At 50.4% G+C, this 140,379-nt stretch overlaps 4 protein-coding genes and 1 long non-coding RNA gene across 8 annotated transcripts in view; 1 reads left to right on the forward strand and 4 right to left on the reverse strand.

Annotated features, from left to right (window-relative positions):
• Nucleotides 1–7,284: 7,284 nt before the first annotated feature.
• On the reverse strand, nt 7,285–14,302 carry SLC35B1 (solute carrier family 35 member B1). 2 transcript variants are annotated; one of them, XM_062216853.1, is made up of 9 exons: nt 14,086–14,302; nt 13,302–13,405; nt 12,294–12,424; nt 11,977–12,007; nt 11,313–11,470; nt 10,241–10,367; nt 9,035–9,141; nt 8,774–8,927; nt 7,285–7,505 (listed from the first exon to the last, which is right to left on the reverse strand). In XM_062216853.1, the coding sequence occupies exons 1-9, from the start codon at nt 14,298–14,300 to the stop codon at nt 7,453–7,455; spliced, it is 1,080 nt and encodes a 359-aa protein (XP_062072837.1). In that variant the 5' UTR covers nt 14,301–14,302; the 3' UTR covers nt 7,285–7,452. The 2 variants fall into 2 exon arrangements, with proteins under 2 accessions (XP_062072837.1, XP_062072838.1); XM_062216854.1 differs by having other exon boundaries at nt 12,294–12,399; nt 14,086–14,169.
• Nucleotides 14,303–17,135: 2,833 nt separating this feature from the next.
• FAM117A (family with sequence similarity 117 member A) lies at nt 17,136–66,514 on the reverse strand. The gene is made up of 8 exons (XM_062175517.1): nt 66,319–66,514; nt 34,983–35,152; nt 25,655–25,750; nt 24,243–24,353; nt 23,681–23,815; nt 22,497–22,698; nt 21,067–21,217; nt 17,136–18,778 (listed from the first exon to the last, which is right to left on the reverse strand). Exons 1-8 carry the CDS (start codon nt 66,512–66,514, stop codon nt 18,505–18,507), a joined length of 1,335 nt encoding a protein of 444 aa, XP_062031501.1. The 3' UTR covers nt 17,136–18,504.
• Nucleotides 66,515–70,670: 4,156 nt separating this feature from the next.
• Nucleotides 70,671–97,515, reverse strand: LOC133747236 (uncharacterized). 2 transcript variants are annotated; one of them, XR_009864297.1, is made up of 4 exons: nt 97,317–97,515; nt 91,731–91,902; nt 71,183–71,277; nt 70,671–70,846 (listed from the first exon to the last, which is right to left on the reverse strand). It is a non-coding gene; the product is annotated as an uncharacterized LOC133747236 (long non-coding RNA). The 2 variants fall into 2 exon arrangements; XR_009864298.1 differs by lacking the exon at nt 97,317–97,515 and adding an exon at nt 96,921–96,979.
• Nucleotides 97,516–97,541: 26 nt separating this feature from the next.
• On the forward strand, nt 97,542–131,111 carry KAT7 (lysine acetyltransferase 7). 2 transcript variants are annotated; one of them, XM_062175515.1, is made up of 15 exons: nt 97,544–97,669; nt 101,283–101,430; nt 103,970–104,146; nt 105,239–105,478; nt 107,542–107,624; nt 111,270–111,359; nt 112,741–112,839; nt 118,402–118,512; nt 120,126–120,317; nt 123,389–123,478; nt 123,706–123,846; nt 125,570–125,663; nt 127,977–128,123; nt 128,685–128,791; nt 129,390–131,111. In XM_062175515.1, the coding sequence occupies exons 1-15, from the start codon at nt 97,655–97,657 to the stop codon at nt 129,489–129,491; spliced, it is 1,836 nt and encodes a 611-aa protein (XP_062031499.1). In that variant the 5' UTR covers nt 97,544–97,654; the 3' UTR covers nt 129,492–131,111. The 2 variants fall into 2 exon arrangements, with proteins under 2 accessions (XP_062031500.1, XP_062031499.1); XM_062175516.1 differs by lacking the exon at nt 111,270–111,359 and having other exon boundaries at nt 97,542–97,669.
• A 9,220-nt stretch (nt 131,112–140,331) lies between these two features.
• TAC4 (tachykinin precursor 4) overlaps nt 140,332–140,379 on the reverse strand; it is a 9,387-nt gene continuing 9,339 nt past the window's right edge. The window contains exon 5 of the mRNA XM_062175074.1: nt 140,332–140,363. Coding sequence (XP_062031058.1) covers nt 140,332–140,363 — 32 coding nt within the window. The remainder of the gene's footprint in view (nt 140,364–140,379) is intronic.

Raw genomic sequence — 140,379 nt, forward strand, 5'->3', positions numbered from 1 at the left:
ACTCTGCCTTTCAAATAAAACAATAAATCTTCTTTTAAAAAAAGTTTCTCACCAGCCTCCTGAGTCTCTCTTTTAAAAAAATACATAAATAGGCCAGCGCCGTGGCTCAATAGGCTAATCCTCCGCCTTGCAGCGCCAGCACACCAGGTTCTAGTCCTGGTCGGGGCACCAGATTCTTTTTTTTTTTTTTTTTTTTTTGACAGGCAGAGTGGATAGTGAGACAGAGAGACAGAGAGGAAGGTCTTCCTTTTTGCTCTTGGTTCACCCTCCAATGGCCGCTGCAGCCAGCGCATCGCACTGATCCGAAGCCAGGAGCCAGGTGCTTCTCCTGGTCTCCAATGCGGGTGTCCCTGACCGGGACTAGAACCCGGTGTGCCGGCGCCACAAGGCGGAAGATTAGCCTGTTAAGCCACGGCGCCGGCCGGGGCACCAGATTCTATCCCGGTTGCCCCTCTTCCAGGCCAGCTCTCTGCTATGGCCCGGGAGTGCAGTGGAGGATGGCCCAAGTCCTTGGGCCCTGCACCCGCATGGGAGACCAGGAGAAGCACCTGGCTCCTGGCTTTGGATCAGCGCGGTGCACTGGCCGCAGCGCGCCTACCGCGGCGGCCATTGGAGGGTGAACCAACGGCAAAAGGAAGACCTTTCTCTCTGTCTCTCTCTCTCTCACTGTCCACTCTGCCTGTCAAAAAAAAAAAAAATACATAAATAAAATGGCCAAGAATTCAAAACATTGGCAAGCTCACACATAAATCAGGATTTTCATCTTCTCATGAAATCACAAATTAGGTAGCCATCAGGAGGAAGAGGAAAGCTGCTGTGCCCTTTGTTTATTTTTTAAAAGATTTTGTTTATTTGAAAGGCAGAGTTAGAGAGAGAGACAGAGACACACAGAGAGAGAGATCCTCCATCTGCTGGTTCACTCCCCAAAAGGCCGCAACAGCTATGGCTGGACCAGGCCAAAGTGAGGAGCCAGGCTCTCCATCCAAGTCTCCCATGAGTGGCAGGCATCCAAGCATTTAAGCCATCTTCCACTGCTTTCCCAGGCACATAAACAGGGAGCTGGTTTGGAAGTGGAGCAGCTGGGATTCAAACCAGTGCCCACATGGGATGCTGGCATTGCAGGTGGTGGCTTAACCCACTGTGCCACAGTGCCAGCCCCCCACTGTGCCCTTTGGGTGGGACATGCACTCTCCATTTGTCAAGACCTCACACCCCACCTTCACCCCAACCCCTTTCCTTATGACTTAAAGTAGATCTCCTCATTCATCCATCATCCCTGCTGTGATTACAAAAGTGTTAGACATTAGGCCCCTTAGGGCTGGTATTGTGACACAGTGGGTTAAGGCACCACCTGCAGCACCAGCATCCCATGTCATAGTGCCAGTGGAGTCCCGGCTGCTCTACTTTTTAAAAAATATTTTATTTATTTGAAAAGCGGGGTTACAGAGAGGCAGAGGCATAGAAAGAAAGAGGTCTTCCATCCGCTGGTTCACTCCCAGTTGGCCACAATGGCCGGAACTGCACTGATCTGAAGCCAGGAGCCAGGAGCTTTCCCCAGGTCTCTAACATGGGTGCAGGGGCCCAAGGGCTTGGGCCATCTTCTACTGCTTTTCCAGGCCATAGCAGAGAGCCGCATTGGAAGTAGAGCAGCCAGGACTCAAACTGGTGCTCATATGGGATGCCAACACTGCAAGTGGTGGCTTTACCCGTTATACTACAGCGCCGGCCCCCGACCCTGGCTGCTCCAATTCTGATCTAGCTCCCTGCTAAGGCACTTGGGAAAGCAATGGAAGCTGGCCCAAGTGCTTGGGCCCCTGCCACTCATGTGGAAGACCCTGATGGAGTTCCTAGCACCTGACTTCAGCCTGGCCCAGCCACTAGACCATCCAGGGGATGACCCAGTGGATGGAAGATCTCTCTCTGTGTGTGTCTCTCCCTCCCTGCCTGTCACTCTGCCTTTCAATTCAAATAAATAAATGAATCTTTAAAAGAAAGAAAGAAAGTGGAGTCCTTAAAATGGAAAGCCACAGGGGCCGCGGCTCTACTTGAAAAAGGCAAACCCGATAACCTTGAAGCCCAACGCCGCCACAATTGGAGCATCCCTAGGAAAGGCGTCTTCCCCGGCGCGGCGGTCTCAGCACACCCTGTGAAATGCGAGTGAATGCTGGTGTCAGAAGCGCCGACTGAGAAGGGAACTTGGGGTGCAGAGGCGCGCAGTACAGAGCCACAGGGACCCCGCAAGGGGGTGCGGGGACTGTGAGATGGGAGCTGGCAGTAGCCGGCGTCTAAAGTGGAAAGGACTCCGATGGGATCCTCAGGGGCTTCTGATGCTGCATTAAGAAGGCAACCGTGGGTCCCTGGGCGTGATTCGGCCCCGCCTGGCCTTTCCCAAGCCCTCCCCGCACTCTCCTGGGGATCTATTTTAGGAGAATGGCGCCCCCTGCTGCCTTAGCCCGGACTTGCGCCTCCCAGGGCCATCGGAGAGCGCCTGGAAGCCTTGCACGGAATCGCAGGTGGTGATGTTTGTGACGGTGCCAGCGTTTTCCTAGGCAGACGGTCCACCGGAAGAGTCGTGATGAGGACTAATGCCACACGGGTGCTGCCAGGTAAAACACGGAATGCTGGTTAAATGTGAATTCAGGGATACGCTTGTAACCCCAAATTACCTATTGTTTACCTGAAATTCAAACATAGCTTGGCGTTCTATATTTCATTTGTTAAGTCTGGCAGCCGTAGCTAGTGCGAGGAAGGGCTGGGAGGGAACCAGGAGCGGAACTGAACGAGGGGGGAGGCTCTCCTTGGAACCTCTCCATCGGAGAAGGGCCGGAGGTGACACTTGCTCAGGTTTTACGGTGCTGTCTGGGTACACAACTCGATGTGGGAAACCACTGTTAACTGAACGCGTCCCGGATGAGGGGACTGTGCACTGGCCCCTTCGGGGATCTACAGAGCTGTGGATGCCTCCTAAGAAAATGAACCTGGTGACACGCATGCCCTTTCCGTAAATGTGCCGGGAGCTCCAGCCGTCACATTAGAGCAACAAGACTCACGTGTTTGCCCCCGGGCTGTGGTGTGAATGGGGCAGTTCTGGGGTCCTGAGGAGGAAATGGTATCCGGTCTGAACCTCAGCTGAAGCCTGGTGTTTTGCTAGCCGCTCACACACTCTGACGGAACCAGAAATGAGCAGGCAAGAACACATCCTGCCCCGGGCAAATGCCTTCTCCCAGGCCTGACAGCGACCACCGGGATTCAGGCCCAGCTGGACAGAAACCCCATCGGCCCTGTGCAGCAGACGAGCCAAGGCACCGGATGCAGCCTCTCCATTCCAAGTCCCTCTTTGTGCCCCTTCCCAGGCCTCCCACCTCTGGCACCGGGGCTGAGGACCGTGCCTGGCAGGGCTTGGTTTTCACCAGTAGGTGGCAGCCTTCCAGGGTGCACGCACTGGAAGCTGGGCTGGGAGCAGCTTCCTGGGTCAGGCTGCCCTGGGACTTCCTTGTGGCCCTCCTGGAAGTCCCCACCCCAACACAGGCTGCTGTCCCCTGGGCTCTCCAGAGGGAAGGTAGAAGTGGCCCGGGTCCAGGGGTGCTGTTTCCAGATGGGGTTTTGGAAAAACCCCATCTCTTGGTCAGGACGCGCCTGTGACACTCCAGCTCCGTGGTAGCAAGGCCCTGCAGGGTCTTACCAGAGTGACACTGTATGTTGGACATTTTCTGCAGTGAAGAGACTAATTTATCTTATTGATATAGTGGTATGATTTCCCATTATAATTTCCTTGGGAGAAGGTGCCTTTATTCTGTGGATAGATTTTCCTAAGGTTTTTTTTTTTTTTTTTCTTTTTCTGGAGTTAAAAATATCCTTTTTAAAATCATAATGGTGATATTTGCACTACCTAACTTCGTTACTCGAAAAAAAAAAAAAAAAGACAGCATACGACAGCATACTTGTGTCATTTGGAAACTTCCAGAAAATCCAAATAGCTGGGAACCACTGGCTTAGCTCACTTGAGGGTTGAAGAGCGTCCTGAGCCCTGATAGCGAGAAGCAAGATGGGACTGGGCGGCTCCACCCTCCCCCAGAGCCACAGCCTCCAGCTGATGCGCTCTGGAGGGCCCTGGCTCTGCCCCACATGAGACTTCCTTCCGGCTCACCTCTCCCCAGCAGGTTCTCCCGGATAAAATGTCACGTACCGGAGAGCTTTGGGAAAGGAGCCCTAGAAACACGAGATTCCTGTTCCCAAAGACAGCTGGTGTGCTTGTGATGGGGAGGGCTGAACGGTCCCGCGGAGACCTGGCGCGAGCGCTCTGCCAGGGCGTCTGGGGGAGCTGACCAGCGCCACTCACACAGCGCACACAATGTTCCCGTGACAAGTGGGCCAGACTCGTCTGGCGGCCGTGGGCCTCGGGAGGAGCTCAGCTCTCCTCCCACAGAGGGCGCAGGTCCAAGGCGCAACCCGAGTTCCGGTCTCCTCGGGGACCAGCCCAGCAGCCTACGGGGCACCTGGCCTTCTCCAAGATTTTTCCATTTCCAAAAAGTGCAGACTTGTGCGCAGCTCTGAGCTGAGCCCATTCCCAAATACCTCGCCTTACTGAGTATTCAGTCAATGTTTCCTTCCTGCCATGTTACACTTTTTAAAGATCATGGCAGGGCCAGTGCTGTGGTGCAGCCGGTAAAACCACCACCTACAGGGCCAGCATCCCATATGGGCGCCAGCTCAAGCCCCAGCTGCTCCACTTGCGATCCAGCTCTCTGCTATGGCCTGGGAAAGCAGTAGAAGATGGCCCAACCCTGCACCCGCATGGGAGACCAGGAGAAGCACCTGGCTCCTGGCTTCGGATCAGCGAGATGCGCTGGCCGCAGCGGCCATTGGAGGGTGAACCAATGGCAAAAAGGAAGACCTTCCTCTCTGTCTCTCTCTCACTATCCACTCTGTCAAAAAAAAAAAAAAAAAAAAAAAAAAAAGGCCCAAGTCCTTGGGCCCCTGCACCTGCATGGGAGATCCACAGGAAGCTCCTGGCTTTGGGATAGGCCTAGCTTTGGCCGTTGTGGCCATTTGGGGAGTGAACCAGTGAATAGAAGACTTCTCTGCCTCTCTGTAACTCTTTCAAAGAAACAAATACATCTTAAATAAAAAAACAAAAAGGCCATGACATTTCTCGTTCAGTGTGGAACCCCAGAACAGCTTTCCCTATGACTGTATCCTAGATTACTGTGTGGGCCATTCCCCGCACCAGGGTAAGAGGTACACAGGAAATGGAGATTGCTCTGCCAGGAGCCCGAGGGCCACCAGCCAGGGGGTGGGCCTGACACTTAGACCAAAATAGACCTAAGTACAATGCACTCGGGAGCTAAAAGCACAGGGTTTGGGGGGAATCTGCGCTGGCCCCTCCCTTCCACACATAGCTGCGAATTAACTGCGGATGAAAGTCCTTTGATCTTTGGAGACCTGCGGCACCAGGGTGCCCAAGGTTAGTGATCAACAGAGCTTTTGTTTGAACTTGTCTGGCATCTCCCATTTATCAGCCATGTTCTAAGCTCACGGTGTTGCTAACTGGAGTCAAATTTGGCACTCTCGGTTCCATGATCCTGCAGGTGAGGACGCCACGCTGGACAACCTGGCGGCCTACGAGACATTCACAGGTGTCCTGGAGTTGCGTGTAACACCGCCCGCCACGTGTGCTGGCTGGAACCGATGGCAGGTGGGCGCACGGGACCGCAGCAGGGACAGGCAGGCAGTTGAAGACCCTTTCCTGCTTGGCAGTGCGGCCAGAGCTCCGTTTCCCCCTGCGTTCATCCTCCTGCACGCTCCAGCTCCAGCCTCGCCTTCCCGACTCCTTCCTTCCTTGCCTCCCTGCAGCGGCCTGAGAGGCACCGCTGTCTCCCCATCCCCACATCCGCGGTGAACCCGGAGGGTGAAGACTCGCCTCACTCTGGGCTCCCGGCGTTTCGGGCTAGATGAATGGGCAGGGGACCCAATTAATAGAGCAAACCTGGGCTGTCGGCCCGCGGCTGGTAGGACAGGCCAGTACAGGTGACAGCCACGGGGGCAGACTGAGAATCCCGTCTTGCTCTGGGGACTAGCTCCAGTCACTCTGGAGATGGCTGGGGGAAGCAGAGCGGAGGAAGGAGTCCGATGCTGTAACGATGTGTGCTGAAACCACAGGCCCAGAGCGACTGCCTGCAGATCCCCACCTGGTAACGCACGCTAACCACGTACCCAGTCCACAGAAGAGCTAAAGAACTATCTACCCAGCAGGAAAGGCGGGGGAGGTGGAGAAAGGAAGTCGGGCTCCGTGCACCGGAGGAGTTCAGAATACGAGGGCCTCTATGGGCAGGGCTGCAGGGACACCGGCCCCTGGAGTGAGACGGCTGCCAGAGGGCAGGGCTTGAAAGACTGGGCGGGGGGTGGCGAGGCAGCGGCTCAGGAAGGAGGCCGGGCTCCCATCTGGAGAGCCCAGGGGCCGGGGCCGCTGAACAGATGGCGGGAAAGTTGCAGCTGGTGGAGACGCACTTTCATGTGTAAAGTTTGGTCCTTGGAGGCTTGCGATTTCCAGCTCTGAAGGCAGCAGTGGGCAGGTGGCTTGGCTCCAGGCTCCGCCTCCCCGCCCCACTGCCACCCCAACACAGTAGCGGCTCTGCCAGGACTCAGCCGCCGTGCCTTCCACCGCATCCCTTTCAACAGGCAGAAGCTGGCATGGCGACGTGTTGGCACGGCCTGGGTGGCAGAGGACTGCGGCGCTGGAGCAGCTGAAGGGGGCAGGGGGAAGAGGAGGGATTAATCCAGCCTCCCGGGAGAGGAGCAGGCGGCCTGAGAACAGACGGAGAGCTGGGGGGAGTCGGGGAAAACACATCCACGGGCCTTCCAAAGCCTGTGCCGACGCAGGCAAAAAGGCGGCGGTTTCCGCTCGGCTGGCGGCACAGCCTTGGATGGAGCGGGATGAGGGGAATGGGAAAACACAGCAGCCTTGGGGGCCCTGGGTTCCTCTGACCCCCAAGCCCGAGACGTTTCTGAAGAAGAGAACATAGCTTTGGTTTTTTCAGGAAGCATTTGCCCACCGAGCTTTGGGAGAGAAAGTGATTTTCACACCCTGCGGCTCTGCCCGCCAGCCACCTGCCTTAACACACAGAGCCACGGCCGTGGGAAGGGAGGCTGCCAGCACAGCGGCGGTCTCCGGAGACTCCTCCGGGGGAGCCCCCAGCCAGCCGCGCCGCCACGCCGAGGGCATCAGGCTCCACTGCCGCCGTCTCCGCGCTCCAGGGCAAGAACAGAAACCACGACTCCGCCTCGTTAACATCCAGGTGCTTTTTTAGAATATGTGATTTTGCTTCAATTAAAAAAAAAAACAAAAACAAAAACAGAACCCAGTCCCTTATCACTATTGAGTCTATCTTCCCTTCCCAAGAGACTCCGCGTGAGATAATAACTTAAACGCTTGTGGACGGAGGTGCTGTCTTCCTAGTGGGAGGTCTTCTTGGCTCCTTTCCCAAACTTGGCGTCGAGACCGAGACCTAGGGAAAGGGAGAAGCGGGGCTTGGCTCGAGGGGCAAATGAAAGCCACCAGTGAGGGTGGAGGGAACAGCACGCCTGGTTCTCCTGAACAGGGGCTTTAAAAAATCAACTGCACGGGGTCGGCACTGCGGTGCAGTGGGTTAGCACCCTGGCCTGAAGCGCCGGCATCCCATATGGGCGCCAGTTCAAGTCCCGGCTGCTCCACTTCCAATCCAGCTCTCTGCTGTGGCCTGGGAAAGCAGTGGAAGATGGCCCAAGTCCTTGGGCCCCTGCACCCATGTGGGAGACCCAGAAGAAGCTCCTGGCTTCTGGCTTTGGATCGGCACAGCTCTGGTCATTGCAGCTATCTGGGGAGTGAACCAACAGATGGAAGACCTCTCTCTCTCTCTCTGCCTCTCCTCTCTCTGTGTAACTCTGACTTTCAAATAAATAAGTAAATCTTTAAAAAAAAAAACAAACTGCAGAACTCGAGTTTTCTTTTTTCTTTTTTGACAGACAGTGGACAGTGAGAGAGAGAGACAGAGAGAAAGGTCTTCCTTTCACCCTCCAATGGCTACTGCGGCTGGTGCACCACGCCGATCCAAAGCCAAGAGCCAGGTACTTCTCCTGGTCTCCCATGCGGGTGCAGGGCCCAAGGACTTGGGCCATCCTCCACTGCACTCCCTGGCCACAGCAGAGAGCTGGCCTGGAAGAGGGGCAACCGGGACAGGATCGGTGCCCCGACCGGGACTAGAACCCAGTGTGCCGGCGCCGCAGGCAGAGGATTAGCCTGTTGAGCCGCGGCGCCGGCCTGAACTCGAGTTTTCTGTCACTCCCAGCACAGCGCAGCGGCACTCCATGAAAACGCTTCCCAGATCCTGGTGACACACAGGAGGGGTCTTCTAAAACGCCATGGTAATACACACTATGGAAAAACCAGACCTGGCTTCAAGATTCCTGGCACACAAAAGCCCCTTTAATTTCCCCACAAACTTCCCAATGTCCTTGCCTGCGTGTGCGCGTGCACATGTGCAGGACTGAAGGAAGCCTGGTGCGAACTTGTAAGCTGTCTCCGTTTGCTCGCCCTCAGCAGCCCAAGTCAGGAGGGAATAAGCTAAGCCCAGTCTGGAGAAATCGACGACAGAAACCGCTACGATGAAATGTGTATAGGAGACTGGACCAGAAACCAAGCTTCCCTTTCTCCTAAGGTTTTCTCTGAAATCACCACCCACTGCACAAAGGCGCGCGTGTGTGTGTGGCCCGAGACGCGTGCTGGGAAGGGACTTACCCAGGAACACCAGCACAGTGCCCACCCACTGCATGGCGCTGATGGGGTTGGCGAAGAGGATCACGGAGGCCAGAATAGTGAAGAACTTCCGAGTTGTGGTGATGATGGAGCAGGTCAGGGGCCCGAAGTAGACGACTGTCATGAAGATGAAGCTCTAGGGACAGAACAGGGGCCAAGCTGCCTCTCATCCACCTGCGTGAGACCCTTCCACCCTCCTTCTCCCAGCCAGACCAGCCATCCGGTCCCCAAGAAGCAACTCACCTGGCCCAGGGCACTGGACAGGCCGAAGAGCAGGATGTTATAGATGACGGCGGGGAACCTCTCGGCAAATCGCAGGAACTCCCAGAGCTCCCCAGTGAACAGGAGTCCTAGGAAGAAACAGCATCTCAGGTGCATGCCCACACACGCGTATACACACACACACACACCCCTCTGCCCTGGCCCGTGGCTTGCCGAAGTTCAGTGGGGGAGGCTGGGGCACGGCCAAGTGCACACAGTGGGTGTGTCTGAGCACGTCCCTTTTTTGGAGGGGGGTGGATTAGAGAAACTAACTCAAGACTCAGTTTTGTGAGAAAGGCCTTAAAACTAATCAGTCATTTCTACCAGTGTGACTGAAAGCAGAGCTGCTCGGATGCCAGGGAGACCCTGAGCCACATGTCGCCAGCTCAGCGACACCTCCAGCCTCCAGCACGGCCCACCTGCAGCCCTCAGCTGCCTCTCCCACTAACCCAGGCCACAGGACGCAAAGCTCTCTCTACCCTGGCCAGACTGGAAAAAGGTGAAACAGCACTCAGTGCAAAACAAATGTGTTCTTTTTTTTTTTTTTAATTTGATAGGCAGAGATAGACAGACACACAGAGAGAGTGCTCCTATCTGCCGGTCCATTCCCAACAACCAGGGCCAGACCAGGCCGAAGCTGGGAGCCAGGAACTCAATCCAGGTCTCCCACGTGGGTGGCAGGGACCAATTACCTAGGCTATCACCTGCTGCTTCCAGGGTCTGCCTTGACAGGAAGCCACGATCAGGAGCCAGAGGTGAGACTCGATCCCAGGCACTCTGACATGGGATGCCAGTGTCTAAACATCAGACCAAACACCAGCCCTGGCATTCACGTTTGAACTGGATGCAGCAGGTACCCAAGTCTGTCCTGTGAGCACTCTGCCAACATCTCACGTCCCTCACGCCAGGGAAAGACCCCAGGAGCCGTCACATGTGTTACTGCTCTGTCTTCCCCGACACCTGACAAAGGCCTGACCCACATGTGCTGGAAACGAGTAGCAAGCAGCTCCTGCTGGGGCAGGTCTTCCAGGAAGGTTTCTAAGGGGCTTGGAGCAAAGGCATCTCGGAACCAGTTTAGGCCCGTGCTCTAGGCCGAGTGAGCAAGTGGCAGCTGGGCTAGGGATGAAGCGGAGGCGGGCAGCCTGCCCTCTGGTGGCACACTCAAAGAACAGCAGGGCTGCTGCTCACCAGCTCCCAGCAGCAACGTGGACCAAAGGTTGATGTTCAGCATCATGTGGTTGGAGCCGGTCTGATAGTGAGCTCGCATGTGGTCCTGGGAAACGCCTGTCAGTCCATCCAGGGTCAGAGACAGCAGCTGAGAAAGAAAGGGAGCAGCGCTCGGTGAGGTGACCAGCAGGCCCCTCCCTAACCCAGGACGTGGGACTCTCGCGCTGCCTTGAGACAGAACTTCAGAACAGAACGGTGCCGTTCAGTCACAGGTGGCGGCGGGGAGAGCATGCTCGCCCTCCCCTCCCCAGGCACCGGCCTGCTAGCCACACAGCACGTCTGGAGCAGGGGCACAGCAGGAAGCCCACCACTCCCCGACAGGACGCCTCGCAGCTGCCGTGCAGGGCCTTGGGTAGGCTGTGGAGAGCCACGCTGCTCTCCGTCAGCTGGAGAAGAGGAAGACAGTCCCTGCAGGTTTTCACGTCCCGGCCTGGAGCACAGGGCTCCAGAGAATGGATCTGGTCCGACTGCTGGGACCGGCATACTGACTCTGCTGCTGCAACAGCCACGTGACCGTGGACACGGACAAGCGACTGAACCTCGCTGTCCTGCGTGTCCGTCTGTAAAATGCAGATCCTGCCTGTGTTATGAGAACAGTGCTGGCAAAGCTTGTTAAGAAATAAACTACTTGGAGCAGCACCTCACACACAAGCAACAGCTACTACTGTCCCCGGCCTTCGGCCTCCAGGCGCCCGGGCTGGCCAGGGTGAGAGACATTCCGCCCCTCTCGTCCTCAGGCCTGTGACCTCACACCAGGTTAGACCCAGGCCTCCGCCTCTCCGGCTCCCCCTGCCGGCCTGAGCAGAGAGGGGATGCTGCAGCCAGACACGCACTTGGGGCAGGGGCGTCACAACCTCCAGAGGCCTTCAGAAAGTTTGGAGAAACGTGTATCACAAAAATGCATGCATGAATTGCCTAATTCCCTCCCTCCTTCCCTCTCTTTTCTTTTTTCGGCACCAAAATAAACTTTTCCTTGAGTTAGTTTCTCCAGGACCATCCCAAAGCGCGCGGCGGCCGCAGCGGGCCTGCGTACCAGAAGCAGCTCGCCGTAGCCCACCGTGTGCTCCTCAGCCCCGCCGCCCTTCTTGGGTTTGTACATGAAGAGGGCCACTCCAGCCACAATAAGCAACACACACAGGTACTTGGCCAGCGGGTACTTCTTCTTCAAGAGGGTCACCCCAAGGAGCATGACTGCAGAGAGAAACAGGGCGGGACATTCAGGTACCCACAGGCATTGAGGACCCCAACACCCCTCTCCTCGGAACCCAGCGAGGCTTTGGAAGCAGGGACTGTCGGAGAGGGAGGGGACACAGAGAAGAGACGCAGCGCCGTGCTGGCACTCAGATAAAGACGACTGAGCAAGAGAGCTGATTTAAGGTGGGGAGAAGGCCGAGAACAAAGGTGCAAAGTCCTCGGGAGGAGCGGGGTGAGGTGGGGACAGCATGATGACAGTGCGCACACGCAGGACGCTGCCACGCCTGCCCAGCGAGCCCAACACGGTCAGCCTCCAGCTCAGGGAAGCATGAGCAGCCAAGCCCGCCACAGGAAGCCACAGGGCTGATGGCACAGGCAGGGGGAGTTGCTGGGGGCAGCTAGGGCGGGGTGAGGAAGTCCAGAGGGCACAGAGCTCTGGCAGAGGAAAGGGATCGAACTAGGAAAGGTGGAGGCGGAAGAGGGAGACAGCCGCTTCTGCTTACCTGGGATCGGCTTGCAGGATTTACCAAGGACCTGAAATTAAATTCAGCAAATGATTTCTAAGCGGCTGTGCTGCGCCAGGTGCTGAGCAAGCGCTGCGTGGAGTTAGGATGAGTGAGAGCGAGGCCTGCACCGGGGACTTCAGTCCCCGCATGCTGCCCACTCCCACGAAGCCCAGGCTCCACGTTCTGCATGCTCTGCGCTTCTCAAACGCACTCTCCCGGGGCTGTTCTCCTCTAACTGAAGTCACAGACCCGAGAGGAGGCCCCTCGGTCCTCTTCAGACTCTGACCAACCCTCACCCCACGCCGGGGCTTCACCTGAGTCGGGTAGTTGACAAACTGCAGTGCTGAGTTGCTGGAGACCATGGCACCCAGATAGGAGACAGAACAGACAGCATAGAGCCAGCTCCGAGTTCGGTCCACCCTGGCAGTGTCAAAAAACTGGATCACTGGGAGAAGACAAAAAAAAAAAAGAAAGAAAGAAACATACAAGAGAAACCTGGTGGGGCTAGGATGGACCACTAAGGAAAGTTGAAGCCACACAGAAGCAGCTGCCTGTCCAGTAAGGCACAAGCCTCTTCTGTTCCCAGGGGCCCGGGAATCTCCGCAAATTATTCCACCCTAAGCCCAGAGCGGACCACGTGCGGGGTGGAGCCAGGGGCCGCTTCAGCTTGAGAGACCCTTTAGCCCTGCTGCTCGTCTCCGGGCAACAAAGCAAGCGCAAAGCATGTTTGAAGCCCACACACAAGAGAGAGTCAAGGAGACAAAGGGAAAAACTGTCTCAGGTGGTCTCACTGGGGCCCTGGGACCCGAAGACCTGTTCCCTGCATATTCCTGACTCAGAAGTCGGTCTAATTTAAGAAAATAACATTTCACCCTCGAGACAGAGAGAAAGGTCTTCCTCTTCCGTTGGTTCACCCCCCAGGGGCCGCTGTGGCCAGCACACCACACTGATCCGAAGCCAGGAGCCAGGTGCTTCTCCTGGTCTCCCATGGGGTGCAGGGCCCAAGCACTTGGGCCATCCTCCACTGCCTTCTCAGGCCACAGCAGAGAGCTGGACTGGAAGAGGAGCAACCGGGACAAAATCTGGCGCCCCAACCGGGACTAGAACCCAGGGTGCCGGCGCTGCAAGGCGGAGGATTAGCCTATTGAGCCACGGCGCCGGCCCCACCCTCTTTCAAAGTCATTAGTTTCAGAGACTGCACAGGGAGACCCTGTGAGCACAAAAAAAGCTCAGGAGAGTCGGATGCTGAGGGGAAATCAAGGTGCGGGGGCCAGGCTGCGGCATGGGAGGGGCACCCGACAATTGACCGCCCGGGTACTCACAGATCTTGGCGAACACGGCATTGATCACACACTGGATGAAGACCAGAGTTAAGGCAAAGGTGAACGTCTCCTGCTTGGGCCCCTCCCCATACTTTCCTCTTGTTCTACGGACGAAATGCATAAGAGAAGGGGGAAATGAGTGTATTTCCTTCACTGGCATCTCCCGGGGCCGGGGCCAGAGCTCTGAGGTTCTCTGTTTCTCTCCATGCAGGTGGAGTTTGCAAAGATCTCTGGGCTCATTTACAAAAGGAGTCGATTTTCCTGGACGTGGACAGCAGACAGCCCAGTCTTGGGAGAGCAGTCCGTGAAGGACGGAGCCCGAGGAAACGGGGAATATTGGATTGGGAAACAAGGTACCCCAGGGAGGACGAGAAGGTGGTATGTGGGGGTATGGCAGCAAGGCCAAGGGCGGAAGAACAGGCTGCCTGCAAGGATCTGGGAGGTCAAAGAGGAGCTGGCTCAGGTCAAGGCGAGAAGTCTGATCTGTTCGGGGGTGGACATCTTAGACCGTAAAACCCAGGCCCCCGGAGCCCACAGAGGAGATACCAGCTAACGGAAGAGAAATGACCAGGTCTCAGAAAGCCAAAGGCCAATTCTGGCGTCGGGGAGGCTCGACCGCGGCTACAAAGAGCGAGCCGGGTGCTGGAAGGCAAGAGACCCAAGCACGAGAAAAAGAGGAAGGCCTGAGGCCAGGGGCGGGAGACCTGAGAACCGGGCCACCGGGTGGGACGAGGGGGCTGGACCAGGGGGAATGTCTGACTACCCGCGCCAGGGGTCGGCTCACATCTTTTCCTGCAGGATCCCATAGTAGAAATAGCAGACAAAGACGCCCAGGAAGCAGAGAGGCAGGCGCAGCCGGTCGGGCACCAGGGAGCTGCTAGCGGCCATGAGACGCCCGGAGGAGCCCACCGGAGACCCGCTCACAGCCGGCAGCGGCAGCGGCGGCGGAGGAGGCGACAGCTCCAGTCGGACATCGCCGACCGGCGGCAGGGGCCTCATAGGAGCTGCATGCGACCGCCGCTCCGTAGGGCCCAGCAGTCACCGCCAGAGCTGCCAGCTCAGGGCTGCCGGGGAGGAACTTCCTCAGAACCCAGCAACTGCTTCCTGGGGAGGAAGACCGGCCGTGGGAACTTGGCTCCATTCCTGGTGGCGAGGGAAGCCGGGAGCCTCGAGGCTAAAACCTCACCCTCGAGATTTTTCCGATCAGGCAACTCCGAGGACAACTATGACGCGGGGAGCCTGGGGGTGCCCTAGGAGGCACCCGGCGCGGAGTGATGACGCACATGGATGTGGAGTTCAGCAATTGGCTACGGGGTACGAAGTGCGATAGGTGGGCGGGGAAGGAGGCGGTGCAACCGGCAAGAGCGAATGAAATAGTCTTTTTCGCTGTCGGCAGCCAGGCTTCTGTTGGGTCCTAACGCCAAGGCAGTCTTCGTGGAGCCTGAGCGCCCTCTAGCTGCTGCCCAGCGCCAGCGACCCTACCCGTTCCTTCCAGGCCTGGCCTCTGAGAGCGGTCCCCCCACCCGAGGCTCATCCCTGGGCCCCCAAGGGGGAGGGCGCCCCCGTGAGCCTCTGCTAGGTCAGGGCTCTCAGCCCAGCTGTGTCGCTGAGAGGCAGGCTAACCCACGCGTGTCACCCAGGTTCTGAGCCTATTTTTACCAGTCTGTAAATGGGGGTGATCAGTAAAAGCCGCCCTGTGGCCTCGCTTCTTCTGATGCTCAGATGAGCTTGTTCATTGTTTTTCTTTTTTGCCATAGTGTTTCCTAAACTGTAGGGTGTTGTCCTGGTTTAAGGGATTCTTCATCATGGCTCTTTCTCAGCTCTGGTCCTACTTCCTCACATCCAGGACGTGGAAATGGAAGCTGATTTAAGTGAATTTTCTTCAAGGCCTTAACAAGTCACCAACAATGGAGCAAACGCCTGGGTTTTGCCCTCCGGATTCTTTCTGATCAATGCGCACCTTCGTCCAAGTGCCGGGTCTGCACCTGCTGGCACCAACGGCTAGGGCTCCGTGGACCCCAGCGCTTCCACTGCCACCCACCCTCCCCTCACCCCCCACTCAATAACTGGTCCCAGTCTCAGCCGCCATGGACTCCGGGCTGCAGTCTGGGCAGAGGCTCTTTCTCCTCTCATGCCTGGGCCTTTGGCATAGCCTCAGGCAGAGGAAGGAAACGCTGGGCAGCACCACACCCATCACTCTGGGCCTGACTCACTGAGGCTTTGGGGGCAAGCCAGGCATCTGTAAGGGATGGAAGACAGGGCCGTCCCCAGCCCACTCTCTTCTATTAGTGGGGGCCGGCGGGGGGCAGACCCCACGCATTTGCTCTCTTGCTCAGTGGCACCAAGCAGCTGCTGGGGTGAGAGACCTGGGTCTGCCTCTTGACCAGCTGAACCTCAAGCAATTCCACTTGACTTCTGGGTCACATTTCTTAATGGGAATATAGCAACACAGAGCACAGCGGTGTGGTTGGAGGCATGGGTGCTGGACTCGAATGATCGGGTTTCCCAGACTTTTGTCCTTCTGTCGTTAGTACAGTGGGACTTGGCACATTTTTTTTTTTTTAGATTTAGTTATTTGAAAGGCAGAGTTAGAGACAGAGGCAGAGAGGGGTCGTCCAACGGCTAGAGCTGAGCTGATCTAAAGCCAGGAGCTTCTTCCAGGTCTCCCACACAGGTGCAGGAGCCCAAGCGCTTGGGCATCCTCTACAGCTTTCCCAGGCCATAGCAAAGAGCAGGATAGGAAGTGGAGCAGCCAGGACACAAACTGGTGCCCATATAGGTTACTGGCACTGCAGGCCATGGCTTTACCTGCTATGCCACAGCTCCAGCCCCAACATTTCTTTCATTATTCAGACGTGTAGCCAGTGTCTGGTGCTTCCTGGGTCAACTAATGGCCACTGGGACGGCCTGGCTTCGGGCTGTGTCGTGAGATCTTGAACACAACTGTACTTCCTGTGCGTGTCCTTGGGGGGCTCAGCTGTCATCCTCACAGCAGGGACAGTATGTCCTTTGTGAGTTCCAAGGTACTGTCAGAATGTTGGGTTGCTTACTCCTGTTGGTCCCCAAAGCCTAAGAGCACGATCAGCTGGGAGGCTGCTGGGGACCTTCCAGGGTGGCACTGAGTGGTGAGCACTCACTGAAGTGGAGAGAATTCCTAGAAAGAGTGGAGCTACAGCCGTGAGCACAGACTCCGCCCTAACACCATTCCCTGCTCTCATTCGAGTCCCTCATTTCCTCCTGAAAGTCTTTCTCAGGCTCATGGAAGAATGGGCGACTTCCTGTGCCTCCCCCAAGCCCCACCATGCCTTTCATTCTAGACCAACTTCTACTGGTCGATGGTTTATGGAAGGATTTCCAAAAGTTCAGGGAAAGTAGAGTTAAAAGATAAGCTTGTGAGGGCCGGCGCCATGGCTCTTCCACCTGTGGCGCCGGCATCCCACATGGGTGCTGGGTTCTAGTCCTGGTTGCTCCTCTTCCAGTCCAGCTCTCTGCTGTGGCCTGGGAAGGCAGTGGAGGATGGCCCAAGTGCTTGGGCCCTGCACCTGCATGGGAGACCAGGAGAAGCACCTGGCTCCTGGCTTCGGATCGGCACAGCGCCGGCCGTGGCGGCCATTTGGGGGATGAACCAACGGAAGGAAGACCTCTCTCTCTCTCTCTCTCTCCTCTCACTAACTCTGCCTGTCAAAAAAAAAAAAAAAAGATAAGCTTGTGTTGTACAAAACTGAAACCCATGCATGTGAGTGGTCTTGCTCGTGGAAAATGAGAACACTGGGCGTGGATTTCAAAACTTTTTGCACCAAAATAAACTTTTAATTCCAGTTTTTCCTGAACTTTTTTAAAATAAGATTTATTTGACAGGCAGAGTGAAATAGAGATCTTCCATCCTCCATTCACTCCCCAGATGGCTGCAGGTTCTGGCTGAAACTGCCACTCCATCTGGGTCTCCCAAACGCATGGCAGGGGCCCGAGCACTTGGGCCATCTTCACTGCTACACCAGGCGCGTTAGCGGGGAGTCAGATTGGAAGCGGAGCAGTCAGGACTCAATCCGGGGCTCTGACTCAGGGTGCCTGCGGTAGCTTAACCCGCCATGCCGATGCGCCAGCCCCTTCCTTGGGCTCTCTGAAATGCCCTTGTTGGTGCATGTAAGGAGCCCAGGCGTAGTGTCGGGAGGGTGGGAAATACTATGGCCATCCGCATGACACACCTGCATCACTTGGTGCGAACAGAAGCCTCCTTGGCTCGAGGACACGGAGCAGGTGACCAATGTAATCCCCACAGTCTCCAGCCAAGTATTTAACACAGGCGCGGGCTGCTGGGAATACTTATTTATTTCGTCTATTTAACACCAAAATCTGCCAAAAACAAAACGAAAACCTCTAAACACAAGGTAAGGAAATTCGAACATTAACATTCTTCAATTTTGTGTAAGCTCTGCAGTACGGAAAATATACAAACTTCAAACAGCTGCAAAAATAGTGTCTTTGGGAGAAAATAGAGTTTCTACATTGGTACAAGAAAAATAGGCATTTTCCTAATCCAACCCAGCCCTGGGGTAGGCGGAGGGGAAGAAGACCAGTTCTCCCCGTGCCCACCGCCCGCCCGGAGCTGGGCTGGGCTGGGCTGGGCTAAGACAATCTTTAGTCAGGGTGAGAGCGAGATGAGAATGCCCCGTGGGAAACACCTGCTTCCCTCTCCAGCAGCTGCACTGGAAGTGTCAGGCCCCGCAGGGCAGCTTTGGTCAACCCCTCCAACAAGAGGGAGGCCTGGGGAGGGGGCCTCTGCCTTCTGCCCTCCTCACCCGTGTCTGGGAAGCGGGAAGAGGGAGGAGGCGTATGGCATCTCCTCTCCTTTGGTGGCGGCCGCTGGCTCCGTGACAAGGACGGGGGTCGCCGCTACAGTCGTCTGGACGCACACCCAGAGTGGGGGGGGACGCGAGGCCTTCTGGGGGAGTTTTCTGCCAAGTGAGAGAAGTGGCAGGTACACAGGTGTGAGTCGTGAGCTGCCGGGCCACTAGTGGAGAAGGCAGGTTCCCTCACCTGAGGAGGGCCGGTGTCCACCTGAGGGAGGACCCGGGGCTTTGACACAAGAAACGAAAGTGCTCAAAGGCCGAGAGGGCGGCCCCCCCACCATGGGGCCAGGGGAGCGCAGGAGGGGCCTGCCACCAAGGCACTGGTCTCCGCGGTAAAGTGAGTGGTGGTGCCCTCAGACCACCAGGGAGCTTTGGAACAGCACGGGGTCTTCAGATGGTGGGGTGCGCTGCCATGGCTCAAATGGCAGGGGCGAGGCCTCTGGCTCCTTCCGGGGCGGCGCCCTGGGAGACCCTGGGCTGGAGGGGCAGTTGCGGAAGATGAAGCCCATGCCGGGGAAGAGGGGCTTCATCAAGCTGACGGGGCAGAAGGCAGAGCCGGTCGGGTTGAAGTGGACTTTGTTCTTGTCCGGACAGGAAGTCAGGAAGGCCAGGTCAGGCCCCGGGGACCTGCAGAGCAGAGAGAGACACGGCCGGTGAGAGAAGTGAGCTACGTGGCCGTGGCCAGGCAGCAGGGGAGCCTGAACGGGAGCGGGATCCGGCCCCAAACCCAAAAGGTTCAGTCCCCAAGCCCTTCGGCTCTTCAGGGTTCATGGCTATGCAACAGGAAATACTCTGCAGCCAGAGAGGATGGGGCCACACAGGGAGGGCTTCCCAGCTCTGACTGTAGAGGAGCCCGGGACTCTCCATTGGAGCGGGCAGGGCGCGGGGCAGACCACTAGCCTGCAGGCAGACGTCCGGGCGGTGACTTCCTAAGATGGTGGCCTAAAGCGGGCTTCTCAGCCTTAGCACCGCGGACATCCTGCGCTGGGGTGGGGGCTCACACCTCCCAGGTAAGCCGGGTACTGTGCTCACTTCTCCCCTTGTGAGGGTCATCAGCCCTGGCCTCCGCATCGTTTGGGGGGGATGGGCGATGACGTCAGGGGTCCCTGAGTAGACTCTGATGAAACAAGAGAGGGCCTGGCTGTGCCTAGAGGGTGGGATCACCCTGAGAAGCCGCTGCCTGGTGAATCCGAAGGGAGACGACAGATGTGTACGAAGATGAGGAGGCTCTGTCACTCACGGTTCCTAATGGTTACCTTGACCTTTGAACTTTCTAAAACATTATTATTTGAAAGGCAGAAAGAAAAACCAAGAGACAGAGAAAGATCTTCTGTTCACTGCTCATCTCCAGTTGTCACAATATCCAGGGGTGGGCAAGTCCAAGACCAGGAGTCAGGACGCCACTGCGGGTCTCTATGGGCGGCAGGGACCAAAGTGCCTCCTGGGGTGCACACCGGCAGGAAGCTGGAATTGGAAGTGGAGCTGGGGCTGAGACCCAGGCACTTTGATACAGAATGTGGGTGTCCCAAGTGGCATTTTTACCACTGCGCCAAAAGTCCACCCCCTTTTTTACTTTTTTATTGAAGTATGACATAAACACAGAAAAGTGCACGCAGTATACAGGCTGATCACTCTCCTTTTTAATTCTAGATTCTAATAATTCCAAGGCCCAGGAAAAAGAGTAAGAGGTGAGGAGAGGGCAAAGGCCTGGCCCAGAGCGAGAAGTGGGGCAGGGACAGGCCGGCCCCAACGCTCACGTAGGGTGTGTGAGAAGGAGACCAAGCAACACTCCAGGTGCTCTGAGGGGGAACAGCAGCTAGGAAGGGGACAGTGTGGCACAAGTCCCTCAGACAAAAGAACCCCCCAACTTAAAGCTGAGCAAGAGACCCCAAGGAGCTGTGGAGTGCCAGCCCCAGGACAGCTCCTCCCTCCGGCTAACCAAGGCAGGAAGGCAGAGCAGCGGCTGCGCAGGCTTTCCCGCCATCACCAGTCTGCAAAGGGATCGAGGGCAGCCACATCCCAGTGTCCACCAGCAGCTCCGGGTTGTCCTGGCCTGGCCACCACGCGGGTCGAGGGAGGGTCCAGGAGCCTGGAGCCCGTGTAAGCTACTGGGTCAGGACCCGGGGGCCTGAAGGGAGAGCAGGCAACAGTGACGACAGCGACAAAACCCCTGGTGGCAATGGTTTCCTCAGCTCCTACCCCGAGTCACATCCTCTCCCTGACTCGGGACGCGGATGGCCCGCAGTGCCGGCCACCCGGCCCTGGCGAAGTCTGCGCGCACGCCATGACTGACGTCCTGAGTGCCGCGGAGACCACGGCTTCCAGGGGGAACGTGCCCCGGCAGGAGCTCAGTGGGGCCAGGCGGAATGAGCTCCCCGGCACCTGCCCAGGGAGGCTGTGTGGGCGAGGACTGGCTCTCCCTTCTCTGCTAATGCTCAGAACTATAAAGACAGCAGCAGAAGGATGGCCTCCGAATCAGCCAGTCTGGTTTGGGAATATTCCATAGCCTTTCCTTGCAAGGACTGGAAATTTCTGTTGGGGAGTTCATGAGACTTGGAGCAGCACAGCCACAGGGTGAAGACTTGACTCAGAGGCAACCCCCATTCCTCGCTCTCTGAAGGTGGAAAAAAAATGACAGAAACAAAGGGCTTAGGTTTCAGATCTCTTCCCTTTCCAGTTCCCGCTGTTGGTGGCTGGCGTGTGGGCAGAGAGCAGGTTTCTATGGAGATAACGATAAGCACAGATTTGAGCACTCAGAGTAGGTAATGTCAACAAGTTTGATCACAGAGAAGCTGCGATACTGGCGATCCAGCGCGGAAGCACCTCCAGGACCCGAAGAGTGAAGACTGCAGAAGGGCTGTGGGGGGTGACTGCGCCGGGGCTCGCCCCCCGCCCTGTCCGTACGCGGTACTCACGTGGCCTCTTCAAACACACGCACTCTCTCGCAGCCTTCCGGGGGCTCCCGTTTGAAGACATAGCTGTGATTGGGCCGAGGGGAGGCGGCGAAGGCGAGGACTGGAGACGGGCTGCCATCTTCAAGGAAGGCTGGGCGGCCTGGAGAGGAAGCTGCAAGCAGAGCCAGGCCTGAGTCCCAGGAGATAGGGTGTGTGTGTGTGCATGGATGTGTGTGCAGGTGTGTGTATGGGTATGTGTATATATATGTGTGTGTGCAGGTGTGTGTACGGGTGTGTGTATATATGTGTGCAGGTGTGTATGGGTGTGTGTGCAGGTGTGTGTATGGGTGTGTGTGTGCATACGTATGGCTCCACTCTTCTGTGCTGGCCTTAGGGGTAGAGGGGTGAGGCTAGGAGACCCCGGATGAGGAAGGAGGCAGCAGTGGTGCTGACCCGGCTCGTCTGTTTTATGATCTACCTCAGGAAAGCTCTGAAGAGCTTTTAAAAGGCCCACATGTAACAGAATAAAAACCCACGGTAGAATTCACAGGAAAAGAAGGTCTCCGAGCAATCCTACATTCCCAGGAGGTGGACAGGATTCCAAATCCCAGACTTCAAGGAACGCTCACTGCCCTCTCTCTCTGCCTGCTTCCAAGGCCACAGCGCCCCGCCTGCGGCACCTTCCTCTCCACAGCCCCGAGAGCCTCGCCCTTCCCGGAAGAGCGCTCAGCCTGACTCAGAAGCACGCCTTACTCAGCCCCACCTGGAGGCCGACATTCCTCTCACCTTCCCCACTGCCAACACTCGGCCGAGGTTGCAAATATTGACTTTCTCTGCATTTCACTCACACTCGCTCCCTCCTACCCTCGATCTCTCTGCCTGTGTGTTTTGTTAGATCATGTCACGGGGTTGCCGTGCCAATCAAATCAGACGCAGCAGGCTACATGCTTGCTACCCTAGGGATGGAAACCAGGTGGCAGGCATACTTCCCAGTCCTCTGGGTGAAGCAGCCAGGGCAGGGACAGAGCGGAGACCGGGAGTCAGGAAGTCTGGGCTCTGGTCTGGGTCAGGCTGCGTGATCCTGGACAAGGCACTGCACTGCCTGATTTTCTATCCATGGTAACCACGTGCAAGACCACTGCTGGTCACGGCTGGGTGGACACCTGCACCTCAGGGACGTGCTGGCTTCCACGGCAACCTCCGGAGCAACCCCAGCCATGCGATGGGAGGGCAGGGGCTGCTTCTCTGGGCTCCAGGGAGGATTAGGTAAGAGTCCAGGTGCAGAAACTTTTATGGACCAGAACATGACGGACAGGGCCGCCGTTACTGTCGGTATGGTGTGCAGCATGAAGATGATCCGGAGAGGGATTCTGGTTGGGAAAAACGACTCTCGCAACGATGCCCCTTCCGTACCCAGAGTCGGCCCCGCTGCCTCTGCCTCCGCAGCTTACCCTTGTCGCTGGGCATGGATGCCAGCTCCTCCATGGCACCCCGGTGGTCCTCACGGCTGGCTCGGCCAGAAGGCTGGGGGGATGCCAGGGGCATGGAGGGAGAGCTGGCAAGGTTGCCCGGCTCCAGCAGGGGGAGGGGATGATCACAGCTGCCATTCTGGGGAGGAGCTGGGGCCCGATGCCCATCGGGGACTTCAAGGATCTGACAGGGAAGAGAGGGGGAAACACTCTGAGCCCTGGGTCTTTCCAGGTGTGTAGCACTGCGGTGACCCTGGGGGACCCCCCTTGCAGGGGACGCCTCATGCCCCATGACACACACTGACAACAGAACACCGTGTCCTCACACCATTTCTGCCCCCGCCTCCTCGCGCCTTTCCCTTGGAGCACGGGCAGACCCCTATAAGCTCCTTTGTGTGGATGGATCAATGGGTCACCTGCTCCCCTCACTGCACCCCTACTCTGGCCAGGCCGTCAGTATCACAAGGGCAGGGCCTTCTGAGTGCTGGGCTCCAAGAGTACAAAGAGGAATGGGCTATGGGAGCAGGCACGGTAGGCCAGGCACCCGGACACGGTGCGGGTTGTGAACCATCATTGGCAGGCACGCCATGACCCTGTACTCAACCCCCTCCCTCCTGTTTTCCAGCATTCACGAGCATGTGTTTGGATGCAAATCAAATCCTGCCTATACCCAAATGCAAATGAAGCCCAGCTGGCAACGGTAAACTGAGGCATGTGCAGCTCCCAGCCGTGCTGGGTCTGAGACTGCCTGGGAGGGGAGTGTGGAGTAGGCTGCACGGGACAGCTGGCCGTGAAGGCTGAATGGCCATCAGCAGGCGGAGCCGGAGGGAGGGCAGCAGGACGAGGCACAGGTGGGCACCGAGTGTGTGTGCAACAGTTTGGCTCAAGAACGACGCTGGGTCCACTCCTGCCAGCTGGGCTGGTCGGTCCTTCCTGCCACTGCTCGCCTGGTCTCTTGCTGCATTGTCACTAGCAAGGTTTCCCTGGCTGTACGCTGTGCCCCAACCGCTGTCCCTGTGGGTCAGTCCACTCGGGACTGAGAAGCTCACCCGTGCCCCTTTTGCAGGCTGCTGTGGTGTTACACAGAGCCACGGCCCCTGTGGGCCCTCTGTCCGCGCCCAGGCCCGGCTGCCTGTCGCTGCCTCCAGGGCTCGGCCGCCACTCACCCTCAGCAGCTCCTCTTCCCCCTGCTCCTTCACAAACACCTCCTCCAGCTCTTGGTTAAGCCCTTCCAGGCTCCTGTGCAGGCAAGGGCTGAGTCTCAGGACGGGGGTCCCTGAGGGGAAGCTGGGAGGGGACGCCTGAGGAGGAAGCAAATGAAGCCGTCACCAAGGCCCGCTGAGTCTCACGGAGCTGTGGGTTCTGACCAGGGGCTCGTGGTCACGTCTCACAGCAGGACCAAGTGAGTAGAGGAGGAGCCGGGGACAGTTACAGGTTGCCCGGGGTCCACTTGCTGTTCATGGCTCTATGGGAGGTGTACCTTGTGCTCTCACAGCCTCAGCTGCACGGGGCGGCAGGGGTGGAGGACGGAGACGTTCAGAGCAGTGAGGAGCCAATGCCATGTCATTCGCTAAGTCCCAGTGTGGATGAAAACCTCGCCTGGTCCCCACTCGGTCACAAGGGATACGACAGAGTAGGGCTCAGTACCTGTGAGACCATGAAGGACTCTGCCCCCCAGGGGAGGCCTCCATGGAAGGAGACAGAGGGGAGCGGGCTGGGGGGACGTACCCTCAGTGCTCCCCGCACAGCGTGGTCCCCTGGAAGCGGGGACCCTCGCTCCTTCTCTTTCCCGCTCCGGCTCAGCTTCGTCCTCTGCAGCTGCTGCTTCAGCTTGGTGATCTGGCAGCCCGGGGGAGGGAGGGAGAGACAGCTGGAGCAAAGCAAAGGTGCACTGGGCCCCCTCCCCAGCCCATGAAGATACAAAATACGAAAGATTAACTTGCATCTTTCAGAACAGCTCTGTGGGGCCTCGTGTCCTGGCACAGTGGGTTAAGCTGCTGCCTGCAATGCTAGCATCCCATAGGGGCACCAGTTCGAGTCCTGGCTTGGCTGCTCCACTACCCACCCAGCTCCTTGCTAATGAGCTGGGAGAGCAGCAGAAGATGGCCCAAGTACTTGGGCCCCTATACCCATGGAGGAGACCTGGAGGAAGCAGGTGCACTCCCCCAAATGGCCACAATGGCTGGAGCTGTGCCATGCCAAGCCAGGAGTCCAAAGCTTCCTTCGGGTCTCACTCTCTCTATATATAACTAACTTTGCCTTTCAAATAAATAAAAAAACCTTAAACAATAACAGCAGCTCGGTGGATTAGGAAAAGTGATGATGGGTTCCAGGGAGAGCAGGATACCTCCCAACTGGGCTGTCCAATTTCTCTGAATCGCCTGCCACGTATTGCATGGACAGGCCCATTCCCCTGAATTGAAAACACGCAACCCTAAAAGCGTTCTGTGCTGCGGATTCCAAAGGCCTGGGCCACTGCCCTGCTGACAGCGTGGGAAGACAGTGCTGCCGAACGCTGTGGGCGCGCCCCTCTTCTACAAGGCTCCGAGCCAGAGAGCACGGAAACGCTTCCCCCGCTTCAAACCAGATGACGCTCAGCAAGGAGAGGCTCTCGAGAAGGGAGACCGGATTCCAGCCTGACACTCACATCCGGGAACAACTGCAGCCGCCTGCTGCCCCCACGCTATCGGTAATTCTGGCCCCTCCTGCGGGATGCTTGTGGAGTTAAATCTGAGGTCTGCTGCCCACAGCAGTAAACTGGATGGCCACGGCCGAGGAGCACGGTGTTGAGCCCCGCTGTGGGGGAGAGGGGGCCAGGGCAAAGTGTCTGGAAACGCATAATTACTTTTCTTTTCTTTAAAACTCAGGCTGAAGAGTGCAAGTGGCGAAGGAGTTGTGGACTCTTCATTCCCGAGAGCTCGCGCCCTGCTGCCTTTGGGCTCCTTCTCTGAACTGCCTGTCTGGATCTAGCCTTGAAGTAAAGCGAGAACAAGGGTGGCTCCAATCCTGAGTGTGGCTGCTGGGAAAGGCTGAGTGGGGGCCGGGGCCCAGAACTGTGCGGCACCTCAGAGCGGACACAGGGCCCGGCCCTGAGAGAGAGAAGGGGCAGCGGCCCTAGCCGGGGTCCGAGGGCCAGGTACCTCTTTTCGGTGGTCTGTGCTGCCCCAGGACGCTGAGCGCTTGTGCGTGCAGGAGCTGGCCCGCTCACCCTCGAGCTCTTGCCAGGACAGCGGGGTCTGCAGGGAGAGCAGCACAGTGAGACAGCAGCTTCTCCAGCAGCTGGGAAGCTGACATGGTTTCTCAGGAAGGGCTGGCGGCCCCTCCCTCCACCCGCCCACCTCCTTCACACACACCCTCAGCCAGTTCTCTCCACCTGCTCCGCCTCCTTCCCCTGCCCCCAGTCTCCAGGATCCCTGCTCTGATGGGCCCAGTGGGCCAGCCTCCCTTTGCCCTTGTGTGGCTTCTGCACAGGTATCATGCCCGCTTGTTCCCGGGCCTTCCCCGCGGTGAGGACAAGCGCTGCCCTTCAGATCCCAATCACCTCCAAAAGAGCGCGTGCTCAGGAAGTCGCTGGGGTGCCCGACCTCTCACCCTCTGCGAGGATGCGCCCAGCACAGCCCAGGCTTCCTGGCAGCCTGGGGAAAGCCAGCTACCAGACCAGACAGGGTCACATTCAGGCCCCCAACCGAAGCAGGGGACCCCTGTGCAGTGCGAGGCCTCCTGCTGGCTCCTGGAGTTTTCCCTGCGTGCATGCATGCACACAAAAAGTTGGGAGGCCCAAAGTCCTCCAGGAGGGAGGAGACCTGAACCGAGCCATGACCCTTGGCCGTGTCATCCCTCCTCTCCTGGGATCCACCCTGCCCTTGAGAGAAAGGGCTCTCACCTGCCACCTCCCTTCCCTGCTGCCTGGGACACGGAAGGCCCAGGATGGAGGCCGGGGGTGTTAAAGAACCACTTCCCGAGTCCCCACCCAAAGGAAGCCACTGTTGGCGCCAAGTGGGAGGTCTGGCTCCCTCCCCGGCATCAATGTCCCTGCTTCCACCCCGGGGAGGGGCCTGAGGAGGAAGGCGCCAGTGCAACCAGCTCCTCTCTAGGTTCTGTGCGTAGCTGCCTGGGACTCATCTCCTGCAAGAGCTCTGCCGGCCTCCCTCTGCGAGGGCACCGTAAACAGAACAGGGGACGAGGAGGAAGCACAGCCACTCGCCACCCAGCAGCTGCTGGGGAGCTCGAGGAGGCTGCGGGAGCAGACTGCCGCGTGCGACAGCTGCGGCCGAGAGGGCCGCCGGGGAGCCGGCCTCCTGGCTCTGCTTGCTGCCAGCCGCCCCCACCGGCACCTTTCCTAGGCTGCAGGACAGCCAAGGCGAGACAACTGCCCCAGCTTCCTGTCCTGTACTAGCGCCACAAGGCACAGCATCCAGGACCCACTGCCCCACAGCTGCCTCCTTAAGGACAGGGCAGACAGCACAAGCCTCAGGCCCCCATCTTGGGCATATACCCCAAGCACTCGGGCCGAAACTGGCTCCGATGGCGTGCGGAAACCCAGTGGCCGGGCGACTCCCAAACGGCCGTGTCTCTTTAAATCAGGGGGTTCTGAGAGCCGGTCCTGAAAAGGGAGAAGGCCTTTCTATCCCACAGCCACCCTGACCCAGCGACACATGAGCGTCCTCCCTTCCCAAGGCCCAGTGCCAGCCCCATGGGATCCCACTCTGCTTTAGGTGGTGTCCCTGGGAAGGGGGCAGAGGTCAGGCAGGAGGGATGGCAGAAGCAAAGGTGACGATGCCCGTTTTCGCTCCCCCGGGAAGACGCTGTGCTCGGTCACATGGTCCTACGGAAAGTCCTGCGACTCCTCGAACAGCTCCCTCTCTCTGGGCTATGAGAGAGGGTGGGGAGAGAGCTGCAGGCTGGCACGGGTGTTCAGCAAGGGTATGAGAATCATGGCTGCTAGGCCGCTCCCCTGCTCAGTCCATTTTACCCCCCGGGGCTCTGATCTTGACATCAGATACCAACTGTTGCTTCCTGTGTGTCAGATGCACTCCCGAGGCCACCTCTCACTGTCTGGGCACAGAACCACCGTCCTGCCCTTCAGCCCTGGGCTCGCCATGCTCAGCTCTCTGTCCCACCCAGGGAAACCCATCCCCACCGCCTTTCTCTTACTCGAAGCCTGCTCTCCCCATCCGAGACGGCCTCGTGGGAACTGCTCTTTCCTAACTTGTGTGTCCTGGGCTGGTGGCTCCCTCGCTCTGGCTCCTCAGTGCAGACAGGCCCAGGTCTACACCATTCCTGCATCTGGTAATCAATCACTGACGACCTACTGTGTGCCAGCCACGGTTCCAGGCATCCACTGGATTTATGTTCTAAGTAGGGACACTGATTAGACAGTGTTAAGTGCTAAGGAGAAAAATACAGCAAAGAAAGGGGGTAGGAATGGTGGCCAAGGGGGCAGGACTTGAAATGCCAGGGAACTCTCTGAACACAAGGAAACATCTGACTCCAGACATGAAGGAGGTGAAGGAGCAGCCCTGTGCAGAGCTGGGCGAGTGACCCAGCAGAGGGAGGAACAGCAGTGCCAAGGCCCTGGGCTGGCGCAAGCCTCGTGTGTTTGAGAATGAGGAGCCCAGTGTGGCTGCGGCAGAGCGGGTCGGCGCTGAGCCATGGGAGAGGTCAGCGGGTGTGACAGCTGGAAAACATCCCCCACAGAGATGTCAGGAACCTACAGGCGTTACCTGATATGGTCAGTTTTTGTGGCCGTGACTAAGTTAAGGCTCTCAAGATGTGAAAACTATCCTGGGTTTTCAGGCAGGTCCTAGGTGCCCTCTACAGCTGTCCTTATGAGAGAGGCAGTGGGAAATTACACACACAGAAGAGGATAAGGCAGTGTGATGTGGAGGCAGCAGTAACAGTGATGTGGCCACAAGCCAAGGAATGCCGGCAGCCACCAGAAGCTGGGTGAGGCTAGGGATGGACTCTCCCTGGGCCTCTGAGGGAGCCTGGCCCTGCCAACAGCCTGATCTCAGTGCACTGCAACTCATCTTCGACTTCTGTTCTCCAGAACCACAAGAAAATGAAGCTCTGTCGTTTTAAGCCATGCCACCAGGTTTGAGGCGATTTGTTAAAGCAGCCTCAGGAACCTAACATGGTCGATTCTGCTGTTGAAGCCGTTCACGTGCTACATGCTGGTGTTGAGTATTTTTTTATTTTAAGATTTAGTTATTATTTGAAAGGCAGTTTCCGAGGCAGAGAAAGGTCTTCTATCTGCTAGTTCATCCCCCAAATGGCCACAAAGGCCAGAGCTAGGCTTATCCGAAGCCAGGAGCTTCTTCCAGGTCTCCCACACAGATGAAGGGGCCCAAGGACTTAGGCCACCTTCTGCTGCTTCCCCAGGCCATAGCTGAGAGCTGAATCGGAAGTGAAGCAGCCAGGACTCAAACCAGTGCCCATACAGGATGCCAGCATTGCAGGCAGTGGCTTTACCCGCTATGTCAAAGCGCTGGCCCCAGGGTTAAGTATTCTTAAGGCAGGTGTGCACCTAAGTATGGACTTCAGCCTCACAACCAAAACCAAACTGGCTGCATCAAGAGTGAGGACTGGGGCAGGCACTGTGGCACAGCAGGTTAAGCCGCTGCTGGAGACACCCTCATCCTATACTGGAGTGCTTGGTTTAAGTCCTGGCTACTCTACTTTCGATCCGGCTTCCTGCTGGATCCTGTGCCTGGGAAAGCAGCAGCAGATGACCCAACTGCTTGAGTCCACGAGGGAGACCCAGATGAAGCTCCTGGCTTTGGCCTGGTCTAGCTGTGGCTATTGTGGGCATTTGGGGAGTGAACCAGAAGATCTCTCTCCCTCTCTTTCCCTCTCTCTCTCCCCTTCTGACAACATAACTCTGCCTTTCAAAAAACAAAGGGAACACGCTGTCCTTATTTCCAGTGCACCTGACGGGCCAGGCCAGGACCCTCCTCTCCTGAGTCTAATGGAGGAGGTCTAGTCCAAGGCCTGCTCAGAGCACAGGGAAGTCACGGGTGAGGAAGGCTGTCCTCTTGCCACAACAGGCGTCGGGCCACGCTGCCTGGCATCACTGAAGTAGGCATTTGAGCTGAGCCTTTGGAAGCAGGGCAAGGCTCAAGCCCAGCAGAGCAAACAGGCACGTCTGTCACGGGGACTCGCGCACTGGCACAGCCTTGCTTAACACCGGGCCCAGGGGAGCAGCTGGCGGGGGGTAGGGCTGCTTACTGACTCTGAATGGCAACAGCCAGCTGTGCAGATCCTCAGATTAGGCCAAACTAGATGTGCTCGGTCCCAGGAAGACCCCAGAGCGATGTGGGGAAGGACAACTGGGCACAGGCGTGGATGACAGAGTCCCAGAGAGCCACCAAACATAGCAGGGAGGGGGACTTGCAGCTGAAAACCCTGAACACCAGAAGCTCTTTCTCAGCCCTCAACCCAGCTAAGTTTCTACTTGGACTCCATGACTGGTGGCAGGAAGAGTCCGGGGCCCTGCTGTCCTCGGTGACCTCGCACCTGACTGACTCCACGAGCTAGTGTGGGCTGGGCCCCAGGAACATAACTCACGCTACACCTGTGCGGAAGCGAGAGCAGCATGGTGCGTGTCCCAGCCTCCACGGTCACCGGCTGCAGGCTGGGCTGAAATTCATCAGGGCATCAGTCCCTTAGGACTTTGCCAAACAAAAAAGGAAGGAAAAGGTTGAGAGCGAGCGAGCGACTGCCAGCACTGAGAACCCTGGCTGCAGGTGGCCCTACAGTGACTATGCAGCCCTCAGATTTTCCATCGTGGCCCCGATTCCAAATAATCGGTGCTGTCATCAGATAGCTGAACATATGCTGAACAACTGGCCGGCGCTGTGCCCAGGCCCCCACACCCACCAGGAAAATCATTTTTGGAGGGCCTGTGACGGTCGCGTTGTACTGGTGTCATCAGTGATGGTGTGAAGACAGAGAAAAGGAAGTCTGCCCAAAGCAGCAGGCCTGCTTGCACCTGTGGCCTTCCCAACTCTCCGTGAGAGGGCTAAAGGAAGGAAATATCCCAGCATAGAGACTGCAGAACAGAGGCTGGGGAGGAGGAGAACAGGGTGGGGCCGGGCAGGGCGGGTACCCAGGGTCCCCTCTGTCAGCAGGATGAGGGCAGCAGGGGAACTTTGTTCAAACAGTCATTCCAGCTGTGGTGAGACCACTTCCTCTGGCTAGACGACAGCAAGCAGACCCGACACCCTGCACACAAGAACAGAGCGGCGACTGCAGTCACCAGCACGTGCTGCTGCCGTCCGCCCTGGCCTGGGCCCACTCCGCTCTGGTTTACCAACTGACCTAGCGGGAGGGCGACTCGCTCAGACAGACCTGGGAAAATCCTAATCCGGCTCTCTGAGAGACAGGAAGCCTCTTCCAGAAGATGCCGGATTCTGCTCTGGGGCCTTCCTGGCAGTTCCTGGCTAGCTGCCCTGTGTCCACCTCCTGCTGGACCCACATTCTTCCTCGCACTCACCAGGCCGACCTCTGAGAACCTGGCCACCCCCTCCCACTGCTCCTCCGGCTTCACGAGACACTACGTCTCCACAGCGCTTCTTCCCAGTGACCACACATCCACGCCTCCGCCTCCATCCTAGAACAAACAGCTTCCCTAGTTAGAGCCACCCAAGCCCTCTTCCCTTGTCCCAGATTCTGGGCCGCCTACTGTCCAGGGCAGACTGTCAGTTGCCTGAGGATCATCTTCTGGACCTGCCTAAGAGCTTAAAACACAACCTGGAAGGGAACAGTGGGACTGCTGGTAATACTGGGATTCAAGCAAAAGTTTTCAACTCCATCTTCTGCCCTCTGATGCAGCTGGCCGGCTGGCTGGCTAAATAACAGGTATAAAAAACTGCTTGCTGCCCAGCTCTGTCTCTTGCTTGGAATGGCCAGGGGTTCAGGAGAAAGAGCTGTTTAGCCTAAACTACAACTCTGGCTGTCAACCCCTCTGCAAAGCATGCAGCTGGGAACGCCAGGGCTGCATGCAAACACACAGTCTAGCTGCCAGCGTGCATGGCTGGGGGTGGAGGGGGGCTAGGGAGCAGGAGACAGCGCGGGCCAGGTATGGCGGATGTAGCAATCAACTCCTACCCTGGTGCTGCTTGGAGAGACCTGGTAGAGAAGGGGGGTGGGGGCACACAGCCCCCACACAGCAACTCACAGCAACTGGGGAAAAGCTCTGGCTTCAGTCCATCTTTAACAGCTTAAAAGCTTTCAGAAACTTTGGTCCTTCCTGCCTCCCTCCTCCTCCCCCTCCCCATACACCCTTGCGTTTCCCAGCGGAACCTCTCCTCCAGCTCTGGTCCTTATGGCGACGGCCTGGGGATCAACAGGGAAGGAACGCGGTTTACTTCGGGAGATGTCAGGGCAGCCTCAGGCCTTCCTAGTGTAACATCAGTGTCGAAGAAGGTAGCTTGTGCCAGGCCAGGGGCCTCAGGCAGGAATCTGAATGGAGCCCAAAACCTAGAAGCAGAAAATTCCCAGCAGGCCAGGGATGAAAGACAGGCAGAGTGCATATTTTGGTTTGGATGCCTGTGTTGATCAGAGTTCTCCCACCTCCTGCCTGCACCCACAATATTGACAGGTTGCTAAGAGTTCCTCGAGGGCTGGAGCCCATCCCAGGGAAGAGGAAAGCGGTATGGCTCGGCCTGGCCAGACCCACGGAGGCGCAGCGCTGACCTCTGTCTTGCTGTGGCAAGCAGCCCAGACTTGTTATATAAAAGATCTGGCCTGCAGCTGGAGCCCGAGCAAAAACACACAGCTCAGAGCCCGTGCCTCTCAGGCGGGCCAGGGAACATGTGAGGCCAGCCCTGCCTCGAGCTGACAGAACGCTGTCTGAGTAGGATGGGGCCTTCCTCGAAGGCTGGCGGCAGCAAATGACAGAAATGGGGTAGGTGAGCATCACAGAAGCCATGCCACTGTGAGCTTACACACTCGAGGCAACCTCAAGCCCTGTTCCTCCAGGAAGCCCTCCTTGACTGGGTGGATTATGTGGACTGAGCACTCCCCTCAAAAGGGTAAGAGATGCACTCCCAGGCCTGTGAGGGTGAAGCTAAACCTACCCTACTTGCCCTTTTCAAAAGATCCAGGGACAACAGTGCGGGGCCTCCTGGAAATAGCATGCGTACTCTGCCACCTGTGGTATATTTCCCCTTTGCATTCTGCTCGTACAGCTGAAGGGGACCGTCGAGTCCAGCTGCAGCAAATGCTTGTGGGTTCAAGGTAGGGCGTTCCCAGGAGAAGTCCCCTCTTCTGGGCTTTGCCAGACGTTTGGCCCCGTCTCATCCCTTGGCTGCCTGTCCACTGGCCTTCATGGAACTGGAATCTAGACTCACAGAGGCCAAGCCTTGTCCTCATTTCCGTATTCTTCATTCCAACAGCCAAGAACAGCCCTGGGCATTCAAGCGCCACGAAGAGCATTTGAAAACAGAGCTCATAAAATGAAAAGAAAGGGAGTGATATGTGCTCAAAGGGGCTCACGGTGAGCTGGCTGCACACAGTGTCACCTGACTGTCACACGTCGAGCAGCAGAGCCGGCACGCTCCACGCAGTCTGCAAGGAAGAGCTGACTTGCCCACAATCCCCAGAATGCAGGAAGGCCTCTGAGCCCAAGGTTCTTCTCACCCTGTTTCTGCTTCTTGAAAAGCAACTCATTTATTCTCAAGGTGAACAGGAATGCAGGATTTAAACTGCATCCACAGGGAGACCCAGGGAGGGTGTTGTGGTGTAGCAGGTTAAACCGTGCTTGTGACGCCAGTGTCCCATATCAGAGTGTTAGTTCAAGTGCTGGCTGCTCCACTTCTGATCCAGCTCCCTGTTAGTGCAACAGGGAAGCAGCAAACAATGGCTCAGGTACTTGGGTCCCTGCCACCTACATGGGAGACCCAGATGAAGCTCCTGGCTCCTGGCATCAGCCCAGCCCAGCCATGGCTGTTGTTGCCATTTGGGTAGTGAACCAGTGGATGGAAGATCTCTCTCTCTCTCTCTCTCTGTATCACGCTGCCTTTCAAATAAACAAACAAATCCTAAACAAAAGGGTGGGGGGGAGACTTGTCTGTTAAAAACTGGTAAGAAAGCTGAAGCTCTCAATCAGATGAAGAAATGTCTTCATATGACTTCGCACGTGAGGTCTTTTTTTTTTTTTTGACAGGCAGAGTGGACAGTGAGAGAGAGAGAGAGAGAGAGAGAAAGGTCTTCCTTTTGCCGTTGGTTCACCCTCCAATGGCCGCCGCGGTAGCGCGCTGTGGCCGGCGCACCGCGCTGATCCGATGGCAGGAGCCAGGTGCTTCTCCTGGTCTCCCATGGGGTGCAGGGCCCAAGGACTTGGGCCATCCTCCACTGCACTCCCTGGCCACAGCAGAGAGCTGGCCTGGAAGAGGGGCAACCGGGACAGGATCAGTACCCCGACCGGGACTAGAACCCGGTGTGCCAGCGCCGCTAGGCGGAGGATTAGCCTAGTGAGCCGCGGCGCCGGCCATGAGGTCATGTCTTGCTAAGGCTAACACCTTATCCTAAAATGGACAAATGGACTGAATGCGCTGTGGAGATTCCTTCTAAGCCTAGGATTCTTTTTTCTTTCTTTAAAAAGATTTACTTCTTTATTTGAAAATCAGAGTTACAGAGACGGAAGGAGAGACAGAGATCTCCCATTCGCTGGTTCACTCCATAGATGGCTCTAACGGCCAGGGCTGAACCAGGAGCCAGGAGCTTCATCCAACTCTCCCACATGGATGGCCAGGACCTAAACACTTGGGCCATCTTCTGCTGCTTTCCCAGGCACATTAGCAGGGAGTTGGATCAGAAGTGGAAAAGCCAGGACACAAAGTGCCACCCATCTGGGATGCTGGCATTGCAGGCAGTGACTTTACCCGCTACACCACAGTGCTGGCCTCCAAGCCTAGGATTCTTAATGAAAAGTCTGTCTTAAAGAAAAATACCAAGTCCTGTGGGTCCCACAGGACTCACATGGGTGCACTGAAATCCTAGCCAGGGCTGCTGGCAAGAAATAACTCTCCATCACCCAAGAACTCGCCACTCCCATTACTCCAACAGCATCTCTCCTGGCTCAGCACACTCCTTGGCCACTTCTTCCAGTTGTCTAGGGAATGCAAATTCAATTGGTTGTTGGCCTTAGCTAGGTAAATCTCATTTTTTTAAAAACCTAGAATAAATTCCAAAATCAACTGTTGATTAACCACACATGAGCACTCAAAGCCAAACTGAAAAACCCAGACCGACCTCTCTCCTCCACCAGCCAGGTACCACGCAAGCTCATTTCACCTAAGTTCACAAGCAGAGACAAGGGGTAGACACGGAGGAGGACAGGGTACGTGGTGAATATGTGCAACCAAAACCCAGGACAGGTCACTCATAACTAAGGGTTGATAAGCAGACCAAAGGCCTCCTCAGCCAGCCCTCCCTCCCCAGCCCTGTCCCCACCCCCATCATTACCTGGGTGGCTTTGTCATTGGTACAGCAGGTGAAGGCCCCATCGACATCTCGTGGCCACTGGCCCAGAAGGTAGGAGCTGAGGACGGTGTCCAGGGAGAAGGTGCGTCGGACCTGGGGTGGCTGAGGCCGACACACTGACTTTTCTGGGGCCACCGAACACGGGACACTGGCTGGAAGAGAGCACAGCCCGCGCACCTTGACATCAGCATGGAGGAAGGAGACATGGCAGCCACCCTTGTCTCCTCCAGGAAGCCTCACCTGAGTGCCCGTCTTTACTGATACCCACCTTTCTCCTAGAAGCTCAGGGCGCCTAGGCGAGCCCAGACAGTGTGGCAAGCGCTTTCCTGACCTAACCAGCTGGCCCTGATCACCATCTTAACTCTATAAATGCCCCCTAGCTTTTTCCTGTTCCTCAGAGACTATTGAATGTGAGCTCCTAGGTCTCTCCATTGAGTCTCCCCCAGAGCAGCACTGTTTCCCACCACTAAAGGGAGAACCTATGTGGACAAAACCCAATTCCCCCCGCCTTTTTTTTTTTTTTTTTTTTTTTTGTCGCTTGCCTGTCTTCTTCCCTCCAGCTCCTATTCCAGGGTTCAAATTTCAATCATCTGGGTTGGACCTGTTTCACCAAATCCACTCCATGAACTGCGAGGCTCGTCAGCCTTCCTTCACAACCGCTCAGCTCCAGGGACTTGAGCGACTGAGTCAAAGGAGGGCTGTGACCAGGCGAAACCACCCAGGACTGAGCAATCTCGTTAGGGAAGATATCCAGATCTTTCAGTTCCCTCCCTGTCTCTGCCTTCTTTCTAAATGGGAGAAAACCAAAGCAATTATAAATCCATTCATTTTATTTTTACCTTGGTTAAAGCTTTCTGGGAGAAGCAAAGAGTTGAAACTTGTCAATAAAACGTAAGTGTTCTGGAATCGTCTAGAAATTTCAATCATCTGGGTTGGAACTGTTTTCTGTGGCCACATTCAAAACACTCCACTATCTTAAGATCTACAAAGGCTCTTCCCTTTAAACAGAACAAAATGCTTTCGCATCTGTAGTCATCCCTTGATAACTTATGTTTATACTAAGGCCAGCAAAAACAACAGGGGACTGTCGATATAAACAAACTCAAAGGGCTTTGTATTAAAAAAGGCACTAAAAGGTTCACAGTTTCTCAAAACTTAAAGGTGGAATTCCAGTGATCCCCCTCAAAGAGCTGAAGGCAGGGACTTGAGGAGATACTTCCACACCCATGTCCACAGCAGCAGTACACAGCTGCTGAGCCACACAGTGGAAGCGGCCCCGGCACCCATGTGGTCTAGCCACACCATGGAATATTGCTCAGTCTTAAATAGGAAGAAAACCCAAACCCGTGATGCAAAACAGATGCTGCTCACTGAAAGAGGTCAACCACAAAAGGAAAAGGCCGTGTAGCTCCACGTACATGAGGAGCCACGGAACAGGCACACTCACAGGGCCAGAAGGTGGCCGGAGGACGCTGGGTCTCGGGGCGGGGCCTCTGGGATGGTGACAGAGGTCTGGGAGTGGATAGTGGCGCTGGCAGCCCGACATTGTCGATGTGCTACGCACCACGGAGCTGTCACCCTGACATGTCTGAAATGGTAACCCTTAAATTGTCTCTATTTTACCACAGTAAAGACACTGACAATGCCATCTGCATTCTCAAAACTCATCTAGGTAAATTTACATAGAGTTTGACATAGCTACCATCAGCATGAAATGTATTACATTATCTCTGCCTCATTCTAGCCATTTCACACACCCATTTCCAAGCATCAACAATCCACATCTCTGTCATTTCTAAAGATGATGTGGCGCTCCGGCAGGGGTGTGCAGTAGTTTGCTAGGCCACTGCTCTGTGGCTGCACCGGGAAGGGAGCCCCCTCCCACCTGGGCAGCACCCACGTTACCGTACAGCCAGCTTTTCCCTTTGGTTTTGGTTTTTATCCAATCTTTGGCCGTTTCTAGGTCAGCTCCCCCAGACATCATACAAAGGCACTTCAAAAACTTTGGGACAAATGGAATTAAAAGGAAGCTTCAGAATGGGCATCGGGCACAGAAGACACGGCTTGGGATGCCCACAGCCCAAACCAGAGTCCTGGTTTAGAGTCCCGCCTCCACTTCTGATTCCAGCTTCCTGCCAACGCACACCCTGGGAGGCAGCAGGTGATGGCTCAAGTACCTGGGTCCCCGCCACCCATGTGGGAGATCAGAATGAATTCTAGGATCCTGGCTTTGGCCTGGTGCAGCCTCATCTATTGTGGGCATTTAGGGAGGGAACCAGGGAATGGAAGACCTTTTCTTTTCTCTCCATCTCCCTGCCTCTCAGATACAATGAAAAAATAATAAAGAAAAATTGTTTTAAGATGTTAATTTTGGTGGGAAAAAATCAGAAATCCGTACTTCTCATAATACACATTTTCCATGAACTTTTTGAAGACCCCACCATATAATATGTGCGCACTTAAAGCAACTTAAAAATGACTTATAACAACAACAACAAAAAACCCTTCAGATCTCAATACTCAGAGGAAACTATTGTTAATACCAGGAGACAAATATCCTTGTAGGCCTTACCCTTTCTAGGTATGTATGCATGTATGTATGTATATATGTGTGTATATACATATATATATATATACTTTTTAAAAAAGATTTATTTATTTATTTGAAAGTCAGAGTTATGCAGAAAGAGGAGAGGCAGAGAGAGAGGTCTTCCATCCGATGGTTCACTCCCCAGGTGGCCACAACGGCTAGAGCTGTGCCGATTCGAAGCCAGGAGCATCTTCTGGGTCTCCCACATGGGTGCAGGGGCCTGAGGACTTGGGCCATCTTCTACTGCTTTGCCGGGCCATAGCAGAGAGCTGGACAGGAAGTGGAGCATCCGGGTCTCGAACTGGCACCCATATGGGATGCCGGCGCTTCAGGCCAGGGCATTATAATAGGATATATTATATACTTGCACACAGCGCTGGCCCCAACATTTTTAATTAAAAATGGGATCCAGGGCTGGTGATGTGGAGTAGTAGATTAAGCCACTGCTTGTGACACCAGCATTCCATATGGGCACTGGTTTATGTCCCAGCTGCTCTGCTTCCAATCCTGCTTCCTGCTAATGCTCCTGGGAAAGTAGCAGAGGATGGCCCAGGTGCTTGGGCCCTTGCAACCCACATGAGAGACCTGGAAGAAGCTTCTGGTTCTTGGTTTCGGCCTGACTCCACCCTGGCTGTTGCAGCCATTCGGGGAGTGAACCAACTGATGCAAAAGCTCTCTCTGGGTCTCCCTATTTCTTTCAAATAAATAAATAAATCCTTTAAAAAATAGGATCCTATTACAATTATCATTTTGCTATGTTTTCTCACCTTGTATCATAAACATTTTTCCAAACCAGTATATACTGACCTATGACACATCACTAAATGTGCATATAATTTCTGTTGAGACCTCTCAAAGGCCTCTCTTAGGGAGGGTCTGAAGGCTTAATGTTCTGTTCTCACTCACCTTCCCTTCACACCTCACTCCTCCTTTAGATCCTGACTTATCTCAGCATCCCCCACGGTTGCCACCTGCCAGCCCCCCACGTGTGTGAATGAAACTGAAAAACCAGCAGCAGAAGGGTAACCTGCCCTGATCACACCATGGACTCTAAGTATGTCTGCTCCACACAGCCGTACCCAGCCCTCCCACCTTCAGGAAAGACCCCACCTCTTTCTCTTACTCCCTGAGACCCTGTTATCCAGTGAGGTAGCGACCGGCTTGCTGGGTTCACGCCCCAGCTCTATTACCCCACGGAGGTATTTCAACCACTCATTTTCCTACAATGGATTTCAGGTGGCAACACAGATGATTTCTGGGAGCCTCCAGGCCATGCCAACAGCAGCTCAGACACCAATGCTGCCCTGCAGGTCCTGTGGGCCTCTGGGAAGCAGATTTAAAAAATTACAGGGCAGAGAGGTAGGTGGGACGCAGATGAGCAAGGGCCCAGCATAAAGGCTACAATGTCATAATCCTAAAAGCCACCCCATCCTTGTCTCAAAGGACAAGGCCTGATTCCAGAGCTGAGAAATTAGCAATGAGAGAGAGAGTTCTTGGAGCTCCACCTATCCCACCCCCTTGGCTCAAGCCACTGCAAAATCTCTTTTAGACATTTTCCTTGCTGACCCCTTAAACACTACAGTGCTTTTCATGTTTTGCCCCGGCCCATTTGGTACACCATCTTTCACCTTCTTGTCGGCTCTAAAAGGGGCCAGGGCCGGACTGAGAGGAAAACTGAGGCATGAAGAGGCCTGATCCACAGTCAGTAAACGCCACCACCCAAGCAGTCAGCAGTGGTCCCAGATCTAACACAGCTGCCTTCCTCCTACGTCAATCCCCACATCCCCACAACTCTGCCCTGAGGCTCATGTCCCCTGGCATCAGGAACACCTGCCTAGACACCCGGAAACGGCAGGCCTGACCCTGGCATCCCCAAGGCCCTGCACTTCTGTCTCCCAGGAAGTCTCTGAAAGCCAAGGTCAAAGATTCCCCTACTGCCTGGGGACAAGGGGAACCACGCCCAGTTCACATCCACACTCAGCGCCCTCACCTCCCATCCTATTTGAGGAGTTCGGCATGAAGTATCCAGTCTCAAGGGCAACAAAAGGTGGTACTCTGCTCCCAGGGGTAAGGCAGTCACGGCAGACTCCACCCACCTACTTATTTTGTTAAATTCTACATTCTTTCTGGCCCCCTCTACCCAGTTACCCACAAAAGATTCTGTAGACTGCGTGGGTCCCCTCTTGCTCCTCCCTATACAAAAACTAATGCAGGAAAGAATTTGAAGAGGAGGGCAGGAGGGAAAGGAGCCAGGGGAGGCCAAGTAAGTGACCCCAGGCCGGAAGGGGCGGCCTCTGCCTCCCTCCGCGCCTGCAGTCCTGCAAGGTCGGTGGAGCATCCAAGGCCGACCGTGGGCCAGATTTGCCAGTTCCTTCTCCTCGGATGAGAAGATGGCTGGGCTTCAGCCTCGTTTCCACAGTGGCCACCTCCTAGCTCCCAGCCAGCCACAAGATGACAGAATTACCTCTGACTTAGAACCCTCAGCAAGGCCCCATTGCCCCCCCACCCCCACCCCAACTCTGCAAATTCTTGGCATGTCGCAGCCTCTTTGGGGAGATTAAAATGTCATGTTTCCCCCGTGTCTAGGAAATAAGGGAGGGGAAAACTTTAAAAAAAAAAATTAGATTTCTATAGAAACAAAAGTCTACCACTTATCCCACTCACTTCATAAGCATCTCCCAGATGGTTTGGTGAGCACCAAACCTGATTATGGCCTAAATTGAGGGATCCATTTCCCCCCCAAATACGAAACAACTCAGACCAAAGTCAAAAGCAGACACCGAGGGGCTGCAGGCTGGCACAGTGTGGCCTCTTGGTATCTGGCAGGGGCTGAGGTGTGCACAGGGCAGGTAGGACACAGCGCTGCCCTCACCGTGGTTCCACAGCAGGCAGCACCACCAGCCTCACTGGGTCTGCTCTCCTGGCAAACGGGGGCACGATGCCCACCTAAGTTACTTCAGGGGATGCTGAGGGGGACGGAAGACATGCGGATCTGCTTTCAGGCCTCCGATAGAGAGGATGGCAAACCAACTACTGTTCTTTAGGGCTGAAGACGGGGCGACAAGAGGAGGCTCCCCAGAAAAGACGTGCTGAGCGAGTTCCAGCCTCCGTGCCTGTGTTCTCCTGCTCCTTACTCTGCAAGCCCTTCCTTTCACCAGTGACAGTCAATCCCGGTCATGGAGCCCCTGGACCGAGGGGTGCCCAGGGGAGGTAAACCTGCATCGGCAGTCGGAGGTATGCTCTCAAGCTCGGCTGCCCAGTGACACCATCGTCGGGTGACAGTGACGAGCGAGGTGTGGCTGAGATAGGTGCCATGGGCACATCAGGAAGATGTGGGCACTGGGTCCTGGCCAACACTCATGCGATGATGATCAAAGGAGAAGTAGCACTGAGAAGTCACAACGGCCAGAAGATGAACTGGTTTCATTTCTGGAAAGTACCCCTCTCAGATTTGGGAAACAGGGGAAGGGAAATCAGACAATCATCTCCTCTGTCAGCCGAGAGAAACCTCCATCGTGACAGGCCGTGACAAAGCAGCAGGCCGCAGAGGCGGCAGCTGGGTGGCTGCGGGAGGGTGGGGTGTCCTGTTTACAGCACCGTGGGGCATTATCTGCCCAGCACATGCAGCAGCCTCCACAGCCCAACCACCTGGCGAGGCACCCTGGCACCAGGCCAGGCCACTTCACCGTGCGGCTGAGCGCTGGCGGATGCTTTGGTTCTTGGGCAACGGCAAATGGAAAAAACAAAACAAAACAGCGCACACCGGTGATAAGAGGCCTTAGGTGCTATCTTCCAGAGCCACTTGGCCCTGCCCCCCAAACACTACACTTGTATGGCTTTGGGGAGGGCCAGTGGTCAGGTGTCTGCCCATTGGGGGAAGTCACCAAGTCAGTGAGCACACAAACAGCACACAACCCACTGAACTAAGAGTGGATGCAGCCTGACTCCTCCCGCACGCAGACCCTGAGTGCCCGCTGCAAGCCAGCCCTGGGAGAAACCCGCAGTAAGATAAGCAGCTGCCAACGAGGTTCCCGTGCAGAGGGCCGATGTAATCGACCCGCAGGGGCCAGGCCCCCAGGCACAAGCTGTAGGGACTACCACCCTCACCCAGCCAACACCTCTTCAGAGGACCATCAGCCTGGCCTGTCTCTGCTACCCCCAGTATCCCACACCAGCACACTCCCCACAGGAACCTGAATGAGCAGCTACAGCTCTGAGAAGGGAAGGAAGGGGACCAGGGGAAGGAAAAAGGCAGAAGATGCCAGAAGGTGCTTATGGCTGCTCTTCTCAGCAAGACCAGATAGACGGTGCAGTGGTAAAGTGAGGGCTTAGAAACTCACAAGGAGGGGCCAGTGCTGTGTGTAGCAGGATAAGCTGCCCCTGCAATGCCAGCATCCCAGATGGGTGGCGGTTCGAGTCCTGGCTGCTCTACTTCTAATCCAGCTCCCTGCTAATGTACCTCGGAAAGCAGTGGAGGATGGCCCAAGTCCTTGGGCCTCTGCACCTCCCCGGGAGACCCAGGGGATACTCCCGGCTCCTGGCTTCGGCCTGGCCCAGACCTGGCTGTTTCAGCCATTTGGGGGGTGAACCAAAGGATGGAAGATGTCTCTCTCTTTCCCCCAACATCCCATAACTCTGCCTTTCAAATAAATAAAATAAATCTTTAAAATAAAAAAAAAAAAAAAAAGGAAACTCACAGGGGAAGACAGCCCTAACCAATGGGCTGGTCAAGGGTTAAGGGGAGGACCATTCCCCTCATTTCATTATCTTTGGGGCAGTTGAGGAGAGAAGCCTGGGAAATAAAGACAAGGCTACTCTACTCCTCGATTAGCACAAGGCCTAGTCACCCCAAAACACCCACGGACCACGGAGGCAAGATGAGAGTGACAGCCAATGAGAGCCTGCACATGGCACTAACTCAACAACTAGCTGCTTCAGCAAACAAGTTCTGAGTCATTTTCTCATGTCGTCACGCTCTGAAGCACTATTAGTGCTTCCTACCTCCCCTCTTCAAGAGAAAAATAACTCTTACAACAGAGGTTACACGTTAGAGGAAATATGAAAACGCAAATGAGCGAAAAATAAAAACATGTTCCCCACTCATATCATATCCATCCTGGTTCTCTGTGCATAGAGATGTATGCAAAGGTATTTTGAAGGAAATTAGGTCATATTATACATAATTTTCTACAATGTATTTTTTAAATGTTCACTTATTTTCACTGTACTTGAAAGACAGAGAGACAGAGACAAGAGACAGAAAAAGTAAGACAGAAATCTTCCAGGTGCTGGTTCACTCCCCAAATGTTTACAACAGTCAGGGCTAGGCCAGGCCAAAGCCAGGAGCCTGGAACTCAACTCAGGTCTCCTATAAGGGTGGCAGGGACCCAGTTATGTTGCATCCAAGGGTGTGCAGTAGCAGGAAGCTGGATCGAAAGTAGAGGAGCTAGAACTTGAACTAGGCACTCTGATATGGGATGCAGGCACTCCAAGCAAGGTCTTAACCGCTGTGCCAAACACCCGTCCACCACCACCCTCCTTTTTCTTTGTACAACCTGTTGTTAATGACCTTCATTTAAGGAAAGAAAAGCAGGGCAGCCCAAGAGGCTGAGACAGGGCAGTGCGGCCGGGCGCTGAGAGCACGAGGGGCCCTGCCCTGTCCCCTAGCTGTGGTACAGCACTTTTGTCAGAGGGAGAGGTTACTCTGGAGAAGAACAAAGTGAAACAGGGATTCTGAATTCTAAACACTCCGCCAGCAGATCTGCAGAGAGCAGGGCAGCTCCTCCCGCAGCTTCGCAGGGATTGCTTTTCTATTTTGGTACGGGTGCCGGGATGAAGGAGTGCGAGCTGTCTTCTGAGCTCCACGCGGCCAGCGCAGCTCAGCTGCTCAAGTCAGCGCTGTGTGGGTTTTGGAGGGAAGCTGTGGTGAAACTGAAATCGCCGATATGACTGTACAAGAGTTAGGAGCCCTCCTTGGAAAGCCCAAGGAGACCCCATCTATCCCAGCCGGGAAAATTAAACCTGGAGCTTCAAACGCTTCTTCCAACACCAAGTAACAGCAAAGTGCAAGCTGCACAGGGAATACAAAACTAGATCTAAGAGAAAGGAGAGAGCAGCAGCGTGTCTCTCCCACTAAGGAAGCTATTACCCAGAGGAATAAGCGGCAATGGTATTCGTAAACACAGGACAGGCTCCTCAGCCCGGCTCTCCATTACTGACTGACTGAGAGGACAGCGCGGCGAGAGCGAAAGCAGCACTGCTGGCTATGTGTCCCGGCCGCGTCTGCAGGCAGCTGGAGAGCCGGGCCAAGAGAAGCCTTCTGAAGACGCCATCGTGGGGACAATCAGGAACGCACTGCGCATCGGCACGCAGCCCGGGGGCAGCCCGGGGTGCCCTTCTGTGGGGACGAGGAGGCCACAGCAGTCACTTTGGCGTTTGCTTAATTCTCAAGAAGCTGCAGTTAGAAGAAAAGGAAGTGGTGTGAACTTTTCACCTTTTATCTTAATTCTCTGAAGAGGAGTTCTGTGGGATTCCAACATTCTTAAAGCAAAAAAAAAAAAAAAAAAACACTCATTGGAGCAGGCTTTCTTGGGGATCCATGTGGCCTTTGCAAGAATAGTAGTGCAGAGCCTAACTCCCTCCCCGGGGGGGGGGGGGGGAATCCCCTCCTATTTGGGAGTGATGGACTTCTGGACGGCCCAGAAGCTCACAGGGCAGGCATAAACCCTCGCATCTTCACTTCTCAGCACTCTGATTGCTATCAAGCATAAAAGACATCATGACACTTCACATAGTCTTTTAAGATAAGTGAGGTGAAAGAACCCGAGATTGAGGAGCTTCATCTCTCTTGCAAGAGGACATCTGTGATTCAAGCTGTGCCCTGGGGCCAGTGTGGTGGCACAGAGGGTGAAGCCCCAGCCTGTGACACTGGCATCCCGGCAATATTGCAGTGCTGACTTGAGTCCTGGCTGCATGGCTTCCAATCAAGCTCCCTGCTAATGTGCCTGGGAAAGCAATGGAAGATGGTCCAACTGCTTGGGCTCCTGTCATCCATGTGGGAGACGTGGACTGAATTCCTGGCTTCTGGTTTCAGCCTAGCCCAGATCTGGTTGTTGTGCCATTTGAGGAATGAACCAGCAGATGGAAGATCTCTTTGTCACTGTGCCTTCCAATCAATCAATCAATACTTTCTTAAAACAAGACCTGTGCTCTGATTTCGGTGCTGAATATGCGCACCCCTAACCCCCAAGGTGTTACAGATGAGAGGGCCCGTGACACGCCTCCAGCTAGAAATGTGAAACTGACTCGCTCCTTCAAGGTTAAAGAATAAAGTGAGCCCTTTTATTCCCCAAACAAAGCACATTTCCCACCCTTACGGTTTTCTTCTCAGACAGCTGCATCGCAATTTCCTGGCTGCCTTCATTTAAACACAGATCCCATGGGTTGGAAGAGTTCTAAGTTCCCTTCCCCTGGCAGGGATCAGGACAGGTCTTGGAAACACCGGGTTCCTCTTTAGATATGTTGGGTGGGCCACAGGAGGAGAGAACAGTAAAAAAATGAGGGATCCCCCAGCTCTCTGCTATGGCCTGGGAAAGCAGAAGACAGTCCAAGTCCTTGGGCCCCTGCACCCACATGGGAGACCCAGAAGAAGCTCCAGGCTCCTGGCTTTGGATTGGCCCAGCTCCGGCCATAGGGGCCATTTGGGGAGTGAACCAGCAGATGGAAAACCTTTCTCTCTGTCTCTCCTGTCTCTGTAATTCTGCCTTTCAAATAAATAAATAAATAAATCTCCATTAAAAAAAAAAATGAGGGATCCCTTTTCTGGCGAGGAAGGGAGAAAGTGAGTAAACAGGGAAATGGAAGTAAGATTGCAGGGGCTGGTGTTGTGGCCCAGCAGGTTAGGCTGCTGCTTGTGATGCCAGCATCCCCTATCAGAGTGCTGGTTTGAGTCCTGGCTGCTCCGCTTCCAGCTCAGCTCCCTGCTGCTGTACCGGGGAGACAGTACAAGATGGTCCCTGTACTTGGGCTCCTGCTACCCACTTGGGAGACCTGGGTGGAGTTCCTTGCTCCTGGCTTTGGTCTGGCCCAGACCTGGCTGTTGCAACAATTTAGGGAATGAACCAGCAGATGGAAGATATCTGTCACACTGATACTCTGCCTTTCAAATAAATGAATCTTTAAAAAGAAAAAAAAAAATAACATTGCAATAACTTTTAAATAATCACCTGCCTTGTGAATAAACCATGATTTATTTTTAATCCATTCAGCCCACCCCCTCCCTGCCTGCCTTAATTGCCAGACACTGATATACATTTAAGCAACTAACACTCAATATCAGCCCAAGTCACACAAACTTTGACAGATTTTGATGGTCCCATTTTTTTTTGCCATACTCTCAAAGATTTCAATAATCAGAAGAAAAAATTTTGTTATTCTTTTGAATTGTACAATTGTCAAAACTTATGCCAATCAGTGTTAACTCCCACAGTAAAATCTCAAATAAGAAATGTCTTCAGTAGATGCCACAATTTGTGGCCAAAGGTCACACTTCATGCTGAAGTTTTACTCTATAAACCACTAATTAAGAGAATAATGTCTTTAGAGGGGGAAATCTGACAGCTACCATTATCATGTGACCAAATTTAGCATCACTCGTAACGGGCATTCTGGCATTATATGCCTCCTAAAGCAATCTATTATGAAGCACACAGCTTTATTCATGAAATGTTCTTGTCAGAAAAGTTTTAGGGGCCAGCACTGTGGCATAAAAGGTTAGGCCTCCACCTGAGGCGCCGGCATCCCAAATGGGCACTGGTTCAAATCCTGGCTGCTCCACTTAGGATCCAGCTCCCTACTAATGGCATGTGAAAAGCAGCAGCAGATGTCCCAGGTGTCTGAGAGACCTGGAAGGAGCTACTGGTTCCTGGCTTCAGCCTGGCCCAGACCCGGTTGTGGCAACCACTTAGGGAATGAACCAGCAGATGGAAGATCTGTCTCTCTCCTTCTCCATGTATCTCTCTGCCTTTCAAATAAATAAATAAATAAACCTTTAAAAATCAAGAAAAGGGCCGGCGCCGTGGCTCAACAGGCTAATCCTCCGCCTTGCGGCGCCGGCACACCGGGTTCTAGTCCCGGTCGGGGCACCGGTCCTGTCCCGGTTGCCCCTCTTCCGGGCCGGCTCTCTGCTGTGGCCAGGGAGTGCAGTGGAGGATGGCCCAAGTGTTTGGGCTCTGCACCCCATGGGAGACCAGGAGAAGCACCTGGCTCCTGCCATCGGAACAGCGCGGTGCGCCGGCCGCAGCGCGCTACCGCGGCGGCCATTGGAGGGTGAACCAACGGCAAGGGGAAGACCTTTCTCTCTGTCTCTCTCTCTCTCTCACTGTCCACTCTGCCTGTCAAAAAAAAAATAAATAAATAAAATAAAAATAAAAAAAAATAAAAAAATAAAAATCAAGAAAAGTTTTATCTGAATCTAATCATATTCCAGACCTAACTTCCCACTTACAGGAAAAAAAGGGGATAAAGGAACAAGTTAAATGCCACCATAAGGAAGCAGAAAAATCCCACAATGGGACAGCAATACTACCACTGAAGCTCACTTTTCAAAACCTCAATCATAAAAAACACAAATGAACAAGAAAAACAGGGTGGGTAGTGCTTACAGATCGAGAAGCTTTTTAAAAGACATAACAGGGGGTGGGCATCTGACGCAGTATGTAAGATGCCCTTGAGGGCGCCATGGCTCACTTGGTTAATCCTCCACCTGCGGCACCAGCATCCCATATGGGCGTTGGGTTCTAGTCCTGGTTGCTCCTCTTCCAGTCCAGCTCTCTGCTGTGGCCTGGGAGGGCAGTGGAGGATGGCCCAAGTGCTTGGGCCCCTGCACCTGCATGGGAGACCAGGAAGAATCACCTGGCTCCTGGCTTCGGATCGGCACAGCGCCGGCTGTAGTGGCCATTTTGGGGGTGAACCAACGGAAGAAAGACCTTTCTGTCTATAACTCTACCTGTCAAATAAAATAAGATGCCCCTTGGGACACCTGCAACCCGTATTGGAGTGCCTGGGTTGAAGTTCTGGCTCTGCTTCTGATTTCAGCTTCCTGCTGATACACAGCTCAGTAGGCAGCAGGTGAGGGCTCAAGTAGCTGAGTCTCTGCTCCCCAAGCTGGAGACCCAGGTGCAGTTTCTGACTCTTGGCTTCACCTAGCTATTTGGGCATTTGGAGAGTGAATTAGCAGAGGGAAGAAGATCTCTGTCTCGATCTCTCTGCCTTTCAAATAAAATGAAAAGAATTAAAAATTAGGCGTTTAAAACTAAAAGATGTAGGCTGGTGCTACGGTTCACTAGGCTAATCCTCCGCCTGCGGCGCCGGTACCCCAGGTTCTAGTCCCGGTTGCCCCTCTTCCAGGCCAGCTCTCTGCTGGGGCTGGGAGGGCAGTGGAGGATGGCCCAAGTGCTTGGGCCCTGCACCCGCATGGGAGACCAGGAGGAAGCACCTGGCTCCTGGCTTCGGATCAGTGCAGCGCGCTGGCCTTAGTGACCATTTGGGGGGTGAACCAATGGAAGGAAGACCTTTCTCTCTCTCTCTAACTCTGTGTGTCAAAAAATAAAAAATAAAATAATAAAAAAACTAAAAGATGTAACTGAATGACTGGATGAGAACTTTGATTGAGTCTTATATCTAAAACAAAGGGGCCATCAAAGGGGAAATCTGAAAATGGACTAGCTTCTAGACCATATGAAATTGTAGTTAGTTTCCTTAGACATAACGATGATATTATTGCTATGTAGAAGAATGTCCTTACTCTCAAGAGATGCCACTGATACAAAATGTGAAGTGTCACAATTATTTACAACTTACTTTCAAATGTTCACCCAAAAAAAGCACATATATAGATCTATCTAGACACATAGGAGAGAAGAGAGGTGATTGGGGCAAAAAGTTACTAATGAATCTAGGCGAAGCATAAATGGGTATGCACTGTGTGTACAACTTTTTTGTAGATTTGACAATTTTCCAAAATAAAGTTGCAAAGGGAAAAAAACGGACTTAATTTGGGAATTCAGTTTATTCCACAGCAAGACCTAACTCCTTTAGCATTGAAGTCTTGGCAGGTTGTAGCCAAATTCAATTGGGTCACTGCTGTGGACTTCTAACTCGGGGAAAGAGAAGGTGGACAAGAAGAAATGAAACCATGAATGAGGCAAGGAATGCATGTTGTGAAGAAGATGTAAGTCAATGCAAGCCAGAATAAAGCTAATGTGCTTGGGAAGGCAGCGAGAGGTGGCCCAAGTACTTAGGCCCCTGCCACCCATGTGGGAGACCTGAACAGAATTCCAAGCTTCTGGCTTCAGCCTGGCCCAGCCCCCACCACTGTGGTCATTTGGGGAGTCCACCTGCTGAAGGAACACATCTCTTTGTCTCTCCTCTGTTAACTCTGCCCTTCAAATATGATTTGGCTATAACTTCAGATATATCCAGCCATGTGGCTCCTGGGCATCCACTTATCATTACGAATACTGCTCTTTAGGCAAATGTAGAAGGCAGTGAGATTCCAGGGAAGAGTAGTAAAAATGGCTACAGGCATGGTGGCTAGAGCCCAGAGTGCAGATGAAATGAATTAAAACTTATCAATAGGGCTGGCGCTGTGGCATAGCCGGTAAAGCCGCTGCCCTCAGTACCGGCATCCCATATGGGCGCCGGTTCGAGTCCCAGCTGCTCCACTTCAGATCCAGCTCTCTGCTATGGTCTGGGAAAACAGTAGAAGATGGCCCAAGTCCTTAAGCCCCTGCACCCACATGGGAGACCTGGAAGAAGCTCTTGGCTTCTGGCTTTGAATCAGCACAGCTCCAGCAGTTGCGGTCATTTGGGGAGTAAACCAGTGGATGGAAGACCTCTCTTCTCTCTCTACCTCTCCTTTCTTGGTGTAAGTCTGACTTTCAAATAAATAAATCTTTAAAAAAAAAAAAAAAAAACTTACCAATAGTCTTCTGGGTGGGTGCAAAAATGAAGGATACTAAAAAAGGTTTTAGTTACAATAGTGGAGTCTAGGGCAGGAGCTCAGCCTAGCAGTAAGCTGCCATGTCACACCTCGGCGTACTTGGCTTGATGCCAGGCTCTGGCTGCGGACTCCAGTTTCTTGCCAGTGCAGACCCCAGAAGGCAGCAGTGATGGCTAAGTGGTTAGGCTCCTGCCACCCAAGTGGAAGACCTGCACTGGGTGTCCCAGCTTCAGCCCAGCGCAGCAGCCCTGGCTGTTGTGGGCACCTGGGGAGTGAACCAGTGGATGTGAGTCCATTCTTTCTCAGAAAAAAAAAAAAAAAAAAAGTGTAGGAGAGTCTAGATGGATAAAGGAAAGAAGCTGCTGATCAGAACTCAATGAGGGGAGTTTAGAGTTTGCCCCCGTACCTGGGGATCTCCACAGCTACCTCCTGAAGGTAGCAGGTTGCCTCAGGCGAGTCCAGGCCTCCGCCAGTTCCAGAAATCCCCAGGTGCTAAAGGGTAAGTAAGAGATGGCTTCTGACCAATTAAGCGCAACTGAGATCTCAGAGGCAGAGCAAGTCTGTGGAGCAAGTTAGGGAGAAAAGAGAGGTACAAAGTCAGGACGAGCTGCCTCGCGGGCCTCACCAGACAGCTGTGTGACGGTCTCCCAGATGATCTCTGCCCATCCCTTCCCCAAGCAGGAGAATATAAATAGTGCTCAATTTACCTGTGGCTAGCCACAGGCACGAGGTGTGGTCACGTGACCGGCAAGCCCCGCATGAGCACTGAGCAGGCCTCAGGCCCAGAAGGCAGGTCCGCTCACTTGCTACACCTCACCAGGTTGGCCTCTCCCATTATCTGTCTCTCCTTTTAACCCTGACTGAGTCACTGTGCTCTGGGCTACAGGCTGGGAGGAGAGGGCATGTACAAGGCACAATCACCAACTTGGCTTCCTTGGGGCCAGGATGGGTCCCAGGCACCGAATCTTCTCACCTTCAGAGTCTAACACAACACTGTCATGGTTACTCTCCTGCCTCACACCCGGAGAGCCCGTGTGAACCACCTGTCCCATGTGCAGGAAGCCTTCTCTGGTTACCTCCAACTCCTCACTCCAGCTCACTCCCCAGCTCCAAGTGACAGCTAAGACACCATCCCACCCCGTGACTGCCTCACTGGGCTCTGACATTCTGGGACTGATCCCCAGTAGTGGCAAATTCCCTATGCCGTGCCCTAGCTGTGGAAAAACCCCGAAGTGTGCTGGGCCACATTCCAGAGCGGCCCCTGCTCCGGAGCCCTATCTTGCCAGCTGTTCAGACTTCTTTAGGGAGACTCAAAGGTAAACAGTCTATAATGCAAGGTGAGCCAGCCCCTCCGGTAACCGCCCTGAGGCTATCACCCTGGGAAGGTGAGTCCTACCTTCAATAGGGGTCCAAGACCACAGAGGGCTTCCTAACAGGAAGCTGCCCATCACATCACCTCTCCCATGGGCTTCGAGAGGCAGAGCAGGGCCTGGTAACACACAGCACTGGAGGCTCTGGCTCTGCTCCGAAATCAGGAGCTGCTGAACAGGACTGTCACGTTCTTTTACAAAAATCAGGTTTAAAAAAGGCTTATCTTCCAGAACCAAGAGGAGGAGCTAGTGACCCAGGAAGATGGTTCGGGATGTTAATTACCAATAGGTTCCATCCAAGCCTTCATGAACTGGAGGTAAAACCCAGTGTCACAGCCCTGCCCAGACAGACAGCGCTGCTGTTTGCACAGCAGCTGCAGCACCAGGCTTCAGACAACCCACAGGAAGCCTCGTTTCTACATCCTCTGGCATGATGCCCCGATTCTGGCTGCCACCTACCCCTCACTTACCTTGGGGGAGGACTGACCCAGAACAGTGGAGGACAGAGAGAGACTATACACAGAGGGTATCCGGGAATGGTAGGGATAGTCTATACCCTTTTCCACTTCCTCCTCTTTTTTTTTGAAAGGCATAGAGGCAGAGAGAGAGATTCCCCCATTGCCTAGTTCACCACTCAGGTGCCCACAGTAACTGGGGATGCGCTGGACCAAAGCCATGAGCCCAGAACTCAATGTGGGTTTCCCACAAGGGTGGCAAGGACCTAACTGCTTAAGCCACCACCTGCTTCCTCCCAGGCTGTGCACTGGCAGGAAGCACGAATCTGAGGCAGAGCTGGCACTCAAACCCAGGCTCTCTGATATGGGTTGGGGGTCTCCCCACTAGTGTCATAACTGCTGCCTTAAGCCCCGGCCCCTACAGAACTTGATAACTGCCGAAGGACAAACCGTCATTAACATACAAGCTGGGGTAATAGCGCAGTGAATACTCACGAATTTATTTCCTATAACTGGCTGGGCCCATGGGAAAAAATCCTCCAAAGACACCTTAACCACAGTCAGGATTAAGTCCACAGTAGCTGCAGGAAGATGTTTCCCATAGAGGATGAAAGATTTTCAGAAAACTGCTTTTCTGTTAAGAGGCAGAGTCAGACTCACTTATCCCAACTCTGGCAGCTAGTGGGGACACCTCAGGAGGCAAAAATGACAAGAATTATTTGAAGGCCTTCAGGGGACAGAGACAGATGCAGAACACGTGGTTTGGTGCAAGAGGAGAGGGGCCAGGACACGCATGCCCGCTGAGCCCGACCCCCTGCCCAGCAGGGATCGCCAGAGCCAGCCCTCTCTGGGCCCAGTGGCTGGGGAAGGTTTCACTGACTGAAAGCCAGCCATCCCTTTGTACCTGAGGTTTTAGCTCCTGATCCTCTCTCGGTGGCATGTGGGAACACCCGTGAACTTGCAAGGCACAGGCACCAGCAACTAACCTGAACACAGCAGAGGAGAGCTGGCTGGCTGGCCTAGGCTCGTGACCCTGCCAAGTCCACTTCTCCCCCTCAGCCCTCTACCGTACAAACATGAAGGAGGATTAGTCCACGGCTCCATGCAGTCTCGTGAAGAGTTGTGTGACGAGCAGAGTGCTTCTTAGAGGAAGGAGGCAGAGGTCCCTGGACGGTACCTGGCCGTCCTGAACGTGCTCAGCGCTGCTGCAGACTCCCGCAGCCCCGCCGACTCCACTGCTGGGTCAGAGTGGGGCATGGGCGAGGCTCGGACACACGGCAGCAGGCACCCAAGCCACTCTCAGCATCTCGTGCCAACCTCATCTGGCTCCTGCGGTGAGGACAAGCTGCGGTCTCCTGAGAGGTGGCCTACTACAATCGTCGGTACCTGGCCCAAATCCTGCCTCTGCCCCAGTGCACTACCTCAACTCAGACGAGTCACCTAACTTCTCTGAGTGTCAACTGTTCCGTCTGTTGAATGGGGAAAATGAGATGTTATAAGGTGTAGAAGAAAACTAACACTCTAAAGGATTTCTGGTACAAACTAGTCAAGCGCATATTCCTTCCTGAACAATTTATTTGGGAATCATTTCAATTTTGTAGATGCAAGAACAACAGTACCCAGATCACCCACACAGCCTTCCTTCGATTTCCCTCCTAGCATTGCCTCATTTGGCACTTCTTAAACGCACTCTTGCACACAATGAAACCAGCAGGTTCCCACTCAAGACATCAAACACACACACACACACACATATATACCCCCAAGGGGTCTTCCAGAAGTTTGTGCCAAATAAGTATTATGAAAAACTACTCATAGATTTCAAAATATTTTTCCCACCAAAATAGATCTTTGAAATCTGTTGGGGTCAGCGTTGTGGCATAGGTTAAGCCACCGCCTGCGGCATCAGCATCCCATATGGGAGCCGATTCATGTCCCAGCTACTCCACTTCTGATCCAGCTCCCTGCTAATGGTCTGGGAAAAGCAGTGGAAGATGGCCCAAGTGTTTTGGCTCCTGCCACTCACACGCGAGACCTGGAAGAAGCTCCGGGCATTGTGGCCATCTTGGGGAGTAAACCAGTGGATAGAAGATCTGTCTCTCCCTCTCTCTGTAACTCTGACTTACAAAATGAATATTTTTTAAAAAGTGAAATCTGTTTTACCTGAACTTCCTCATGTACCCCTACACTGTCCTTCACTGGGTTTCTGTGTGGTGTTCTGTTTGACAAGAACAAGGCGCTATCAGAGGGTGGGAGGCTGGAGGCCAGGAGAAAGCAAGGGGAGGCTGCGGCTGAGCAACGGTTCCACAGCTCGACTCCCCGCTCCCCACCCACAATGCAAATGGCAAGCACTTAAGTGTTTTGCTGTAGAGATGAACTATTACATGGACAGGGACCAGAAAAAGTACCTGTTACATAAGACTGTTACTTTTTTTTTTTTTAACCACACACACACACACACACACACAAATACCACAAAGCAATGGAAACAGCTTTGTTCTACATAAGTGTTTCTGCAGTGCTTGTTGTAATGGGATTGTACTTAAGAAGCTGCAAAGTTTACCTAAGACAGAGGGACTCAATGTAAGTTAAGGCTAGTAGAACATTAAAGAATTCTATAGGAAATCTGGTTTGCAGGAAAGAGCTCCTCGTAAGCCTCCCAGGAGGGTTGGATAACCTCTGAGAAGCAGGCCAGGAAATTCTCCATAATGCCAAGCCCCTGGATGGAGCTTTCTTTTGGAATTTGTCCCTGCGAGCCCCCTTACTGGGCACTTCTGTCTATCATAATGACTCTGCCCCCAGTTACCCCAAAGCTAGAGAGGGAGACCTGCTCAAGCAGATCATGTGGCCCCAGGCTTCCTTCCCATCAGAAGCAGGGGTGTGCACCAGGGGCTCCCCAACACGGAGGAGTAAGTTGTTATTGTGGCACAATGCCACTTGTACCTACGGCCTGCCCCAGGAATGTGCCACCCACATTTACTCCCAGGTACTTCTACGGTTTCACAAAGTCACACATAAGGCGACACCCTTTCCTGTAAGCTTCATCCTAGCAAGTCTCTTTAACCATGACCCCAAAAGGCAGGAACACAAGTCGGCCGCCTGTGCCCTGTCTGCTCCTGGTTAGCTACTCACTGAATATGGAGATTGCATATTTCAAACACTAGCACCACATCACACATGTAATAACAGAGTAACCATCATCTAATTGTCTTCAGCAAGTGAGTGCCTGTGGCATGAACGGTCACTCCAGGTGCTCCAGCAACAAGCAGACTCTGCAGCCCATTTTCTAAGTCTCTGTGAGTCAGTTTAATAAATGCATCTTTGTTCCTGGAATACAAATCTACAAACAGAAGGGGGAGCAAAGGCTGGGGGTGTGCTGGAGGGGCATTAAGTCGGGGAGGGGACCAATTAATGGGATGCTGTATGCCCTATCAGAATACCTGGTTGTAGTCCTGGCTGCTTGTTGCTTCCAATCTAGCTTCTTGCTAATGTGCCTTGGAAGGAAGTGAATAATGGCTAAGTATTTGGATTTCTGCCACCTATGCAGGAGATCCTTATGTACTTCCTGGCTTCAACCTGGCCCGACCTGGCTATTGTGGGCATTTCAGGAGTGAACCAGTGGATAGAAGGTCAATCTCTCCCTCTCTGTCACTATGCCTTTCAAATGAATAAATAAATCTTTTTTGGAAAAAATTATTTATTTATTTAAAAGAGTTACACAGAGGCAAAAGGAAAGGCAGAGAGTGAGAGAAAGAGACAGAGAGAGAGGTCTTCCATCTGCTGGTTTACTCCCCAGTTGGCCTCAACAGCCAGAGCTGGGCCAATCTGAAGCCAGGAGCGTCCTCCGGGTCTCCCACTGAGGCGCAGGGGCCCAAGGACTTGGGCCATTTTCTACTGCTTTCCCAGGTCACAGCAGAGAGCTGGATTGGAGGTAGAGCAGCCCGGACTCGAACCAGCGCCCCTATGGGATGCTGGCACTGCAGGCACCGGCCCTACCCGCTATGCCACAGTGCCGGCCCCAATGAATAAATAAATCATTCAAAATAAATTCAAAACAGATTTTCCATCCATGTATGAGAAGAACGCTTTGCTTAATAAAGTGAAAGCGCCATATTAGCCAGATAGTCTTGGCAAATTACTTTGTTCTGGGCCTCAGTTTCCTTATCTGCAAAAAAAAAAGGAAGTGCCCCCTGCCCCAGCCAATCATGAGGACAAGAGAAAACTTGAGAGTACCCACCACAAGAACTGAAGGATTAAACAAGTGGGTATACTGTCAGAAGGAAGGTATCTATATTCTCATCTCCCCAAAGAACACAGGTGAATCCAGGGACCTTCCTGAGTTAGGGTTCACAGACTCTGTGGGCACAGCTGTTGCAGCCTCCTTCTGTGAGCTCAGAACCACCCAGGATTAGTTCCAATGAGAAGTGCAGGTGCTGCTCTCAGCACTAAGGTCCCCCAGGGAGGAGGCTCACCCAGCCTCCTGCCCCACAAGTCTCTAAATCCAGACTGCAATGTTGTAAAAGCCCTCTGGATGCATCCCCTCTATCATGCCAAATGCTCTCCTCCCCTACCCCCGCCCCACCCCCAGCCCGTATGGCATATCTGATGGGCACGAGTTAAAGAGACAATCCCCAAACAGGGGCTCTGTGGCAGGTTTTCTGCCAGCCCACAGCTGTGGAGCAGGGAGTGCTCGTGTTATCAGCCCAGGTTCTCTCTAAGCTGTGTGCACAGAAGACTTCCAAATGGAAGGGAGCAGGGAGGGTAGCGAGGAGGAGAGATGGGGGTAGGAGACAAGGGGGTAGGAGAGACAAGGAAGAAAAAAAAAAAAAAAAAAACCTGGGGCCAGTGCCGTGGCATAGTGGGTAAGACTGCCGCCTTTAGGTGCTGGCATCTCATATGGGCGCTGTTTCAAGTCCCGGCTGCTCCACTTCCGATCCAGCTCTCTGCTATGGCCTGGGAAAGCAGTAAAAGATGGCCCAAGTGCTTGGGCCCCTGCACCTGCGTGGGAGACCCAGAAGAAGCTCCTGGATCCTGTCTTTGGATTGGTGCAGTTCTGGCCATTGCGGCCAATTGGGGTGTGAACCAGCGGATGGAAGACCTCTCTCTCTTCCTCTCTCTTTGCATCTCCTTCTATCTCTGTGTAACTCTTTCAAATATATAAATATATCCTAAAAAAAAAAAAAAAGCTGCCTCTTGGGGCCAACATTGTGGCGTAGCAGGTAATGCTGCTGCCTGTAAAGCTGGCATCCCATAAGGATGCCAGTTCAAGTCCCAGCTGCTCACATTTCCAATCCAGCTCCCAGCTAATGCACCTGAGAATGCAGCGGAAGATGGCCCAAGTGCTTGGGACCCTGAACCCACATGGGAGACCCGGAAGAAGCTGCTGGCCCTGGCCGTTGTAGCCATTTGGGATTTGAACCAGCAGATGAAGATCTCTCCTTCTCCCTTTCTGTGTAACTGTGCCTTTCAAATGAATGAAATAAATCTTCAGACAGAGAAACAAAAAGCTGCCTCTTGGCTTAACAACATTTCACTCTGTAACGCCCCAGCCGGTGGGTTTATAATAAGCCACTGCAGAATACAACCTTAGTCAGGAGATATGGATGACGGTGTGAGTGCCCAGGGCTTGGGAAATATAATGAACACCTCTTTCTGCACACCCCACTTGGTAGTGCCGGAGAGATCGCAGTACCTGGGTGGCCGGATGAAACCTGGCTTGGGAGAGAAGGCTCTCAATCTGATCACACCTCTCCGATGTTGCCCTAGGGCCAACAGACAGTTCTGGTTCCTGGCCTGGGAAAGTCAGTGGTACAAACTGATTTTTTTTTCTTAAAAAGATTCATTTTAGTTGAAAGGCAGAGTTACAGAGAGAGGAGAGAAAGAGAGAGGTTTTCCATCCACTGGTTCATTCCTCAAATGGCCGGAGATGAGCCAGACGGAAGTCAGGAGCCAGGAGCTTGTTCTGGGTCTTCTGTGTGGGTGCAGAGGCCCAAGCACTTGGGCTACCTTCCACTGCTTCCCCAGGGGCATTAGCAGAGAAGCTGGACCAGGATCAGAGCACCAGGGACGCAAACCAGCACCCAAAGGGGATGCTGGCATTCATGCTATGCCACAGGGCTAGCCCTAAGATTGATTTTTAGAGATTTATTTATTTGCAAAGCAGAGTGACAGAGAGAGAGATGTATTTTCTGTCCTCTGGTTTACTCCCTAAATGGCCGCAAGAGAAAGAGAGAGAGATTGATCTTCTGTCCTCTGGTTTACTCCCTAAATGGCTGCAACAGCCAGTGTGGGCCAGGCTGAAACTAGAAGCCTTGGTCATCCACATGGGTGGCAGGGGCCCAAGTACTCAGGCCATCACCCGCTGCCTTCCCAGGGAGCTGGACTGAAGTGGAGCAGCCAGAACTGGAACCAGCACTCCCACGTGGAATGCCAGTGATGTTGCAAGCAGCAGCTGAACTCGCTGCTCTACAACACTGGCCTCTGATTCAGAGTCTCCTGCTTTTCCTCGCACCGCAGTATAGCACTACTAGGAAGTTGGTACAAATTTATCTGGAATAAAAAGACATCTAGTATTCACCACAGTCTCCTTGGCTTCTCACCCCTATCTACTTCTACACATAAAGTCAAGAACGTTGTCATGACACAGTGGGTTAAACCACCTCTTATGATGCCAGCACCCTTTACAAGAGTGCCAGTTCACATCCCGGCTGCTCCACTTCTGATCCAGCTTCCTGCTGATGTTACTAGGAAGGCAGTGGATGATGGCCCCATTACTTGGGCCCCGGCCACCCACGTGGGAAATTTCTAGATCCTGGCTTCAACCTGGCCCAGTCTTGGCTTTTGCAACCATTTAGAGAGTAAACCAGTAGATTTTGGCTGGGAGATAGCTCTTGCTCGCGCTTTCTCCCCTCCACCCCCCACTCTACCTTTCAAATTAATTAATTTAAAAAAAAAAAAAAAAAAGCCAGGTAGTCTGCCTTTTTAACAAAATCGTAACAAAATCCTACACACTGGCTGTTTCCATGGATCAAACTGGTGGCTGTCCAAGCTCACTCTCTGGCTTTAAGTGTGTTAGGAAGAGAACCTACAGGCCTAGCAATGACATCCATGGAAATGCCACGTCTTTGCCACCAGCTGGGCTTCAAGCCAAATGACCAGGATGAATAGCAGACCAGTGATTTAAAGAGGGAACATTAACACTTTGGGGGGTTTGCCTTGCAAGTGGCTTAAGAGAAGTATTACAGAGGGGGACAGTGTGTGAGACCAGCAGCGGGAAAGACCATTACCAGTGAGCCTGGGGGAGGCGTGGCTCACTCTCCCCACCCCACTGCCTTTCCAGCAACTCAATCCAACAAGTATTTATTGAGCATGACACTCCCGTCTGCCTTGGCCCTCCCTCTGCAAAAACACTCAAATCTGTTCAAGCTGCAGGGTGAGTTCCATTGCACTTGAACTTGAAACATGAGGTGCTTACCTCTTAAAAGGGCAGGCACACAATTTCCAGGATAGGGCAAAAGGAACTGAAGAGGTTTGATGAAATTAAGGAACACAGCTGACCAGACAAGGCTACAATGTCAATTTTGAAAGGGAAGGGAAAGAAAAAACTTAATCTGAGGGAGAACAATATATTGGCCAATTTAAAAAACAAAAAAAAAAAGCCTACTGTAAACATCCCAGTAGCTCTCTAATTAACCACATCAAACACTGAATATTCCTGCATGCTATGCCTCCTCCAACTTTTTTTTAAATGGAGATTTATTTATTTATTTGAAAGGCAGAGTTATAGAGAGACAGAGGCAGAGAGAGAGGTCATCCATTTGCTGGTTCACTCCCCAAATGGCCACAACAGTTGGAGCTGGGCCAATCTGAAGCCAAAAGCCTGGAGCTTCTTCCAGGTCTCCCAAGCAGGTGCAGGGGCCCAAGGACTTGAGCCATCTTCCACTGCTTTCCCAGGCCACAGCAGGGAGCTGGATGGGAAGTGGAGCAGTCATGACCCAAACCAGCACCCATGCAGGATGCAGACACTGCAGGTGGTGGCTTTACCCACTATACCACAGCACCGGCCCCTTGAAATTATATTTTACTCATGTGCAGATGATAGCCACCTGCTCTTAGAGGTGTATGTTTAGTCCTATCTTTGGTCCACAAGGAGGTAGTATCTCAATGCTATCCTGCATATCTTCATTTAGGATCAGAAGACAAAGGATTCAAATGGCAGAGGTGGAGGTAGACTTGGTTGGCCCTAACAACTTTTTCCCCTGAAAAAGTCAACCACAGGGTCAGTGCTGTGGCATAGGGGGTAAAGTTGCTGCCTGCAGCACAGGCATCCCATAAGGGTGCCTGTTCAAGTCCTGGCTGCTCCACTTCTGATCCAGCTCCCTGCCTGAGAAGGCAGCGAAAGATGGCTCATGTACGTGGGCCCCTGCATGCATGTGGGAGACCCGGAGGAAGCTCCTGGCTCCTGGTTTCAGATCAGCTCAACTTAGCAATTGCAGCCATTTTGGGGAGTGAACCAGCAGATGGGAAATACCTCTCACTCTGTAACTCTACTTTTCAAATAAATAATAAATATTTTTTAAAAATTAAAAAGTCAACCGCCGTATCCAGGATAGGGAGCTCAGGGTCAGAGAACAGGCACCCCGAACTTAGAACTTTGCTTTCCCATTCTCTAAGAAGTCCCATTCCAGACAGCTTCTGAGAGACAACTCCCCAACTTCTGACCACAGCCCGGCTGCTTCAGAGCAATCGGAATCTTCCCAGGCCTCCCCCAACCTCCACCCTGTTTACTGTGCAGCTGGAAGAGGAAACTGCTAACGTGTAGGCCGGGCTGTGTCCAGGGCACTCCGTCCATGCCAGTGTCAGCTGTCTGGGGCTTGTGAGCACGGCCACAGGCCTCGGGGCCTGAGCAGGGCAGGGTAAGCGGCTGTACACGGCCCATACTGCAGTTCCAGGTCCCTCAGGGCTGGACTTGGAGTTTTCCTGTTATGAAATACTTTGATAGCATTCTTTTAAGTTCATTAAAACCACCCTTGATTGGCTGTGTCGCTCCCACACAGTTAAAGTCAATTGAGGCTTATTGGGGCCTGAGGATAAGCATTTAAAAGATTCCAAAGCTGAGCATTCAGCTTTGTAGCAACCCCGAGGGGAAAGCCGGGTTCCAGGAAGAGTTTTCAAAACCAGGAGGTTCAGTGGGGACCATGAGCTAGAGGCCTGAGTGTCAGCAGCCAGCTGTCCCAGAATCTTCCACCAGACAGCTGTTCCCAGGAACAACAGCCCCTTCACAAGCTCCACGCGACTGGAGAGGAACTGGAGCACAGATAATTTATAAACTTCAAATATCATCCAAAACTCTTTCCTCTCTGAGATCAGGATTTGTTTCGGACCTAACAGTGTGAATAGATTTGGCTAATGTTTGGTTAATTCATACCCTGCAAACCAAATAATGGAATCCTCTGTGAAGATTCATCCCAGGCAAGGAGGAGGGGCGGTGACCACATTTCCCACCCGTCCCTTGTCGGCATTTGTGCTTCTCCGTTCCCTCCTCTACACGGGCGAGGGACAAAATCCACTGTCATGAAATTTACTTGCTGGTGGGCATCCATCTACTGGGATGGAAACACGAAGTTTTCCCATTCAGCCCCTTCCGAGGGCTCCCACGGAGCACTCCTGAGCTAGGGTCAAATCGCATCTGACATAGGTGATAATGTCACCGAGAACTCTAAAACCAGACCTGCCCCTAGACTACGTCACTCCCTAGAGAACACCTCTACGGGGGACCTGGAAGGATCAGGAGGCGGTGGCTCCATTTCTAAGAGCCTCACTGAGGTCAAGGCGTATGGCCCTGGTGCCCATCACAGAACTCCACGTAAACTGCACTCAGCACAAATGCAGAGCTAGTGTTCTTCTGGCTTGGAAAGGCCACATCAACCACTTTGGCAACGCTCAAATTAACACCATCACTATAAAAGTTTTGCAATCCTGCCTCCAATTTTCTGGAGGCTGATTTACATCTGGAATTAGAGAGAACAACGTCCTCGTACCAGCACGCCCCACTGCTGCTCTCACCCCCTCCTCACTGACCTCAAGCGGTCTAATATCTCTTAGTCTACATTCTTTAAGTGAGGAACTCCCCATACCACACAAGTCTAACCCTCTGCTATCCGAAACACTGAAGAACACACAGCTGTACACTCCGCTGGGAGCCACACACAGGCAGGTAGACAACACAGCCCCCAACGTCCAGGACGTCATCACTGACGGTAGCAGTTAAGAGTCGGATGTTCCAGCAGGGCGTTTTGCTGACCGCGTGCCTAGTACTGGCAAAGCTGGCAAGAGCAACAGTTAGTGGTGCTGGCCTAGAAAGTGCCTGGTGCTCTAACGCTTCCCAGACAGGCGCCTCAATCATGGGTTTAGGAGAACTGGGGCTCTTAAAAGGATTTTAACCACACCCCCTTGCCTCAGTGTAGCAAGATGGCTCCTTGGCACGGCAAGGTGTGTCTGGTCTCATGTCCAGGCTGTTGCTGGCCCCAGAGGCCAGAAGGGCCAGCTTGACGAGGGCTTTCTCAGGGTCTCCAGCTTCCTTCACGCGATTCCATACGGATCTGAACGCCCATGCCGCCAGGACTAGGCTTCAAAGCGCTGAAGGACAGGAGTTTAATAATTACCAATAGCACTGCTAATAACAATGCTACTTTATACTCATGAACCAGCCATCCTGGGAACCTAACCGCCACTTGGACAAGCCACCCTTCCTCTGGCCCTGTGAGGAAGCCAGTGTGTTAGAGCAACTGCGACTACTGCCAGCTCCCAATGATCTGTTCAGAAAAAAGAAAGGTGATGGGACCATTTCAAACAGGAGATAAGCCTCAAGAAATTTCCATCTGAGTTTAACATGCGCTGACTGCAGTTGTGGGTAGTTAGGCTGGGAGAGAGGAGGGATACAAGGGGAGGGGGAGCAAATTTGCCTAACAGTTAAGCTTTCACGTAAATTCAAATTAGCTGATGTCTACTGAACACAGTTCACCCGACAAAGGTCACGTGGGCAGTCTGGATTCACACGTGCTGATCTCCCACAAAGATCAGGAAGCTGACTGGAAGCAGATGGCTCCCTTCCTTTTCCCCTTAAGTAAGAGGGGGGATTCGAGCTCGTCAGTTTCCTTTACTCTCTTGATTTTCTGCGGAGGTGTACGTCACAAACAGTTGAACTGATGATCTTTGTTTAGCAATAGTGGACAGGTGCGATGTTTAAGACAAGAGTGGGCAAACTTTCCTGGAAAGAGGCATCTGGTGTGGGCCATGCCATCTCTACCACGACTACTCAGCTCTGCCACAGCCATGGATAATATCTAAACAAAGGAGTGTGGCTGTGTTCCAATAAAACTTTATTTACAGGGTCAGGCGCTGTGGTACAGCAAGTTAAGTGACCACTTGGGATGCCCACACCTCATACCACAGTGCGGATTTCCAGTCCCAGCTGCTCCACTTCTCATCCAGCTTTCTGCTACTGAACCCTGGGAGGCAGCTGATGATGGCTCGAGTGCTTGGGGCCCTGCCACCCACCTGGAAAACTGAGATAGACTTCATGGCTCTTGGCTTCAGCCTGGCCCAGCCCTGGCCATTGCAGGCATCTGGGGAGTAAATCAGCGGATGGAAGATCTCTCTCTCCCTCTGCCACTCTTTCAAGTAGATGAAAATAAACATTTTTTAGAAGTTATTTACAGGAACAGACAGATGGCCAGGTATGGCCTGCAGGCCACAATTGCTAAATCTCATTTAACAAGATTCTGGTGGGTAAGGAGGCTCTGAGGCAGCAGCTGGCAGGCTCCAGCAGAGCTGGTCCACTGGAGGAGTGACCTCTGCAGAGCTTGATTAAACACAATCTTCATTCTAGGGACGCAGAAACAGAGGCACTAGACGGGATAGGGACCCCACAATAATTCACCTCTGAGTCCTGCTTGCTCCATCATCAGTGGTCCTGGAAGAACATAAAAGTTAGCAGCCTCTAATTGACCTAAGACACAAAGAGAATTTAATTTAAGGGGGAACCGCCACAAGAAGTTTATCCTGGGTTTCTACCACCCACTGGTTGCTCTCCGCTTTCTTGGAGTTGGCCTGCATTGTTCTCCCCACTCTCCAGCCTTCCTTAGTCCTAGCGCAGGCTCATAAAAATGAAGCCACTGCTCATTTTATGAGGACATCCCTTACAGATTAATGATCACAGAAGGTCAACCCCACTCTTTACACCAGAGTCCTCTTTACAAGGTCTAACGTAGCTTGTCAAGAGCACAGCAGGTGTGCAGAAGGGACACAACCACACAGCCCTGAGGTCACGTCACTTTGAGATGGGAAACAGAAATGGTGACGACACACACTTGTTCCTGAAACCCCGTTCCAGCTCACAAGCCTTCTTAAACAGTTGGGCTGCAGAGAACTGTTTAGAAAGCTCATTTTAAAAGATGAGGGAATAAAAATGCAAGAGGAGGCCCTGAAATTCTGAAACCTGCAGTACTGGTTTCAGACCAATCTGGGTTTGCTCTTTGAAGCCTGAAAAGGCAGTGGGTCCTGGCCAACAGTGCTCTCACCTCGGCTCAGGGGAGGGAGTAACAGCAACACAAGCAAAAGCAAACACTGTTTATAGCACCTCCTACGTGCCAGGCACTGCTCTACCCACTTTCTATGGATTAACTCCTTTGATTTTTAGGATGTAGATATTACCTAAGAGGAGGAAACTGAGGCACAGATCTAAGCAACATTCTCCAAGCCACACAGTTGGTAAATAACAGAACCTGGGCTCAAAACCCATGCATTCTTTATCTTGATGTCAGTCTCTTATGGGTGTGCAACTACAAGGGGTTTCCCTCTACCCCATACACCCCACTGGCCTAGAGGAAACCACCCCTGCAGCTTCTCAAGGCCAAGGAATGGAGACGATCTCAATCCAAGACCAGATGTGTCCTCCCCACCCCCAGACCAAAGGCCAGGTACATTTCCCTAATTTCTGGTCACAAAGAAGTCCACAGGTGCAGGCTACTCTTCTATTTTTCTCTCTCCTGCCTTATTTAAAATCCTCAGATAAATGCATATTAACAGTTGGAGAAATCATGGATCAACCCAATCCATAAGCCAGAGTTCACCATCCCCGCCCTAAATCACCTGACAAGCCATGCCCAGCTCTAGCCTCCTCTGGCTCTACAAAAGGAATAGGCCATGTAAAAAACCCAGCTTCCAAATCTACATTCTTCCTCCTTCCACAGCATCCACTAGCATTTGAACATGTATTGGCTTTGCAGGAGACACAAAATAACTGCTATTGAAAGAGGATCGCTAATCGATTTCCAGCTACTGCACAGGCAGGCATTCTGTTGGTGTCTACCAAAAATAACTAAGGTTCTGATGTTTGTGGTTCCACTGACTTTCCTGGGTTTTAAGGAAGCCCAAACAAAATCGACAGGTGTACAGTCTCGTGGTTTGCTCTACAGCCTATGATGGGCCCAAGTCTGCCTGGGCACTGCCTTGCTCTACACCACTGGATTCTATACATGCTTCTACTACTTGGTCACCACTTGTTCCCAGATTTGACCAAGTTTCTGTGTTCCAGGATGTGATGCTGCTGTGAGGTCTGGGCAGGATTGGGGGTTTGCTAACTCTGAGACCTGCTTAATCCCACTCCCACCTAGCAAGGCACTACAGCAACTATACTTACAGGAGAGGGCTGTGCAGCAGCTAAGCTTAGCCATCACCAAGAGCTCAAGCGACTCTGGTTCAGAGACTGTCACTAACCATTAAGATGGCAGGGACTACGACTTCTGTACATTTGGTACAGACTCAGGCTTTGGAAGTGTGCAATGATCTTTTCACATCTGGTGTGAATCAAATGCAAGCCTCACTTTCAACTTATTGCCAACCTCCTCATGCAAGTAGGTTCCTTTTTCCCGTTCCTAAGTGCCTGCTTTTGTGGGAACCATCACAGCTCTGGGTGTGAAAGCAAGGCTAGGAGTGCTCCTCCCCCGCTTCCCCACACCCACCACATCAAGCTGCTGTTCAGAAAGTGGGGTATTTGCCACAGCGTACTTGATTCAAGCCCTCACCCCACTGCCACGTTGGCTGGCAATGCCCAGGACAAAACAGCCTTGATGAGGGGAGGAGGAAAAGGCAGGGGGCAAACTGCCCAGCTCCTATACACACAGAGACTCAGGCGATGGCTGGAATGAGACAGCCATATTAAGCAGGTCAATGAGCTGGGAACGTGCAACTTCTGGGCCACACCGAGAGGAATGTAGGGAATCGGGAGCTGAGAGTTTGCACCGCAGGAAAAGCCGTTAAACTAACTTATTCCGACCGGCTGCGATGAGACCGGCTCCAGGAGGTAGCTAAGGGGAAGCGCACGTGAAGTGGCGGAGAAAGGAACTCCAGCGCCGTGCAGAGAGATGCTGGGGCCAAACTCCAGCTGGAGAAGTAACACATGGCTCCGCCGGGCTCCGCTCCGTGCCCCTCCCCCTCCCCGTGCGGGCGTCCAGCGCCCACCGGCTGCGCGCTCCCAGGACCAGCCCTCGGCACAGGGCGCCCCCACCACGCGCCGCTCCTCTTCACGCCTCGCTCCCACCCCCTGCAGCTTCCACTCACCCCATACGATACCTCTACCCACTTTTCGGTTACGCCCCCAAAGCCAGCCTCCTCCTACGAGGGCCCTACCCTCACCTCCGGACCCCGACTCGCTGTACCCTCTGTCCCGGCGGTCACTCACTCCACGTTCTCGGCTCCTCGCTCTCACGCGCTCCCCTTTCTTTTCTCTTGCCCCCGTCCACTTCCCCACTCACACTTCTCGCCGCACCCCTCCCCCTCTGCACGCGCCCCCCCTCCCCCAACGGCTCCTCCCCCAGCACCCGCTCCAGGCCCGGCTCACCTGCGCGGCCACCCCCGTCCCGGCGCTGGTGCGGCTGCTGCAGCTGGAAGGGGACCGTGGCCCTGAGCGGCTGCAGCCCAGCCCGGGGGGAGCCAGCGGGGACTGGAGGAGAGCAACCCCGCCGGAGCCCCCCGGCACCTCCGCGCCCGGACCCCCAGGCACCTCCGCCTCTGCCGCCCGCTGCGGCCCCCGCCATCGCCCTCCCGGCCGCCCGCCCGCCTCGGTCCTACAGCGAGTCCCACACAGCCCCCCAACCCCCGCGACCGCTGCTTATCTGCCCTACGGGGCGGAGACCGGCCCCCTCAGCTCAGAACTCTCATTGGCCTATGGAACCCCAGGACACCCCCCCCAACCAATTCAAGGCTTGCTCTCCCCCTTTCCCAAGGATGATTGGTCGCTGTGCCTAGCGATCCAAGTCAAGACCCCACCCCCGCCCCACCCCCGTCTGCTTGTCTCCATCCGAGAGGCCGTTGATTGGTCCGGCCGGAAGAGGGCTGGTTCTCTAGCGCCGCCAATGAGAAGACACAGAAAGGAGGAGCGTCACACCCAGTCCCAGGTAGTATGCAAATGTGATGTCACGTGACGTCAAGCTAAGTTGAGGACGAGACCATGTGTAGATTGTAGTCAAACACTAGTGAAATAAGTGATTATGGGGTAGAGGCTAGGGAGGAGTATCAAACTTTATGCAGTTGAGTCCCGGCAACACAGGAAAAAAAATCAATAATTTCAAAAAACATTAGTTTTAAATCCTCATTGGATCTCAGTGCTAATAGCAAGCTCCAAAACTAAGTCTACAAATTATTGCAAAGTTTGCATATAATTTGCATGCAATTTGCATTATATTCGTGCTCTTAATGGCTACTTTGCATCATGTGACACCCACATTTGTCTTTCTCCACATTTCCCAGTCCCTAGTTGGTGTCAGTCCAACATTAAAAAAAAAAAAAAAAATACACAGCTGTTAGCTTGTAACTTAAATTGGGACTCTGAAAAGGAGCAGAGCCGTCCATTCCAATTCTAGCTCGGCAGAGTGAAAGGAACCAAGTGACTGAGAAACTTGCCCAAGTTTCACAGCAATTCTGTTAGCAAATCCTGGTCTTCCCAGTTCAATGCCCTCTGATCAATAACTCAAAATGAGCCTGGATGCTCCCCAAAGAGAATGCATGTAGTTGTGAAAAATCGCATGCTATAATATATGTGGGAAATACAACAGCATGTAAGACAGTATTAAAAATTATTCTTCTTCTAAAGAAAAAATATTACTCTTGGCATTCATTAGCCGTTTTATTCTATATATGGAAAAAGTACAAGTCAATCAATTCTGGATTGTCTGCGATAAGGGACCATCCAAATAATTGGACAATTCCCTCTAGGTTTATATTTAGCTAGGAATTCTATTTTTGATCTTGCTACAGATTTATCCTTCTATTTTGGTTTTTGCCCAGTTTGATGTTAAAAGGAAGGTATTCCCTGAAGCCACACTAACTAATCAGAGAAAAGAAGGTAATCTTGGGAGCACGCTGTGAGGCAAGGAGAGGTCATCCTGGTATTAAATATTGAAAGCACATAATAACCAAAGTGGAAATTAACAAAGAAACCAGCCTACATACACAGAATCGAGGCAGTGGAACATCCTGAAGAGGGGTTTTCTTGGCAAAGGATGTATGCAGGTTTGAAGGGATTTACTTCAAGATCTGATGTTTGAATTCTGCCGAGGTGACTGAAAGAATGCTGTACTCCTTTTCCATAAGGCATGAACTGATACAATGATAAAAGCTCAGTCCTTATAAACTAAATTCAGTGTTTAATCTTGCATGTATATTCTTCTTCAAGTTTAACCAGATCAAAGTTTTCATACACTGAAAAAAATCCTCATGACAATCTGGAAGAAGAAAAACAAATTGTTTCGAGGGTATCAATATGGAAGCTGAAGTCCTAAGAGGTGGGACACTAGCTCAGATCTCCATCGCATGTTATTGGGCCACTCTGCTGCACATCTTCATTAATCAATAATGGTAACAACTGAGATACTGAGTTCCTTTCGACATGACAGGTCCAGGGTAAGCACTGTGAATAACGATCTCATTTAATGCTCCCAATCACACCTGCGAGATGGATCGTCTCTCCTTCCCACTGAGGCTTCAGAGAGAAGCACCATTTCCATGATTGACCAGGCAGCCTGACTCTAGAGCTGAGCTCCAGAACTCTGTGCCTGTGAAACGTCACCAGAAACACAGAAGTATTACTATGTGTATTTTACATGAAGAATCTCCAAAGATGCAAATCTGACTAGATATTAAAATGAACATTTTTCTGGTGCTATACAGCCTTCACATACACCATCTCCTTTAATTCTCACAACAGACATTTATGGTATAAACACGCCCTCATTCAACAGAAGGTTAAGTCAAAAAAGTTAGAAAGGTTGCCAGGATTACCTAGTTGGTAAATGGCAGACCCAAGAATTATATTCCAGGTCTTTTTAAAAAATATATTTATTTATTTATTTGAGAGGTAGAATTACAGAGACAGAAAGGTCTATCTATCTGCTGGTTCACTTCCCAAATGGCTGGAGCTGGGCTGATCAAAGACAGAAGCTTCTTCCGGGTCTCCAACATGGGTGCAGGGGCCCAAGCACTTGAGCCATCTACTACTGCTTTCCCAGGCCACAGCAGAGAGCTGGATCAGAAGTGGAGCAGCTGGGACATGAACCAGTGCCCATGTGATATGCTGGCTTGCAGGCAGAGGCTTAGCCTACTACGCCACAGTGCCAGCCCCCATTCTAGGTCTTTTGACTCCAGATTCAAGTACTTTCCCATCAGTTCTCAACTCCTACACCATCAGCCCTACTCGAGAGCAGCAGGGTAAACTAGCTGCTTTCTTGAAATCTGTTGTCGCCTGACAATTTACACTATTTTCAAGCCCCTAAACATATAAATTCCCTGTCTTAGGAGATTTATGGGTTGACTTGTAGAGTGTGTGTTGGAGGTGAAAGCCCCCAGAGGAGGAGTTTTAGGTAAATGGCTTCCTTTCTCTGGGCCAGAATCGCCCCTGCTCCATCAACCTCCCAGACTCGCTCTAAAGATAAAAATGACACATTATCATACAGATGAATTCTTCCCACAGAGAGAGGAGTAAGCTGGGTGGTCCCAAGGATCGGAGGTTTAAACCCTATTCCAAAGCCACAGCACCAGGAATTCAGGCCCTAAAATGGAGAAAGAGCCAGGGAGGGTGGCACAGCTGAAGAATTGGATCTTCGGCATCCAGAAAGACATGGTCTTTCCTGATAAGTTGCTGGCAAAAGACGCTCAAGTTGACCTGAGCTGGAGGAGTGAACAGGCTGGCGTGCAGAGAAGCCCGGCCTCTCCTTGCGAGGTATCATGCCCAGCCAGCTGGCCCTTATTCCCTTCTCTATCACTGATAGCTTCAACCTGGCATGGCCATGATGGAAGGATAAGGACTCCATCTGAAGACCAGCCCCTGTCTGTTTCCTCTAACGAAGGCAGCCGTGGCTTTGAGGAGCCTGTCTGTGGGCAGCAAAGGGAGATGTCTTGCATTACAAAGCATCTTGTAGCTTCCACAAAAACCTTTGCTTCTGTCCCAGCTGTCATCCTTGTCAACATCATTATCATTAGTTAATACTCATCACAAATTTACTGAAATTACCACTATGTGCCAGTGTGCCAGACACTGAGCTGGGTGCTAAAGGATGACAATAATATCCAGGGACAGGCCTGAAGCTCACAGTCCAGCAGGCCTTGAAGCCTGCATGCAGAAGTGGCACTGGGCTACATGATGTTCTCAAACAGGCTGGTTCCTGTTTTCAGAGACAGGCACTCAAAAACATTGAAAATGGAGGATGACACATACCAAGCATATCAATAGATTGTTCCTCATCTACAGGAGACTGAATTGCCTTATGGGGCTCCGACAGCATATGCTTAAACCCCTGATCCCAGCCTGCTCTTGGGATGTCCACAGCTGCCACAGATAAATGAGGACTCCAGGAACTGGAGTGCTTTTTCCTACGTGTGTGACTCACAAGTATGGCCATTCCCCAAGCAGTCCCCATAAGATGTGGGGTCTTAGAAGCTGCACGATTGTGAGGGATTACCAAGGACAAAAGGCTGGCGGTTTGGGCAGAAGCCTGCGGATGGGGTCTGATCTGCAGGAGGCCTCATCCTCCCAGCTTGCCACAGCCAAGAGGAACTCTCCAGTTCTGAGAGCATTCTCGGTCCCGCAACCAGGGCCCCTTGGATTCTGCTCTGTGCTTCCGATTATGCCACAATGGCCAGCAAGAATGGGAGTTCCAAAACAACTCTTTTAAAGTAATTATTTATTTGAAAGTCAGTGTTACACAGAGAGAGAAGAGGCAGAGAGAGAGACAGACAGACAGACAGAAGTCTTCCATCCGCTGGTTCACTCCCCAGGTGGCCACAATGGCCGGAGCTGTGCTGATCTGAAGCCAGGAGCTTCCTCTGGGTCTCCCATGTGGGTGCAGGGGCCCAAGGACTTGGGCCATCTTCTACTGCTTTCCCAGGCCATAGCAGAAAGATGGATCAGAAGTGGAGCAGCCGGGACTTGAACTGGTGCCCATATAGGATGCCAGCATTGCATGCAGCAGCTTTTCCCACTACGCCACAGCACCAGCCCCCCAAATCACCATTTTTACCCTCTGAAATATGACACCCAGTAGCCATGGTTCAGCATAGACTAAAGAAGTCTTAATACTCCCGGGTACCTGAGGGACTATCTCCAAACTTCCTGGTAAAATCTAAGTGCTTACGTCTTTGGCCGCCCAGTTCCGAAATAATTACACAGAAAATAAGATGACGCAGACACACAGTGTCTCTTTCCGACCTACCTCCTTTCCTCAGCCTCTGTCTGAGATGTCAGGCCCAGCTCCTCGGGGAATGAGATCCTCAGGAAATGGGGTCAGAACGGAAGGAGCAGAGCAGCCTGGGAGGGATTGGGAAGGAGGGTTGAGGGAATGAATGAGGTTATGGGAACAGGGTAGGGAGGGGAGTCCTAACCCTCAGCGTGTCTTCCCACTCTGGTAGCCTCCCTTCTCCCTGGCCCTTTCCCTCTCACTCCTGCGGTAGCCAGATGGCCTGGATTTTAACCTTCAGTACTCGCCATGGCCCACCACACTCTGTCTTCTTAGTTCTCTCGTTTGTTCCTTCTCCTTCATTTCGACTACATGACAGTCACTCCTCAGCTCTCCATTTGCTCTCAGTGAGAATCACAATTTTTGTTAAACAACAGGTTTTAAAAATATATTTGCTTACTTGAGAAGGAGAGAGAGCAAGTGCTCGGACTTGCTGGTTCAGTCCCCAAATGCCTGAAAAGGTTGGAACTGGTCTGGACTGAAGCTGGGTGCCAGGAACTTAATTCAGGTCTCCCATGTAGATGGCAGGAACCCAACTACTTGGCCATCGCTACGACCTCTCTGGGACTGTATCAGCAGGAAGCACAAACCAGGAGCCAGAGCCAAGCATCAAACCCAGCCACTCTACTGTGGGCTGCCAGTGGCCTAACCAACAGCTCAACTGGTAACTCAAGTGCCTGCCCCCTGTGGCCTTTTTAAAATGAAGATTCCAGGGGCCAGTGCTGGCCGCCTGCAGTGCTGGCATCCCGTGTGGATGCTGGTTCTAGTCCCAGACACTCTACTGATCCAGCTCTCTGCTGTGGCCTGGGAAGGCAGTGGAGGATGGCCCAAGTGCTTGGGCCCCTGCACCCGCATGGGAGACCAGGAGGAGGCTCTGGGCGCCTGGCTTCAGATCGGCCCTGCTGCACCCACTGCAGCCATTTGGAGAGTGGACCAGTGGATGAAGACCTCTTTCTCTGCTTCTGTCTCTCTGTAACTGCCTTTCAAATAAATCTTTTTTAATCAATGAAGGTTCCTGTTTCTTTTTTTCTAATTAATTAATTTATCTGAAAGGCTGAGTTACAGAGAGGCAGAGGCAGAGAAAGATCCCCCATCTGCTGGTTAACTCCCCAAATGGCCACAACGGCTGGAGCTGTGCTGATCTAAAGCTAGGATCAAGGAGCTTCTTCCAGGTCTCCCACAGGGCCCCAAGCACTTGGGCCACCTTCTACTGCTTTCCCAGGCCACAGCAAAGAGATGGAGCAGCCAGGACTCAAGCCAGCGCCCACATAGGATGCCAGCACTGCAGGTGGTGACTCTGTGCACTGAGCCACAGCACTGGTCCTTCCTGTTTCTTAATAAAAGATGTGGTAGAAGTTACCAAACAGATAAAGGGTAAATGTGGAACCAGAGACACTAAAATTCTGGAATATTGGGACTAGTGGCACTCCTTGGAAAACAGAAGGTAGTTTGTTTTTTGTTTTTGTTTTTGTTTTTTTGTTTTTTGTTTTTTGTTTTGCACAGTGAGAGAGACAGAAAGGTCTTCCTTTTTCCGTTGGTTTACCCCCCAAGGTGGCTGCTACGGTCGGTGCGATGCGCCAATGCTAAGCTAGGAGCCAGGTGCTTCCCCTTGGTCTCTGATGCAGTTGCAGGACCCAAGGACCTGGGCCATCCTCCACTGCACTCCTGGGCCACAGCAGTGAGCTGGACTGGAAGAGGAGCAACTGGGACAGAATCCAGTGCCCCAACAGGGACTAGAACCGGAAGATCCTTGAGAGGCCGGCGCCGCGGCTCACTAGGCTAATCCTCCGCCTTGCGGCCCCGGCACACCGGGTTCTAGTCCCGGTTGGGGTGCCGGATTCTGTCCCGGTTGCCCCTCTTCCAGGCCAGCTCTCTGCTGTGGCCTGGGAAGGCAGTGGAGGATGGCCCAAGTGCTTGGGTCCTGCACCCCATGGGAGACCAGAAGAAGCACCTGGCTCCTGCCATCGGTTCAGCGCGGTGCGCTGACCGCAGCGCGCCTACCGCGGCGGCCATTGGAGGGTGAACCAACGGCAAAAGGAAGACCTTTCTCTCTGTCTCTCTCTCACTGTCCACTCTGCCTGTAAAAAAAAAAAAAAAAAAAAATCCTTGAGAGAGACATTAGGGACTTGTGTTACAGATGATGAGATGGATGCTAGACAAGAGGAGGCTATCAGAGGAAGGGCAAGGGACGAAGTCTCCTGCACCCTGTTCAGTGCTGCCTCAAATTATGAATAATGGGCTGGTGCGATAGAGCAGGTTAGGCTCCTATGTGCAACAACAGCAACCCATATGGACACTGGTTCAAGTCTCAGCTGCTCCACTTCTGATCCAGCTCCCTGTTAATGTGCCTGGGAAAGCAGCAGAAGATGGCCCAAGTCTTTGGGCCCCTGCATCCATGTGGGAGGCCTAGAAGAAGCTCCTGGCTCCAGATCAGCACAGCTGCAGCCATTGTGGCCATTTGAGGAGTGAACTGGTGCTGGAAGATCTCTCTGTCTCTCCCTCTCTCTTTCTCTCTCTGTAACTCTGCCTTTCAAATAAATAAATAAATCTTTTAAAAAAGAAAAAAGAAATGAGCAAACTGCCAGGTCAGCACTAACAGAAATGCTAGCAATAACAGCAAACCACGTATGTAATTTATATATATATATATATATATACATATATATAAAATTTCTAAAATAATGTCAATGGAATACTATTCAGTAATCAAAAAGGAAAAAATACCGATACATGCTACAGTGCGGGTGGACCTTGAAAACATGCTAAGTGAATGAAGCTAGATGCAAAAGACTACATATTGTGATTCCATGTATGTGAAATGTCCAGAAAAGGCAAATCTGTAGAGACAGAAAGCAGATCAGTGGTTGTCTATGACTGGGGGTGGAAGAAGGGATTACCTACAGACTCAACGGAACATATTTATTTATTTGAAAGGCAGAGTTACAGAGAAAAAGCTTTCCATCCCCTGGTTCACTCCCCAAATGGCCACAATGGCCAGAATTAGGCTAATCCAAAGCCAGGAGCTAGGCTAATCTGAAGCCAGGAACCAGGAGTTTCTTCCGGGTCTCTCACGTGGGTGCAGGAGCCCAAGCATTTGAGCCATCTTTTTTTTTTTTGACAGGCAGAGTGGATAGTGAGAGAGACTGAGAGAAAGGTCTTCCTTTTTGCCGTTGGTTCACCCTCCAATGGCCGCTGCGGCCGGCGCATCTCGCTGATCTGAAGCCAGGAGCCAGGTGCCTCTCCTGGTCTCCCATGCAGGTGCAGGGCCCAAGGATCTGGGCCATCCTCCACTGCCTTCCTGGGCCATAGCAGAGAGCTGGCCTGGAAGAGGGGCAACCGGGATAGAATCCGGCGTCCCAACTGGGACTAGAACCCGGTGTGCCGGCGCCGCAAGGCGGAGGATTAGCCTGTTAAGCCACGGCGTCGGCCACATTTGAGCCATCTTCCACTGCTTTCCCAGGCCATATCAGAGAGCTGCATTGGAAGTGTAACAGCCGGGACATAAACCAGTAAGCATATGGGATGCCAGCACTGCAGGCAGATTTACCTGCTATGCCATAGCACTGGGCCCTAAATGGAATTCTTTGAGGTTATGGAAATGTTCCTAAACTGTTATGTTGTGATGGCAGCATAATTCTATACATTTACTAAAAAATGTTGTAGAATTATACATGTATAATTTACCCCACAGTGAGTTTTATGTTATGTAAATTATACCTCAATCAAACTGTTTCCAAAACAAAAAGTATTTAGGTTAAATCTATGGATGAGAGATCTATGATGTTGAGAGACCCCACTAATCTTTTCAGGAGAATGTTTCAAGAAACTAATATACCTGCCCTAAAGCCTTAAAGGATCATTGTGGAGGCCGGTGCTGTGGTGTAGTGGGCTAAGCCTCCACCTGCGGTGCCGTATCCCATCCACTTCCTATCCTGCTCTCTCTTATGGCCTGGGAAAGCAGTAGAAGATGACCAAGTGCTTGGGCCCCTGCACCTGCGTGGGATACAGAGAAGCTCCTGGCTCCTGGCTTCAGATTGGCCCAGCTCCAGCTATTGTGGCCATTTGGGGAGTGAAACAGCAGATGAAAGACCTTTCTTTCTCTTTGTCTATAACTCTCTCAAATAAATAAAATATTAAAAAAAAAGGATCATTGTGAGTCAAAATATATGGCTTTTGGATAATGGAATACCCATGTTGGTATTTCTCATTAAAAAAAAAATATTCTCCCACACTAGAAACAGAAAATTTCCTAAGGAAAACAGATCTATCTTGGTTATCACTCTACTATAGCTAACACTGAAGCCAGTACATAGATGATGCTTCATAAAAAATGAATTAAATATACTCTAAATAAAATACACTCTACCTCCACTGTGCTATGTGATTATGGGTACCTTGGGGGGGGGGGGGTGTGACTGGTTTCTACAGTAGTGCCTCAGTGAGACCAGTCTGCATCTCACATGCCCAACTTTCCCAGGTCCCCTGTCCCCAGAGATGGACAGGAGATGCTGGTGATACACATTCCCAAGAGACTGCAAAACAAACAAACAAATAAAAACCACAAAGATCTATTTGTTTCATGCTCTGTTGTCTCCACTTTCCTTCTTCAAATCTGCCTCAAAAATACAATATCTGGGGCCAGCATTGCAGTGTTTTGGGTTAAGCTGCCACCTGCAATGGATACTCACATACTGGAGCATCAATTGGAGTCCCAGCTGTTCTGTTTCCCATTCAGCTCCCTGCTAATGTGCCTGGGAAGGCAGCAAAAAATGGTGTCTAGTCCCCTGCCACCCACATGGAAGACCCAGAGTTCCTGTCCACTGGCTTCTTCCTGACCCAGCCACAGCCATTATGACCATTTTGGGAATGAACCAGTGAGTGCAAGTGCTCACTTTCACTCTCTCTCTTCCTTCCTCCCTCTATCACTTATTCTGCTTTACAAAGAAATAAAGTAAATAAAAAAATAACAATTGTCTGGCCAGCATTTAGTATAGTGGGTTAAGCTGCTGTTTCCAATGACAGCATCCCATACTGGAGTGCTGGTTTCAGCACTGCTTCCCCAGATCCCTGCCAATGCACCAAAAAATCACAGGAAGATGGCTCAAGTGCTTGGGTCCCTGCCACCCATGTGGGAGGCCTGGATAGCTTCCTGGGCTCCTGAACCAGCCCTTGCTACTGTCTGGGGAGTGAACCAGTGGATGAAAAGTTCTACCTCTCTCTCCCCCCTTTCTGTTGCTCTACCTTTCAAATAAATACATTATTTGTCTCTGAGGCAGATCAGCTGTAAATCCTATAACATTCTCCATCTGATTCCACGTGCCATCGCTCTTCTCCCCCACATACCATGCACCAAATCAGGCATCAAGTACCATCAAAATCCAATTCAAAGACAGCATCCATGTAACAGAAGGGAAGAGTGATTTGAGCATGGATCTGTAGTCTGATTTACTTTTCTTTTTTCTTTTTTTTTTTTGGACAGGCAGAGTGGATAGTGAGAGAGAGACTGAGAGAAAGGTCTTCCTTTTTGCCGTTGGTTCACCCTCCAATGGCCGCTGCGGCCGGCTCATTACGCTGATCCGAAGCCAGGAGCCAGGTGCTTCTCCTGGTCTCCCATGCGGGTGCAGGGCCCCAAGGACTTGGGCCATCCTCCACTGCCTTCCCGGGCCACAGCAGAGAGCTGAACTGGAAGAGGAGCAACCGGGACAGAATCCAGCACCCCAACCAGGACTAGAACCCGGTGTGCCGGCGCCGCAAGGCAGAGGATTAGCCTGTTAAGCCACGGTGCTGGCCCTGATTTACTTTAGATCCAGAGCTTTTTTTCAGAGCCAAAAATATTATCTAAAAAGAGCTGTTGTCACAGATAACTGCACAGCTTCTTATTCCATTTTACTTCCTGTGCCTTAGTAATGAGATATTCCCTGCTCCTTGCAACTCCATCTCCTCCACCATTGTTTGCTTCAACTTCCAATTAGACCTCACTTCCTCCAAATGCCCCTGAGTTGGCCTTGACCTTGTGAGATACCGATGGTTCCTTCAGGGCTTCAGCATTCAGTGTGCAGCCTATTATTTCATGCTAGTTTGCAGGTAGATTTATCATTTCTCCTAAGCCACTGTACATATATTTGTCATTTCTCCCCAGCTCTGAGCAGAGGGGCTCATTAGCTGTGGTATTTCCTGTTGGCACCCAGTGCAAACCACTGCGTCCAGCAGTGGTGAGTCCATATTGTTTATTTACATATTTGACTGTTTCTCCAGCCAACATGTATATTTCTCTTTTTAAAAGATTTATTTATTTGAAAGTCAGAGTTACACAGAGAAGGAGAGGCAGAAAGGGAGTGAGAGAGAGCGAGAGAAAGAGAGGGGTCCTCCATCCGCTGGTTCACTCCCCAATTAGCCGCAACTGCTGGAGCTGCACAGATCCGAAGCCAGGAGCCAGGAGCTAGGAGCCTCCTCCGGGTTCCCCACACAGTGCAAGGGCCCAAGGACCTGGGCCATCTTCCACTGCCTTGCAAAGCCATAGCAGAGAGCTGGATTGGAAGTGGAACAGCCAGGACTCGAACAGGCACTCACATTGGATGCCAGCACCGCAGGCAGCGGCTTTACCTGCTATGCCACATTGCTGGCCCCCAACATATATATTTCTGATCACTGCTGAAAGTTGGGGCAAAGGCCCTACAGACAAAGTAGGGAAGGCTGCAGGGTTTGTGAGGCCTGATGTAGCTATTTCTTCTCTTTTTTTAAAAAAGAAAAAAAAAAAAAGTAGGACCTTGGAAGGGGTCTGCACAGGTGAGGGACCCTGACTCTAAGTTTCCTCAGTGACACTGTAAACCTGCGTTTGACTGTAAGGATGAAACTGGTTACATCCGGTCCAGCGCCCCAGCCGTGACTGAATTAGGTGTTTATTCCTGGCTTTTCCTGTGGATTTCCAGTACCCAACATATTTGTTCCAAAAGATGGCTCAACAAACCGGCCTTGGAAGCCAAGTCTCTCTAATGAAAAAGTCGCGGCCGGCACTGCAGCTCACTGGGCTAATCCTCCGCCTGCGGCGCCGGCACCCCGGGTTCTAGTTCCGGTCGGGGCGCCCAATTCTGTCCTGGTTGCTCCTCTTCCAGTCCAGCTCTCTGCTGTGGCCCGGGAAGGCAGTGGAGGATGGCCCAAGTGCTTGGGCCCTGCACCCGCATGGGAGACCAGGAGGAAGCACCTGGCTCCTGGCTTCCGATCAGCGCTGAGCGCCAGCCGTAGCAGCTATTTGGGGGGTGAACCAACGGAAGAAAGAGTTTTCTCTCTGTCTAACTCTGCTTGAAGAAAGAAAGAAAGAAAGAAAGAAAGAGAGAGAGAGAGAGAGAGAGAGAGAGAGAGAGAGAGAGAGAGAGAAAGAAAGAAAGAAAGAAAGAAAGAAAGAAAGAAAGAAAGAAAGAAAGAAAGAAAGAAAGAAAGAAAGAAAGAAAAAGTCGCAAAGGGCCAGACTGCCTCTCTTCCCACTTGGTCGCTTGGTGGCACTTAGAACAGTGCTCCCTGCAGAGCAGGTTCTTTCTCCTACTGTGAATGGGGGAGAGTGCGGACCTTGTACCCAATTCTGGAAGGCCCTGATGGCTTACTGCCTTGAGGAGTTGTGTGGTGATGTCGAAGGGCCTGGAAAGTGTTCCAGTACATTCCACCAGTGGCCTCTGTAACCTCTGCTTCCATTCAACTTTGGCAAAGACCGGGTTGTCTACAAAGCAGCCTGTGTTCTTCTGGTGCAGGAAGCAGCTTGGCTTTGCCTCTTCCATGCCACTCTGATATCACACAAATTGGCATCTTCACAAGCTCCATCCAACACTTCAACCTGCTGGGTGTTTGCCCAGAATGTCAAGTCAGGATTTAGACACCAACACCAACCCTGTCAATTTCTTGGCCCTAAATATCCCATTCCGGATTCTTTTTTTTTTTAAGACTTATTTATTTATTTATTTATTTATTTATTTATTTGAAAGGCAGAGTTACACAGAGAGAGGGAGAGACAGAGAGAGAGAGATCCTCGCCGGCGCCGTGGCTTAACAGGCTAATCCTCCGCCTTGCAGCGCCGGCACACCGGGTTCTAGTCCCAGTCGGGGCGCCGGATTCTATCCCGGTGTTGCCCCTCTTCCAGGCCAGCTCTCTGCTATGGCCCGGGAAGGCAGTGGAGGATGGCCCAAGTCCTTGGGGCCCTGCACCCGCATGGGAGACCAGGAGAAGCACCTGGCTCCTGGCTTCAGATCAGCGAGATGCGCCGGCCGCAGTGGCCATTGGAGGGTAAACCAATGGCAAAAAGGAAGACCTTTCTCTCTGTCTCTCTCTCTCTCACTATCTACTCTACCTGTCAAAAAAAAAAAAAAGAGAGAGAGAGATCCTCCATCTGCTGGTTCATTCCCCAAATGGCCATGATGGCTGGGGCTGGGCCAAGCTGAAACCAGGAACCCAGAGCTTCTTCCAGGTCTCCCACATGGGTGCAGGGGCCCAAGGACTTGGGCCATCTCCTGCTGCTTTCCCAGGTGCATTAGCCAGGTGCTGGATTGGAAATGGAGCTGAGAAGACATGAAACTATGCCCAAGTGGGATGCTGACATTGTAGGCAGCAGGCCTTACCCACTATGCCACATTGCTGGCCCCTCATTCTGAATTCTTCCCAAAGAGATGATTCCTGAACCAGGGTCTGCCTTCCTTAGAATACCCAAGAAGCCCCACCATCTGTGGAGATAAGTAAGAGCAGGCTCAAGGGAGGAAGTCATACATCCTCAATGCTATAGACTGTGGATCCCAGCTATATAGCACAAATGAATGTTTCAATTATTCTGAGATTGCTGGAGGCCAAGTAATTTGCACACATCATCTCATTTGACTACCCTACTAGCCTCATACCCACCCACCTGAGTATGTATAATTATCCCCATTTCACAGATGACATAACTAAGGCTCAGAGAGGTTAGGAAATGTTTGTAGGTCATACAGCCAGAAGTGACAGGCCCACTTGCTTTATTTTAAAATTTCAATTTATTATTATTTTTATTTGAAAGGCAAAGAGACAGAAAGACAGACCTTCCATCGGCTGGTTCACTCTCCAAATGTTGCAACAGCCGGGACCAGGCCAGGGTGAAGCCAGGAGCCCAGTACTCAACTGGGACCTTCCACATGAGTGGCAGGGACCCAAATATTTGAGCCACCATCTGCTGCCTCCCAAGGGGCACATTAGCAGGAAGCTGGAATTAGAAGCAGAGCTAAGACTTGAACCCAAGTACTCTGTTATGGCACCAGTGTCCCAAGCAACATTTTAATCTCTGTACCAAATGCCCACCCCCCTACTTGCTTTCAAAAACTGTGTATAACCTGTATTGGTGGGAGTCAGTGTACTAGGTCAGAGGGACCCAGACCCAAGGGTTCACTCTTGCCTGACACAGAGGTTGAAGGTCAGAGTTAAGAAAACAGAACAGACCAGTCATGCCATAACCCATTCCCCTGGCTCCCTGTCCAGCCCTAAACTCTCTAGAACTCTGTGTTTATATTGCACTGAAATTGTGGAGGTGAGTCAGGCAGATTCTAGCTGTTCCCGGTGTGGGTGTTGGACTTCTCCTCCATGAAAGAATTGCTATTAAAGCATTACTATTATGTTTCTGCCCCAAGTGGACTAGCCTAAGACCAAATCCATTCCCTTTCTCCAAGTTTCCTACTTGGAGGAAGCAGGGAGTTGGTGGGAGAAGGTGAGGGCTTCCATTAAGGAGAAACCTGAGAAAGTTGAAAAGAGGTGGCAGGGTGGCGCCCTTTAAGAAAGTCTGCCAGAGCTGGGGAGCCAGGACACTCAAGAAACTTCAGTGGTGTGCCAGGGCGAGTGAGAAAGCTCTTCATGGGGTCAAAGAGAAGACACACGAAGAGGCCTGACAGGAGACTTGGCAGAAGAGGGTGAGAGAGAAGCAAGAATCTACCCGTTTCTAATTCTGAAACCACTAAAATCAGAAAGGACTCACCCCTTGATTCTGTCTCCCCATCTCTGGAGTGGGGAAGCTAAATAAAGGGAACTCTTGCTGGACTGTGCTCACCAGTGCCAGAAAACGCTGGCTCCATGGCCAGGCCAGCCTGCCAGGATGCTGCTGGAAAGAGTGACTGACTGCTGCGTTTGGTTGATAAATGATGGGCGCCCCTGCCTGCTGCCCATTTTCTCTTTTCCCCCTGCTTAGTCTGCAGCCTCTGCCTGGTGGGGAGCCTTGGAGCAGGGTAGGGGGAGCAAGGTCCTCCAGACAGTATTTAATACTCAGTGATTTATAGGCTGCTGGAAGACGAGGGGTGGGAAGCAGAAGGGGGCAGGCGGTCCCAACTCCAGTTTCCATGAAGCATCACCTACCAAGCACAAGAATCAAGATATCGACTTTTGTGATGTTTGTGCCTTCAGGCCTAGCTTTGGGACAGGATGCAGCCTTCACCCCTCCCTAGGGCCCAGGACTCTGGGACTATCAAATATGAGACCAGTGGAACTGGCTAGAAGGAATCTAACAGACACACGTCCAGATCCTCAACCCTTTTGTTAAGCTCCACACTGCTGGCAGAGGAGAGAAATGCCAAGCATCTCAGTGCTGTTTTGGAGGATTTGTTTGTGGGTTTTTTTTTTTTTTTTTTTTTTAATGTACAAGAATTCTTTTGAACCCTCTATGGCTCCAAGAAAAACTATCTGAAATGTCCCTTCTTATGAGGCCAGGGGGTTAAGTGCCAGGGATGGAAGGCTAAATGCCAGGGATGCTGGTTGCAGGGATTCCTGGGACCGAGGCTAATGGCCTCCCTGCTGTGGGTTCAGGAATACCAGGCTCAGGCACTGGTTGCCCTGAGAGATGCAGCCATGTTTACTTCTGATTGAAGGGCACCACCTTCTGGGACTTTCCATTCTCTATTGGGAAATACAGAAGAATATGCTCAGGGGACCAGGAGGGTCTGTGCTGAACACTCCGAAGGGTCCAAGAGAAGACAACTTTGAGGCACTGAGGAAGGGTGAGAGCAATGATTTATACAGGTTAGAATCTCGTCCCCACTGGTGGAAAGATGTGTTTTGTGAGAAGCCATGGTAATTACCCCCTTCATAAGGATGATCTCAAAAGGTCAAGGGATGAGCCATGAATAGCCCTAATGTCCCTGAAACAGACCATTGTGTAGCTATTGTCTGTACATGTAAGGGAACCCTTCGTGACCCTATTCATGGTTTTTCTTTTTGCTTCTGGGGTTTCCCAAGTGAATAATTGCACACTACCTTATCCCCAGACCCAAGTCTATCTCCTTTAAGCTTCAGCAACAAAATAGTTCCACACACATTTTGTGAGCCCCTACTATGTGCTGGGCATCATGCTAGGCAACGGGGATATACAGATGAATCAACACTTGGCCCCTTCTCTAGGGAGTCCAGAGTCTGGTTTTCAAAAGATTTTCCTTAGCAACCATCTTTGGGATTCAGTAAACAAATCTCCCTCTGTCCCCTTTGTATTTTCATAGATTTAAAACATAACCTCATCCTCCATCTTCTCACAATCTTTTCCAATTTTGTCCCATACATTAATCTCCCTTTTAACCAATCCAGATGACTGTCTCTGGGCTCTGCCTGATATGTCTTTCTTAGCAGGTAGAGTGATCAGAATTAGGCACTAAATTTTACAAGCGAATGATACGTAAATGTGTAGCAAAGTCACGTTATGTTTTCTAATTTTCCTCTATACACTTGTCATTCATTCATATAGCCAACAGTCACTGAATGCCAACCAAGTGACAGGCCCTTTGCTGGGTGCTGGGAATGCAATGCTAAGTAAAAGAGATACTACACTCATGGACTGACAGCCTGGAGTCAGTCTTGGAGAGAAAGAAGGTAAAGAATCCAAATATCACACAAATAAATATGTAATTACAGACTGAGACAAGTGCTATGAAGGAAAGTATAACAGTATGCAAGTGGGGACTCTGATCCACTCTGGAAGGCTCAGGAAAGGGTTTCCTGAAGAAATGACATTTAAACTGAGATCTGAAGGACTAGTGGAAATAGCTAAAGAGTATGAGAAGGGCTGGTGTTGTGGCACAGTGGGTTAAGCCCCTGCCTGTGATGCCAGCATCCCATATGGGCACCAGTTTGAGTCCCAGCTGTTCCACTTCCGATCCAGTTCTCTGCTAATGCACCTGGAAGGCAGCGAAGATGGCCCAAGATGAAGCTCCTGCTGTTGAGGCCATCTGGGAAGTGAACCAGTGGATAGAAGACTAATCTTTCTCACTCTCTCTCTCTCTCTCTGTAACTGCCTTTCAAGTAAGTAAATCTTAAAAAAAAAAAAAAAGGATATGGGAAGAACATTCCAGAGTAAAGAGAGCATGTGCAAAGGTCCCGAGATAGAAGGAAACAGTGCACACTTAAAGAATTACATCAAGGCTGTGAAGCTGTAGCCAAGAAAATGAGGCAGAGTTGTGTAGGGGTGAGCCTGGAAAGTAAGCCAGAGGAGACACCATGCAGAATCCTGCAGGCCAGGTAATGATTTCAGTCTTCATCCCACCAAGATAGTCACATGAAATGAAAGTCTTTACAAGGCAGCTAACAATGGCCCCTTCACCAGGTTACTAATGCTAACTATATTAGTCTTCAAGAAAAATGGTAATGGTGGGCTGAACTGCTTGGAACTTTCCCAGTGTCTTGGCATGGTGTGGTTATGCCTGGCTGGCACTGAGGAGGCCCCAAACTGGATAGATCAGCCCAGTCTACAGCCCTCAGGCAAGGGACAGCCCCTTCCAGCATACACAGAGGCACAGGGTGGAGGGTGGGTGGAGTGCTTTGCCTGAGGTATCAGCTCTCTGGTGACATTTGGAACAGCCCCAAGACTATAGCCCTTGTTCTTAGATAACTCTATCATGTACACCCCCCACTTCAATGGTTTGCTTGCCCTGCTGCCCTTCCACAGCAGCTGTGCTCCCCACCCAATCTGGAGAAAGTCCTTGGATAAGAACTCTGGCTCTGCCCAGAACCTGGTCTGCCCAGCTTAGGCCTCAGTACTGTTGGTAACTATGTACAAGTGTATGTTTTCTTACATATCCTCAATAGCTTTTCAGAAACATCTGTGGAAGCCATGGGAAACGAGAGTTGTAATGGCTGAGCTTTCTGAAGCCCTTCCTTTCATTCCAGACATATCTTTGGAGAATGTGGTTTGGTGTAGTGACATCTGCTGGCAAGGCTGGGCAGGTAATAAAAGGACCAGACGCCCACTTATTGTTGTCTAAATTTCCAGACTAGCAAGAAAATCATCCTCAACCCCTAAGATTGGGTTGGAGTCAATAATCTTGGTTTGAGCAACACTAGGACGTCAAGGTTGTGGCTTCGAACCACGTATGAGCTTGTTTGCCTTAAACAGGGAAAATGCTGCTCCTAGACGTAGCTTGCAACCATCACGTTGGCCAACTGGTTCCCATTTGGGTACAGTTAGTCACAAGAGAGATTGGGTAAGCATGTGAAAATAACTCTGGCCCCTGTTTCTGGGAAAGCATCTCCCAATGTTACGGGCATAAGTATCTCCCATTTTTATTCCAAGTTCTTACCCTCACAGAGGTATGAATTCACAGCAGAGGCATAAATACAGTGTACAAATAAGAGCAGGATTTATTCAAGAAACATACACACCCACCCACACACACACACACAGAGGGAGCAAGAGAGAGAGAAATATACATTCATAGCAGAATGTGGGCAACCCCACATAGAGAGAAACTCATCATGAGTGGGCCAGAGAGTTGCCTTTAAGGAGGATGTGTGGGAGGAGGGCCCATAAGTGAGGTCCAGAAGGGAAAAAGCAAAAGAGGGCATTTCCACAGGCGTCAGTCACTTTTAGGAGGTAGGAGGCCATGCCCTAATGAGTATGCAAAAGAGGTGGAGTTTAGTGTACATGAGGGTTTCTGGGAGTTTCATGGTGCCTCCATGTGGAGTTTAACTTCCACGTGGCCATCATGGGTTCTCCTCCTTCCTTGTTCCAGATGAGACACAGGTGCATTATGGGAAAGTGGGCATACTGGATCGACAGGTGTGGATAGAGTTACAATGCAGGGCTGGCAGAAATTGTGATTCCAGCTCAATTATTCCTACTTAATCTTCCTGTCTAGTTACCCTAAATCACTAACAAATAAAAGACCCACATTGGGCCTAGCAGTTAAACTTCCAGTTAGGGATGCTTTGTGTCCCATATCAGAGTGCCTGGGTTTGAGAGACCCATAAGAAGCTCCTGGCTTAGGACCAGTTCAGCTCTGGCCATTGCAGCCATTTGGGGAATGAACTAGCCCATGGTAGCTCTCTCTCTCTCTCTCCCTCTCTGTCTTTCTGTAACTCTGCCTTTCAAATAAACAACTAAATCTTAGAAGAAGAGGAAAGAAGGAAGAAGGAAGAAAAAGTTGCTTGGGAGGACACTACTGAGGCACTGCCTGTGACACCCTTATCCCATATGAGCACCAGTTCAAGTCCTAGCTACTCTGTTTCCAAACCAGCTCTCTGCTAATGTGCCCGGGAAAGCAGCAGAAGATGGCTCAAGTGCTTGAGCCCCTGACACCCACATGGGAGACTGGGGATGAGTTCTAGGTTCCTGGCTTTGGCCTGGCCCAGTCCCAGATGTTAAGGCCATTTGGGAAATGAACCAGCAGGTAGACGATTTATTTCTTTCTCCTCATCTCTCTCCATCACTCTGCTTTTCAAATAAATTAAAAAATCTTTTTAAAAAGTTGCTGGGAACATCTATATTCCATATTGGAGTACCTGGGTTCCAGTCTCTGCTCCACTCCTGATTCCAGCTTCCTTCTTTTTTCTTTTTTAAAATATTTATTTATTTATTTATTTGAAAGGCAGAGGTAGAGAGAGAGGTCTTCCATCCACTGGTTCACTCCCAAGATAGCTGCAACAGCTAGAGCTGGGCTGATCCAAAGCCAGGAGCCAGGAGCTTCCTCCGGGTCTCCCACATGGGTGCAGGGGCCCAAGGATTTGGGCCATCTTCTACTGCTTTCCCAGGCCATAGCAGACAGCTGGATTGGAAGTGAAGCAGCTGGGTCTTGAACTGGCGCCCATATGGGATGCTGGCACTGCAGGCGGCGGCTTTACCAGCTACACCACAGTGCCGGCCTCCCAGCTTCTTTCTAATGTGCACGTTGGGAGGCAGCAGGCGATAGCTCAAGTGGTTGGGTCCCTGGTGGGAGACTCACATTGGCTTCTCAGCTCTTGGCTTCTGTCTGGCCCAGCCCTGGCTGTTGTGGGCATTTTGGGATTGAACTAGCTAATAGGAGCTCACCATCTTTCAAATAAATAAAATTTTAAAAATTAATATTAAAAAAAAGACCCACATTTTACAAATGGCAGAAAGCAGGGTCATTTTTCACCCTTGTTACAACTGAATGGTTTGGTAAATTGGTTTCTCAGATCACCAGGAGAACAGTGCTTGCTGTTCTCTTCTTGGTTCTTAGTGGGCAAGAGTGACCATGGAGGCTGGCACTGTGGCGTGGTTGGTTAAAGCATCCGTCTGCAGTGCCAGCGCCCCATATGGACACCAGTTCCAGTCCCAGCTGCTTCTCTTCTGATCCAGCTCTCTGCTATGGCCTGGGAAAGCAGTAGAAGATGGCCCAAGTGCTTGGGCCCCTGGGCCCGCGGAGGAGATCCAGAAGAAGTTCCTGGCTCCGGGCTTCAGATTGGCCTGGCTCTGGCTGTTGCAGCCATATGGAGAGTGAACAAGCAGATGGAAGACCTCTCTGTTTCTCCCTCTCTCTATCTGTAACTATGCCTCTCAAAGTAAATAAAGAAATCTTTTTTAAAAAGATAGAGTTATTATGGCTCGTCGGAACTCGCTGTGGTGACTAACTGCCTCCTCACTGCTTTCACACATGTCATCTACACATCCTCTTCCCAGTCTGACTCTCACAACAGCAGCTCCACTGGACGGAGACACCACCACTTGGTGTGACTGGGATGCCAGAGGAGAAAAATGCTAGAGAAATCATTATGAAGCACACACTCTGCTTCCTTGGTACACTGATTCTGTAACTGAATGTGCTTCAAAGCAACTATTGATTTGTCACTCAAACTTAAAGAGTAAATATTCAAGTCCCAGTAGAGAAATGAGTAATGAACAGAACTCCGCAGGAAACAGAACTAGTAAATAAACACCAAGAAAACTGAAGTACATCTTTACCAGAAATAAAATCAAAAGCACATTTGAGGTGCAGTTCTTTTTTTTTTTTTTTTTTTTTTTACAGGCAGAGTGGACAGTGAGAGAGAGAGACAGAGAGAAAGGTCTTCCTTTTGCCGTTGGTTCACCCTCCAAAGGCCGCCGCGGTAGGCGCGCTGCGGCCAGCGCACCGCGCTGTTCCGATGGCAGGAGCCAGGTGCTTCTCCTGGTCTCCCATGGGGTGCAGGGCCCAACGACTTGGGCCATCCTCCACTGCACTCCCTGGCCACAGCAGAGAGCTGGCCTGGAAGAGGGGCAACCGGGACAGGATCGGTGCCCCGACCGGGACTAGAACCCGGTGTGCCGGCGCCGCAAGGCGGAGGATTAGCCTAGTGAGCCGCGGCGCCGGCTGCAGTTCTTTTTTAAATTAAAATTGAAAGATTTTAAAAAGTGGTAGCACTTAGTTCTGGGAATAATGTCTTAAACTGATATTCTCACAAGGATGGTAAAGTTATAAATTTGGGCAAGTGTATGGAGAAAATATATTAGAGGCAGAAATAAAAATAGAAGAGAGCTATAGGCCGGCGCCGTGGCTCACTTGGCTAATCCTCCGCCTGCAGCGCCGGCACCCCGGGTTCTAGTCCCAGTTGTTCCTCTTCCAGTACAGCTCTCTGCTGTGGCCTGGGAGGGCAACGGAGGATGGCCCAGGTGCTTGGGTCCCTGCACCCACTTGGGAGACCAGGAGGAAGCACCTGGCTCCCGGCTTCGGATTGGCATAACACCAGCCATAGCAGCCATTAGGGGAGTGAACCAACAGAAGGAAGACCTTTCTCTCTGTCTCCCTCTCACTGTCTATAACTCTACCTGTCAAATAAATAAATAAATAGAGCTACAGATGCATGCAAATATACACAACATTATCTGACATAAAAGACCCTCGTTCCGGGCCAGACTCTGATCCAGCCAGCATTCTCCCAATGCACCTAGGAAAGCAGCAGAAGATGACCTGAGAACTTGGGCCCCAGCCACCCACATGTGAAGCCCGGATGGAGTTCTAGGCTCCTGGCTTTGCCCTGGCCTAGACCCAGGATAAGCCAGTAGATAAAAGCTCTCTCTCTGTCTCCCCCTCTCTTGCTGTAGCTCTGCCTTTCAAGTAAATAAATATATTAAAAAATAATAATAATAAGATCCTCAATAACCCCACAACAGGGGGAGTGAAAGTGCAGTATGTCACCATTCCACCATGAAATGCTCTACAGTGATTATGGTTACAATTATGAAAGCAACAGAGAAAAACAGAAAATACCAACAACATGTAAAATAATTTCATGCAAACAATGATTGCATCTATATAAAATGTGCACATATAATATGCATATTTGTATGCATGCAGAGAAATATTGGAAGGCAATATAGAAAAAACAGCTTTGTGGCAGAAGTGAGATGAAGGATGTCTTTTATTTTCTTCAAACATTTATTTAATGTTGTTATACTGGGTTAATAGTTTTTAAAAAGGCTGGTGGGTGGGGTGAGGACAGGAGAAAGTTATACTCCTTCAGCCCCCTCCTATCCACACTTGTCCCAAATTGACAGAGGGGAAAGGCCACATCTACTTATTCACAAGGTACACTCAGCTCCCAGGCCAATGCCTAGCACATATCAGATGCTCAACAAATATTTGTTGAATGAAATTGCCTGCAGTCTAAAAAGTCACAACCCATAATTACTGGCTATATTCCATCCTGGGGAATAAAGAGAAATTTGGTCTTGCTGGAATAAAAAAATCAAGGCCCATCCATGACGGCAATTCCATGGCCTTCTTGACAGGTGGATTTAGGCATGGAGGACCCAGGAGAGACAGTCTGTTAGAGAAAACCCAATTACCACTGAGGAGCAGATGTTGCCCTGAGGCCTCTGTGCCATTAACAACATCGTGTAACTGCAACTACAGCCCTGGAGGGCTTCGGCCCCATCACATATGGAAAAGGATGTCTTCATCATAAGACAGCTTTGTGCGCACACTGACTTCCCTCGGGAGCCAGGATCAAGAAAGGAAGGCAGAGCAGTGGAGGAGGGGAAGAGACGAAGGGCAGCAGTGAGAGAACTGCTATGGAATCAGGATCAGAGTGCCTTTTTTTTTTTTTTAAGCAATTTTCAAAATGTGGTTATTTGACTGTTTAGCTTTGGTAGTTATTTATAACCCCAGCTGCAGAGGCGGGGAGCTGTGCCTGAGCCTGCTGGGATCTGTCCAACAACTTCCTCCAGGGTGAGGCTGGGGGTGGGGGCTAAGGGTGATAAAGAATCAAATGAACAAGTGGCCAGAAGGTAAGAGCAGCTCCATGCCATCCCCAGCAAGAGTAAGTAAGGCAGAAGGGGGTCTGTTCATGACTGTGCTATTTTTAAGGCAGCTAAAAATGAAAAGATTTTTAATATGAATTATAGTCACATCAGCAAACTCCAAGATTCTCCCAAAGGGATAGAGACTAGGCCAATACTTTCACTCAGAAGTTATGAGACTGGCCTGGCTGCACTAGCATTGTCTTTAAAAGGTCAAGGCATGCTTCTTCCACCTTCCAAGACAGTCATCCACATGCAGAGGAAATGGCTGTCCCTAACTCCTCTCGGACACACGACTGGTCAGAAAGAGGCTTAAGTGGGGAGCACGGCTGGCTCTGCACACGGCTTTCCTAACTAAGCCACTCTCCACCAGTGGGGTTGAGAACATTCAATTCAGAGCTGAGCCTTTTCAGGTGCCAGGCAACAAGGGAGAAGCAGGACACCGTATGGCCAGCCAGCCAGGGCTCCCAAACTTCAGGAGTTCACAGGTCTTTGAGACAAAAAACAAACTAGATTTGTATTTGAAATATGGAATCTATCATTTTACTGACAGAGGAGTATTTTAAAGGAAGCTGAGGGGTCTTTTACAGAACTTACAAATGTAACTGGAGGAGAGAAGACACAGCTACAAGTAAGAAAGTGTACCAGGACACACAACAAAAGACCCCCCTGCCACCACTGCCGTTTCTAGTCCCCCTTACCTCCAGCTCAGGTCATTACAGCAGTGTTCTTTTTTTTTTTTTTTTTTTTGACAGGTAGAGTGGATAGTGAGAGAGAGAGAGAGAGAGAGAGAGAGAGAAAGGTCTTCCTTTTTGCCGTTGGTTCACCCTCCAATGGCCGCTGTGGCCAGCGCATCGTGCTGATCCGAAGCCAGGAGCCAGGTGCTTCTCCTGGTCTCCCATGGGGTGCAGGGCCCAAGCACTTGGGCCATCCTCCACTGCACTCCCGGGCCATAGCAGAGAGCTGGCCTGGAAGAGGGGCAACCGGGACAGGATCGGTGCCCCGACCGGGACTAGAACCCGGTGTGCCAGCACCGCAAAGCAGAGGATTAGCCTGTTAAGTCACGGCGCTGGCCTACAGCAGTGTTCTAACTGCTCTCCTGTCTTGGGGCTCCCTCACAGCTGCCAGAAGGAGACCTGCAAAATGCAAGTCTGCTCATGGGGCTCCTCTGCTCTAAGTCCGTCAGAACCTGCCCACCTGCTGCAGTCCAGTCTCCTTAGTGGGACACTGAAGTCTCTATAGGAACTGGTTCCCAAAACCATTCCTGCTGCTTTTTATGGCAACACCTCAACCCTCCTGCCTACCCAGTCACTCCCATACGCACTGTTGCTCCACGCCTCTGTACTTCTGTGCATGCTGTTCCCTTTGCACCGCAAGCCCTGGTCTTCCTTGTCCCCTGGTACTCATCCTATGAAGTTACGAAGTTCCACTGGTGTTGCACCTCTTCCATGAATTCACCTCTTCTTCTGTACCACTTGCTCATTATTATTATTATGCTCATTATTATTTATAAAATTATATTATTATTTATAAAATATTTATTTATTTGAAAGGCGGAGTTACAGAGAGGGAGAGGCAGAGGCAGAGAGAAAGTCTCCCATCTGCTGGTTCACTCCCCAATTGACAGCAATGGCCAGGGCTGGACCAGACTGAAGCCAGGATCCAGGAGCTTCATCCACGTGGGTGCAGGGGCCCAAGCATTTGGACCATCTTCCGCTGCTCTCCCAGAAAAATTAGCAGCAGGGAGCTAGACTGGAAGTGGGGCAGCCAGGACTCAAACAAGAGCCCATCTGGGATACCAGCGCTGCAGGTATCCACTATGCCACAGCCTCGGCCCCACTCATTCCTTTATTTTCCCCATGTAATACTCTCTAGGGTTTTGGAACTATGAGCTTACCTGCCTGTTTTCCTCATTTGGCATGACTTAATGGCTGCTATGTAATGCTGGGTAACCTCTCAGTCTTTCTGGAGCTGAAGGAAGGTTGAACAAACAAAAACAAACAACCCCTGAGGCCATGTAAAGATAGAGTTACAAACCTTAGGATGTTAGAGCCATGACGAGGGTGACTGGAGAGGTAAACAACAGCAGCTCCCCGAGGACTTACTCTGTCAGGAACTGCGCCACGTGCTACGGAAAACTCACTTCCTTCAGTCTTAAAACAACCTTGCACAACGACCGCTAGTATCTCCACTTCACAGATGAGAAAACCTAGGCACAGATAAATTTAAACATTTGTCCAAGAGCAATGCAGATAACAAGTGGCAGAGCTGAGATTCAAATCCAGATCTGGCATCAGAACCCTGTACCAGACATCAGCAGACTTGAGGAATAAATAGGATTTGGGGCAGCCACTGTGGTACAGCGGGTTAAGCCAACAGTCGTGATGTCAGCATCCCATATCAGAGCAGAGGTTCAATTCCTGCCTACCCTACTTCTGATCCAGCTTTCTACTAATGTCTTCCTACTAACGTGTCCATGTACTTGGGCCTCTGCCACCTACGTGAGAGACCTGGATGGAATTCCTGATTCCTGGCTTCAGCATGGCCCAGACCTGCCTGTTACAGTTATTTGGGGAGTGAACCAATGGAAGGAAGATATTTCTCTCTTTCAAATTAAAAAAAAAAAAAAAAAAACAGGATTTATGTTCCTATTATATGTCATGGAAGGGGAATAGGGAACAGAATATCTATCTATCTATCTTTTTTATTTTTTTTTGACAGGCAGAGTGGATGGTGAGAGAGAGAGATAGAGAGAGAGAGAGAGAGAGAGAGAGAAAGGTCTTCCTTTGCCGTTGATTCACCCTCCAATGGCCACCACGGCTGGCGCGCTGCGGCCGGTGCACCGCGCTGATCCGAAGGCAGGAGCCAGGTGCTTCTCCTGGTCTCCCATAGGGTACAGGGCCCAAGCACTTGGGCCATTCTCCACTGCACTCCCGGGCCACCGCAGAGAGCTGGCCTGGAAGAGGGGCAACTGGGACAGAATCCCGTGCCCTGACCGGGACTAGAACCCGGTGTGCCAGTGCCACAAGGCGGAGGATTAACCTATTGAGCCACAGCGCCGGCCTCAGAATATCTATCAATTTGCCCAAGGAAAGTATAAATCCAACAGTCAATGCAAAAAAAAAAAAAAAGACCCTGACTGTATTTGGTTAAAAAAAGGGGGTTTAGGCCGGCGCCGTGGCTCAACAGGCTAATCCTCCGCCTTGCGGCGCCGGCACACAGGGTTCTAGTCCCGGTCAGGGTGCTGGATTCTGTCCTGGTTGCCCCTCTTCCAGGCCAGCTCTCTGCTATGGCCCGGGAAGGCAGTGGAGGATGGCCCAAGTCCTTGGGGCCCTGCACCCACATGGGAGACCAGGAGAAGCACCTGGCTCCTGGCTTCGGATCAGCGTAATGAGCCAGCCGCAGCGGCCATTGGAGGGTGAACCAACGGCAAAAAGGAAGACCTTTCTCTCTGTCTCTCTCTCTCACTATCCACTCTGCCTGTCCAAAAAAAAAAAAAGGGGGGGGGGCGCTTAAGAACCCCTCCCTTTCCCTTCCTAAATGTACCTTGCTGGTATGCTCTCATCTCAAGTCCACATTTTCCCCCTTATGATCACATTTCTTTACTTCATTTTCCTTATTATTTTTATTTTAATAGGCAGAGTGGTGAGAGAGAGAGACAGAGAGAAAGGTCTTCCTTTGCTGTTGGTTCACCCCCCAATGGCCGCTGTGGCTGGCGCACCACGCTGTTCCGAAGGCAGGAGCCAGGTGCTTCTCCTGGTCTCCCATGGGGTGAAGGACCCAAGCACTTGGGCCATCCTCCACTGCACTCCCGGGCCACAGCAGAGAGCTGGCCTGGAAGAGGGGCAACCGGGACAGAATCTGGCACCCCAACCGGGACTAGAACCCAGTGTGCCAGCACCGCAAGGCAGAGGATTAGCCTACTGAGCCGTGGCGCTGGCTCTCATTTTCCTTATTTTTAAAGATTTATTTATGTGTTTTGAAAGGCAGAGTTACAAAAAGAGAGGGAAAGAGAGAAATCATCCATCTACCGGTTCATTCCCTAAATGGCCACAATGACCAGGGCTGGTCCAGGCCAAAGGCAGGAGCCTAGAACTCCATTTGGGTCTTCCTAGGCACCCTAGCAGGGAGCTAGATGGACAGTGAAGCAGCCAGGACTCCAAATGGTGCTCGTGTCGGATGCCAGTGTCGCTCAACCCACTGTGCCACACCAGGCCTTATTTCTATCCTGTCGGTGTTAGTGATTTCAACTTCCCACCAGAGTATACATTTTCCAAGGACAAGAACTACAACTAAATGAAATAGTGAATTTTGGACCGGAGCTGTAGCACAGTGGGTTAATGCCCTGGCCTGAAGTGCTGGCATCCTATATGGGCGCTGGTTCAAGACCCAGCTGCTCCACTTCCATCCAGCTCTCTGCTGTGGCCTGGAAAGCAGTAGAAGATGGCCCAAGTCCTTGGGCCCCTGCACCCATGTGGGAGACCCAGAGGAAGCTCCTGGCTCCTGGCTTTGGATCAGCCCAGCTCTGGCTGTTGCGGCCAACTAGGGAGTGAACCAATGGACGGAAGGCCTCTCTCTCTCTCTCTCTCTCTCTCTCTGCCTCTCCTCTCTCTGTGTAACTCTGACTTGCAAATTAATAAATAAAATTTTAAAAAATTTTAAAAAAAGAAAGTGAGTTCTTGGGGCTGGTGTTGTGGAGCAGTGGATTAAGCAGCCACCTACGTGAGCATCCCATATGGGAATGCCAGCCAGAGAGTCAGCTGCTCTGTTTCAGGTCCAGCTCCCTGATAACATGTCTGGGAAGGCAGTGGATGATGACCCAGGTACTTGGGCCCCTGACACCCAAGTGGGAGACTAGGAAGGAGTTCTGGTCTCCTGGCTTCTACCTGGGCTAGAGGCTGTAATCTGTTTTTGCAACCATTTGAGGAGTGGCAGAAGATGGAGGATCTCTCTCTTTCAGTTGCTCTACCATTTAAATAACTCCCCCCCCCCTTTTTTTAAATGGTGAACTTTTTTTTTTTTAATTTTTTTTTTTTTTTTGACAGGCAGAGTGGACAGTGAGAGAGAGACAGAGAGAAAGGTCTTCCTTTTGCCGTTGGTTCACCCTCCAATGGCCGCCGCGGTAGCGCGCTGCGGCCGGCGCACCGCGCTGTTCTGATGGCAGGAGCCAGGGGCTTCTCCTGGTCTCCCATGGGGTGCAGGACCCAAGTACTTGGGCCATCCTCCACTGCACTCCCTGGCCACAGCAGAGAGCTGGCCTGGAAGAGGGGCAACCAGGACAGGATCAGTGCCCCGACCGGGACTAGAACCCGGTGTGCCGGCGCCGCAAGGCGGAGGATTAGCCTGTTGAGCCACGGCGCCGGCCTTAAATGGTGAACTTTTAAAAAAATTTTGTTGAGAGGCAGAGTTACAGACAGAGAGAGGTCTTCCACATGGGTGCAAGGGCCCAAGGACTTGGGCCATCCTCTACTGCTTTCCCAGGGGCCTCAGCAAGGAGCCAGATTAGAAGAGGAGCAGCTGGGACACGAACAGGCACCCATTTGGGATGTCAGCGCCGAAGGTGGAGGCTTAGCCTACTATGCCACAGTGCCGCCCCAAAATGGTGAACTCTTTCATGCTGGCTGAAGTGTTAAAACAATCTATGGAGTCCAGTGCAAGAGGTGAACTAGCTAACACAGAAGAGCTGTACTCTGATATTGGTATGATAAATGGTCAAATCAAGATAAGAGGCTCTTCTAAAATACTGATCTCTAAGGAAGGATTCTTCATCTCTGAGTACCATCCATTCAGACTGTGAAATAGAATGATATTCTGGCTGACTAGCAGGATTTTACATCGGTGGAACACGGGCTGGGCGCTGTGAGGAAGGAGGATACAAAAGCACTGAGACAAGCTCTTCATAGAAGAGGTCCTTGCCACCGCTGGGAGCCAGAACACCCACAAGTGGCCTTAGGAACAAACCAGTAAACGCAAAATAATGGCGCAGTGATGTGAAATTAAATGCTGAGAGGGCACAAAGGAGGAAACACGAACCAATTTCAAGTTTTTATGTGTGCAGTTCAACCCAAGTAGATTATATTCAAAGATATTTCTACTAAGCACTAAAAGATAAATCATAAATACTAAAAGCTGCCCGTGTCAGCACTGGCCCGGGGGAGCGCTGGCTAGGGTCTGGAACCTCAAGGCTGCAGAGTGCTCTGTTTAGCACATCAGTCAGGTGTTTGTCTTCTGCTGCTTTATTCCTTTGCCTGCTTCTGGGGAGGTGGGGAGCTCCATCTTAGCTGGCCTCACGTGGATATTGGGGTCCAGGATCCTAACTTAGGGACTGAGGTTGTCTGGATTTCTCCCAGTTGCTCTTGGTCAAGCCTTGGTCTTCTCAAGACTTCCTCCAGGGAGGTCTCCACTTTACCAGCCTTTTCTTTTCTTTTTTTTTTTTTTATTAAACTTTTATTTAATGAATATAAATTTCCAAAGTACAGCTTATGGGTTACAATGGCTTCCCCCTTCCAAAATTTCCCTCCCACCCACTTACCAGCCTTTTCTTAGGGCTCTTCTTCCAGCCTAATATCCTGGACCAACTTCTTCCTAGACTCTCCCATTATTATTTAAATACCCATTCCTTTCTGGGCTTCAGCTTCACACACAAAAATATTGCCACCCTTTCTCCCCTCCCCCAACTTTGGCTCGCGCTAAATGACCAGAGGTGGGGCAAGGGCTGTAGCACAGCAGGTTAAAGCCCTGGTCTGCAGCGCTGACATCCCATATGGGCGCTGGTTTGTGTCCTGGATACTCCACGTCTGATCCAGCTCTCTGCTCAGTCCTGGGAAAGCAGAAGATGGTCCAAGTCCTTGGGCCCCTGCACCCGCGTGGGAGACCGGGAAGAGGCTCCTTGCTCGGGATCCACACAGCTCCGGCCATTTGGGGAGTGAACCAGCGGATGGAAGATCTTTCTCTGCCTCTCTGTAACTCTGCCTCTCAAATAAATAAGTCTTTTTTATTTTAAATGACCAGAGGTCATTTGGGCTCAGGTGGGGTTCAAAGAGTCTCCAACTTTGGCACAGCACCCCCACCCACATCAAGGCGTATTTTTCACCTCTGGCCCCCCAAGGGCTCGCAAACCCGAACACAGTGGGGGAAGGAGGTGGGCGCTCGGCACACACCTAAATGGAATTCTTTAGAACCACAGTTCCACAAGAATGGTTTTGCCGCCTCCCACGACTAACTTACGTGCCGTTCGCTAAGGGCAAGGACAAAGTCTCCTCTAGCAGACAGGAAACTTCCTGATGACGGACGCCCTGTATTCCTTTTTTCCTGCCCCTTATTCCCACCCTCTTTGAGACACCGAACGGCTCTTAAAACACAAAGTTCCTTGTTCAAAACAGTCCTTTCTAACTTTAGAGTTTTAAATGATAAACGGAAACGTCTTTTATGCAAATGGACAATGAAAGGGTTAAATCTCAGCAACCTGATGGATTCTGGGGGTTTCTTTCCTCGAATCCAGAAATTAAAACGACCGGGTAGGGAAATTTTGCCCAAGGTAAAGATGAGAACCGTTAACTTCAACTGTCAGGCTTCTGCCCCAAACAAGAATGGCTACCCGCGCCCACAAAGGGCGTCACTCACCTAACTAAAAATGGCTGGCCCCGCTTTCCACTCTCGGTGCCTCTTCCTGCCCAACTCCAAAATGGCGCCCGCTAGCCTCAGCGAAAGGAGTGACCCTCCCAGCACCCTCTCTGGCCCGTAACGTCAAATGACGTGAGCCCCAGCCGGAAGTGAAGGAAAAAGCGCTTCAGCCCGCGGCGCCTGCGCAGAAGGCTCCAGACGCTGTAAGGCAGGAGGCACTTGGGATCGTCCGCAGGATTGGGACTGTTACAGAGGTCGCCACGGAGCCCGCCGGAGCCACCGTTCCTGCTGCTGCTGCCGCTGCCCGAATCGGAACCGTCGGGCCGCAGCCGCCGGCAATGCCGCGAAGGAAGGTGAGAAACGGGAGAGGAGGGATGGCGGGTTTCTAAGGACAGTAGAGGGAGCAGCGTGACGCAGTAGGCCACGCCTCACAGCGCCAAGGTTCCAACTTCCCGTTCCCCCGAACCTAACTCAGCTATCCTCTCCTCTGTGCATAGCCAACAGAAAAATGTGGGCCCAAGCCTGGCCTCGGCCTAAGCTTGCAACTATTCCCGCCCTCTGCTTGCCTGGGTCGAAGGCGTTCTTATTGTTAATTGGTCCCTGGAACGTCTTGAAGCGTATTGATTGGCTGGTTACACCGCCTGTTTGGGCCCAACGGTCACCTCCCCGCATGCGGGGGTGGTGTCTGGACCCGCCCTAGCAATCTCCAATTGGCTGTAGCGACCGATCCCTCTTCTCCTAATTGGTCGGGCTTGGCAGTCTGTCCCGCGGGGGCGCGGCCTAGCAGGGCGTCGATTGGGCGGCGTGAATCCCCGCCCTTCCGGCTGAGGATGTTGATAGGTATGGAGGCGGGGTTTTGGAGATTCTTTCCTTTCCAGGTGGGGGCACAACAAAGCAGAGAACTGGGTGGTGGAGAAACAGCGCCCACCCTCCAGGGGATCCCGCCCAGGCCTGTTGCGTTCTAGCCACAATCTGCAGTTCTGCAGTGGCTAGAAAATGCTGTTCGAAAGTCAGAAACTTTCTAGAACTGTGAGGTCACCTACGAACACCCTCCTCCCCCGTCCCTTCTTTTTACAAGGGAACACATGGAAGTCTCAAGGGAGTGTCCCAAGCCCCTCGAAATGGGCGGTGGCCGAGCCGTAACTACAGAAACACGATTCAGTTCAACAAACGTTCATCGCCTGCCTGCTACCTGCTGATCGCTGGGGATTCCAGGCTCAATTAGGCGTGATCTCTGACTTAGCGGTGTTACTGTGTGATGGGGAAAGCGTGTATATAAAGAACTGAAGGAGGTAGTACATTTTCTGCTTCAAGGTACAGAGTGCTGTGGAGGGAAGTGAAGGAGCAATTAAATGTGCTCTGGGTAAGATGGGAAGCCGATTGGTAAAACCAGAGAGGAGCTGAGTTCAGGGCTGGGCGAGGAAGGCGCGGTCAGAGGTCAGGGATTCCCGACCCTGGGTAACTGGGCTGAGATGAGCCTTCGGGTTTCCCCTTCATCTTGGCGCTTTCCTCTGATTCTTTCAGGACCTTCATTCATCTCATTTCTCCACAGATTACCCTGAAATCTTTGGAAAACTAGGTGGTATTCGTGCTCATTCTGCGGAAGTCTTTAACCCCCCAGAGGCCTTCCGCTTTAAATGCTTTTTTAATGTCCCCTAAAATCACCTAGGTTGGCAGGTGGTGTTCATGGTAAGGCTGACCGAATGCAGGAGTAGTAGTGGTGCCTTGCAACGGGTCCCCAGGCCCCTTCTGCAGTCCCCAAATACCGTGAGTTCTCAAAGAGGCTTTTCAATAGCTTGTTTGGCAGCAAACCTGTCAGGCTTCTCACGGTCTTTATGTGTCTCATTTAGTCTGACTGTGCATTTTGCTGTAGAAATATGAATATGTTTGATTAGGGGTGTTATTTGTAAGCTGTACGCAAAGTATTCCTGTTCATAACATCTAAAAACTTTTCTCCTTTAAAAAAATTAACTTATTTGAGAGGCAGAGAAAGAAAGACAAAAACAGCTCCTATCTGCTGGTTCACACCTTGAATGCCCAAAACAGCCAGGGTTGTTCCAGGCTTAAAGCAGGGAGTGAGGAACTCAATCCGGGTCTCCCAACTGCTTAAGCCATCAGCTGCTGCCTCTCAGAGTGGGCGTTAGCAGGAAGTTGGAACCAGGCACGGTGGTAAGGGATGCTGGTATCCCAATCAGAAGCTGAACCTCTAGGTCAAAGGCCTGCTCCCTAAAATCTTAAAAATTATGAATTCCAACAGCCACTGGCCTTGAGGGTTTTGAATAAAGAATCGGGACTTGTAGTTTGAAATTTTTTATTGCTTTTAGCAAATATTCTTTCTTTTTTTAAACACTTATTCATTTATTTGAAAGGCAGAGTTAGAGGCAGAGGCAGAGAGAGGTCCTCCATCCACTGGCTCACTCCCCAAACGGTGGTAATGGCTGGAGCTGGGCCAGTCTGAAGCCAGGAGGCAGGAGCCTTCTCTGAGAGGGCCAGATCAGAAGTGGAGCAGCCGGGTCTCGAACCAGCGCCCATATGGGATGCTGGCACTGCAGGCAGCAGCTTACCTGCTACACCACAGAGCCGGCCTCGAAAATATTCTTTCCTTTCTGGTATAGTAAAGGGTATGTGGTAACATTCAGTCAGTACATTTTTCTTTATGGTTAATCACTCCTCAGGAGGCTAATACACTGACAAATACCTATTAATTGAAAAGATGATTTTTTTTAAAAGATGTATGTGTTATTTCAAAGACAGAGATGCAGAGAGAGAGAGAGAGAAAGAGAGAGATATCTTCCATCCTCTGGTTCACTCCCCAAACGGCTGCGACGGCTGGGCTAGGCCAGGAGACAGGGACTTCTTCCAGGTCTCCCATGTGGGTGCAGGGGTCCAAGCAGTTGGGCCATCTTCCAGTGCTTTCCCACTCCATTAGCAGAGAGCTGGATTGGAAGTGGAGCAGCCAGGACTTGAACTGGCGCCCATATGGGATGCCGGCATGGCAGGTGATGGCTTTACACGCTATGCCACAATGCCTGTCCCAAAAAGATGATTTTTAAAATCCTGCTTTTTTTTAAAGATATATTTTATTTATTTGAAAGAGAGTTAGAGGGAGAGGGAGAGGTTCTTCCATCTGCTGCTTCACTCCCCAAATGGAGCCAGGAGCCAGGAGTTTCTTCTGGGTCTCCCACGTGGGTGCAGGGACCCAAGGACTTGAGCCATCCTTCGCTGCTTTCCCAGGCACATTGGCAGGGAGCTGGATTAGAAGTGGAGCAGCCAGGACTCGAACCAGCATCCCTGCTAGCACTGAAGGCTGGGGCTTTAACCTGCTGTACCACAGCACTCCCCCAAAAATCCTGTTTTTGAATACTTCAGGGAGATAAATAATGCTTCATGTACACACAAGCAAGCTGCTGTTTTCAGCATTGTTGCATTTGTGTGGAGAACTTCAAGGATAGATGGCATGAAAAGGAAGAATTTTTATCTTTGTCTTTTTAAATTGTCTTGGGATTAGAATTGTGGGCCATAATATTTTGAAATAGTGTTTTCTAAAAAATATGATAGCTGTCCATGGAGACTTTGAACAAAGCTGCCCTACAGTGAAATGAGGCCTAGCATCGACACTTTTCACACTGACTTCAACCTAATATGTGGCTGTGTCAACCAGACCATGTTGAGTTGGGTCCTTTTCCGTCCAGTTTGTGGTACTGATGTCCAAATGGATTTGGTTCAGAATTAGTGATAATATAAGAATTCTTTATTTAACAAAAATGTCCTATTTGTAGGTTGCTCCATTTAAATATGCTAAACAAGATGAGGTAGGCTGTGTGCCGGGAGGGGAAATGCTCATAGACTCCTTTCTCAGGTTTGAACTTGGTGTTTCCAGCGTCACAGTGCATTTTATTTCCAGTGTTAATACAAACCCACAGAGTAAATGCGGCAGTGCTAATGTCTGGATCTATGGTGTTACAGAGGAATGCAGGCAGTAGTTCAGATGGAACCGAAGATTCCGATTTTTCTACAGATCTTGAGCACACAGATAGTTCAGAGAGCGATGGCACATCCCGACGGTCTGCACGCATCACCCGCTCCTCAGCCAGGCTGAGCCAAAGTTCTCAAGGTAAAAGCTTCATTCTCGTGACCGCTCCTCCCACTTACTCGGCATATTACTGTGCTGGTTAATGTGACAATGGTTCATTGACAAATGCAGAAGTAGCTGCTCTGTTGGTACTGCCCAGTTTATAGAGGCAAAGAAATAATGGCTGCTGTGTGAGTCATGTATGTGACGTTTGATTTCTTCTTAAAGATTTATTTTATTTATTTGAAAGTCAGAGTTACACAAAGAGAGAAGGAGAGGCAGAGAGAGAGAGAGAGAGGTCTTCCATCCGCTGGTTTACTTCCCAGTTGGCCACAATGGCCGGAGCTGCACCGATCCAAAGCCAGGAGCCAGGAGCTTCCTCTAGGTCTCCCACACGGGTGCAGGGGCCCAAGGACTTGAGCCATCTTCTGCTGCTTTCCCAGGCCATAGCAGAGAGCTGGATCGGATGTGGGGCAGCCAAGACTCAAACGGCGCCCAGATGGAATGCCGGTACTATAGGCGGCAGCTTTACCTGCTACACTGAGCACCAGCCCCTCAGGTTTTTTCTTTTTCTTTTTTTTTTCTATTTTAATAATTTATTTGAAAGGGAGAGAGCTTCCATCTACTGGTTTACTCCCCAAATGGCTGGAAGCCCAGAGCCCATAACTCCATTAGGTCTCCCATGTGGGTGCCAGGGGCCACATACTTGGCCCATCTGCTGCTGCTTTCCCACACCATTAGCATCAGCTGGGACTGAAACCAGCACTCACTTGGGATGTGGGCATCACAGGTGGCAGCTTAACCTGCTGGGCCACAGTACTGGTCCCTGATTTCTTTTTAGACTGGTATTCTCATCAGTAAAATGGGAATGTTACCTTTCACTTTCTGTTAAAAGATTTTAAGCTTAGGGACTTAACATAGTCACTGGAACTTACTATTTTTTGGAGGAGAACCACTACTTCTAAAACCATGTTTAATTCTGGAATGTAGTTCAAGACACTCTTGATAGATTTAAATAGAGCCAAATACCAGTGTGCAAATACCAAGAGTGTAGAATTGAGAATCTCAGAGACAGAACATGGTTGGAAGGACCTTTGGTGCATTTAGCCACCTGTTTTTAGATTTGGAGGGTGCTCTTAACCCCTCCAGCTCTGCTCCAGGGAGTCCCTGGTGAGGAAAGCTTACGAATTTCAGTTTTTTTCCTTTGGCGAATCTGTAAGATTAACATTATCTTAGGAGTTTTTAAAAACATTTAGTTATTTGAAAGGAAGATAGAGAGAGAGAGGAAAACAGATAGAGATCTCCCATCCGCTGGTTCATTCCCCACATTCCCGCAACAGTCGGTGCTGGGCTAGACTGAAGCCAGGAGCTAGGAACTCCATCTGGGTCTCTAACGTGGGTGGCAGGAACCCAAATACTTACAAAGTTATCATCTGCCTTGCAGGAGCATTAGGAAACTAGGTCGGAAGTGGAGGAACCAGGACTTGAACCAGCTCTCTAAGTGGCAGCTTAACCCACTGGGCCATAAAACTCACCCCTGTTTTGGGATTTGTTGTTTAAAATATGGTGAGGGGTCAGCATTGTGGCTCAGCTGCTGTTTGCAGTGCCAGCATCCCATATCGGAGTACTGGCACAAGTCCCAGCTGCTCTGCTTCCAGTCCAGCTTCCTAATAATGCAGCTTGGATGGCAGCAGAAGATGGTCCAAGTATTTGGGCCGTCCTGGCTCCTGGCCTCGGCCTGACCCGGTACTGGCTGTTGTGGCCATTTGGGGAGTGCACCACAGGTAGAAATTCTCTCTTCTCTGTCTCTCCCTCTCTCTCTGACACTTTGCCTTTCAAATCAATCAATCAGTAAAATTTTAAACTATTAAATTTTACCTTTGAATTTGTTTTAGTTCCTTTAAGTGTCATCAGGCTAAAGATACAAAAGAGCTGCTTCAAAATAGGTTTTGCCATCCAGAAGAACTTAAAAAGTTGTTTTCTTGTGTTACCTTCATGAATCTATTATAGTTTTGCATAAGGATATCAGAGAGGGTAATAAGAAAAAAAATAAGACCCTAAAGAAAGGATATTGTTATACTTTTAGTAGTAGAATATCTGTGTAGTAGAATATCTGTCTTATGGTGGGTTAGAGTGAGGGAAGAAAGAGAAGATGTAGCTAATATTTATAATCTGTGTTCCAGAGATCATGGTAAGTGTTTTATATACGTTATCTTACTTACTATTCTTCACCACAAATTATGAGGAATGTGCCACTAAGATTTTCCCTTTTTTGGTTTATAGATCAGGAAACAGGTTTTGAGAAATTAACTTGCCATACTTAGTTCATGTGGTGGAGTGAAACTGAATAAAATTCAGTCTTGACTTCAGAACCTAAACTATTAATGCTATGCTGTATTGCATATCTACACCAGAGCTAGGCTCCTTTGCTTATTTATTATTGGATAAAATAGCTATTTGGAGGATTTGTAGATTTTGTGAGGTATGAATAGGAGGAGGAGGAGCTGCATTCTGATAAATGATATAGGTGGTAACTAAAACAGATTTTCTTTATTTTATTGTCACTTAAAATTGGGATTAGATTCCAGCCCTGTTCGAAATTTGCAGTCTTTTGGCACGGAGGAGCCCGCTTACTCCACCCGAAGAGTGACGCGAAGTCAGCAGCAGCCCACCCCTGTGACTCCAAAAAAGTACCCCCTGCGCCAGACGCGCTCCTCCGGCTCAGAAACCGAGCAGGCGGTTGATTTTTCAGATAGAGGTGAGCGGGCAGGGTGTGCCTGGGTTAATTCTCTGTGAAGGAGGGCTTGAGTAATAACACACAATTCAGCCAAGTGAGTGCTGTTAGATTCCTTTTTCTTGTGATCCTGAGGACGGTTTGATACTAGAGTATTCTTTAGGTTCACAGTCGCTGGAGAATGTTAGATTGGATTTGTACTAGGAAAAAGGGACCGGGGCCCTCTCACCCACACATAAAGAAGGCTTGAACCAGATTTTCTTATGGCAGGCTTTTCATCCCATGCGTCCAAGTTTCTGAGTGAGAGTGGCTGTTAGTACGGGGATTATAAAGCTGTTGAGATTATGTAGTTCGCAGACCAAATTAGAGGCCTCAGAGCAGGGATTTAGAAGGTGGTGAGTTTCTTGTAGCTTGTAGACATGGTTCGTTGGTTTGCTTGCACAGTGTTTAAGATTTTTTTTCAGTTTTTTGCCACTATTTGAAAATATAGAGATTGCCTTTAGAAGCCTGGGCTAATAGTTTTGTTTTGTTTTTTAATTAAAATCTGGGAACATGGGGAGCCATGTACTCATAGTAATTGGCTGGAGTTGGATGGTTGTTGTCCCTTTCAGTGGATAATCTGTCTGTTTCGCCTTGCCCAGTCCCTGTGGGCATTTGGTTTGCAATTCCTGATTTGGAGCCTGGAATTTCGGGGTTGGATTGTTAGACTCCCAGGAGCTAACTCAGGAGTCTGCGTCCATTCACACACTCTCGGCAGGCCTGTTCAGTGTCATTCAGACAGAAAGATAGCCATTGTCTTAGTTGTGTGTCCTGTATATCTCCTGGATGATCATGTTTTAAAATTTTATTCCATTCAGTTTTTATTACCCATGATCAGGAGCCTGGGAGAAACACAGATAAGTGAAATCTATTAGGTAAACCCCAAATTTAATGTTATTGATAATTTAAAGTTACACAAAGGAATGGTGTTAGTGTCTTCATTTTCCATTTAGCCTTATAGCAGATAAGTAGCTAAAATTCACTGGTTAAACCATAGAAAAAAGACTTAGTAAGTCTGTAAACTTTTCTTTATAAATGAGCCCTATTCACAGGTTCTAGCAATTGCTTTTGTTTTAGAAACCAAAAATGCAGCTGACCATGATGAGTCACCACCTCGAACCCCGACTGGAAATGCACCTTCCTCGGAGTCTGACATAGACATCTCCAGCCCCAACGTGTCCCACGATGAGAGCATTGCCAAGGACATGTCCCTGAAGGACTCCGGCAGCGACCTTTCTCACCGCCCCAAGCGCCGTCGCTTCCACGAAAGCTACAACTTCAATATGAAGTGTCCTACACCAGGCTGCAACTCACTAGGTCAGTGTGCCAGCTTCCTGACCCCTCTGCTCGGTGGGTCTCAGTCTCCCTGAAGTTGGATCTCCCAGAAACATTGGGTGTTCTGCTTCTTGGGCTCTTCATTGGTCACATGGGCAAAATGAATTGTCCATTTGAATAAAAGGATTTCTGTTTCTTGGCCTGTTGTCCATAATGATAGATCTAGTTTTGAGGAAATTATGTTGAACCATTCAGTTTATTGAAAAATTTTTCCAGTGAAAAATTTCCTTTTTCCAAGTAAAAAAACAAAAGACTAATTATCTCCAACTGGCTCATTGTATGGCACCTGCTTCATACTTAATGTGTACTAGTGGCAGGTAAACTGGTGCGGGGTAGTGCCTGCATGGCCGTGCTGTTAAGGAAAGGAGAAAAACAGATTTCTTGTCAAGAAGCTCTGAAACTAAGAGACGACACATGAGACCTTGGCTTTTTGTGAGGGCAGTAGTTTTAGATCTTGGGGCTTTACATAATTGTTAAATATAAATTAGGGGTTGGCTTTGTGGCACAGTGGGTAAAGACACGACCTGCAGTGCCGGCATCCCACTTGGGTGCTGGTTCAAGTGCCAGCTGTTCCATTTCCGATCCAGCTCTTTTGCTATGGCCTGGAAAAGCAGTATAAGATGGCCCAAGTCCTTGGGCCCCTGCAACCACATACGAGACCTGGAAGAAGCTCCTGGCTTCAGATCTGCGCAGCTCCTGCTGTTGCAGCCAATTGGGGAGTGAACCAGTGAATGGAAGATCTCTCTCTCTCTCTCTGCCTCTCCTTCTCTCAGTAGCTCTGACTTTAAATAAATAAATCTTTTTTCTTTTTTCTTTTTTTTGACAGGCAGAGTTAGACAGTGAGAGAAAGAGAGACAGAGAGAAAGGTCTTCCTTCAGTTGGTTCACCCCCAAAATGGCTACTACGGCTGACAGGCTGCGCCGATCCAAAGCCAGGAGCCAGACACTTCTTCTGGTCTCCCATGTGGGTGCAGGGCCCAAGCACTTGGGCCATCCTCCACTGCCCTCCCGGGCCATAGCAGAGAGCTGGACTGGAAGAGGAGCAACTGGGACAGAATCCGGCGCTCCGACCGGGACTAGAACCTGGGGTGCCGGCACCACAGGTGGAGGATTAGCCAAATGAGCCTCAGCGCCGGCAAAAAAATAAATCTTTTTTTTTTTTTTTTAAGATTTATTTATTTATTTGAAAGTCAAAGTTACACAGAGAGAGGAGAGGTAGAGAGAGAGAGAGGTCTTCCATCCGTTGGTTCACTCCCCGTTGGCCACAGCAACTGGAGCTGGGCTGATCCGAAGCCGGGAGCCAGGAGCTTCTTCCGGGTCTCCCACATGGGTGCAGGGGCCCAAGGACTTGGGCCATCTTCTACTGCCTTCCCAGGCCATAGCAGAGAGCTGGACAGGAAGTGGAGCATCCGGGTCTCAAACCAGCGCCCATATGGGATGCCGGCGCTTTAGGCCAGGGCGTTAACCCACTGAGCCACAGCGCCGGCCCCCAAATAAATCTTAAAAAAAAAAAAAAAAATTAAGTTGGGCCTAGCCTGGTTTTGCTGGCTTTAAAAAAAAAAATTATAAGTAACATAAAAATATTTTGGGTTGGTGTTGGCACAGTGGGTTAAGCCACTGTGTGTAGCATTGGCACCCCATGTGGACACTGGTTTGAGTCCTGCTGTTTCATTTCCAATCCAGCTCCCTACCAGTGCGCTTGAGAAAGCAGCAGAGGATGGCTCAAGTGGTTGGGACCCTGTACCCATGTGGGAGACCCAGAAGAAACTTGTGGCTTTGGCCTGGCTCAGTCCCAGCCGTTGTGACCATTTGGGAAGTGAAATAGTGGATGGAAGACCTCTTTCTCTAACTCCTTCTTTCTCTCTGTAACTGCTTTTCAAATAAATAAAATTTTAAGAAAAATGTTTCTTTTCGGATATCTCATTTTGAAAATAACTTCTACCCATTACTGAAATGAAATAGTAAAACAGGTTTGTTGTAGAGAAAAAAACACTTTGAAGCTTAAGTCTTCTTCCTTGAGATTGAAGTTTTCCCTCTTTTTTACAGGACACCTTACAGGAAAACATGAGAGACATTTCTCCATCTCAGGATGCCCACTCTATCACAACCTCTCGGCTGACGAATGCAAGGTACTTGTGTTCTCACTCATTCAGCATACGCTTGTCGAGTGCTTGCTCGCTGGGCACTTTGCTAAACACTGGGGATTACAGTGATGAGCAAGGTGGGAAAGTTCTTTGTTGTTGTATGTAACACAGGGAACATAAGGAGCAATTGTCTTTTTTAGAAAGATAGTTGAACAGACAAGTAGAAAACTTACATCAGGAATGCTTTGAAAGAAATTAACAAGGAGATTATAGAGTACTTGAAACATCAACCACCAGTACATTGATACATTTTCCATTGAGAATTGACTTCAAAGATTAATAGGGACACATGTGACCTCAGTATTTATACAGTAGGCTCTCTTATAAATCTATGAAATCATTTTGCTTTTTAAATTTTTTTATAATTCTTTTCCTCTTTTCTCCATTTCTGCAGAATACTTTTTTCCTTTTTCTTACTCTTAAGCACACTTACTCTTGGCTAATTCATTTAAGATCTTGAAAACTACAGTTCCTAAATAACCTTTGGGTATTGGGGATAAAGTTGTTAGGAGTAAAGGCCAAGATCCTATATTTTATATTCCTGTATAGGTTTCCACTAGCAAGGATGAAGAACTAATTGTAGGGAAGAAAGAGTTGAAAAGGGTAACTAAATGGACTGTTCAGGAGTGTCTAGACAGGTTACCCAAACTGCATGCAGTCCTTGGGGTGTTTATTGTTCCCTTGCTAATGAAGCCAGCATCTCAGATTTATCCCTTTCTGTGCCAGTGCTGTTTTGAGGAAAATTAGATTCCCTGGGTGTTAATTCTTGATTCAGGGGTTGGTTCTCTTGTTTGCAAGTAGACTACAGTAGGGGTAAAACTTCTTCCTGTGTTGGGTCTTTCAGCAAAATGGAGTACTTCCGGTACTTAGGTGGACTACAAGGCTGAGGACCCTGTTCCTATTTTTCTTCATTCCAAATTCTTTGTAAACAGCAGTTTTCTTCTTGCTCTGTGTGGAGCTTCTCATTGTCTTCTCATTAGTCTGGGGCCAGACCGAAATAGGAACAGCTCTGCCAGTCTGCATCAGAGGCGGGCATTGGGAACTTCTTGGTCTGAAAATAACTGATGTTCCTGGAGGGCTGTCCTCTACTCTGTCTTCCAGTATAATGAGCTGAAACTGGGTTTACATCTCGTAAGGTAAAACTTTTCCTAAAAAATGTCTCTTCATTTTATTTGAAAGGCAGAGAAATAGACAGAAATCTGCCAAATGCCTGCAATGGTCAGGGTTGGGCCAGGCAAAAGCTGGGAGCCTAAGTGTGTGAGCCATCACCCACTGCCTCCCAGATGCGTCAGCAGGAAGCTGGTTTGAGAACAGACCTGGGACCTGACGCCAAGCACTCCACAATGGCTGCAGACATCCCAGACAGCGTCCTCACTGCACCGAACACCTGCACCAGCAGTTTCAGTCTGAGCAAGAAAATTCTGAAAAAAGGAAAACATTCCTGCAGTGAATCTTGCCTCTTTAGTTCCCTCTTCTTCACAAGGGGAATTGGGCTCATTGCAATCCACTGAAACGTGTGGAGGAGCAGGAGAATTATGGAAATATGATGTCTGTTGCGTTTAGAATGCCGCATGGAAAGATTAGACTAATGGCTCACATTTATAAAAAGCTCCAGAATCTTAAAAGCACCTGCACATACAGGATTGTTCTTGAGTTTCTCAGTAAACCTTTGTGGTCAGTGATATTACCATTTTTATTCAATCATATATGTTTTTGTGGCTGCATGTGCCAAATACTTTACAGCTATCAGGATTCAATGAATGAAAGACTGCATTCGGGACTGGAGCTGAGGGGTAGCAGATAAGGCCGCCGCCTGAAACACCAGCATCCCATACAGGCACCAGTTCAAGTCCCGGCTGCTCTTCTTATCCAGCTCTCTGTAATGTGCCAGAGGATTGATGGCCCAAGTCCTTGGGCTCCTGTACTCACATGGGAGACCTTGATGAAACTCCTGGCTCCTGGCTTTGGCTTGGCCCAGCCTCAGCCATTATGGCCATTTGGGGAGTGAACCAGCAGGTGGAAGCTCTAGCTCCCACACCCCCCACCCCCATCTGTAACTCTGCCTTTCAAATAAATCTTTAAAAGAAGAAGGAAAAAAGGCAGTAAGAGTAGCTATTTTTGGAGTGAGAGTTAGAGCACTGATGTTGCCAGGTTGGTCCAGGAAGACCTTCCTAAGGAATTGGAATTTGATCCGGCACATGGGTAATGGCAAAGAGGCAGTTGTATTTGGAACTGGGAGAAGACAGTCTAAGCAGAATAGTGAGCACAGTGGCCGTGAGGTGGGGATAAACTGCTGGGTTTGAGGGATTGAGAGTCTGCTTGTGTGGCTGGAGCATGATGGGAAATGAAGAAGCAGGATCCATCCAGGTCAGGAATGACCTTGCAGGCCTTGGCACAAGGAGTATGTTTTTATCCTCATAGCAGTGGGAAGCGTTTGGAGGGCTTGAACAAAGGCATAATATAATTTTTTAAAGATTTTTTATTTATTTGTTTGAGAGTTACAGACACAGAGAGGGAGAGATAAAGATCTTTCATCTGCTGTTCACTCCCCAAATGGCCACAACAGCCAGAGCTAAGCTGAGCTGAGCTGATCCAAAGCCAGGAGCCTGGAGCTTCCTCTGGGTCTCCCATGTGGGTGCAGGGGTGCAAGCACTTGGGCTATATTCCACTGCTTTTCCAGGCCATGAGCAGAGAGCTGGACAGGAAGAGGAGCAGCTGGGACTTGAACCGGCATGGGCACTGGTGCCACAGGTGGAGACTTAGCTCACTATGCTACAGCGTTGGCCACCATAATATAATTTCTTGAACTTTTACAAAGTGACAGCTTGCTGGCATATGGAAAGTGGACTGTGGTGGCAAGGGTTGCCATGGGGCACAGTGATTGGAAAGTTGCTCCAACAATGGGTGGTGGTGTGGACTCATGGTGTCAGTGGAGATTCTTAGTATAGGTTTGGTTCAGGATGTATTTTGGAGGGGAGCATGCTGCTAGACCAGCAGGTAGATTCAGTGTGAGAGAGGAGAATCAAGGATGACATTCTAGTTCTTAATCAGTTGTTTAGATAGCGTTGCCATTCGTAGATACCGAGAAGATTTGGGGTGGGGCATGTTTGTGGGGCATACTACTGTTTCTGTTTTGGCCACGCACAGTTCTTGTGAGGTTGAATAGGCAATTGAATATGAGTTCTCTATCCGTAGATGATGAAATGGGAACTATTGAGTGTTTTTTCTGTGTTATGTCAAGTAACTACAGAATTAATTCTGTATATAGAGTTGAACCTGGATTTTGTTGTTGTTTGTTTTTTGGTATTCTTTACTCTGTTCTTGCACTTCTGCAGTTTCTTATCTGTTGCACAGTGGAGAGGGGCCCAGTCTTGGATCATCAAACTTAACTAAAATCCTAACTTACCACCAATTTCTGTGACCATGTCACTTCTCTAATTCTCAGTTAATGGCTGAGAAAACCGAACATGAAGCATGCATTCTTTTCTTAAAGGGATTGTGGTTAAGTTTGAAGACCCTTTGAAAGTGAAAACATAGCACAAATTCAAGGGATTATTATTGTATTCTTATGCTTTAAGTAAACGTAGTCTTAGAAACAGGTGGATTTATTGACGTTGTTGATGGTTGCAGGTGAGAGCACAGAGCCGGGATAAGCAGATAGAAGAAAGGATGCTGTCCCACAGGCAAGATGACAACAACAGGCATGCAACCAGGCACCAGGTATGGGCCTTGTAAAGCACTGGCCACTCACAGTGGGAGAGCCGTGACTGGGATCTCCTTTGCCCCGTGAATGTCATTAGACACACTCGTGCCTCTTGTTCCAAGTCTCAATTACTGGTCTTACAGTCATGAACTCAGAATCGTGTTGCTTTGCAGATAGTAAATTTTTAACTTCTACTTTATAAATGAAGGAATCGTCCTATCTGTAATGGTAGTAGTAGTAGCAGTAAAAGATGATTTTGGTTCTCTGAAGGTGTGCTCTTGCTCCTTCATTTCCTCATTTTGCATCCTTTTTTAACCCATTTTAGTTTGCCTTCAAACCTCTGCACTCTGCTAGCACGTTTCCAAGTTCGCTTGACACTTGCTGACTGTCATTTTTCTTCTTTCCTTGATTTCCGAGAAGTGTCCTTGCTCTATCCTAATCCTCCTTCCGCCTCTGTGAGCAATCATGCAGCTTTGATTGCCCTTAATTCCTTATTCTCTGAATGCCCTTGGTCTTACTCTTGCTGTTTCCTGCCTGTGCCCCGTACCTGCGTTTATCATTCAAGACCTTGTGCAGCCCTCAGCTGCGGTAGGGGCTCTTCCAGATCTTCTCCCACCACTAGTGAATTTCCTTCTCATTCATTCCCACTGTAATGTTCTCAGTCCTAGCTTTCATTATCTGGTGTTCGTAGACCATCATCTAGGTGTCTGGTCTTGCTGTTAGCTCATAGGTGGATAGATGAGGAAGCAGTTCAGCTTTGAATCCATACGATGTGAATTTGAATGATTCTGTTACCCTGGCTCGTTTTCCTGGGCAGATCAGCTGACTTCCCTCAGCTTTATTTCCTTGTTAATACAAAGAGGTGAATGATGCCTGCCTGGCAAGGGAGTCAGCAGATTTCTGTTTGTAAAGCTTCTGTCTCCAGTGGTTGGCAGGTAAAAAGCCCTCAGTAAGAGGCAGCTACCTTTTCTTCATTGTCTCTCCAGGGTTTTATTCTTAACCAGTTTGTCTGCTTTTGTTTATTTTAATATAACTCTTAATAAGATCAGTAAGCATGACTTGGAAAACAGTGAGCATTCTTAAATATTTATTGCATTGCGGTTATCTTTGTTTTATTCCTGTTGCTTTGGTGGAGATGTTGTTCCTTTATTCATGTTAAAATAAGTTTGCGTTCTTGAACCTATATGTAACTGGGAGTAGAAATAGTGGTTTAGATGATGAAAGAGCCTAATAATTTCGGATTTTTAAATTGACACATTATTCAGTGTGGTTGTAACATTTCTGGTGTTTTTTCCCCTACCTTTATTTATTATTATTTTTTAATGCTTGGTCTTTCATTGTGAAGCTTTATCATGAGTTATCTGGCTGGCTTCTCACTTTTCACTGTTTGCCTTTTAGGCCCCCACCGAGAGGCAGCTGCGATATAAGGAAAAGGTGGCTGAACTCAGGAAGAAAAGAAACTCTGGCCTGAGCAAAGAACAGAAAGAGAAGTATATGGTGAGGAGGAGTTAACTGTTTCGTTAGCAGGAACTCTGCTCTTACAGCTGGTTCCTTGTGCTTTCTAAGCCTCTGCCTTTCAGACTTGTAGTTCGGCGTTCTCACTCCAAGGGAACGGGAAGTGAACGCCAGGTGACTTTTCTCTGCAAGTGTGGAACTCACTGTAATCCCCCAAAACTGGGCTGGTGAGACTGGAAACAGGAGGCCTTAGAAAAGTGAAATACAGTTTACTAAATTTTAGTTGATTTTAACTTATTTAGAAGGGATGGGCATTGTGGTATGGTGAGTTAAGACACAGCCCAGACATCCGTGTCCCGTATTGAGAGTCCAGGGATCAAATCCTGCCTCCGCTTCTGATCCAGCTTCTTGTCAGTGCACCCAGGAAGCAGCAAATGGTGGCTTTAATACTTGGGTTCCTGCTACCCAAGTGGACTACATGGATGGAGTTTCCTGGCTCCTGGCTTTGGCCTGGCCCAACCCTGGCTGTTTTTATGGACATTTAGGGAGTGAACCCAAGAGATGGGAGATTTCTTATCTCTCTGAACTTTCCTTTCTTTCGTTTTGCTTTTCAAATAGATAAGTAAATAGAACCTTAAAAATACAGAAGAAAAAACCTCATTTTTAGTGTTTTTTTTTTTTTTTTTTTGACAGGCAGAGTGGACAGTGAGAGAGAGAGAGACAGAGAGAAAGGTCTTCCTTTTGCCGTTGGTTCACCCTCCAATGGCCGCCGCGGTAGCGCGCTGCGGCCGGCGCACCGCGCTGTTCCGATGGCAGGAGCCAGGTGCTTATCCTGGTCTCCCATGGGGTGCAGAGCCCAAACACTTGGGCTATCCTCCACTGCACTCCCTGGCCACAGCAGAGAGCTGGCCTGGAAGAGGGGCAACCGGGACAGGATCGGTGCCCCAACCGGGACTAGAACCCGGTGTGCCGGCGCCGCAAGGCGGAGGATTAGCCTGTTGAGCCACGGCGCCGGCCTAGTGTTTTTTTTTTTTAAGATTTTATTTATTTATTTGAGAGGTAGAGTTACAGACAAAGAGAGGGAGGGGGATGAGAGAGAGAGAGAGAGAGAGATCTTCCATGTGCTGATTCACTCCCCAAATGGCCACAACCAGTGGAGCTGATCCAAGACCAGGAGCCAGGAGCTTCTGCTGGATCTTCCACACAGGTGCAGGGGCTCAGGAAGAAAAGAAACTCTGGCCTGAGCAAAGAACAGAAAGAGAAGTATATGGTGAGGAGGAGTTAACTGTTTCGTTAGCAGGAACTCTGCTCTTACAGCTGGTTCCTTGTGCTTTCTAAGCCTCTGCCTTTCAGACTTGGGCCATTTCCCACTGCTTCCCCAGGCCATAGCAGAGAGCTGGATCAGAAGAGGAGTAGCCAGTGCTAGAACTGGCACCCATATGGGATTCTGGCACTGCAGGCAGAGGCTTAGCTCACTACACCACAGCACCAGCCCCAAGATTTTATTTATTTGAAAGGCAGAATTAGGGAGAGACAGAGGGTGAGAAAGGTCTTCCATCCACTGATTTACTTCCCCATTGGCTACAACAGCTGGGGTTGGGCCAGGCTGAAGCCAGGAGCTCTTCTTCCAGGTCTCCCATGTGGGAACCTGGGGCCCAAGCACTTGGGCTATGTTCTGCTACTTTCCCAGGCGCATTAGCAGGGAGCTGGATTGGAAGTGGAGTAACCGGGACTGGAACCAGCACCCAGATGGGATGGTGGCGCTGCAGGCAGCAGCTTAACCTGCTGTGCCACAGTGCCAGCCCCCTATCTTAGCGTATTTTTAAAAATTGATTATTTGAGAGATAGAAACTGATAGGCAGAGAGAGAGAGAGTGCGTGAGCTTCTATACACTGGCTCACTTCCCAAATATTAACAGTGTCCCTTAGCCAGGGCCAAAGTTTGGAGCCGGGTACTCAATCCAAGTCTCCCACGTGGGTAGCAGAAATTCATTCACTGGAACAATCACCACTGCCTACCAGAGTCTGCATTAGCAGGAAGCTGGAGTCATGAGCCAGCAACTATTGAACCCAGAAATTCCAATATGGGATGCAGGAGTCTTGACCGCTAAACCAAATGCTCACCTCCAGAATTTAAATTTTTAAAACCTCAATCCACAGTTGTTTGTAAACTGTGCTGTAATTTTAAAGGGTTAAATTTACTCACTAAAACAAACACTATGACTTTGACAATGTCTCTAAAGTTAAAAATATTCAAGCTTAGCTATAGTCCACTTATTTTAATGGAAAAATGAATTTCCTCCCAGATCAAAGGTATTAAATAACGGGTACTGTAATAGTTTTTTGGTAGTACTTTAACATTTAGATTAAAACTAAATAGTACTTGCCGGCGCCGTGGCTCAACAGGCTAATCCTCCGCCTAGTGGCGCCGGCACACCGGGTTCTAGTCCCAGTTGGGGCGCCGGATTCTGTCCCAGTTGCCCCTCTTCCAGGCCAGCTCTCTGCTGTGGCCCGGGAGTGCAGTGGAGGGTGGCCCAAGTCCTTGGGCCCTGCACCAGACCAGGAGAAGCACCTGGCTCCTGCCTTCGGATCAGCGCGGTGCATTGGCCACGGCGGCCATTGGAGGGTGAACCAACGGCAAAAGGAAGACCTTTCTCTCTCTCTCTCTCTCTCACTGTCCATTCTGCCTGTCAAAAATAAATAAAAAGCTAAATAGTACTTTAACATTTAAAGTAAATTTAAATAGTTACAACCAACTTTAAAAATAACAGACAATTGTAATAGAGAATATGGAACAATTAAAAGTGTACAGAAGGGGCCAGCACTATGGTGAAGTGGGTTAAGCCAGCGCCTGCTGTGCCAGCATCCTATATGGGTGCCGGTTTGGTTGGAATGCTGGCTGCTCCACTTCCGATCCAGCTCTCTGCTATGGCCTGGGAAAGCAGTAGAAGATGGCCCAAGTCCTTGGGCCCCTGCACCCATATCAGAGACCCAGAAAAAGCTCCTGGCTCCTGGTTCTGGATCGGCCCAGCTCAGACCGTTGTGGCTATTTGGGGAGTGAACCAGCGGATGGAAGACCTCTTTCTCTTTTTTTCTCTCTGCCTCTTCCTCTCTGTAACTCTGCCTTTCAAATAAATAAATAAAATCTTTAAAGAAAAAAAGTGTACAGAAGAAAACATTGATCCAACTAATTAAAAATAATCACAGCTAGCATTTGGGATATTTCTTGGCCTTTCATATAAGATATACTTTACACGATTAGGCTCTTACTATACGTAGCATTTGGGTTCTGTCTTTTCACTTAAACATTGTAAACTAATTTCCTTGTTTCATTAAAGATTCTTAAAGAAAATGTCTTGCTTAAAATTTAGTGTCTTTAGGTAAGAATTTATTTTATTATAAATGTATTAATCCATGCTTATTATTGAAAATACTAAAAGTAGAGGGTCTGAATTTATTTACTTGAAAGGCTGAGAGACAGACACACACAGAGGTCTTCCATCTGCTGATGCATTCTCTCAGTGCCTGCAACAGTGAGAGCCAGGGTGGGTCAGACTGAAATCAGTGGCAGGGACTCAAGGCTCAGCTATTTGAGCCACTCTCACAGTGCCCATTAGGAGGCAACTGGATCAGAACTGGAGCTGTGATTCAAACCCAGGCACTCTGCTATGGAATGCAGGTGTCCCAAGTGGTATATTAACCATTGAGAATAAAAGTTCTAATAAAAATTGTCCTCCAATATACAACCCACTTTTCAGCATTTTGATTTATGGTCTCCTCAGTCCTTTTTTGATGCTTATTTTTATATAAAATTGGAATGCTTTCCTCTTTAGTCATTATGATAAATTATTAAATGTGTGGTTTATGAATAAACAGAGCTTGGCTTCGCTAAGACCAAAATATGCCAAACTGTATCTACTTTTTTGGCAGTCATCACTGTCTTGGAAATGATGACTTTATGACTGGATGCAGGCCAATGTGATATGAATGGTAGATTGTGGAGTGAATTTGTAGCTAAATACCTAGGTTTGGAGAGGGAGAACTCTAAAAATGGGCTGTAGGGTACCAGGTTGTATGCTTGCCCTGTCTTGTCCAATATTTTTATCTACAAGTTAAAGTGCAATAATACAGTAATATCATTTATTGGGTGATGATGATGCTGCCTGAGTTTTATAGTAACTGTATAGAATGGGTGGTGTTTCACCTATTTTATGTAAAAATTTGGGTTTATGTAAAAACTTGAGACTTGGGTAATTTTCCCAAGATCAGACAGGTAGAAAGAGTATCTGAAGTAAAATTTCCTGAGGTTTTTTTTCTTTTTTTTTTTATTCTGGTTTTATTTTTTAAAATGTTTATTTTTATTTATTTGAAAGGCAGAGAGAGAGGGAGGATGAGGGAGCACAGTGGGTTCATTCCCCAAATGCCTGCATTGGCAGGTGCTGGGCCAAGCTGAAGGCAGGAACTCCCAGCAGGGCTGCTATGTGGGTGGCATCCAGGTCCTCGTCTCAGGGGATGCATTAGCAGGAAGCTGGAATTGGAAATGGAGCCTGGACTCCTGATTTGGCTGCTAAACATCCCTCTGATCTGCCATCCCTCCTGAAATGTTTAATCCTGTAAACTTTTTTCAGTAATTGTGGAAAGGTTATTTGAACTCAATCTTCGTGATTAAAATGCTAGGTACGATTTTTTTGCTTAGAACCTGACTCTTAGATGAAAGTCCTAATTCAAAAAGATGTGTTGGCAAAAGGATTTGGGTTAACCAGAGGAAAGGTCCTGGTGAATGGCTTCTTCAAATGCTAATACACGTGTGGAATCTATTCTGTTCCTCCTGGGATGCAGCCTTTATCTCCCCTTCTCTGGGTGGGAGGTGGAGTCTGGGGAACCGAGTGGGAAGGGCTAGAACCAGAGATTTAAAAGCAAAGCTTCCCTTGAGGGAGTTCCTTCCTGAGAAAGGAGCCTTGCAGACACTGCCATGGTAAGATTTGAAAGCTATTTAATTTTCTATGACTTGTCCGCCTTACTGCTGGATGGTTAGTAAGTCTGTTATTACTATTGTTATTGAAAAATGCAGCCTGTTTTTTCCTGTGCACTTAGACTGGAGTTTGAAAGTGGGAGTATTACCCCTTCAGGGACAGTGTCCTGGCAAATGCCGCAGTTCCCACAGGAGAATTTGCACAGCGCTGCTTAGCTCAGCGCCCCATCCTCCCTCCAGACTTCATGTTCATTTAAAATCTTAAAAAGCTGAGGCTTGGAGAATCTGATTTGTGTTCTGTTTTTAAATCAGAAAGTTAGCTCAGAAGATTTCTTCCAGATCTCAGGATTCTAAGAATTTCTAGCGTGCTCTGCATCTGTTGTACTTTGATTTTTTTTGATGTTTGAGATCCCAGGCACCCTTCTGGCGGTGTAGTAGCATTCTGTCCCCCAGATTCACCAGGAAGGGTAAGGGGTCTTCTGGCATTAACCCAGTAAATCATGTCTCGTGCATGATCCTTAGTACCTACCACTTAGGCACTAAAAATAGCTTAAGGTTGTGGCTGGCATCGATTGAAGTGAGCCAATGACGCTTTTCTAAGCAGGGAGTGTCACGCTGTTATTATTTTCCTAGGAACACAGGCAGACCTATGGGAACACTCGGGAACCTCTCTTAGAAAACCTGACAAGCGAGTATGACTTGGATCTCTTCCGAAGAGCACAAGCCCGAGCTTCAGAGGATCTGGTGAGTAGTAAAACTTCCAAAGCTGAGGACCACTTGCGACGGCCTGGAAAAGTTGGGAATTAAATGCCCTTTGCGGCTTGAGTCCTTTCCCCTTCCCCCAGCCATCCTGTCTTGACAATGCCCTTCCCATTCGTATTTAAAACGAATCACCCTCTTCTCTTCCCCTTACTCTACAATTTGTTCTTCTTTCTACCTCAACTGGAAGTTCCAGTTTAGTGGGAGGTAGGGAGGCTGGATGAGACTGTAGGTGCCCCTTTGTTTCAGTTGGGTAATTTGCAGTTGTGAGATACCCATCACAGTGGAGCTCCCTTGGGCTGGGGGGGGGGGGGACTTCCTCACTGCGCAATACAGTTAATCAGTTAACGTAAAAGAATGAGAAAAACTGGAGGGAATAAGGGAAAGGCTTTTGTCAGGTATTTCAGAATTAACCTTTGATCAGATTGTTTCTTAGAATTGGATCCTACTTAGTTTTGATACCCTAGGCAGAATTCCTCACAGCTGCTTGAAGAAAGTTTCTTTGATTTTACAGATTAGAGGTGTCCAGGGAAACACTGGACACCCCCACCCCTGCCTTTTTTTTTCATAGAGTTACTTATTTGAAAGGCAGAGCCAACAAATAGTTCACTCCCCAAATGGCTGCAGTGGCCAGGGCTAGACCAGGCTGAAGCCAGGAGCTCATGAAACTCCCACATGGGTGGCAGAGGCCCAAACACTTGCCATCTTCTGCTGCTTTCCCAGGTGCGTTAGCAGGGAACTGGGTCTGAAGCCAGACAGCTGGGATTCAAACCAGTGCTCTAACATAGGATGCTGGCAGCTGCTTAACCTGCTGAGCCTCTCTGCCGGCCCTTCCTCTCCTTTTTTATAATATCAGACACTAGATGCATTGAAAACTTGCAGGAGGCAGGATTGGTTGGTTGGGATAAGCTGCAGCTATTGCTGGTTTTTCTGTCCTGCTGTGGGTTGGGGCATTTCCTAGCCAGCTTGTCAACAACTCTCCACCTGCTTATGCTTACAACCTCCTCCTGCAGCCAACTCACCGCTGCTGAAGGGAGATAGATATCCAAAAGTATTTTCTACTTTGCAGAGTTCAGATTCCAGAATTAAATCGTCATCTCCAATGCAAAAATACTTTTTTAAAGGGTCTACTGTTTACTTTAAAAGTGGACATTTTGGATGTGTCTCCCAGAGATTCACACTGCTGTGTGAAAGCTGAGATAAGTAGCACACGTTCTCAATAACCTCTTGTTTTTAGTGTTACATTTTGTGTGTGTGTGGGGGGGGGAGTTTGTATCTGGTGGATCACTTTTAATCACTTGGTTTGGCAGATAAAAAATGTTGCCAAAGACTCATTCTGATGAGACTTAGAGTTGGGTAGGGAGCAGAGAAACCACTTTATTGAGATCTGTGCTCTGGACAGTGTAGAAAGCACCTTTTCTGTAAGCCTGCCTGGTTTCCCATGCTTTTGTAGACCTCTTTAATGTAGATTCTTCATGGATAAAAGCAAAATCTGTCTAGCCTAGGATGGTGGCAGGCACACAAGCTTACTAAGGGCCTTTAAAAACAAAGATGATAAATTCAACTCCTCTTTAACTTTTGTTTCTTCTTGGCAATAGGAGAAGCTAAGGCTTCAAGGTCAAATCACAGAGGGTAGCAACATGATTAAAACAATCGCTTTTGGCCGCTATGAACTTGATACTTGGTACCATTCTCCCTATCCTGAGGAATATGCACGGCTGGGACGTCTCTACATGTGTGAATTCTGTTTAAAATATATGAAGAGCCAAACAATACTCCGCCGACACATGGTAAGTTGCTTTGGGTTCTTCTGTCTTGCCCGCAATAGTAATGAGCCTTAGGATCTCCAACTTTTGCCCTAGAAATGATGTCTGTCCAGACAACTCGGTGGTCCACAAGCAGCGGGACAAAGGGATAGCAAATTGAAAGCCCCATTTCCAGGCAGGGTCTTAGAGTCTCACAATCTGGTGGCACCCCGGGCAGCTGACAGCCCTTAGTCACCTCCTCTCCTGTGCATCTTCCTGTCTCTGTCCTTGCTCCCTACTCTTCCCCATTTCTGCCTGGGAGTGTGAATTGCTTCTGCCCTAAGTTTTTGTGTGTTCCAAACAACACAGGGGCTTAATTTAACAGAGCAGGGACAGCCTGCCTTACCTTTGTATCACTAGCTACTGGCATGGGTAGTGGATGCTCAGGAAATGAACACCTACCTAAGAGATAGCAGCCTGTGACAGATCATAGTGTTTACAGAATGAATCTTTTGATGCTTTCTCCTAAAGCTGTTCAGTGCTTTGTGGTTTCTGAATGTTCTTGATGTTAAAACAGGAATAAAGACTTTCATTTAATTAAATTAACGTATTTATAAGGTTTATCTATTTATTTGAAAGGCAGAGCAGCACAGAGAGGGAGAGGGAGAGAGATCAGTCTTCCATCTTCTGGTTCACTCCCCAAATGGCCACAGTAGTCAGGTCTGGGGCAAGCTGAAGCCAGGAAATCCATCCTGATCTCCCACATGGGTGATAGGGGCTCAGGTACTTTAGCTATCACCTGCTGCTTTCCAGGGTGCACATTAGCAGGGAGATGCATCAGAAGCTGAGCAGCTGCGACTTGAACCAGTCTTCATATATGGGATGCTAGCAGTTCAAGTGGTGGTTTGACCTGCAGAGCCACAGTGCCAGCCACTGATTTTATTGTCAACCCAAGTGTTTACTAGATGGTTTTGCAGCTTGAAGCTGATTTTTCCCCCCGGTTATGAAATAAAAAGTCTTAAAGGATATTTCTGCCATGGAGCAGGACAGAGAATCCTCTTGTTCCTGTAGTCACAATGAATTATAATTTTGACTCGGGCCTTTTAGGGGAACTTCCTCCCCTTCCGCTGTTTGTTTCCAGGATTTCTGACATACTCTTCTCCCCAGTGCGGTGATACTGCCTTTTTTTTTTTTTTTTTTTTTTCCTTTTTTTTAAATTTGACAGGCAGAGTTAGAGAGAGAAAGGTCTTCCTTCCGTTTGTTCACCCCCCAAACGGCCGCCACGCTGGGGCACTGCACCGATCCGAAGCCAGGAGCCAGGTGCTTTTTCCTGGTCTCCCATGTGGGTGCAGGGGCCCAAACACTTGGGCCATCCTCCACTGCCCTCCTGGGCCACAGCAGAGAGCTGGACTGGAAGAAGAGCAGCCGGGACTAGTACCCAGTGCCCATATGGGATGCCGGCTCCGCAGGCGGGGGATTAACCAAGTGAGCCACGGCGCCAGCCCCTGATACTACTTTTTGTGTTCCCCATTCTAGAGCACTTGATCTGTAGTATTGTGGCCCAGAACTGCTACTTTGAATTAAATCTCCAGACTCCAACATACCTGCCTTGTGTGGGGCTAGAATAACAGAGGGGAGGTGATGGCTGAGGACTGGTTGAAATACTGGGCTCGGGGAATAATGGTGGTGTGAGAAGGACAGGACACTGACACAGGTTGCATACCAGCAGGATAAGTGAAACTTGGGTTTCTGTTGATGTGGGCTGCTACCATTTATGCTTTCCTTCTTTTTGTTTCTGATTCTTTTTAATTCATTTATTTGGAAGAGTGACAGAGAAAGGAGGAGAGAGAAGGAGAGGGATCTTCTGTCCACTGTATCATTCCCCAGATGGCCACAATGGCTAGTGCTGGGCCAGGCTGAAGCCAGGAACTAATAGCTTCATTCAGGTCTTCCATGTGGGTGGCAGGGGCCCAAACACTTGGGCCATCCTCTGCTGCTTTTCCCAGGCCACCACCAGAAAGCTGGTCTGTGATTCCTGAGTTGACCATAAGAATTATAAAAAATTGTTTATTCTATATGCACATACTTTTAAAACAGTATTTTAAGTATGTTTATTTAAAAGAGCTTTAAAGAGTTAGCCTTAGGTGCCAGCACTGTGGCATAGCAGGTTCAGCCATTGCCTGCAATGGCAGCATCCCATAGGGGAACCTGTTTGAGTCCTGAATGCTCCACTTCTATCTGGCTCCCTGCTATTGTGCATGGGAAAGAGGCAGATAACGGCCCAAATGCTTGGTTCCCTGTACCCTCTTGGGAGACCTGGCTCCTGGCTTCAGCCTAGCCCAGCCCTGGCCGTTGCAGCCATTTAGGGAGTGAACCAGTGGATGGAAGACCTCTCTGTCTCTCTTTCTCCCTCTCTCTCTAACTGCATTTAAAATAAATAAAACTTAAAAAAGAAAAAAGCATTTACAATGCTGGGTGACTGTGTTAACAATGGTAACTGGTGAGTGTGAGGAAGGGGGTGCCTTGTGCCCCCTTGTGGCCAAGTCCTCCTTGGCTTCCTGTTGCCACGTTGGCTTGCCATAGGGAGACCAACATCCTTATATTTCTTTATATAACAAAGAGAACACATTTTGAGGGTAGTAGGGCATGATTTTTATCAAGATAGTTGGTTTTCTAATCAGAAAAGAAGACCCTGGCGGTTAGATGATAACGAGAGGTTACTGGGAACGGTGAAAATAAGATTCTCAGCAACTCTAAGCTGCTGGAAATAAGCTGCTTAGGAATTTCCTGTTGGTTTCGGTGTTTTACAAGCAGGGGGATTCTTTTTTTTTTTTTTATCTGGCTTTTATGTAGTGTGTGATTTTAATCTCCTAGACTGAAATAGTGCCAGAATATAACCCAGAAAACTTGTTCTAAACTGCTATAACAATGTCATGAATCTATATTTGACTTTCAAAGCTTTTATTTGTTTTACTGGAAAAAAAAATCTCCCTTTTTTGCTGGATAAGTATCTCCCTCCACTCGTTAACCTAATGTGACCTCTGGTTCCTTTCCCCTGTGAGAGGCAGTCTTGTCAGGAGCTTTGATTGCTATGTCTGAACTCCTTTCTATTGCAGGCCAAGTGTGTGTGGAAACACCCACCGGGTGATGAGATATATCGCAAAGGCTCAATCTCTGTGTTTGAAGTGGATGGCAAGAAAAACAAGGTAAGAAGCACTGACCCGAGAAAGAGGTGGCAGCGTTTACATTCACAGGCTTCTGAAGGAGTGTCCTTTGTCTCCCTCACATGTTTACGTCAAGGAGATAGAAACTGTCTTTTTTGGCAGTAGGAGAGCTCTGTCTCATTAACAGTAATGCTGTGATCCTTAATTTGAGGCCTTAATCTGATAAGTTTAGGACTCACTGACCCACACCTGAACTGTTTCTTTTCCAGATCTACTGCCAAAACCTGTGCCTGTTGGCCAAGCTTTTTCTGGACCACAAGACACTGTATTATGATGTGGAACCGTTCCTGTTCTATGTGATGACAGAAGCAGATAACACTGGCTGTCACCTGATTGGCTATTTTTCCAAGGTTAGCAGCATCTGGAGATTAACAAATGAATGGCCAGAGCAGGGTGATCAGTGTTGGCGCATGGGTGCTCGAATCATGGACTGGAAAAGGTGGTGCCCTAGGCAGCAGTGACAGTTCTTTCTTTAAAAAGGGGAGGGGACACCTGTGTGTGAAAGATTATTTAATGAAAATGTGCGATTCTTTATTGAAAGCTTCTGGTTAATTTATATCTGAACTTATGCACTGGAGTTGCCTATTTTTTTTTAAGATTTAAGATTTATTTATTTATTTGAAAGGCAGTTAAAGAGAGAGAGAGAGACCCATCTTCAGTCTGCTGGTTCACTCCCCAAATGATCGCAATGGCTGGAGCTAGGCCAGTCAGGAGCCAGGAGCTCCCTCCAGGTCTTATACAGGTGCAGGGGCCCAAGGACTTGGGCCATCTTCTGCTTTTCCAAGCCGTAGCAGAGAGCTGATCAGAAGTGAATGAAGCAGCCAGGTCTTGAACCAGTGCCCATATGGGATGCCAGCACTGCAGGTGGTGGCTTTACCCCTAGGCCACAGTGCCAGCCCCATGGAGTTGCCTATTTAAAAGAATAAAAGATTTATTTAATTAAGAAGGAGAGTTACAGGGAGAGGGGAAGGGAGAAACAGCTGATTCACTCCCCAGATGGTCACAATGACTGCGGCTGGGCCAGGCTAGACTGAAGCCAGGAGCCCAGAACTCCATCCGGGTCTCCCATGTTGGGTGGTAGGGGCCCAAGCATTTGGGCAATCCTCCACTGCCCTCCCAGGCGCATTCACAGAGAGCTGGGTCGGAAGTGGAACAGCTGGTGCCCATATGGGATGCCAGTGTGGCAAGCAGTGGTTTAATCTGTACCACAATGCCATCCCCTGGAGTTGCCTATTAATTAACTAGCCCAGGCCCTCCCTTCTAGCCCTCAAGTCCACATCATACAGTCCAACCCACTCTCATGGCTCTACCCTCTTCTGTTTTATCAGCTTAAAGCCGGGAATATATTCCTTTGGCCTGGTTCTTTAGCCAGGCTCCTAGCACAGCCCCTTCTGTGATAATACCACTGTGCCTCTAAAGATCAAAAGCCAGATTTGGCTTATGACTTTTTAATACAACAGCTTCCTTGAAATATGATCCACGCAGTTAAAGTGTACCATTCAGTGGTTTTTAGTATATTTACAAAGTGTGAAATCACACAATTTTCATTATCCCATGAGGAAACCCCATACACATTAATTATCACCCCCCCATTTCCACCCAGCCCTTGTGTCTATAAATTCGCCTGTTCTGGATGTTTCACATAAATGAAATTGTACAATAGGGAGTTTAATTGTTTTTGGTCTCCTTCCAGAATGAGAATTTACTGTTTTGTTTCCTTCCTCTCTCTTCCAGTAAGCAGCCTTCTTTTGAAACACTGCTCTTAAAGAGAGCTACTGTAGGCTGATCCAGCAATCCGAACCCTCTTGCCCTGCTCTGTGACCATAGAGACCCCAGAGGTGGCCCCCTTAAGATGAGATCGGAGGTCTCAGAGCTGGGGAGACCCTTGGGTTAGTGATTTTGGCCATTATAAAGGGTGTAGATATAGATAGAACAGTTGCAAAACTGACAGCCATTACCCAGAACTGGCTAGCCGGATAGTTTGCAAATAGCCTTGTTTAGCGTCTGGGGGAGTGCTGAAACCTTTGGTTCCAAATCCCGATGACCTGCTCATCTGTTTGCTCTTGATTTTAGGAAAAGAATTCATTCCTCAACTACAATGTATCCTGTATCCTTACCATGCCTCAGTACATGAGACAGGGATATGGCAAGATGCTCATTGATTTCAGTAAGTGAAACTGCTAAGTCATAAGCTCCACAAGGCAAGGATCTTATGAATCTTGTTGGCCTTTCTGTCTTCTGGCCTCTGCGATGGCTCGCATGTAGTGGAAGTATGGTGATACTTGGGAAGTGAGTGAACAAGCAGGGAAAGCCTGCACACCGTCAGTCTGCCTGATATACATTGAATACTCAATAAATGTGGAACCCTGTGTGGGTACTTGATAGGAGATGGTGAGGACGAAAAAGTATGCCCTTCGGGATTAACCCAGTTTGAGACGTAAATAGAGCACATCCACGCATAAGGCTACAGATCTGTTCCTTGATGTTAGGGATTTCACTTTTGTTAAGAACTTGTTCAGGGGCAGTCCATAAACCTGATAGAAACTGAGTACACACTCCACCCTCACTAATCATGGATTCTGTTTGCAAATCTGCCTACTCATTAAATTTGTGACCCCAAAATCTGTCATTTTTGAACACGCACTGCAGGATGCGTACATTCCTAGCTGAGCTCCCAATGCATTGTTTCAGCTTTCACACCATAAACAAGTGTTTGTCTTTGTTGTCTTAGTGCCATGTTTCCCACAAGTTTGTGCTTTCTGATGGCGACTTAAAATGGCCCTTAGCATAGTGCTCAGGTGCTGTTTCGTGCTCCAAAGTGCAGGGAGACTGATGTGTCTACAGTGGCGGGATAAGCTGTCTTCAGGTGCTGTTGGCCAGGAGTTCAATGTTAACTGAATCAATAGTATATATCAAATAAGGTCTTCTGTACAGGAACACGTCAAATAAGATTATGTATTATGTATTGTTTGCTTGATGAACATGTGATCAGAGACTCAAAGGACTCCAATCCTGTATTTCCTAGGAGCAGTAGGTGGTTCAGTATTTGTTCTCTGTGTATACAGAACATAACCACTGTGAATAACAGAGAATCTGCTGTATATCATTCATTATTCACTGTCAAGTGACTTACTGTAATCAGAATTAGCCTTCCATGCCTTTTTTTTTTCTTTTGAAGTTTTGTGAATTTATTTGAGAGACAAAGTGACAAAGATCTTCCCCCCATTAGTTCACTCCCCAAATGCCTAAAACAGCCAGCACTGAGCCAGGTGGAAGCCAGGACAAGGAACTCCAGCAGGCCTCTCATGGGTGGCAGGAGCCCAAGTACTTGAGTCATCTGCTGCTTTCCCTGCTGGTATTACCAGGAAGCTGTGTCAGAAGCAGAGTAGCCGAGACTCGGCCCTGGGTACTGCAGTAATGAGATGCAGGTGTCCCAGGCGGCACCTTAACTTCCTGTGCTATAGAACTCATCTCCTCTTTGATTTTTAAGCCACCAAAGAGATTAATCAGGAAGTGGCATAATTCACTAAGGGAGGAGGGACTGTCTGTTTTTGAACAGGTGATACCTTTTCATAAACCTCATTTATGGAAGCTCTCTAGCATACACAGAGGTTGAATATGAATAATATAGATTGCCTTGTATTCATCACCCAGCTTCTGTATTCTCACCTTCAGTTATTTTAGTATCTGTAAAAGATAGGTTTATTATACCTTAAGAGACACACATACCCTCCAAAAAAGGCCAGAAACAATCCTTAGTATTGTAAACTGTAATATTCAGATTTGCCTAATTTTTTGATTTTGTGTTTTTTTTTTAACAATTATTTATACTCAGATCCAAGTAAAGTTGATATTGGAATTGGCAGAAGTGGCTTATAATTTCACTTTTAATTTAAAAGCTCCCCATCTCTTTTCCCCTTGCTATTTTTGTTGTTGAGAAAAGCCAGGGTAGTTAGTTGTTGAGTAGCGTTTCCCAGATGATGAATTTTGCTGAATGTCTCCCTGTGGTGTTGCTTTATGTATTTTGCATAATTTTGTATACCTCGACTTTTGGAAGTTTAGATGTCATAACTAGAGACTTCTGCAGGTTTTTCATACCCTTTACTACTTCGTAAGTGACGCTCAGATAATTTTAAAATTCAAAGCTTTGAAAAATGCAGAAAGCTATATAATGGCATAGCTTCCCATTTACCCTCTTCCAGAACATTCTGTAAAGGACCCTTGTTATTACAGTTTGTAGTGAAACCTTCTGGAGTTTGCCTACTATAAGTAAACACAGATAGACATTTTGCCTACACAAAGGCAGTGTGTTGTGCATGACAGCCATACAGTAAGTACCTATTCCACTGAATGTTTGAAGCCTACCTGATGATGCCAAGTGGACTGTCACCTTAAATCTTCTGGGTATCCACACTGGTCTTTGCTATTAGGATGAATTACAGAGTTGCCAGAAAAAGTCTGTGTATTTGTTCCTTGGCAGGTTATTTGCTTTCCAAAGTGGAAGAAAAGGTTGGCTCCCCAGAACGCCCACTCTCAGATCTGGGCCTCATAAGCTATCGCAGCTACTGGAAAGAAGTGCTTCTCCGTTACCTGCATAATTTCCAAGGCAAAGAGATTTCTATCAAAGGTTGGTTTTTGACATTCTGGAGTGGTTGTATTGTTACCTAAGGTGCTAACTCCACTGAATATACTACAACTTTTCACTTGGCCCGGTTCAGGCTTTGTAACCTGGAAAGATAATGCCCTATTCTGTGTTGCCTCTGAATGTGAGGGCAGAAGGCCCACTGAATGTGGACCACAGCAAAGTCCTCATCACAGCAGGTGCCTAGGATTTCAGAGCATCTGGCCCCTGGGAATGGTTATGGATTGGTCTCTGACATCTGGAGTTGCTAGCATTTTTGTTCTTTAAAAAGTCAAGAAGAAAAACTTCTTTGAATATTTTGCTACACGCAGGAGCTGCTAAGAAAGACATCCCTGTGTATTCATACAAGGGTAGAAGAGTTTATTTTGGTATATATTTGACCATGATCTCTGGCCTAGAGTAGCTTCTTGGTGGACTGGTTATATGGGTGTTCTGTAAATTACTCCTGAACAATTTGGGTTGAGTATTGAAGATTCTAACCATGTGATTGCTAAAGGGCCGGGGCCTGTGCTTTTGGGCCAGCTCTCATTAGCTCTTCCGTTTCAGAAATCAGTCAGGAGACGGCCGTGAATCCCGTGGACATTGTCAGCACTCTGCAAGCCCTTCAGATGCTCAAGTATTGGAAAGGAAAGCACCTGGTTTTAAAGAGACAGGTAAGGTTCTTATCAGCTGATTGCTCCTCGCCAGCTGCTCCTTGAGGCTTAGCAGAGCCAAGGAGAGGCCTTTGTTTGACTGCACGTACCTCTTCCCAGGTTTCATTTCTGTAGCTGGCAATGCTGTGATTATACTTATCTGCTGCCTTATCCCTGTCTGAAACTTTTGGTAAGCTCCTCTTTGAAATGTGGAGGCACAAGTTAAGCAGCTTTATGGTGCACCACATTACTGTCATCTGATGGTTTTCTTAGATTGGAGAAAGTTGCCCCTCTGCACAGGGGAATTGTCACAAACTCTAGGGCTTGTGGAAGTGATTTTAAGTCCTTTGAACAAATGCCATCTCAGCTTATGCCTGCTTTTAATTTTTCAGTTGACTCATGTCTTACAAAGATAGATGAATAATGATTTTTGGTTCTCTCTGTGGGCATAGTAAAAAATGGATTAGGTAGGAAAGCAGTTTGAAAATGTGTTTATCCTTTTTTTAATACGTAATATTAATTAACCCTTTTCCTTCTTGGCTGATAGTCATTTTGGAATCTGTCCATCGGAGCATGTCAGTTGAATGTGTGTAATACTTTGTCCTGTTGTTCTCCCCAGGACCTGATTGATGAGTGGATAGCCAAAGAGGCCAAACGGTCCAACTCCAACAAAACCATGGATCCAAGCTGCTTAAAATGGACCCCACCCAAGGGCACTTAAAGTGACCTGTCATTCTGAGCCAGCGAACCCCAGCAGTAGGAATCCGTACCCTAGGGATCTGTCTGTCATTTCTGTTGCTCTTGTGATTGGCAAGTACAGTATCCTTTGGGAAGGCCATCCCCCTCAGGACTGTCCTGGCTCCGACCTTTGTGTACACTGCAGACGCTGGTTCTGAGGAACTGTTGTTTCGGCCTCAGTGAGGTTGCCTGGCTGGGATCTGTGTTCGACTCGACGCAGAGCCCTCATAGCACTGACCCAAGGAGTTCTGTTATGGTACTGTACCTGTCCAGTCACTGGTTCTCTCCTCACGTCCTCTAGCCCCATGAGGTTGTGTTGTGTCTTCTGAACTTCGTACTAGTGCTTCTTGCCACCCGGTCACCAGACCTCCAAATACGGTTGTTGCCACCACCAGGACCCTTCCAGTTCCTCCTGACGCACGTGTTTTGTGGAGGGGCAGGGCAGAGGTAGCACTTGGGAGTGAGTGTGTGTGAGTACTGGGGGGGGTTCATTCACTTTGAATTTCATCTTGCTTTACTTTTTTTTTTTTTCCTCCATTTTTATTGAAAGACATGTTTTTGATCAGTACGGGGCTGACCAGAGCCACATAGTTCCGAAGAGTTTCCCAGGGATTAGTTTTGGTAACGTCACAGACTCCATCTTGAGGAGATGGAGAGAAGAATTAAGATTGTGTATTTTGATTTTACCTGTGAGCAGTGGGCAGGATTTTGGTGGAAAGGAATGGAAACTTCTTTTTGCCTCACCAAAAGTGCCCAGTCGTAAATGTTTTCTTCCCCGTTTACTCCCTGCCCTCTTTTATGTTTGCAGGTGCCAAAATAATTGACAGTTCTCCCTTCATGCAACATGTTAGCTCGTTAATTATACTGTAAAAGTCCTGTTCACTTGTTCAGCAGTACATAGTACTGTATGCCTGTACCAGGCAGAGTGCACCTGTGCTTGCACATGAGTTGCCCTGATTTTGTCCCAACATCCTGGGAGAATATGGAAGTGACTGTAAATGACTTCTGTGTCGCAGCCTGTGACTCAGCGAGGCAGGATGGCCGCCCTTGCCAAGGTTTGCTTCTCTTTGCAGCAGTGCCTCACCCTCCCTCTAGAACGACAGTGTTTCTGCCCCTCCGAGAGCTCCCCCTCCACTTCCTTTTTGGGATTTGCCATCGTCTTCTGTTCTCTGGTCTCCTATTTCTGGTGTTGTTCAAGTGAAGGAGGAGATGTTCCCTCTAATTTCTCTCTAGCCCGTTATAACCTGCTATCTTGGGGCAGCTTTTGATGTCTGACATGTCACCCTTCCCAGCTTGGTCTCCTACAACACTGCTGTCTTCATGTGGCACCCTCACCACAATCCCGACTCTGGTCATTTGTGCCTTTCTCTTGTCATCTCTGTACACTACTTATATTCACTGTGGGTCAGGGGAGCTAATTTTAAGCATGTTCAATGGCAGCTCCCCTCCAGTTTCAGTGTCACTGTTAAAATTTATCCAAAAGCAACTTCACTGGGGGTTTTCTTAAGGGGTGAAGGCCTTTTACAGATGCTAAACCCTTCCCCACATGTGGTAGAATGTGCTCTTCTATATTACTCCTCAATAAAGCATGTTCTCTGCTCAAGTCTGGTTTCATCCAGGGTTCTCATTTGTGTATGAAAATGATGTCATTGACCTGCTGCTGATAGTAAATGCACTTGGGATTTGTTTTCTCTAGCAGCAAACTGTTGAGGGATGTGGTTTGTGGCTGTGGACTTTTTTTCGATTCATGCAGACTATCTATAGAAGGAGTGCTAACTTTGAACTTGTCGTTGCTGAAACACATTCAGTCTGCCTAGCTGCAGTCCGGGCTCGTGTGTGCGCATGGCAGTGACCAGTCAGTAGCTCATTCCTGCATTCATTACCCTTTGGTTTGGGGGGCATTGGAACCAAGAAGAAGTTAGCATTAGGTGGGGGTACAGTCACTAACTTGTGGGACCTGGGCACAGGTGTATCCCTTCTCCAAGCACCAGTTGTGAGCAGTGTGCCCACTAATCACTTGCACTCTGCCAAGATGAGGTGACAGTGTTTCTGAAGGCCACTGTTACCCAATGCAGAAAGTGGGTGGCTAGAGGAGAGTGCATGGAAATTGTCTTTGCTGAACTGGTTTTGCTCACAGTCTGCCCTAGTCGATAGGGTCTTCCTTTATGAGGCTCTAGGGTCTTTTTGGGGGTCAAGATGGCAAAAAGAAACTTAAGGTTATAAAAAGACCTTTCTCGTATTATTTATTTGAAAGAGTTACATCTTCCGTCTGCTGGTTCACTCCCCAAATGGCTGCAATGGCCAGAGCTGGGCCTGTAATGATCCAGAAGCTTCCTCTGGGTCTCTTTCATGGATGCTGGGCCCCATTACTTGGGCCATTCTCCCTGCCTTCCCAGGTGCGTTAGCAGGAAGCTGGATTGAAGTGGAGCAGCCAGGACTTGAACTGGTGCCCACATGGGATGCCGGCACTGCATGCTGGGGCTTTAGCTTGCTGCACCACAGCGCCGGCCCCCATGTTCATCTTTTCATAGGGTGAAGTGTGCTCAAATCTTGTTTTAAATCAGAAATTTTTCTCCTCAGATTCTGAAGGAATTTGAAGTAGGTGAAATGGACATGAGGTTGGAATGCTGAGTGGTAAAGGACTTGAGGGCGGGGCACAGTACTGATCTCCAGCTCCAATGACTGCCACCTCTAAAAGTTGAAGGAAGGAAGTGGGTGGGTGTTTGCGTCCCGTGCCGGGGTGCCTGACGTGCTGCAAACCCACATCCTGGGAGGCAGCAGGTGATGGCTCCGGTGGCTGGGTCCCTGCCACCTACATGGGAGACTCAGATTGTGTTTCTTGTTCCCCTGGGGACCTGGGGAGTGAACCAGCGGATAAGAGCTCTCTCTCTCTGCCTGTCAAATGACATACAAATATGTTTAAAGTAAAAGGGAGATTTCTCTGGCGTAGAGTCCTTACAGATATGGGGACAGTGTTGACTTCCCTTGGCAACCTCAAGGGAGACTCAGAGTCCTCTTTAACTCCTTTTTTATTTGCACAAAAGGAGCTCGGCTGCTCGGGCTCCTGCCTTAGCAGAGCACAGTCTGCAGTGACTCCTGATCGAAGCTGACACGCGCGCAGCGGCAACACCTCTCCTGGAGCCGAGGGTGGCAGAGTGAGCAATGGAGCCAGGAATCCGCATCCGGCTCTGTCCAGGTGGAAAGTCCACAGCCTCTTCTCTACCGTGTGCTTTACCTTTCTTGTTTCTTGAATGGTTTGTCACCCTCCCTTCTAATTAGATTTCCTTGTTAACAGACACCCATGTTTCTTCCTTTCTAAAGATTCATTTATAGAGAGGAGAGACAGATCTCCCATCTGCTGGTTCACTCCCCAAATGGCTGCAACGGCCGGGGCTGGGCCAACTTGGAACCAGGAGCTTCTTCTGGGTCTCCCAACATCAGTGCAGGGGCCAAACACTTGGGCCATCTTCTGCTTTTCCAGGTGCATTAGCAGGGAGCTGGATTGGAAATGGAGCAACTTAACCCTGTAAACCACAGCGCTGGGCCCAGTAATTTTTTGAGACAAGAGTCCTAGCTGCTGGTTCACTCGCCCCATGGCTGGGGCTGGGTTGAAACCAGAGCTCGAACATAATCCGGGTCTCCCATGTGGGTAGCAGGAACCCAGTTACTTGCATTGCTGCTACCACCCAGGGTTTGCATTGGCAAGAAACTTGAGTCTGAAACTGGGAACCATGCCCAGGTACTGCAGTGTGGGATGTGGGTTTCTTAACTGCTAGGCTAGATGCCTGCTCCTAGTGATTTTTAAAACTACAGTACTCCCTTTATATGGCAAGATGATGCTTATGACTTGTCCTCGACTTTGATTTGTCCCTATAGTTCTGGGCAAGCTGCATGCCCAGGGTTAGAAAGGGCCTCAAATGAAGCTGCCCACGTCAAGCCAGTTGGTTCAGATCGAGGTCATGGTTGCATAGCATCTAAAACCAGTATACAAAAATAAACCACAGCTTGCCCACTGTTCATACTCTTTCTGGAACATGAAACGGGAAAGTCAGCTTTTTTGGATACACATTAATAAATTTTCAAGTCTCTCTGCCTTTTCCTCTTTGAAGAGCCACTAGTTAAATGGCACTGAAGTGGTGTATTCAGAAGTATGAAAATGTGGCAGCATTACTCTCAACTGTGGTCTTTTTTTCTTATCTTTTAGAATCTCATCAAAACATTGACTTTTTTAATGCTCCTGTGCCAATATGTACTCACATTCAGAAACCTGTGCCTCTGACTCCATTGCTGGACATCGAGTTAAGAAACCCTGGCTTAAGAAGGCAGGAACCTTCTGTCTGCCTCACTCTTACCCCAGAACCCCCAGCTAGTGGTTTAGTGTGGCTCAGGCTCAGCCAGTCCTTTGGAGGAAGGTGAGCTGGCAGCAGGGAGAAGGCCTGGCTCCCTGTGGCCCTGAGCAGTAGTGTCCTAGCAGACAGTCGTACGGGCAGAGCTTTGCATGTCTTACTACACATAGGAATACCGTAAGGGGTTTGAACCAGAGAAATTTATTTTTAGGGGTGGCAGTTGGTGGAGAATGAACTATTAAAAAACCCTTTTGCTAAGTGATAGTGTGTGATATGCTAGGAACAACCTTTGCTGTTGGGATCATGGAATTGTAGCATTGGACCTCCACCGGTTCTGTTCCCAGCTTTTTCTGCTGCACATTTCGGTGTGAATGGTTCTTACAGACCATTTCCTGCCGACGGGTACAGTATAATTGCCTACTTCCTTTGTGGTATCTTTGATAAAAATGCCAATAAATGCCACTAAGACAGAAACAAGGGCTTCCTGGTGTAAAATGTCCCAGTGCTGAAAGTTCAGTTTGGCTTTCTCTTCCTTCTTGTGCAACACCTTTAGACACAGGCCACGCTGCCACCGTTGGGGGGCTCGTGGCCCTGAGCGTTGGTGTCCTAGACTGTTTACTTCTACCAAGAGTGGAGAAAATAACCTACATTATTGCCCAACTTTGGCTCTATGGCTCCTCCCAGATGGTCTCTGTGAGATGTAAACACCTTCAGCCTTGACAAGTCATGTTCATTCCAAGAAGCCAATCTTTGTTCTTAACTGGGGATTTTTTTTTTCCTGGAAACTACTTACTGTCACTCTATCCCACAGTGATTAGAAGCCTACACTCTACCTCGCAGGCACAGAGGTGTAGTAGATCATCTCCACGATGGCCCCCACCCCTGGGAACACATGCTGGCTCTTCCAAGAAGAGCTCTCTTTTTCCTCCTCTTGGGTGTGGGCTGGATTTGGGACTTGTTTGGACTGATAGAAAGTTACGGAAGTGACATTCTGGCAGTTTCCACTTTTGTTCTTGGAAACAAACTGTTTCCAAACCAGAAGCCCAAGTGAAACTACTGAATGCTGGCCGACCATATGTAGGCAAACCAAGGAGCCCCAGCCAGACTCCCAGCTGATGCAGTCATGAGTGATCTCTGCAGACACCACGGGAAGCTGAAGAAAGAGAATCATGAGAAACATATTTTTAAAAGATTTATTTATTTTTTTTTTGGCAGGCAGATTTAGACAGAGACAGAGAGAAAGGTCTTCCTTCCGTTGGTTCACCCCCCAAATGGCCGCTGCAGCCGATCCGAAGCCAGGAGCCAGGTGCTTCCTCCTGGTCTCCCATGCGGGTGTAGGGCCCAAGTACTTGGGCTATCCTCCACTGCCTTCCTGGGCCACAGCAGAGAGCTGGACTGTAAGAGGAGCAACCAGGACTAGAACCCGGGGTGCTGGCGCCGCAGGCGGAGGATTACCCTAGTGAGCCACGGCGCCGGCCTGTTTTATTTATTTGAAACATAATATTAAGGAGAGATAGATCTTCCATCTGCTGGTTCACTTCCCACATGGGTGCAGAGGCCCAAGCACTTGGAACATCTGCTTTCCTAGGTGCGTGAGCAGGGAGCTGGGATTGGAAGTGGAGCAGCTGAGATTCAGGCCAGTGCCCTTAATGGGATGCTGGTGTCGCCGGCAGCGGCTTTACCAGCTACGCCACAGTGCCGGCCCCTGAAGCACTGTTTTAAGCCAGGACTGGGGTTGTCAGTCACATTTCTTGTGAGGTCCCTGCCTGACCTTAGAATTCTTAGGCACCTCTTCTAAGTGGATCAGGAAAAGAGGGCTGTTCTGCTCTCAAGACAAGGCTTAGCATGTTCCTGCTCCAGGACTCATGTGGATCAGTTCATGTTGATCCTGACTTTCAAGTCTGTCCGTGCTGACTCAGCCTCTGTAGCTGTCATCGTTCCCTCACTCCCTGCCTCAACATCCAGTTGAATGAGTCTGTTACCCCTTTCCTGTATTTGCTGCAAAAGCCTCTGCACCCACATTCCTCAGAGTGTGTTCTCTTAAAGGGCATGGGGTCCGATTAAAGTGGAAGACACGGAGTTAAATACTATAGCACCTTCAGTGAATGAATGTCCATTGGGGGGGGCGGCGCTGTGGTGCAGTGGTTAACCCCCTGGCCTGAAGCACTGGCATCCCATGTGGATGCCGGTTCGAGTCCGGCTGCTCCACTTCCAATCCAGCTCTCTGCTACGGCCTGGAAAAGCAGTGGAAGATGGCCTGAGTCATTGGGCCCCTGTACCCGCGTGGGAGACCCGAAAGAGGCTCCTGGCTCCTGGCTTTGGATCGACACAGCTCCGGCCATTGTGGCCATCTGGGGAGTGAACCATCGGATGGAAGACCTCTCTCTCTCTCTCTCTCTCTCTCTCTCTGTAACTCTGACTTCCAAATAAATAAATAATAAATCTTAAAAAAAAAAAAAAAGAATGTCCATTGGAATTTTCCATGACATCTCCTAAACTTATTTGTTCTGGGAGGATGCTCTTAAGTAAGTGGCAGGCCAGGGTTAGACTTTTGGAAGTATTTCTTTCCCTACCCAGACAGGCTCAGCTATAAAAAAGTTCCCTGTGAGATCTTCAAAACTCAGACTTTTCCCTACTATTGTAGCGTAGACCAACCAGTTAAGGGTCCATGTTGAATTATATATGGAGTCCAGCCACCTTGGCTGGAATCCTGGCTGCACCATTTCCTGTGTAACCAAGCAAGTGCCTTATCTGCAAAATGCCTGACATATTTTCATTCATTCCTTCAGTAAACAAGTATTCGCTGAGTGCCATTAGGCTCTGGGAGCTGGGTATTTAGTGGTACACAACAGATGTGGTTCTAGCAGCCTCCTGGATGGATCGTGTTAGACATAAATCATTTTTTTTTTTATGCTTTTTTTTTTTTTGACAGGCAGAGTGGATAGTGAGAGAGAGAGACAGAGAGAAAGGTCTTCCTTTTTGCCGCTGGTTCACCCTCCAGTGGCCGCTGCGGCTGGCGCATCATGCTGATCCGAAGCCAGGAGCCAGGTGCTTCTCCTGGTCTCCCATGCGGGTGCAGGGCCCAAGGACTTAGGCCATCCTCCACTGCCTTCCCGGGCCATAGCAGAGAGCTGGCCTGGAAGAGGGGCAACCGGGATAGAATCCGGCGCCCCAACCGGGGCTAGAACCCGGTGTGCCAGCGCCGCAAGGCCGAGGATTAGCCTGTTAAGCCACGGCGCCGGCCAAGATATGAATCATTTTTTAAAACCTGTTATTTATTTGAAAGCATGACGAGGAGAGACAGATACCTTCCAGGTGCTGGTTGTCTCCAGGTGCCTACAAAAGCTGGGGATGGGCCCATAGCTGGGCCAGGAACTCCATCTGGGTTTCCCAAGAAACCCAGTACTTGGGCCATCTGCTGCTGCCTCCCAGGGGCATTAGCGGAAGCTGAACCAAAAGCAGAGGTAGGGGCCAGCATTGTGACACAGCAGGTTAATCTGCTACCTGTGACACATCCCATTCTCAGCATGCCAGTTCAAGTCCTGACTGCTATACTTCCAATCCAATCCAACTCCCTGCTGATGTGTCTGGGAAAGCAGCAAAAAATGCCCCCAAGGGCTTGGGCCCCTACCACCTGTGTTGGAGACCCAAATGGAGTTCAGGCTTCTGGCTTTGGCCTGGTCTACCCCTGGCCATTGTGGCCCTTTGGGGAATGAAACAGTAGATAGAAGCAGTAGATAGAAGATCAAGCTCTTTGCCACTACCTTTAAAATAAATTAAAATCTTAAAAAAAAAAAAAAAAAAAAAAAAGCAGAGGTGGGGCTGCACACAACCCAGGCACTTTGACACAGGTGTGAGTGTCCCAAGTAGCGACTTAACCCACTGTGCTGCAGCACCAGCCCCTGGGATGCATTTCCAACTGTGATCACTGCAGTGTCATGACAGTGTGACAGGAGGGGTTGGTTTAGATTGGGGACTAGGAAGCCCTGTCAAAAGGGCCATTATTGTGGACCTGGAAGATGAGGCAGCCGGAAGAGAAGGGGGAGACTTGCCCAGTGTCCAGACTCTGGGACAGGCAAGCAGGAGGGTGAGACCGAGAGCCTGGTGGCAATTGAGAAGGGAGAGACCAGAGAGCACAGGGCCTTGGAGTCCTCAGCAAATGGCATGGTTGCCCTAGGACAGCCTTGATTGGTGGCCAAGAGGGGGCGGACGGGATTCAAGTTGAAAGCTCATGCCCTGGGTGAGGAAATGATGGGGGTGGGTTGCTGGCAGTCAGATGGGCAGCAAGGAGGTCTGTTGGGAGGCTGCTGCCCTCCGGGCTGGGGTGATGAAGGTGGCTGGAGTTAACAGTGATAATGAAGATGGCAAGAGTTCCAGGGTAATTTTGGAAGACACAACAATGAGTGACATATTTTAGGAGCCGAGGGTAACTCCTAGGCGCTTTGGCTTGAGCAGCTGGGTGTGTGGAGGTACCATTTGGAGGGATGTGGAGGTGAGGGCTTGGGGGCATGTTATGTTGGAGAACTGTGTGTTCAGTACATGGTAGCTGCTGCTGTCTGGGGTACTTGCGTTAGGTTTGGCATCTTCATGACTTCCTGGAGGCAGACTCCTTGAGGGCAAGATATAGGAATCCTTCCTGCAGAGCAGTCTGCTAGGCCCTCTTTTGTGCCAGGCCCCACTGTTGGAACTGAGAGTAGAAGATAAGATGGAATCTCTGCTCTTGAGATTGCATTATTGCGACAAATCATTAATTTTGACCTCCACATTATAACATGTGCTAAGGGAACATATGGGTGGTTCCTGGGATGGAAGTCATTTAGAGAAGAATTGACATCTGAACAAGAATGCTCCCTAATGGGGAGACAAGGAATGGGTGTGCAGAAACCGGAAGCTCGAGTGGCCATGGTGGGTTTGAAGCAGATCTAGCTGGAGAGCGGGCTGTGGACTTCGCACAGGAAGAGTACACCCTGGTGCTGCCGCAGGGCTGTGCGGTCTCTGGGGGCCAGGGCTAACTGCGTGCTTCTTTCTCCATCCCACCCCGTTGGAGTTCCTAGTGAAGTGCCGGCATGTAGAGGAGACTCCCTTAAATGGCAATTTCCTTGCTCCTAAATGTCCTGAACTCCAAACACAGAGTCAGTCTGCGGCCTTCTTCGCTGGTTCTCCGAGTTGCCTTAGTGCCGTGAACCACCTCTTGGAAGCATACATGGGGTTGGGGTGGGGTAGGCACTGGAGATGCCTGGCCTGTCTGGAGGAGAGGATGGCATCAGGTACATTAACTGGGAAACTGACTCCAAGGAGGAGGCTTGCCTGGTCCCCACCCCTGGGCACCCTGGGAAGGGATGAGAATGAAGCAAACAGGCCCGGGGTTGATTTGTTTTTCACAATACACAGCCAAGGTCAAGAAGAAAGGGTCTTGCTGGTTGTGCCGCACCACGCGGTCTCTCCCTTGCAGCCTCTGCTGTCACTAAAGCCTCCCCTGTGCCCAGAGGAGGGTCCTGCCCTCTCTCCCACTGCACCTCCCACCCCCAGCAGCCTGGCTCCCTTTCCCCATCCTCGGCCCTGAGAGAGGGACACAGCAGCTACACATACAGCACAGTGTTTCAGCCTGCTGGTGTGCGTGCTGGCTGGTGTGCGTCCTCGGCCTCCTGTAAACTAGGACAAGGACAGCAGCTGCCCCATGGGACAAGGAGCCCCTGAAGTTGGGGCCATTTTCACTCCTCAGGAGCGCTCCCTGGAGCTCAGGAAGGGAGGGACCGTCCTAAAGGCAATGCAGTTGGTCAAAAAGCCGCCTTGTACTGGAGGATCGATGGACGATCAGGAGACGTGTGGATTTGAACCCCTGGGATGCTGACTGTGGGGAGGGAGAGTGCCTTTGTCTGGGCTGTGTAGGATCCTAAAGAGAAAGAGGTGCCCCTCAAATCCCTTTCACTCACAGTGACCCCACCCCACCCCCACCCTCCTCATGATGCCTTTTCTGTTTCTAGCCATCTCATCTTCACCCGCCCCAAGCCTGTTGTCTACCTGAGGATGGGCCCAGGGCTGTGCAGTCTTTCCTGCTGCATGCTAGTGAGACCTGGAGGGTGTGCAGAGCCCGTCCATCTGCCCTCTGCCCTGTGCCAGAGAAGAAGCCGCTCACTGGTCATTCATTTATTGAGTCCCCACTGTGTGCTGGGCACAGTGGGGACAGCATGCAAGGCTTGCTCCTGTCGTGCCGTGAGCTGAGAGCTAAGTGCGAGGGTGGGCAGGGCCCCTGCCGCCCTGCAGGGTGACGGCAGCACACTGATGCCTGAGAATGAAGCAAACAGGCCCGGGGCACAGCCAAGGTCACCCAGAGTCCTGGAAGAAACCCCATGACGTCAGCGTGGGCCTCCTGTGAGCGCCCGTGTTGGGAACAGGAGAACAAGGACAGGAGCTGGCCTCCGGCTGCTCAGTGGTGACATTCAGGGAGCGTCCTCTGGAAGCACGTGCAGGTGGCTGTCACTCGGCCCCGTGGTCCTCGTCCACTCTGCCTGGGGAGAGTTCAGG

Source organism: Lepus europaeus, chromosome 18 (genome assembly GCF_033115175.1).
Source record: "Lepus europaeus isolate LE1 chromosome 18, mLepTim1.pri, whole genome shotgun sequence".
Lineage (NCBI taxonomy): Eukaryota > Metazoa > Chordata > Mammalia > Lagomorpha > Leporidae > Lepus > Lepus europaeus.

Excerpts from the sequence above, each read along its gene's own strand:
- SLC35B1 (XM_062216853.1), bottom strand. The coding sequence starts at position 14,300 with ATGAGGCCCCTGCCGCCGGTCGGCGATGTCCGACTGGAGCTGTCGCCT. Across the intron at positions 10,368-11,312 it reads GCTACGGCGAGCTGCTTCTG|CTGCTGTCTCTGACCCTGGA; the intron begins GTACGCAGGCCC and ends TTTCTTTCTCAG. Across the intron at positions 9,142-10,240 it reads CACGTTGCTGCTGGGAGCTG|GACTCCTGTTCACTGGGGAG; the intron begins GTGAGCAGCAGC and ends GTTTCTTCCTAG.
- FAM117A (XM_062175517.1), bottom strand. The coding sequence starts at position 66,514 with ATGGCGGGGGCCGCAGCGGGCGGCAGAGGCGGAGGTGCCTGGGGGTCC. Across the intron at positions 21,218-22,496 it reads ATCCATGCCCAGCGACAAGG|CTTCCTCTCCAGGCCGCCCA; the intron begins GTAAGCTGCGGA and ends CTCTGCTTGCAG. Across the intron at positions 18,779-21,066 it reads CGTGTGTTTGAAGAGGCCAC|GTCCCCGGGGCCTGACCTGG; the intron begins GTGAGTACCGCG and ends TCTGCTCTGCAG.
- KAT7 (XM_062175515.1), top strand. Across the intron at positions 123,479-123,705 it reads TGGATGGCAAGAAAAACAAG|ATCTACTGCCAAAACCTGTG; the intron begins GTAAGAAGCACT and ends TTTCTTTTCCAG. Across the intron at positions 128,792-129,389 it reads ACCTGGTTTTAAAGAGACAG|GACCTGATTGATGAGTGGAT; the intron begins GTAAGGTTCTTA and ends TGTTCTCCCCAG.